This window comes from Amphiura filiformis, chromosome 4, assembly GCF_039555335.1.
Source record: "Amphiura filiformis chromosome 4, Afil_fr2py, whole genome shotgun sequence".
NCBI classification, from domain to species: domain Eukaryota; kingdom Metazoa; phylum Echinodermata; class Ophiuroidea; order Amphilepidida; family Amphiuridae; genus Amphiura; species Amphiura filiformis.
Genome location: NC_092631.1, coordinates 85,116,328 through 85,260,506, shown reverse-complemented (window position 1 = coordinate 85,260,506; position 144,179 = coordinate 85,116,328). Strand labels below are relative to the sequence as shown.

At 37.9% G+C, this 144,179-nt stretch overlaps 4 protein-coding genes and 1 long non-coding RNA gene across 7 annotated transcripts in view; 3 read left to right on the top strand and 2 right to left on the bottom strand.

Annotated features, from left to right (window-relative positions):
* Window positions 1-23,793: 23,793 nt before the first annotated feature.
* Window positions 23,794-58,630, top strand: LOC140151567 (proteasome subunit beta type-3-like). Of its 2 annotated transcripts, none has more exons than XM_072173957.1 (6): window positions 23,794-24,106; window positions 33,891-34,075; window positions 42,913-43,020; window positions 51,149-51,326; window positions 52,617-52,711; window positions 58,131-58,630. In XM_072173957.1, exons 1-6 carry the CDS (start codon window positions 24,104-24,106, stop codon window positions 58,177-58,179), a joined length of 618 nt encoding a protein of 205 aa, XP_072030058.1. In that variant the 5' UTR covers window positions 23,794-24,103; the 3' UTR covers window positions 58,180-58,630. The 2 variants fall into 2 exon arrangements, with proteins under 2 accessions (XP_072030058.1, XP_072030057.1); XM_072173956.1 differs by lacking the exon at window positions 23,794-24,106 and adding an exon at window positions 33,260-33,289.
* A 2,324-nt stretch (window positions 58,631-60,954) lies between these two features.
* Window positions 60,955-84,171, bottom strand: LOC140151565 (sperm-associated antigen 6-like). Its single transcript, XM_072173954.1, is given in 10 exon segments — window positions 60,955-63,185; window positions 64,337-64,599; window positions 66,358-66,549; window positions 66,905-67,105; window positions 67,107-67,232; window positions 67,765-67,970; window positions 68,128-68,311; window positions 76,828-76,994; window positions 78,242-78,337; window positions 84,010-84,171. Coding segments are annotated over 10 exon segments (1,527 nt in total). The 5' UTR covers window positions 84,035-84,171; the 3' UTR covers window positions 60,955-63,118.
* Window positions 84,172-84,361: 190 nt separating this feature from the next.
* Window positions 84,362-88,872, top strand: LOC140151566 (uncharacterized). Its single transcript, XM_072173955.1, has 3 exons — window positions 84,362-84,504; window positions 86,929-87,048; window positions 88,115-88,872. Exons 1-3 carry the CDS (start codon window positions 84,421-84,423, stop codon window positions 88,295-88,297), a joined length of 387 nt encoding a protein of 128 aa, XP_072030056.1. The 5' UTR covers window positions 84,362-84,420; the 3' UTR covers window positions 88,298-88,872.
* Window positions 88,873-96,012: 7,140 nt separating this feature from the next.
* Window positions 96,013-131,532, bottom strand: LOC140151564 (general transcription and DNA repair factor IIH helicase/translocase subunit XPB-like). Of its 2 annotated transcripts, XM_072173952.1 has the most exons (19): window positions 131,405-131,532; window positions 125,632-125,706; window positions 124,698-124,837; window positions 123,086-123,201; window positions 121,754-121,874; window positions 120,756-120,830; window positions 115,715-115,846; window positions 115,008-115,207; window positions 113,608-113,679; window positions 112,802-112,908; window positions 111,793-111,969; window positions 111,123-111,242; window positions 109,701-109,969; window positions 108,944-109,080; window positions 108,027-108,123; window positions 106,490-106,607; window positions 105,095-105,243; window positions 104,161-104,289; window positions 96,013-100,770 (listed from the first exon to the last, which is right to left on the bottom strand). In XM_072173952.1, exons 1-19 carry the CDS (start codon window positions 131,430-131,432, stop codon window positions 100,636-100,638), a joined length of 2,397 nt encoding a protein of 798 aa, XP_072030053.1. In that variant the 5' UTR covers window positions 131,433-131,532; the 3' UTR covers window positions 96,013-100,635. The 2 variants fall into 2 exon arrangements, with proteins under 2 accessions (XP_072030053.1, XP_072030054.1); XM_072173953.1 differs by lacking the exons at window positions 96,013-100,770; window positions 104,161-104,289; window positions 105,095-105,243; window positions 106,490-106,607 and adding an exon at window positions 107,042-107,300.
* Window positions 131,533-138,461: 6,929 nt separating this feature from the next.
* LOC140149958 (uncharacterized) overlaps window positions 138,462-144,179 on the top strand; it is a 6,079-nt gene continuing 361 nt past the window's right edge. Inside the window, exons 1-2 of the long non-coding RNA XR_011858785.1 lie at window positions 138,462-138,608; window positions 141,297-141,473. This is a non-coding gene — a long non-coding RNA (uncharacterized lncRNA). The remainder of the gene's footprint in view (window positions 138,609-141,296; window positions 141,474-144,179) is intronic.

Genomic DNA, 144,179 nt, shown 5'->3' with positions numbered 1-144,179 from the left:
ACCTCCAAATCCTCTAGGCATTTATCCCTGTCAAATCGGTTAAGGGATCTGGAATGAGCGTTTTGAGCGTTTCGACAGGATTTTTTGTGGGACATGAGAGCACATCAGACATATCGAATTGCATTCTGAATACGAAGAATGTCTCTCTGATATCAAATAATTTTTTGAAATTCACGATATAATACAAATCGTATGACAAATTATTAAAATTTGATATTTTTCACATTTTTGATATAGTCCTCGAAGTAAATTTTATAAATCTAATGATATATTCTTAAAGTGTATGCAGCTGGTAGGAAAAGCCGACGATCAATTGAAAGATTTGACATTTCATATATTGAAGATATGGATTTTTTCCCAAAAGACCTAATTTTTTGTGTGTTTTGGGAAAAAATCCATATCTTCAATACGAAAGGTCAAAATTTTCAATTGATCGTCGGCTTTTACCCCACCTACATACACTTTAAAGTATAAATCATCAGATTTATAAAGTTTACTTCGAGTACTCTTTAAATATCAGAAATATCAATCTTTAATCATTTGCCATAAAATGTGAACTTTTTTTGTCGGCAAAAGGTGCTGAATTCACTATACTTCAAGACAATTTTTCCAACCCCATCCCTCCCATCATGTCAAAAAGAAATCTACGCCTCTGTTCCGGGATTCGGGGCATGCACCTTAGACACCCCCACCCGCCCCCCTGTGTCGCCCAGACGAGGGTGATAACGCGCTTACAAACCCAAACAGCATGAACGATGCCTGCCCCCTCATTTATTATGTTTTGTCCCCTTTACCCCCCCCAATTAAATGTCTAGTTACGCCATTGACGGATAGCGACATTTTCACGTCTTTTTTGTGGGACGTATTTTTTGTCAGACATATCATCGAATTGCATTTTGAATACGAGGAATGTCCTTCTGATATTAAATAATTTTGATATTTTGAAATTCGCGATACAAGAAATATTTTATGGCAAATGATAATTCTGAAAACAGTCGGCAAAGTAAATTTGATAAATCTAATGTTATGTACATAAAGTGTATGTAGCTGGGATGAAAAGCCGTCTATCTTTTGTATTGAAGATATAGATTTTTTCCTCAAAACACCAAAAAAAATTAGGTTTTTTGGGTAAAAAATGCATATCTTCAATATGAAAGGTCAAATTTTTTAAAATTTCTGACTGAATGACCCCGTTTTTTTCCATTATTTTTCTTTAAATTTTTCAAAATTTTCAATTTTTTTTTTCAAATTTTGATGAATTTTGAATATTTTGTATCAACTTTTATATTTTGACCCAAAATTTTTCCCAGTCTCACTGAATCACCCCTTTTTGGTAAGATTTTCCCAGTCTCACGGAAAGACCCCCTTTTGGGGGGCTTCTCACTGAAAGACCCCTTTTTTGGTCTAGGCTCTCACCGAAAGACCCCTAGTTTCAAACTGCTGTCCGCACATCCCCGTCACTTCCAAAGTCGAGTGCCCCCTCCCCCCACCAGTTCCGGAGCCACTGTTAAACTTTGTTTGTTTTAAATTATTTTTATTGTTTTTAATTAACTTTACCCTGGCCCTGTTCTTCAGTGGTGCGTCTTTGGTAAGGCGGGATTTCCTTATACTGATATGAACAGCTGTATGCACACTATCGCGTTTTGTGAATCATGTAATTTGTTAATGTATTAAACAATGATAATGATGCATTCTCACGGCTTTGAAGCTCGCTAGGTCATCTCTATCTTGATCTGAGGAATACAGTCTATAATTTATTATAATACTCACAAGTAAATACACCCTACCCTTGGTACAGATACCTTAATTTGTTCTTTGTCTGAAATGACACCATGGAATAAATATTGTTTAAGTATCATTTATTCAAATACAATAAGGGCTAGGGGTCGGTTGGTGGAGGCTGTGGGTTTTTTGTTATAAAACGAGGATCGTAAAACGAGGCTGTGGTGAAATGCATAGAGATCAGAATCCTCGTTTTCTTGTCCTCCGTTTATAAACACCTATATATATGGTTATAAAACGAGGATCGAAAACCGAGGATCGGCTTAATATACCATTTCCCGACATCGCATATCACTGAGCAGCTCAGTTCCTAACACTTAAGGGATTACTATCCAACGTTAGTGCTTTAAGGGGTCACTATGGTACCTATATTTTGTTATAAAACGAGGATCGTAAAACGAGGCTGTGGTGAAATGCATAGAGATCAGAATCCTCGTTTTCTTGTCCTCCGTTTATAAACACCTATATATATGGTTATAAAACGAGGATCGAAAACCGAGGATCGGCTTAATATACCATTTCCCGACATCGCATATCACTGAGCAGCTCAGTTCCTAACACTTAAGGGATTACTATCCAACGTTAGTGCTTTAAGGGGTCACTATGGTACCTATATTTATCCTGTTGTTATAAAAAACTTTTGTTATAAAACGAGGATCGTAAAACGAGGCTGTGGTGAAATGCATAGAGATCAGAATCCTCGTTTTCTTGTCCTCCGTTTATAAACACCTATATATATGGTTATAAAACGAGGATCGAAAACCGAGGATCGGCTTAATATACCATTTCCCGACATCGCATATCACTGAGCAGCTCAGTTCCTAACACTTAAGGGATTACTATCCAACGTTAGTGCTTTAAGGGGTCACTATGGTACCTATATTTATCCTGTTTAAGAATTTAAATTGGTGTATACATCTTTGACTCTCGATTTGTATTATGTTATTCAAATATTGACAGTGCCGCCGACAAGGGTGGTTAAGGGGGTGCGTTACCCCCGGGCCAGTGGCGTAACTCCTATGGGCTCTGGGGGGGGGCGCCATCGGGCACCCGGGCTAAGGGGGCACCCATCGACAAGATTTGTTATAGGAAAGAAGTGGAAACCATTACCCACCATGCATAGAATTATACTCTTCATTTAGGTGCCCCCCTTCAGCAAAAGATCGCTCAAGAAAGATTAACTGCAAAAATCCGCTAACTGCCCCACCCGAACTGCCCCATCCGGACTTTCGCGATTCGTCTTTCTTGCGCCATGTGAGATAGTGATCATCATGGTGATCATATTCTGAGCTGAGCATACATATAGTCTGTTAATTTAGAAAATAGGTCCTACACCAACGGTGTAGCGACGGCAGGGGGGGCAGATGGGGCACGTGCCCTGGGCGCCACCCTTAGGGGGGGCCGAATTAACCAATTCAGCGTCGATTCTGCGCCCCCTCCAGCAAGTCAAAATTTTCGCGCTTTGCGCGCAATTCAGCACACAATCATTTGAAAGATCAAATTAAGACCGATATTCAACTTCATTATGACCAAAATTAATGCGTGATTGGTCCTATTTGTGCAAATTTTCTCGCGCTCCGCTCCAAGAATTTGGGAGGGGTGCCATTATGTATCTTTAGCCCTTTGCGCCACAACCCCTAGCTACGCCACTGTCCTACATGTCGGACTATGCACATCCTTGGTCAGGGGCAACCGATCTACTTTCGCCCCGGGCACCCTGACCCAAAGTTACGCCACTGCCCCGGGCCCGGGTCCTAGGGGCCCCGTAAAAAGTAAAGAAAATATACTTTACTACGGGTCTGTAAAGCAAAAAAAAATGGACCTCCGGGGCCCGTAGATAAGTAAAGAAAAGATACTTTGACACATTTTCTTTGCTTTATTATACGGGCCAAATAAGGTATCTTTTCTTATCCATTAGCCCTAAGGTATCTATTCTTTGCTTTTTACGGGTCCTCCTTACTTATTAAGCTTTTTTTTAAACATGCTCACTGAGGTCTCTTTTCTTCCTTTTAATACGGGTCCATGGCATATTTTCTTTGCCTTTTACGGGCCCACTACGGTCTCTTTTCTTTGCCTTTACTGGTTCATTAGCTTTCATTACAGGATCTATTTTCTTTGCTCTTTTACGGCTCATAAAATGCAAACAAACGTAGCCCGTAAAAATAAGTAAAAGAGACGTGCAATAACAATATAAGATAGCCTTTGACACACACTTTCTAAAAAATATTTCACTTGAATTATGTTACTGTCTGCTTTTGCCACAATGATCTTCCTCGATATAATGGAGACTTCGAGAAATCAGGGAATGCAGCTTAATCGCAACAAATTGTATTTTGCCCTCCAATATTCATAATTTATTATTTGATCAAGCAGCTTAAAATTGGCATTTGTTCCAATAACTTCAATCTGCGAGCAAAAGCCGTTATTTTCGAATTGCAAATTTTCGCGCGCCTCTCGCGCATTTGTCCAATTCAACGGTTCATACTTGATCATTTTAGCTTCAAATTGGTGGAAGTTGTTCAGAGAAACTTAATCTGGGAGCAATATGTCACTTTCAAATCGCATATTTTTGCGCGCTGCGCACGCATTTTAAACTTTTTAAAAACTTTTTAAATAAAATGTGCGCACAATCTTTAGTTATACAATGCAACATTTTTCAAAATTTTTAATGCGTTTCGCGCACTCCGCTCTAAAATTTTGGTGCGCTCCGCGCCTTACTTCCGGCGATGAATAATTTGTCTTGAGTCTGTATAGGCGGAAGGGGGGGTCATAAAATATTTGACCCACGATAGGGGGGGGGCGTAAAAAAATTTAGCCCGCGATAGGGGTGGTCGTAAAAAAATTGACTCCGGTCACCGACATATTCAGATTTCTATATGTTAAGGGGAGTAATTTGACACCAGTTTCGATAAAATCTGACCATTTTTAAATTTTGACCTCCGTGTAGGGGCATATGAAAGTTTTGACATTTGACCTATTCGACCTTATAACTCTTGAACTAAGCACTGTAGAAAAATATGACAATTTACTTTTTTATTCACTGTAATGAGAGGAACAATTTGAGATACATAACAACATGGTGGGGACTGTTTTTCAAGTTTTGGTCCTAACCGTTAGCCCCAATCAAATTGTTATCTTTTCAGATTTAAAGATGCAAAAAACGTTGGTTCCACTGATGTAGCAAAAGAAAATCCCAAACCCATGGCGCCCTATACTATTCGTGACTATATATGAATTTCATTGTACATTTCGTTTGGCTTACTTATTGTCATGATTGTAGCGTCCGAAGTTTTCCGTTTTCCGTTAAAAAAATCACGGAATTGGACGTACAACACGGGAAATGACATTTTTGTATGATGTGACAAAAATTGTTAAAAGATAGGAGAAATAAATGTTAAAAAACAATCATGAGTTGTGTGTGTCAACTTTTATGATAAAAATACTGTTTAATAATACTGATATATTACTATTCGTACCCAGGCATGAACCCCCCCCCCCCCCATATCCCTCCAAACATCGTAACAGTCGTTCTATTATCGATAGAATAGTCCAATCAGAGCATAATAGATCGCGATATTGAACACTTTTTTGTGACATTTAACTCATTGTTTATACATTTTAAGCTTTATTCATTTAACACGGATTTATAAATTTTACAACACGGATTTTAACACAGAAAATGGATTTTAGAATTTTTTTTTTTTTTTCAGATTTTAGACTCTGACTTATTGTTTTGAGGTTAGCATTTGAAATATCAAAATAAAGTCGACGATAACCTTTAAACCAAATATGCGATTTGAATGGAATAAAATACCGATTATCCAAACACTTCAAAAGCAAATTAAGTATAATAAGAATCTCCATAATAACAGGGAATGTTAAAAGGTATTATAATGCAACAATTCATGTATTATAATTTCTTTAATATGTATTGTGCACTGGGGGGGGCACTTCCATGACAGATATGCATCACGTGCCTGGGGATAGACCCCCTTTTTCAAACCGGCTTGTACCCAATGACCCCCTTTTTTGTGTTATGGTCCTACCTATTACCCAATGACCCCTTTAAAAAAATTCATGTACTCAATAACCCCCTTTTTCTATTTTCTGCTATACCCAATGACCCCCTTTTAATTCCCAAATTTAGGTGGTATTTGTGTTCTCCTCCAGAAATAATGAAATTTTTCCCATTTCCAAGGTGGCCAAGTTGTTTTTACGCAGTTTGGCACTTATTTATGTGTACTTAATGATACTCTTTTGGCAATCCTGTACTCAATGACTCCCATTTTACTTCTTGTTACCCCAATGACCATCCTTTTTTCAAAGTTTCATATCGAATGACCCCATTTTTATTCAGGTTGTGTACTGAATGACCCCATATTTTTGTAATTGTACATTTGACCTGAATGCCGCCTACTTTTAACATGACCGAGGCACATCCCTGCCATTTCAGATAGGGAGTGCCTCCCCCGGGATTGTGCATTTTCATGCAAGTTTTGTATTTCCCAAACGTGTTGTTAGGGGTCGATTATAGAGGGGTAAAAAAAGGTGTGATATTTCAGATTCCTTTGGGCTCCAGCTTATTTGATGCAGTATGATCTCTTGAGTATTTTGACACCTGTTTTTATTGAAATCGGCCAAAAAATGAGGTGGTGCCGGCCAAAAACTTTATTCGGTCAGGGAGGAGGGTGGTCTGTCAATTGTCATTTTGCATCAAAAATATTATATGATGCCTTATTCTATTGGTGGTGTTGTTTTATATGTTATTGGTGCCAAAGAATCCATTTTAATGTTGCATAAGGGTGCATACAAGTAAATCCGCCTGTGAAGCGGTTTCCGGTAAAAGTTTACACACGACTATAGTCCCAACTTTGCATAAAAAATGTGCAAAATCGGTACAATATTAACAATTGTAGTGACAGTAGTGTTGCAAATCGTGAATGTGATCTCTACTAATTTGAACAGAAAACGCGAACATTTGAGTGATGTTTACGATGATGAGCGCATGAACACACGAGGTCAAAACGCGGTTAGCAGTCGGGCGTAAACACGGGAAAATCGGGTCTTTTATATAGCGCTATTTTTCTCAAAAAGTAGACCTAAAATATGGTGTCATTTTCAGATATGTTATGCAGAATTTTGTTCTGATTAAGATGATATCAAATATATATTTCAAAGTAAGACGTAACTCGACTTATAGCCTAAAACGTGACCCCTATTTTGCACGTAAAGTCTATGGAAAGCTATTTTGTGGCATGTACCCACAAGATTTGGAGCATCCATGTTCTTGGACACGGTGAGGGCGCTTTCCATTAAACACGAATTCGCTCATCCAATTGAAAATTTTGTGTTCAAACCGAACCGTATCGGTGCCACGTTTGTAAATCTTCATAACACTAAATTTAACAGTTGAAAGAGCGTGTGCGTGCTGAGAGCAAAGGGCCCTCATACCCTATAATTTTGACATAAAACGGCAGATTGCCCTATGATCTTATTCAACTTTCAAACAAAAAAAAGAGAAAAAAAGGCCCAGTGATTTATAGTGCGCTACGCACAGGCACAACGCCTAGACGTTGATCCACAAGTCTCAACACTTTGAGACCATATTTCAACAAAATCGGAGCATTTTTCATTTTCAATTTTGCTACATGTGGAGCCAAAATTAGACCTATGACGTCGCAAAGTTACCTTTTTTGCGCATAACCCCATAAATGTAATCGTAGATAGGTCAAACTATACTTTTATACGCACATAAAAAATAATGTAAAATCTTATATTCTATTTCAATTGAGCAGCAGGCGATCAAAGGATGGGTCAAAAAGGATACAGGTGTGTCACACTAACAAATTTAAAACAGCAAACAAGTGACACGACATTAAATGGGAAAGCAAATAAATAATGAAATTTTATCTTTGCTGTTATATAACAAATATTAACGTTTTTAGAGGTTGATAAAAGAGAAATATTACCCTACTCTCTAATAACTTCCACATGACCCTAATACTTCAGGAGGAGGACCCATTATATTCGACCTCTCCATCAATATCTGAATAACTTCTAGCTCACTCTTAGTGAGCTATTCGTGTAAGCGTCTTTAAAAAGACGCTTACACGAATTTCATTTCTTTAAAAAGTTATATATATTGGGTAGTAACCCCTTAAAGCATTGACATATATGTTTTATATATATATATATACCATCAAAAAAGTACGAATATACATTCTGTGGTGTTAAAATAATTATTGGTTACAATGGTATGTTTTCATGCGCATGATGTAACTCAGAGGTTACAAATCTGAGACGAAAATACCTAATACCTTTAGGTATTTTTTTCAAATTATTTTCTATTTTGCAACTATCGTTGCCGTAAATTATGAATAATGAACCCAAATAAATCAAACATCAAATGAGAATAATCACGCGTCTCTTAATTAAAAAGGGCTAAAAAACAGGGGTGACACCATTACAAAATATTCAGTATTTTACAAATGAAATACATGTTGGCCTATATCTAGTGGGGCGTCAAAATCGATCTTTTCCAGTTTAACTGGTTCATGTTGTGTTCGGAACCACGAATATAATTGTCACAACATAAAGTCATTGGTTGTAAATCATGCGTGAACAAGTTACTAAAGTATGACGATACCATTGATAGCTAACTTATACAGTGATTGATTTTCTCGCTACTGGTCAGTGGCTGACGGTGTTTTTAAAATTTAAGATATTTTCCCTAATATTCAAACTAATATAATGAATGCAGCAATTAATATTGCCTATTGTTTTAATACTCAAAGTATATGACGCATAATGTACTCGAGCTAATGCATTCGTCAAGATATTCGCACTTGCCATGGAGTTATTGCATTTAGCTCTCGAGCCTATCGGCTCTTGAGCTAAATGCAATAACTCCACGGCGCGTGCGATTATCTTGACTAATGCATTGCACTCAGTTCATTATCCTTATCTTATCATCTGCCAATTTATGTATTCACCATGTTTACAACTTAAGAGTAGGAATAATTATCACACAGTACAAATGGTATAGGAAGCCAAAACTAATATTATTATGAGCAATGTCCACACAAAACCTGAAAGAATTCTTTTGAGCCCATAAATTTGGATATTCTTGAATAAGATATGTTTTTGATTGATAGACTTGAAACATTATTTGAATCTTAATCCCGATATACATTGCTCATTTCAAGTCTTTGAGCACGCACAAATAGGTAATAGTATTATGAAAATGATTTCCTGCAATCAATCTAAACTTGTAATAATGTTGAAAGAATAGGCCTACATGTTATTTTACACTATCATTACTTTTTACACTTTTCGACTGTTATTTTGTGCAACATTGGGGCCTATGTTATTTAATTCAATATAAGAATTGACAAAATAATATTTTAATTATAGTTGGGAAATAGGTGAAATGTAATTGCCATATTCTTTGTTATATGATTTGTTTGTTCATTACTTTTTACACCTTTCGACTGTGATTCTCCATCGGTCTTTATTATTTTGTGCAACATTCGGGCCTATGTTATAAGAATTGGCAAAATAAACATTTTAATTAGAGTTGGAAAATATGTCAATATAATTCAGGGTTTTCCATATAATTTCCTGTAATAATGTGTAAATTTGGATAAAAAGACCCAAAATTGGGCTGAAGATAGTTTAAAGTTCAGATTAAAATGAGACAGAAAACTGGCATCTCTGATACCGAAAATTACTGGGAAATACTTGTAAACATTGAAATTAGTAGTAATTACCTGGTCGAATACTGGTTTGGCAATATTCCTTTTATAAATTTTAGAAATATAGTTTTGTTCATGGTTTTTCCACATTTTTATAATTTCTTATCAATTAATTTCAATAAATTTTTGAATATGCCACTGGTCCAAAACAGACAAATTAAATGTATATTTCTTTAATCCTTGATGTGTGTCTGTGACAAGAATTTACAGAGCAAAAGTCAAACATTATTTCATTGTAATACCAAGTAAAACATTACCATACCTAACTTTACTGCTTTTTCCCTACCTAGAAGTAATGCTGAGTGATAATTAGTGTAAGTGAAATATAATACGATATTCAATTTTTCTTGAAAGATGCAACATGAATATGCAAATATCTATATAAGATGCATTTAGGTGCATGGAGGGTAAAGTCCGCTTTTCACAGGAAACACAACTTCCACGCAAAATCAAGTACATTTCCGAAAATCCAAACGCCTGGATGCCATTAATTATCACTGCCCACCCAGTAAATTATTTTTCCTAATATGAGGGCAAAATAATTTAAATTGCCCACCCAGTAAATGATCCTTATTTACCTCCCTGGCCTATATGTCATTGAGAGTCAAAGATGCACACACGTAACTAAATTCTTAAAAAGGCTGAAGTGGGTATCATAGTGACCCCTTAAACTTGGAATAGTAATAGTTTTGGTATTAGGCCGCAACTCACTGCGTTTTAATGGCATACGACGTCTGGAAATGGAATATTAAGCCGATCCTCGAGTTTTCGATCCTCGTTTTATAACCTTATATATAGGTGTTTATAAACCGAGGATTGGAAAACGAGGATTCGTTGCTATGCTTTTATACAACAAATAATTGCGTCCTTTGACGTTTGATAGAGAGTAAATAGTGCGCTTCTCACTCTAATAACATCCCCATGCCCCTACTACGTCCATGGGAGCACCCCGGGACATCTCCACCAATATCTGAATAACCTATATGTCATTGTGAGTCAAAGATGCACACACGAAATTAATTTCTTAAAAATGATGAAGTAGGTATCATAGTGACCCCTTAAACTTGGAGTAGTAATCGTTACGGTATAATGGAGCTACTCAGAGCATTTTAATGGCATACGACGCCCGGAAATGGAATATTAAGCCGATCCTCGGTTTTCGATCCTCGTTTTATAACCTTATATATAGGTGTTTATAAACCGAGGATTGGAAAACGAGGATTCGTTGCTATGCTTTTATACAACAAATAATTGCGTCCTTTGACGGTTGCTAGAGAGTAAATAGTGCACTTCTCACTCTAATAACATCCCCATGCCCATACTACGTCCATGGGAGCACCCCGGGGACCCTCCACCAATATCTGAATAACCTATATGTCATTGTGAGTCAAAGATGCACACACGAAATTAATTTCTTAAAAATGATGAAATAGGTATCATAGTGACCCCTTAAACTTGGAATAGTAATCGTTTTGGTATTAGACCGCAGTTTTAATGGCATACGACGTCTGGAAATGGAATATTAAGCCGATCCTCGAGTTTTCGATCCTCGTTTTATAACCTTATATATAGGTGTTTATAAACCGAGGATTGGAAAACGAGGATTCGTTGCTATGCTTTTATACAACAAATAATTGCGTCCTTTGACGGTTGATAGAGAGTAAATAGTGCGCTTCTCATTCTAATAACATTCCCATGCCCCTACTACGTCCATGGGAGCACCCCCTGGGACCCTCCACTAATATCTGAATAACCTATATGTCATTGAGAGTCAAAGATGCACACACGAAATTAATTTCTTAAAAATAATGAAGTAGGTATCATAGTGACCCCTTAAACTTGGAATAGTAATCGTTACGGTATTGTGGAGCTACTCAGAGCATTTTAATGGCATACGACGTCTGTAAATGGAATATTAAGCCGATCCTGTGGTATCGATCCTCGTTTTATAACCCTATATATAGGTGTTTATAAACCGAGGATTGGAAAACGAGGATTCGTTGCTATGCTTTTATACAACAAATAATTGTGTCCTTTGACGGTTGATAGAGAGTAAATAGTGCGCTTCTCATTCTAATAACATCCCCATGCCCTACTACGTCCATGGGAGCACCCGGGACATCTCCACCAATATCTGAATAACCTATATGTCATTGAGAGTCAAAGATACACACACAAATTTAATTTCTTAAAAATGATGAAGTAGGTATCATAGTGACCCCTTAAACTTGGAATAGTAATCGTTTCGGTATTAGGACGCTACTTTGTGAGTTTTAACGGCATACGACGTCCGGAAATGGAATATTAAGCCGATCCTCGGTTTTCGATCCTCGTTTTATAACCTTATATATAGGTGTTTATAAACCGAGGATTGGAAAACGAGGATTCGTTGCTATGCTTTTATACAACAAATAATTGCGTCCTTTGACGGTTGATAGAGAGTAAATTGTGCGCTTCTCATTCTAATAACATCCCCATGCCCCTACTACGTCCATGGGAGCACCCCGGGGACCCCTCCACTAATATCTGAATAACCTATATGTCATTGAGAGTCAAAGATGCACACACGAAATTAATTTCTTAAAAATAATGAAGTAGGTATCATAGTGACCCCTTAAACTTGGAATAGTAATCGTTACGGTATTGTGGAGCTACTCAGAGCATTTTAATGGCATACGACGTCTGTAAATGGAATATTAAGCCGATCCTCGGTTTTCGATCCTCGTTTTATAACCCTATATATAGGTGTTTATAGACCGAGGATTGGAAAACGAGGATTCGTTGCTATGCTTTTATACAACAAATAATTGCGTCCTTTGACGGTTGCTAGAGAGTAAATAGTGCGCTTCTCATTCTAATAACATCCCCATGTCCCTACTACGTCCATGGGAGCACCCCGGGGACCCCTCCACTAATATCTGAATAACCTATATGTCATTGAGAGTCAAAGATGCACACACGAAATTAATTTCTTAAAAATGATGAAGTAGGTATCATAGTGACCCCTTAAACTTGGAATAGTATTCGTTTCGGTATTAGGACGCTACTTAGTGAGTTTTAATGTCATAGGACATCTGGAAATGGTATATTAAGCCGATCCTCGGTTTTCGATCCTCGATTTATAACCCTATATATAGGTGTTTATAAACCGAGGATTGGAAAACGAGGATTCGTTGCTATGTCTTTATACAACAAATAATTGCGTCCTTTGACGGTTGATAAAGAGTAAATAGTGCGCTTCTTACTCTAATAACATCCCCATGCCCCTACTACGTCCATGGGAGCACCCCGGGGACCTCTCCACCAATATCTGAATAGTCCTAACCTATATGTCATTGAGAGTCAAAGATGCACACACGAAATTAATTTCTTAAAAATGATGAAGTAGGTATCATAGTGACCCCTTAAACTTGGAATAGTATTCGTTTCGGTATTAGGACGCTACTCAGTGAGTTTTAATGTCATAGAACGTCTGGAAATGGTATATTAAGCCGATCCTCGAGTTTTCGATCCTCGTTTTATAACCCTATATATAGGTGTTTATAAACCGAGGATTGGAAAACGAGGATTCGTTGCTATGTCTTTAAACAACAAATAATTGCGTCCTTTGACGGTTGATAGAGAGTAAATAGTGCGCTTCTTACTCTAATAACATCCCCATGCCCCTACTACGTCCATGGGAGCACCTCGGGGATCCCTCGGTTTTCGATCCTCGTTTTATAACCTTATATATAGGTGTTTATAAACCGAGGATTGGAAAACGAGGATTCGATGCTATGCTTTTATACAACAAATAATTGCGTCCTTTGACGGTTGATAGAGAGTAAATAGTGCGCTTCTTACTCTAATAACATCACCACGACCCTACTGCGTCCATGGGAGCACCCCGAGGACCCCTCCACCAATATCTGAATAACCTTTATGATTGAGAGTCAAATATGCACACACGAAATTAATTTCTTAAACATGATGAAGTAGGTAACACAGTGACCCCTTAACTTGGAATAGTAATCGTTTCGGTATTAGGAAGCTACTCAGTGAGTTTTAATGGCATACGACGTCTGGAAATGGAATATTAAGCCGATCATCCGTTTTCGAGCCTCGTTTTATAACCTTATATATAGGTGTTTATAAACCGAGGATTGGAAAACGAGGATTCGTTGCTATGCCTTTATACAACAAATAATTGCGTCCTTTGACGGTTGATAAAGAGTAAATAGTGCGCTTCTCACTCTAATAACATCCCCATGCCCCTACTACGTCCATGGGAGCACCCCGGGGACCCCTCCACCAATATCTGAATAGTCCTACCTATATGTCATTGAGAGTCAAAGATGCACACACGAAATTAATTTCTTAAACATGATGAAGTAGGTAACACAGTGACCCCTTAACTTGGAATAGTAATTGTTTCGGTATTAGGAAGCTACTCAGTGAGTTTTAAAGGCATACGACGTCTGGAAATGGAATATAAGCCGATCCTCGGTTTTCGATCCTCGTTTTATAACCTTATATATAGGTGTTTATAAACCGAGGATTGGAAAACGAGGATTCGTTGCTATGCTTTTATACAACAAATAATTGCGTCCTTTGACGGTTGATAGAGAGTAAATAGTGCGCTTCTTACTCTAATAACATCACCATGACCCTACTACGTCCATGGGAGCACCCCGAGGACCCCTCCACCAATATCTGAATAACCTTTATGTGATTGAGAGTCAAATATGCACACACGAAATTAATTTCTTAAACATGATGAAGTAGGTATCATAGTGACCCCTAAACTTGGAATAGTAATCGTTTCAGTATTAGGGAGCTACTCAGTGAGTTTTAATGGCATACGACGTCTGGAAATGGTATATTAAGCTGATCCTCGGGTTTCGATCCTCGTTTTATAACCCTATATATAGGTGTTTATAAACCGAGGATTGGAAAACGAGGATTCGTTGCTATGCTTTTATACAACAAATAATTGCGTCCTTTGACGATTGATAGAGAGTAAATAGTGCGCTTCTAACTCTAATAACATCCCCATGCCCCTACTATGTCCATGGGAGCACCCCGGGGACCGCCTCCACCAATATCTAAATAACCTATATGTGATTGAGAGTCAAAGATGCACACACGAAATTAATTTCTTAAACATGATGAAGTAGGTAACACAGTGACCCCTTAACTTGGAATAGTAATTGTTTCGGTATTAGGAAGCTACTCAGTGAGTTTTAAAGGCATACGACGTCTGGAAATGGAATATAAGCCGATCCTCGAGTTTTCGATCCTCGTTTTATAACCTTATATATAGGTGTTTATAAACCGAGGATTGGAAAACGAGGATTCGTTGCTATGCTTTTATACAACAAATAATTGCGTCCTTTGACGGTTAATAGAGAGTAAATAGTGCGCTCCTTACTCTAATAACATCACCAATGGTGATTCACCATGACCCTACTACGTCCATGGGAGCACCCCCGAGGACCCCTCCACCAATATCTGAATAACCTTTATGTGATTGAGAGTCAAATATGCACACACGAAATTAATTTCTTAAACATGATGAAGTAGGTATCATAGTGACCCCTAAACTTGGAAGAGTAATCGTTTTAGTATTAGGGAGCTACTCAGTGAATTTTAATGGCATACGACGTCTGGAAATGGTATATTAAGCTGATCCTCGGTTTTCGATCCTCGTTTTATAACCTTATATATAGGTGTTTATAAACCGAGGATTGGAAAACGAGGATTCGTTGCTATGCTTTTATACAACAAATAATTGCGTCCTTTGACGGTTGATAGAGAGTAAATAGTGCGCTTCTTACTCTAATAACATCACCATGACCCTACTACGTCCATGGGAGCACCCCGAGGACCCCTCCACCAATATCTGAATAACCTTTATGTGATTGAGAGTCAAATATGCACACACGAAATTAATTTCTTAAACATGATGAAGTAGGTATCATAGTGACCCCTAAACTTGGAATAGTAATCGTTTCAGTATTAGGGAGCTACTCAGTGAGTTTTAATGGCATACGACGTCTGGAAATGGTATATTAAGCTGATCCTCGAGTTTTCGATCCTCGTTTTATAACCCTATATATAGGTGTTTATAAACCGAGGATTGGAAAACGAGGATTCGTTGCTATCTTTTATACAACAAATAATTGCGTCCTTTGACGATTGATAGAGAGTAAATAGTGCGCTTCTAACTCTAATAACATCCCCATGCCCCTACTATGTCCATGGGAGCACCCCGGGGACCCCTCCACCAATATCTAAATAACCTATATGTGATTGAGAGTCAAAGATGCACACACGAAATTAATTTCTTAAACATGATGAAGTAGGTAACACAGTGACCCCTTAACTTGGAATAGTAATTGTTTCGGTATTAGGAAGCTACTCAGTGAGTTTTAAAGGCATACGACGTCTGGAAATGGAATATAAGCCGATCCTCGGTTTTCGATCCTCGTTTTATAACCTTATATATAGGTGTTTATAAACCGAGGATTGGAAAACGAGGATTCGTTGCTATGCTTTTATACAACAAATAATTGCGTCCTTTGACGGTTGATAGAGAGTAAATAGTGCGCTCCTTACTCTAATAACATCACCAATGGTGATTCACCATGACCCTACTACGTCCATGGGAGCACCCCGAGGACCCCTCCACCAATATCTGAATAACCTTTATGTGATTGAGAGTCAAATATGCACACACGAAATTAATTTCTTAAACATGATGAAGTAGGTATCATAGTGACCCCTAAACTTGGAAGAGTAATCGTTTTAGTATTAGGGAGCTACTCAGTGAATTTTAATGGCATACGACGTCTGGAAATGGTATATTAAGCTGATCCTCGGTTTTCGATCCTCGTTTTATAACCTTATATATAGGTGTTTATAAACCGAGGATTGGAAAACGAGGATTCGTTGCTATGCTTTTATACCACAAATAATTGCGTCCTTTGACGGTTGATAGAGAGTAAATAGTGCGCTTCTTACTCTAATAACATCACCATGACCCTACTACGTCCATGGGAGCACCCCGAGGACCCCTCCACCAATATCTGAATAACCTTTATGTGATTGAGAGTCAAATATGCACACACGAAATTAATTTCTTAAACATGATGAAGTAGGTATCATAGTGACCCTAAACTTGGAATAGTAATCGTTTCAGTATTAGGGAGCTACTCAGTGAGTTTTAATGGCATACGACGTCTGGAAATGGTATATTAAGTTGATCCTCGAGTTTTCGATCCTCGTTTTATAACCCTATATATAGGTGTTTATAAACCGAGGATTGGAAAACGAGGATTCGTTGCTATGCTTTTATACAACAAATAATTGCGTCCTTTGACGATTGATAGAGAGTAAATAGTGCGCTTCTAACTCTAATAACATCCCCATGCCCCTACTATGTCCATGGGAGCACCCCGGGGACCCATCCACCAATATCTAAATAACCTATATGTGATTGAGAGTCAAAGATGCACACACGAAATTAATTTCTTAAACATGATGAAGTAGGTAACACAGTGACCCCTTAACTTGGAATAGTAATTGTTTCGGTATTAGGAAGCTACTCAGTGAGTTTTAAAGGCATACGACGTCTGGAAATGGAATATAAGCCGATCCTCGAGTTTTCGATCCTCGTTTTATAACCTTATATATAGGTGTTTATAAACCGAGGATTGGAAAACGAGGATTCGTTGCTATGCTTTTATACAACAAATAATTGCGTCCTTTGACGGTTGATAGAGAGTAAATAGTGCGCTCCTTACTCTAATAACATCACCAATGGTGATTCACCATGACCCTACTACGTCCATGGGAGCACCCCGAGGACCCCTCCACCAATATCTGAATAACCTTTATGTGATTGAGAGTCAAATATGCACACACGAAATTAATTTCTTAAACATGATGAAGTAGGTATCATAGTGACCCCTAAACTTGGAAGAGTAATCGTTTTAGTATTAGGGAGCTACTCAGTGAATTTTAATGGCATACGACGTCTGGAAATGGTATATTAAGCTGATCCTCGGTTTTCGATCCTCGTTTTATAACCTTATATATAGGTGTTTATAAACCGAGGATTGGAAAACGAGGATTCGTTGCTATGCTTTTATACAACAAATAATTGCGTCCTTTGACGGTTGATAGAGAGTAAATAGTGCGCTTCTTACTCTAATAACATCACCATGACCCTACTACGTCCATGGGAGCACCCCCGAGGACCCCTCCACCAATATCTGAATAACCTTTATGTGATTGAGAGTCAAATATGCACACACGAAATTAATTTCTTAAACATGATGAAGTAGGTAACACAGTGACCCCTTAACTTGGAATAGTAATAGTTTCGGTATTAGGAAGCTACTCAGTGAGTTTTAAAGGCATACGACGTCTGGAAATGGAATATAAGCCGATCCTCGAGTTTTCGATCCTCGTTTTATAACCTTATATATAGGTGTTTATAAACCGAGGATTGGAAAACGAGGATTCGTTGCTATGCTTTTATACAACAAATAATTGCGTCCTTTGACGGTTGATAGAGAGTAAATAGTGCGCTCCTTACTCTAATAACATCACCAATGGTGATTCACCATGACCCTACTACGTCCATGGGAACACCCCCGAGGACCCCTCCACCAATATCTGAATAACCTTTATGTGATTGAGAGTCAAATATGCACACACGAAATTAATTTCTTAAACATGATGAAGTAGGTATCATAGTGACCCTTAAACTTGGAATAGTAATCGTTTTAGTATTAGGGAGCTACTCAGTGAATTTTAATGGCATACGACGTCTGGAAATGGTATATTAAGCTGATCCTCGAGTTTTCGATCCTCGTTTTATAACCTTATATATAGGTGTTTATAAACCGAGGATTGGAAAAACGAGGATTCGTTGCTATGCTTTTATACAACAAATAATTGCGTCCTTTGACGGTTGATAGAGAGTAAATAGTGCGCTTCTTACTCTAATAACATCACCATGACCCTACTACGTCCATGGGAGCACCCCCGAGGACCCCTCCACCAATATCTGAATAACCTATATGTGATTGAGAGTCAAATATGCACACACGAAATTAATTTCTTAAACATGATGAAGTAGGTATCATAGTGACCCCTAAACTTGGAATAGTAATCGTTTCGGCACTAGGACGCTAATGGCATACGACGTCCGAAAATGAAATATTAAGCCGATCCTCGGTTTTCGATCCTCGTTTTATAACCTTATATATAGGTGTTTATAAACCGAGGATTGGAAAACGAGGATTCGTTGCTATGCTTTTATACAACAAATAATTGCGTCCTTTGACGGTTGATAGAGAGGAAATAGTGCGCTTCTCACTCTAATAACACCCTTATGCCCCTACTACGTCCATGGGAGCACCCCAGGGACATCTCCACCAATATCTGAATAACCTATATGTCAATGAGAGTCAAAGATGCACACACGAAATTAATTTCTTAAATATGATGAAGTAGGTATCACAGTGACCCCTTAAAATTGGAATAGTAATCGTTTCGGTATTAGGACGCTACTCAGTGAGTTTTAATGGCATACGACGTCCGGAAATGGAATATTAAGCCGATCCTCGGTTTCCGATCCTCGTTTTATAACCTTATATATAGGTGTTTATAAACCGAGGATTGGAAAACGAGGATTCGTTGCTATGCTTTTATACAACAAATAATTGCGTCCTTTGACGGTTGATAGAGAGTAAATAGTGCGCTTATCACTCTAATAACATCCCCATGCCCCTACTACTAGGGGTGGGCACTGACCCAAAAATTTTTCAGGAAGCAGTTTTTCTATGGCCAAATTTCATCAGGAAAAAGAATCTGTCAAAAAAATTCACCAGATGAAGTCTTATATCGGGTTTTGACGAAAATTCAAAATGGCCGCCAAAATAGGTGTTTTTTAGGGATTTTACCACTATTAGTATAGTTTTAGGCCAAAAGCACCAAGTAATATGTCTTTCTATATGTTTTTGAGGCTGCTGATTCCATATCTGGCATTAATATAATGGCCATATGAATATCTAGATGGCTAAAATTCAAAATGGCCGCCAAAATAGGTGTTTTTTCAAGATTTTGCCACTTTTGTATAGGTTTAGGCCAGAAGCACCAAGTAATATGTCTTCCTATATGTTTTCGAGGCTGCTAATTCCAAATCTACCATTTCTATAATGGCCAAATGAATATTTAGGTTAGATAATAGTACAAATTCAAAATGGCCGCCAAAATCACCTTTTAAAAAAAGACTTTCTGCGGACAGTGAGCCATTTATATTGATATATTGACTAATGTGTCTTTTTAGGTGTTTTCATTTCGCAGCCTATGAATCTCTACTTTATTAAGCGATATGATTAATAGTGGCAATAATCACCTCAGATAATACATTTTATAATGGTACATGAGGCACCATTATGTTAAATGTACCGCACCAAGGCATTTGTTTTTATATTATTGGTAGGCACGACTGTATATGGTGTCAATTGTGTCATTTCAGCTTCATAACAGCTCACCATATAACAGCGGAAAAGCAAATATGAAGCCATAATATCGCTAAAGTGTTGCTGGATCACCGGGTAGTTCAGCTCTACAGCGAGGAATGCATGGTTAAGGCTTTCGCTAATCTAAGAAATGGATCCTTTGGGATCGGTAGAATAATATTTCAGTGTCCAAGGGCTAAGGGGAACAATATGGTGCCAGCCAAATTGAGGCAAGTGAAATGACAGAGGACTGGATCAAGAAGAGTGTCTGATGACAGCATAATCTCTGGGCAAAAGAATCCTCGCTGACTATGACCAATTCAAATCTCTACTCAAAAATCTGAAGATTGGTTTGATAAAGTCGGGCAATTCAATTGGGATATGAACGAAAATATTTAGGACATACACTGACATACGTGCAAAAACAGATACCTTCTAAAAGAAACAGAAGCAGAATTTGATGTCAAAAATGACTATAAAGGACGAAATTTACATGGACAATTGCATCGGGGAACACTTTTTACAAAGCTACTTTCAATGCTACTGTTTCTAACTCATGGATCCGAAAGAATAAACAAGGAGCATCCAAAACCGAATCGGCTGAAGGGCTAGAGAAAAATGCGAGAATCAGAAAGAGAGCGAGAGAGAGAGGAAGGTGTTGCTAAGAGACTGCAGATGTAAGCCTTGAATTTTCGACATAGCCATTAGCCAGTGGTCATTGTATTTCTTGCTACGCTACACCTAGACCCATCGACCATGTGGTCACTTACCTATCATGGCATTGAGCTTGTGACCAGCAGCTTTTGTGTATCGTTAAGTTCTGCGGTGACAACATTGTCTGCTCTATCGAGCGAGTGTTGGAGATTGAGATAATGTCATCCAAGTAGCGGTTCATGGCTCAGCGACTTGAAAATACATATGTGTTAGGTCTCCATTTGACCTCCATTGTTTGCAAGTGGAAGCAATATCAGCTCTGTTTGGCTCAGGCTCTGCATCATCACTGTCAATAAAGTGTCACTTGGAAAATCAACATTTTCTTGTTCCTCCTTACCAAAGACAATGTGTGAAATATGATGCTAGTGCTAGATCATCCAGACTGACTTCATAGTCTGGTAGGCATGACCATCTATCTGGATTTGATTGACCAAAGCTTAACAGAGCTCGGAGTACTTAATGGCATGCTTCTTGTAGTCTAATTGCTAGTGTATAGGCATTCAAAGTGCTCAACTCTGACAAAATATTGAAGTCAGGGTATACCAACTTGTTTATTGGATTCAAGGCATCCTGCATCTGCAGGCTCTTAGCAACACTTTGTTCTTGAATCAGTCCTCTGTTAGTTCACTTGTCACAATTTGGCTGACATTGATTATTTGCGAATATTGCATGGCTACTGTCTCTTTGACACTGAAATATCACTCTACCGATCACAATTCAAGCATCCATTTCTTAAATTAGCGATACACTTGAACTTGCATTCCTCATTGTAGGGCTGATCTACCCGCTAACCCAGCAAGACTTAAATAGCGATATTGTGGCTTCATGTTTGTTTTTGAGCTGCTATGGTGAACCTGAAATTACACAATTGACATACAGTTGTGCGTACTAAAAAACCTTGGTGCAGTACATTTGCCATAATGGTGCCTCTTGTACCATTATGAATATATTATCAGATATTGCCACAATCATTAATCAAATGTGATTATTATCAAGTAGAGATTCATAGTCTGCGACATGAAAACACCCAAAAGACATATTTTTATCACTCAATATAAATGGGTCCCTGTCAGCAAATTCTTTAAAAAGGTGATCTTTTTGGCGGCCATTTAAAATTTGTGCCATATTTGATCTAGATATTCATATGACCATTATATAAATTATATGGAATCAGCGGCGTCAAAAACATATGGAAAGACATATTACTTGGTGCTTTTGGCCTAAAACTATACAAAAAGTAGCATAAACTTGAAAAACAACACCTATTTTGGGGGCCATTTTGAATTTTAACCATCTAGATATACATATTGCCATTATATTAATGGCAGATTTGGAATCAGCGGCCTCAAAAACATATATAAAGACACATTACTTGGTGCATTTGACCTAAAACTATACAGAAAGTGGCATAATCTTGAAAAAACACCTATTTTGGCGGCCATTTTGAATTTTAGCCATCTAGATATTCATATGGCCATTATATTAATGGCAGATATGGAATCAGCAGCCTCAAAAACATATAGAAAGACATATTACTTGGTGCTTTTGGCCTAAAACTATACTAATAGTGGTAAAATCCCTAAAAAACACCTATTTTGGCGGCCATTTTGAATTTTCGTCAAAACCCGATATAAGGGAGTGATCGTTATTTATGGCAGGGGGGGGGAATGGGTAAATTTAGGGGGGAACGCGAAATTTTTTGTGGTCTTAAGGGGGGAACCTGAAATTTTTAGTTGAAACAGGAGGGGGGATTGTTAAATTTTAAATGGAGAAAATTGGGAAAACAAGGGGGAACGCGAAAATTTTGAGCGGACGCGAGGGGGGAACGCGAAATTTTTTGTCGATATTTTTGCCAAAACACCCATTCCCCCCCCTGCCGTAAATAACGATCGGTCCCTAAGACTTCATCTGGTGAAATTTTTTTTGACAGATTCTTTTTCCTGATGCAATTTGGCCATAGAAAAACTGGTTCCTGTGTAATTTTGCAGAAAAAAGTCCTTGTGTGCCCATCCCTACTACTACGTCCATGGGAGCACCCCGGGGACCCCTCCACCAATATCTGAATAACCTATATGTCATTGAGAGTCAAAGATGCACACACGAAATTAATTTCTTACAAATGATGAAATAGGTATCATAGTGACCCCTTAAACTTGGAATAGTAATCGTTTCGGTATTAGGACGCTACTCAGTTAGTTTTAATGGCATACGACGTCTGGAAATGGAATATTAAGCCGATCCTCGGTTTTCGATCCTCGTTTTATAACCCTATATATAGGTGTTTATAAACCGAGAATTGAAAAACGAGGATTCGTTGCTATGCTTTTATACAACAAATAATTGCGTCCTTTGACGGTTGCTAGAGAGTAAATAGTGCACTTCTCACTCTAATAACTTCCCCATGCCCCTACTACGTCCATGGGAGCATCCCGGGGGACCCCTCCACCAATATCTGAATAACCTATATGTCATTGAGAGTCAAAGATGCACACACGAAATTAATTTCTTAAAAATGATGAAGTAGGTATCATAGTGACCCCTTAAACTTGGAATAGTAATCGTTTTGGTATTAGGCCGCAGTTTTAATGGCATACGACGTCTGGAAATGGAATATTAAGCCGATCCTCGGTTTTCGATCCTCGTTTTATAACCTTATATATAGGTGTTTATAAACCGAGGATTGGTAAACGAGGATTCGTTGCTATTTATTTTACCACAGCCTCGTTTTCCGATCCTCGGTTTATAACCTTATATATAGGTGTTTATAAACCGAGGATTAGAAAACGAGGATTCTTGCCTATGTATTTTACCACAGCCTCGTTTTCCGATCCTCGGTTTATAACCTTATATATAGGTGTTTATAAACCGAGGATTAGAAAACGAGGATTCTTGTCTATGTATTTTACCACAGCCTCGTTTTCCGATCCTCGTTTTTCGATCCTCGGTTTTCAATCCTCGGTTTATAAACACCCGCTGGTTCCCTATATAAATTGTGCACATGTAAATGTATACGAACTTCTGACGAAGCAGCAAGAAGCAAGGAATTTTGGAGAAGGACAGCGAAGTGTTCTCGATTTGGGGACAAAAAAAAGCGAATTTCCCCCAATTGTTGCCCCTAGAAGAACATCGAGAAGCTGTGTTATTTCAATTTATAGCCTATAAATAACGTCCCGTCAAAAATTTGTCCTAACAGATCACATATATACTGATTACACGCTGCATGACGAAGCAGTAAGGACAACAGGATACGAATTCGGAAACCTTGTCAACACATTGACTAAAGCATCTTGTATTTCAAATTTGCCTTGGTTGGAGGAAGTGCTTTAAAGATTTTTCATCATGGTAAGAAGACTACATTGTTTAAGTACTGTAATTAAAAAATAGTTGCACAGGTGCAAGCAAAATTATTAGTTTCTAGGCTAGGCAGCGTTGGAAATAGCTATTTACATGATTTAGCTGGTAGCCTGGGCCCTGGACGTCTGGACCAGTTCCAATAATTGATGGGGAGTTCCAACAGGTATGATGGTTGTGCTTTTATTCGTATAATACAGACATTGGCCCATTTGCGAAAATGGCAGTTATATCTCCTACGCATATAGCTTCTCTAAAAGTGTAAATTCAACAATCTATATGTGTATTGGTTCTTAACTATGTACAGATTAAAATGCCTACCTGCATTTATTCCGATTTGAAGTCTAAATCATACTAAAATACAATTTTTCCACAAGCTTCGAGCGAAACGGGCTCACTTGTGGGTAGTCGCCATTGTTGTGAACGAAAAGGATTGTGGGTAAATAGAAGGACGCCGCTATATGGCCTGATGTGCGGAATAGGAAATTATGAAGGGTGATTTTAAACCTCATGAATAATATGGTTTTCCAACCCAACGGTATGATTATTCATGAATGGGCTAGACTCCCGCTCGAAGTAACAAGAATAAAAGTTTTATCATATCGGAAATTTGCCCATGTATTTGAATGTTAATTTTATTGAAACATCAGCTGCAAAAGTTATTCAAGCTACATGTACATCTGTTCTCATTAATTTTGCATTTGGGGTAGTATGACGTGTCCTATTTTTTCATATAAAATGCAATATAGTATTTGTGAGCAAGGATGTGTGCTTGATTAATTTTGCAAGGGGTCAAATGTCACAAAAAACAACAAGTTGCCCATATTCAGCGAAGATCAATTTTTGTGATTGTTTTTTTCTTCATGAAATGTAATACTCTGACCAAAGTTGCCCTAAATGCGGGGTATTAAACTTTGGTCAGGCTATTTTTAACCCCTAGGGTACCCTTACAAAATTATTAAAAAATCTTTTTCAACTTCAGGGTGTAGAAGGGAACTCTAATGTCATAAAAAAGAGTTAATTAGAAATATAACTGGTTTTGTTTGGAAGCAGTGGTTTAAAAACTCTGAAAAGTGCCCAAAGTTACCCCATTTATAGTAGGAAAAACAGACGGGCTGAAAAAAAGAAAGAAAGAAAGAATAAACTGAAAGACAACAAGAAATATAGAGAAAACCCCGTCCATATCCCTTCAACAGTGAATATTGTAGTGAAAACTCCTGCGAAAGTAGACAGGGAATATTCATGAATCTATTGTCCACATTCATGAATAATTCAAGCAGTAAATCATTTAAGAACAAAAACATCGCACCAACCCGCACCGCATACGGTTGAAGGAGAATTTTAGTAAACACGCCACCATGTGTTTATCCGGGAATAGGCAAGGTATCCCACAATTCATTTCATCGATCACCGCTATCTGTACTTAGCTGCCGGACCGGAGAAATTTGTGCGCCACAAATGATCAAAAATTACACATTTGTAATGATTGTTCACCACAAAATATGATATAAAAACATAGGTAAGCAATGTATGAATATAGGGATAGGTCAAAAAGTTCCAATAATTATTGTCAATATCAATATTTGGCGACATAAAATAATGACTAAAATTAAAATTTCACAGTACCGTGTGAAACCTGCTACAACTAGAGAACAGAGTCCTCAAACATGTCAAACGTTCGAAATTTGTAGTTACTACAACTGGGTCTGGACGGTATTCTCTTGGACTTGGTCGGGCTGACGTCACAAAGGGGAAATACTATAGCCTTGTAAAACCAGTGTACGCATGTGTGCAGTTCCCCTTTCTCGAGCTGGTTGCTATGTGCATATGTGCACACTTGTGCAAAGGGGACACTGTTCCCGGCCGGATGTCCGACCGATCACCGAGTGAATCGCTACACAATTTTATCAATATTGAATTTGCTACACAATTTTGGAGTTGAAATAGCATTTTTATGCCATAGACTTACACATTGAAGTATGTGAATGTACCAAGATAAAAATAATGAGAGCAATTTTTGCTACGCATAAAAAAGTCATGCTTTTAATTCCAACACTGTTTATTTAGGAATTGTTCATGGCCCCATGTTGGCCCAAGCTGTCTCGGTGAATGGTCAACACTCTTCCTGGGTTTTAATATAGCCCGACACATCATGGCCCTATTGGTTCCTTCCTCGCCATGTAGGGCCATGACTTCCATAGTACGGTAGTAGTATTGTAAAAAGCGGGGCACACGGAGGCAGATGAACCGTGAAGTGAACTCGTGTCGCAGTTTCAAAGGTTCACCCTGCATTCACTTATGATAAAAGTACTCACAGTCACATGTTCAATTTTGTGATAATCCTTAAAAATAACATGAAGACTTCCTGCATATCTTTTCTTCATCAAATCGGCATTTCACAGCAAAAAAAAAGCAATTTCCTCGCCACCATCATGACCGTGTTTATCGAGCTAGATGAAATTAAATTTTTGTTATGGTGGCGATCGATACGGTCACAAGTTTTGTCATTTTTACACCTTCAAATGTACCCACATTTTTTTACACATGCACCAAATATGTTTTGTTTAAGTCTTATCTTCACGTGAGGAACTGTAAGAAGTGATATTTTGTTTAAAAAAAAAAATTGGATACTGTATACCCTGGACCAGACATATGCCTAGGAGCCTCAGACCTTTGTTACGGAGAAGGCCAGTGGAAATCATAGTGACAGAGGTGTGAGTACCTCGGGCTAGGTTTTAATGTCACATCAGGAGTTCCCCAGGTATTTGTGCTTGGTCCAGCTTTATTTTTGTTAAATCAATAACGACATCCAAGATAACATCCAATCAAGCATTTGCCTCTTCGCCGATGACAGCATGGTTTATAGACTTGTCTTAAGGTGGTACTACACCCCTGGCAAATTCTGTGCTTATTTTTGCATTTTTCTCAAAAATTATAGCATATTGGTGCATTGAATTTGTATCCATTTTGAAATTGTTACCGGTAATAGAGTATGACATGAGTACAAATTTATTCAAAACACATAGGCCTACAATTTTTTTCCCCAATTTTGAAAAATGTTCACCCAAAAACGGGGTGGGAATATACTCGAGTCAGTATGGTAATACCAAGAAATGTGCTGTCCTGAGCGTCACCCTCAAGATTCAGATTCAGATTCAACTTTATTTAGCCACGGTGGGCCCAATTCAACCCTAGGTTGTTCTTCCTTGGGGCCGTGGATACAAACTACAGTACAAACAAATATTTAACAAAACATGTTTACAAGAGATATGTTATACAAAATATCAAATGAATTGTTAAAAGATACAAAAGATCATATAAACTTACAATGTATATAGGTTACCTTGTAAAACTGTTTACAAGCGACACTTCATAAAAATATCAAATGAATTGTTAAGCGATACAAAACATCATAAATAAACTTACATACAAGGGGGAAAAATGAAAGAATTTATAAACTTATAAACAAAACTGAAAAGAATTAAAATGAAACATCTTTCAGCATATTTTTGAAAGTAAATAAATTAGGTGAATTTGTGACCCTATCATCAAGACTGTTCCATAAGATTGCACCTCTATATGATAAGCTACGTTTTTTGAAATCAGTTTTAGGCTGTGGGATGAAAACATTATTTTTACTTTGCCGAAAATTGTATTTATTATTAGAAAACGAGGAAACAGTTGAAAGGTAAGGAGGTGCTAAGTTATTTAAAATTTTATAAATCCAAATTGAGGTATTATACTGATGTCTATGAGAAAGTGGCTTCCAATTGAGCTGATCTAGGACAATAGCACTGGAGGTATCCCATGGAGCTCCACAAATAATGCGAGCAGCTCTGTTTTGGATAATTTGTAATCTCTTTGCTATAGACATACCACAATTTCCCCAAACAACATTACAATATTCAAGGTGAGGAAGTACAATTGCATTATAAACCATATTCAAAATATCTGTAGAAATAAAATTAGATTTACATTTCTTCAACATAAACATACCTTTAAGAGATTTCTTACGAACTTGATCAATTTGCTGATTCCATGTCAATGTGTCATCAATGATGACACCTAAATGTTTACATTCATTAACTTGTTTAATATTAGCACCATTTATAGTTACAGAAACATTGTGAATATCATCTTTAACAGATTGCAAACGTTGCCTAGATCCTATGAGCATGAATTCAGATTTATCAGTGTTAAGACTAAGTTTGTTGCTTTTCAACCAATTACTTATTATATCAAGATCCTCATTTATACAATTCATGATTTCCTTAGTTGAGTTAGAAGCATAATATATTACAGTATCATCAGCATACATATTAACCTTACAGTGTGTGACATAATTTGGCAAATCATTAATATAAATAAGAAAAGCAAGAGGGCCATCGATTGACCCTTGTGGCATTCCACATGTTATTTCACATGTATCAGATAGAGTACCATTAACAGTAGTACATTGAGAACGTCCTGTTAGATAACTTTCAAACCACTGAATACAATGTTTACCAATACCATATAATTTAAGTTTATCTAAGAAAATTTCATGGTTTACTGTATCAAAAGCCTTCTTTAGATCAAGTGAACAAAGACCAATTAGATTTCCTTATCTATTTCATTATACCAATCTTCAGTAATGTTAATTAGAGCAGAACTGGTGGAGTGAGATGGACGGAAACCTGATTGATTAATGTTGATTAATTTGTTATCATTTAAGTAATTATATAACTGATCAAAAACAGCCCTTTCAGCAATTTTAGAAATAACAACAAGAATTGAAATTGGCCTATAGTTGCTAGGGTCACTAGGATCCCCAGCCTTAAAAACAGGAATTATTTTAGCTCTTTTCCAACAACTTGGGAATTTACATGTTGTGAAAGAGTGATTAATTAGATGAGTGATTATTGGTGTAATGACAGGAGCAGCTAATTTAAGTAGTTTAGATGGTATATTGTCCAAGCCAGTGGCTTTGTCATCAGATAATTTTGTTAATTGATTGAATACATAATCATCATTCACATGAACTAAGTTAAAGGTAGGTTTCTTAATATTACTAGTTTTCTTATAATCACAAAAATCATTTTCATCAATATTATCAGCAAGTTTTGAACCTATTTCTGAAAAGAATTTATTTAATTCATCAGCTTTGTCTTTAGATTCAGTTACAGGACCATCTTTAGTATTAATGGAGGGGATTTTGGTATCTTTATTTTTAGATGGAACAACATGTCTAAGGTGTTCCCATGTCTTTTTAATGTTATTTTTATGTTTATTGAAACCTTGATTTAAGAATTCTTTCTTTTTACTCTTTATAATCTTATTAGTATTATTTCTAGCTTTCTTGTAATTTTCCCAACAAGAGTGATCATTACCTGATTTAATAGCTATAACCTTCAGTCTGTCTTCGCCACAAGCATCATATCAAGAACCTCATTAGTCATCCATGGTGAAGTTTTCTTACTAATTCTACTCTTTTAAACGGTACATGTTTGTCAATAACATCTAAGAATATTTCCTCAAAAAGTTCAGCAGATACTTCAACATCACCAGTATTAATTACAGGATTCCAATCAGTTAGAGCTAAATCTTGCAAGAAGTCTTGCTCATTAAAATTCTTATAAGAACGAGATATTTTATAATTATGATCATGCTTATTACTACTGTCTATATTTACTTTACTACCAACACTATTTTTAATTTTACCAAGAATTGCATATGTAACTGAATGATCACTTATACCAGCATGTATAACACCTGACTTACAAACTTTGGAGGCATTAGAACAGTAAATTACATCAAGAAGTGTTTCACTAGTTTCAGTTATCCTGGTAGGTTCTGTTATAATTTGTTTGAGATTAAAACTTTCACTGATATAATTAAGTCTTTTAGTATAACAGTGGGGTGTGGTTGTCAAAAGATCGCAATTAAGGTCACCCATTAGGATATAATCCTTTCCTTCAGATTCAATAACTTGAAGAAGTTGTTGAAGATGATCAAATAAATCAATACATGAACCAGGCACTCTATACCATAATACAACAATAGTGGGTTTCCTTTTCAAAGGCATTAATTCAATAGTTAACAGCTCAAGTTTCTCAGAACTTAAATCATCTCTTACAACATGCGTACAATGCTTATTTACATAAAATGCTACACCACCTCTGTGATTAGTATTGCACTTTCTATCCTTCCTATAAACATAAAAGTTATCAACATTAATATAATTATCAGTAACATTATCAGACAGGAATGTTTCATTAAGTCCAAAACATCAAAAGAGTTGGAACTTAAAATATGCTTCAACTCATCAAAGTGTTCAATCAAGCTACAAATATTGAGTTGTCCAATAATTAGACCAGTACTTAAATCACGAAGAACCTTGTATGCATCTTGGATATTAATGGTTGAAACAGGATTATGGGATACATTTTGAGAACTATTTGTTGTATTGTCAGCACTTATCTGTTTACCAAAGTCATGTGAGTCAACAGAAATAACAGTATCTACATGTACATCAATACTACCAGTATATTGGTTGGATACACTATCAATATCACTTGTATTGCTATCACTGTAATTATCAATATCATTATTTATTAAGTTATTAACATTAAGATTGTTTATATCATTATTTCTGACATCACTATTTACATTATAATTTAGTTTGTCATTGTTCACACTTTTCTTTACAACTAATAGTACATCACCATTTTGTATATCATCATTATTCATACCTTTGTTTACATCATCACCATTTTTTATAGAGTTGTTTACATAATCATTGTTTATACTTATGTTTAGAGCATCACCATTTTTTATAGAGTTGTTTACATTATCACTTACATTATCATTGTTTGTACCTTTGTTTACATCATCATTATTTATAAAGTTTTTTACATTATCATATACATAATCATTATTTACGAAGTTTTTTATATTATCACTATGAACATTATCGGGGTTTGCACCGTTGTTTAAATCACTACTGTTCATGTTACTGTTAGCGTCAGTATTTTCAACATTTTTCTTTGGTGAATGATGGCCTATGTTATGGGGAGGGGACTGATCCTCTCTGCAATTGTCATCATCATGATCCATATTAACTAAATCATCAGAAGCATTGTTGGAAGGTTTGGAAGAGATACTATTTGCACACTGACCAACAAAGTTGGGCATAGAACTAATTGGATTATCACAAACAAGGGCCTCATTGTCATCATTGCAAATAAAATCACTTTCAGAGACAACACAATCATTACCACAAAGACATTCATGTAAGCAATTTTGATTTGAAGAGTCAATTTGAACATAAGAGTCATTAATGGAAGTTAAGCGGAATTGTCCTGACTGTAGATATGTTAACCATGGAGGAAGTGATTTCTCTGGACGTTGCTGGTATCTCTGTCTGGGAGCTTGTCGAAAAAGGGAAGGATGTGCGCACCGTAGAAAGTCTTGGAAATTCCTGGCTAAAAAACTGAGCCCCTTGTCATTTGGGTGAAGATTGTCCCTAGCTAGATCCCGAACTGCGTCATTATCAATATAAGTCCATCTGTTGGTATCACATACATTAGAAAGAATTTGGTTTACCTGTTGTACCTTGGAAGCGAGCGATGGATTGTCCCTGCGATTTATTACTGACGATAAGGCTACTTCGCATTGCCTCGGGGCATGAGCCTTTACCACCTCACAAAGCTTGTGAACCTTAGCATTGATTTCAGCTACAGTATTCTTTCCAAGATTATTTGTCCCGACATGAATAATAATGGAGTCTGCTTCTGCGATATGAGCTTTGTGTTTGACTACATCATCGCACACTGGCTCAACTTTGCTCCCTGCTTAACTTAAGTTCATGACCTGTGCTGATCTGGAAAGACGTAGTCCATTTATCCTTTTTGAAATAGAGTCTCCAAGGATGACTACCTGGGGTCTGGATCGTTTGGGTGAAGGAGGAGTTGCTGCTGGTGTTGTTTTTCTTGTCCTTTTGTGATTGGGGGCATCAGAAGCTAGTGGGGAAGAGTCAGTTGAGGAAGTGGGAGAACAGTCACTATCTTCATCAGAAAGGGCTGCAAACCTGTTTGATGTTGTAGTCACAGACTTAACACTAGAAGTAGGGGTATTTGAATGTCTCTTGGGTTTTACAGTAGCCCACTGTAAAACCTCACTGTAGGTAGGTGGTGAAGTACAGGCAGGAGATGAAGTTGTAACTTTGTTTGTAAGGTCCTGAATTTGTTGCAGAAAATGATTCCTTTCTTCAGCAAACCTAGCCTCTGTAGCCTCAAGCAATTTCAAGTTGCTAGCCGATTCAAATTCAAGCAAATCAACTTCGGTGACTCTTGCCATCATAGAATCAAGTTGGATTACTTTCTCAGTCAATTTCTGATTTAGTTTAGATTGTTCATCAGATAGTTCATGTATCCTGTCTTTAAGTATCACATTTTCCTTTTCAAGTCTTGCTTTCACTTCAGTAGCATTTATGACAGTCTTAAGAAAATCTCTGTGAAGATTGCAGTGATCTGACGCATCATATGAGGCATTTGCCTGTGTGTGCGTAGCTGTGTGTAGTGATGCATTATGAATTGGTGTTGAGAAAGTCATGGAGGATGGAGTCATTACATCGTCAACAAGTGAAGGGAGGATCTTGTTCACCCACATGGCATAGCCAGAACCTTGAACTCTTACTTTTAAAGTAGTTTTGTAGAAAGTGATGGTGACACAAGTACTGCCATTACTGGTTGGTATCTCACCTCTGTAGATTCGTCCATTGTTGGCCATTTCTTGAGGAGAACCATAGCTCTTGTTCACCTGAGCTTCGAGGCTATCAAAAGCCTGCTCCTCATGTACTTGAATGGTACAGGAATTCATTCTTGGCAAAATTTCCCAAATATCTGATGGTACACAGCAAATTTCATCATTAGTAAAGCCCTCAAACACAGAAGATGATGTAGAGAAGTTCAGAGCATGATGAGTCATACAGCCTATTGTAGTAGACATCCTGTCCATTGATTCAGTCATTGTTATGATGCTGGGCAAGTATTGATTAGTATTGATTAGCCAAAAGAAGGTGAACAGCAAGTTCACTTTCCACACATTACACAGTCAGAAAATGATTCAAAAAACCATTAATTTCTTGAAAATTCCTTGTAGATTTAAAATAAAAATCACATGAGAAGAATCCTGGTAATAAATCCAATATGTTGATATAAATATCTTAGTTGTTAGAGAACTTTTTGCAGCAGATTTTGCAGATTTTGTGGAGAGACCATTTGCAGCATGCACACACAGCAGACACCAGCACAAGAGGAAGTCAAGCGACTACATGTACCAGTATACATGTACCATCTTTGGAGACGTCCTTGGCAGAGTCAACCAACATGATTATCTAGACTTGTGTTACCATATCCCATGACCTCAACTGGAACAGCCATTCACACCAAATCATCAACAAAGCCAACCAAACACTAGCCACTAGGTCTTCTCAGAAGAACACTTGCACCATGCCACAAGGATGTTAGTCCGAGAAGCTCTGACGATAACACTCTGATTGCCATGCAATCTACATATAATATAGACCATTCCGGGAGCTGTAATTGGTGTGCATGTAGCGTTTTGAATAGTGACTGGGAACTTGTGGGAAGGGAACGTTTTCATGCACACCACATGTTTTGGGCCTTACCTAGCCTGTCCATAGGGGCTGGGACAGCACTTAATATTGAATGAATGATTGATTGATTTCAAAAGAGATTACTTTACTGACATATTGTTGCCTTTCTCATTACAGTCTATTATGTCATACAATGGTTCGGCCATGGTGGCCATGATTGGTAAAGACTGTGTTGCCATAGCATCGGATAGAAGATTTGGTATCCAAGCACAGACTGTATCCATGGATTGCAAGAAGCTGTTTGAGATGGGACCAAGGCTCTATCTTGGTCTCTCTGGACTGGCTACAGATGTACAGACAGTGTAAGTATAATGGTAACTTGGCCCAGGATGTGGTGGGGGCACTATGGTAGTGTACACATTGTGACCAAATTTGTTCATGATGCCCCCCCCCCCCCCCCACAAAAAAAGCTAGTTTTGCCCTGCACATGAAACATCCAAGTTTTAAATACTTTGAATTTACCTAACTGCTACACACTTAACAAAAAACACAATCTTACTTGAAAATCATGAAAACGTCCTTGTATATTTTATCACTACACTTGCTATTACATGTATAATAGTATTTAATACCAAATTAATTTGACAAAATATGTTTTTACCCCATACCAAATAAAGTACATGCTACTCGAAATTTTTAATTCATCTGTCGGAGTAAGAGTAAGCTCCTTTTATTTGTAAACCCCAATTTGGGTTTCCGTTTCCTTTTTCCCTCTCTTGGGGAATTTTCCCGAGCCCGAATGCATATACAATTGAATACCTGAGTGGAAGAAGGGCCCAATTCCAATATTTTACAAAAATGAGTTAGACTCAGCATTTTATTGCCAGCAGATTGTTCTTCCTTGTGTGTGAAAGATGAGCCAAAACCCACTCTCTAAATAGTCTTCCATGTACACTTAATCATGGTTTTCGTGGAAGAAAGGCCCAAATCCATGGAGTTACGCCCTTCTTCCACAAATATTGGGTTAAAGAGGAATTTCGTTCATCCATGAAATATGCTTTTCACTGCAATAAACTTTCGTGCTAACATATTACATGCACTTGTGCAATTAATGGATAATTACCAACTTTCTGTAGCTATTTATAACACACTTACATTATGTTAGTGGAAGAAGGGCCAAACTCCAGCCTGTATTAAGACCTGTACCGTTGCCATGGAAACATCATATATAATTTCGTATGTATGTAATATTGTATGTTCATGTATTAAAGGTCCCCTGAAGATGAAAACATTCTGCCTATAAAACTTTTCCAAAGTTTTTTCTTAATATCTCAAAAACAGTTTTGATGGAGTTGGGCCCTTCTTCCACTCAGGTATTCAATTGTAATCCAACATCAATTTTTATTAACCCATAAGTTATGGGGCCACTCCCAGGAAATTCCCCTAAATTAGTCCCCTTAAGGTACGGGGCCCTCCCGGAATTTCCTGAGCCCTTCCTATACACAAAGTGTAAATTTATTGCATCCATTTCCATACATTTTTATGAAACAATGATTATTATTTGGAAACCCTTTAAATGCTAATACCTACAGTACATTTATAGGGGCAATTACATAATATCAATCCATTTTGGATGGAATTCCTGTCCCTGGCCATTTTTTCTGTTTATTTTGCATTGGCCAATAAACTTTATTAATTGATGCAAAGTTTCTTACCAGTTTGAAATTAACAACTTACGGAGTAACATGTTTTCAAATATTAAAATTATCAATAAAGTTTTAACAAGAAGATGTGGATTTCAGATGGTAAAGAAACTTCTGAGACATTCTGCATAAATATTCTACACATGTGATATCAAGTTTAGTCCTGCCAGCAAGACTTCAGTCTTTATCATAAACATAACATACATGTATATTGAAACGGAGAGCCAAAATGCGATTTCAGATTTTTGGCCTGTTTTTAAGCTTACCTCCTGTGTGTTTGTCTATTGCAGAGATACGAAAATTTAGCTCTTGTGAAATTTATATTTGGAGAAAAGTCACGATGCTCACGTGTTCGTGGTAGTTTTTGATCGTTATTATACATTTAAAAATGATTGCATGGCTCTGCACAAGGTATATTTTTGTAAATATTTGGATTTGTTTACCTGTCGATCGTCAGTTTTGCCGTGGGTTGAAAATACGGCAGAGAAATTTGTCATGTCGTACGTGCGTAATTTGGCTTCAAAATTTCACTATTCTGCTAGAAGTTGTACAGAGATCTTATAATATTGTAAATAATTTTGTCAGGAACAAAATAAGGTATTACATACCGTCTACGAGTAAATATTCAGGACAAAATTCAGGATTTTCATGTGTTGTTTCAAAGAATTTGGATTGTCATTTTGAAATTCCCCGGCCAGCAATCGTCTGGGAACGTAAACAAGTTTTTCCTAAAAATTGTAAATTTCCTTAAAAACGACTTTTGTTGATCAAACTTTGGATTATTTAAGATGTCATTGTTTAAGAATGTAGAATTTTAAGATATTTTTGAGTATTCTAATGTTTTACATGGTCAAAAAGGGGGTCATCAGTTTGATTCCTGATTTAAAAACACTTTAGCAATTGTTCTAGTTATTAAATTGTTGATTTCGTCATGTTCAAATCTTTTCGAAAGTGAGCGCCTGATGCGGAGTGACTGCGCGATATCGATAGTAACGGAGCTTACGCTTTGAACGCAGCCGCCAAAAGGTTCCATGAACGCGTTCAGGAGTCTATATAAAGGCCGTGCACAACGCAAATTAATCAGATTGCTTGGTGGACAATAGTCCACCCAAACCTTCACTCAGTTTGAAGGTAAGCACTGCCAACCAAAGCAAATCGCCCTACTCAGGAGCTCAGATTGAGCTAGGGGCAGCTTGGCTACCACAATAGTGGCACTGGCAACACCAGGGTGGTTATGCACTCCGGTGATTTGGCCTAGCGCCTGTGCCTAATTTGGGGCAAGTGACTTGCCACACACATGCACAAGTCCAATGGAAATTATGCACTGTATTTTGTGTGCATTCATTGTTGCATAGCAAGTTCAGTATTTGGTGTACAGGCATGGATACTCTGCAGTATAGGCCTACTAGGCCTTGGCCTAGCCTCTACGACTATGTCATGTGATGAGAGATTCTGTTGATTAAATTGTATTTTTATGCTTCTCGATTATTCAAGCAGATAGCTAGTATATATGTACTTTTCGGCAGCATTTATTGGTCATTTATTTGGATTTAAAAGAGAGAAATAAGGAAATATCGTCATGATCATAGATTGTGTATATATTTACCAGTGTTTACTTGTATTTATGAATTGTGATGTGATAAGACAAATATGAAAGCAAATAACAATACATGATATAACAAAAGAAGCAAATATAAAACAGAATTGTCAAGTCTCATTTTTACCTGTTACTTCTCCTTTCATGCATCACTGATTCCACATATCTTGGGAGAATTCTAGTCTTTGATACTACGCTACCACTTGTATGTTTAGAAGGCTAGTCTTCTCCATCAGTCGCTTACAAAAGTATTAGGGCAAGCTCGGTCCCGTTACAACTGGTGGCAGCGGTGGGATAATTCAAAATTTTAACAAATTTTGGCTCACGATTTATTATGGCAGCGACTGAAGATAGTGTTGATACTTCTCCAACCGATACCAGCTCAGAAATATTAGCTGGTGATGAATTTAGTGTTCATGAAAGTGATGAGTCAGTGAGAAGTAGGCCTAAACTTTCTAGCAATGACACTCAGCCTGGAGTAAAAATAAAGCCTCAAACTTACGATGGGACCACTTCCTGGTCAGACTATTTGATACAATTCAAATTGTTGCTGAATGGAATAAATGGAATGATTATACCAAAGCCATTTGTTTAGCAACTAGTCTAAGAGGTGTTGCTCAGAGTGTACTGGGATATTTGGATTCGACTGAACGACATGATTACCACTCACTTGTGGCCTGTTTGAACCTGAGGTTTGGAACCGAAAATCAGGAAGAGCTATTCTGGGTGAAACTTAATAACAGAGTAAGGCACCCAAAAGAGTCATTGCCTGACCTAGCTCACAACATCAGGAAGTTAGTCAAACTAGCCTTACCAACAATACCAAGTCCTTTCTCACAGGAGATAGCAAAGAAATATTTCATAAGTGCTATCAGAGAAAGCGAGTTACGGTTAAACATCCTGCGTGCAAAACCTGTTACTTTTGATGATGCAATTAAGTTTGCAGTGGAAACTGAAGCTTTTTACAAAGCTGAAAAGTACAGGAAGCATCAAAATGATGCTAATGCAGATGGAATTGCTAAAGGGCAATTTGAAGATGAGAAGGATGATGAACTTACGAGAGTCGATTCACAGAAGACTGGGAGATCATCGAGAAAGAACCGGAAGTCTCCCTCATCACAAATGCGAGCCAGGAGAAGGTTAGCTTTCTTAAAGATCCAGAAAAAGTTAACCAGGCCGCATGCTCCCTTAATTGGGAAAGACTGTGATGATCTACCCTGCCAGATGGCATGCTCAAGCAGTTTCAAGAACGGGAGAAAGACACGAAAGTCTCCATCATCTAGAAGACGAGCCAGGAGACGATTAGCTGTAAGGAGACAGTTAACTGGTGATCAGGACACTCCCTTGATAAATGGGGAAGACTGCCAACTAGCAGGTACCCCGAGTGATAATCGGACGGTATTAGTTGACCGTATAGGCGTAGATGAATGGAATTCATCTGGTCAATACGCCGACTCTCTGAGAAAGTTGTCATCTCAGATGAGTCTTTGGAAGAGGTCAGCTATGCTACTTGATGACGGTCATGATGGTATAGGCACACTATCTGGCATGTGCACCAACTCATTTACAACAGGAGACTTGCCATAGCAGAAGGATAGTCTGCAGGAAGAATGGCATGTTATCATGGCTCAAAGATCATGCAGGATCATGACATAAGGAGAGTGACAATGTCTGATTGTATATAATTTGTATATAGCTTTATGAGGAAGATTCAAGGAGACGAAAGTTATCGTGTTTATGGGATAATGAGATGCGGAAAAGCCCTCGCCGTATAGTCATTGATCCTTGTGGTGTATAAGTCCGGAAAAGGGCTCACCGACGTCTTGCACTGCTTGCTCACAGCTCCTTGCCGCTAAAATATGAAATTACTGTTTTATGAAGTTGAAGTCAGGTATAGGCCTTGCCGGCATCATCATCATATAGACGTGTTTTATAGCGGATTGTCTACTCTACCTGTAGACCCTGTATATAAAATTGTTTTCATTTGAAATTGTTATTATGTAATCATAATAACTCGACTCTGAGAGGAACAGCCTCAAATAAAAAGAACTTCATGAATGAAATTGTATTTCAGCCAAAACGTGATTGGAAGTTTGATATGACTTTACTGACTGCAGCGGTATTGACATGCCAACCTTTTGATCAAGTTTTGTCTCTGTGAAATTCTTGTTCTTTTTAAAAGAGCATTTCTGGATTTCTTAATTTAGATAAAGTGAAAGACACGTCACTTTATTTCGACACAACTATTCTTACAATCATTTGGAATGATGGATATGGGGACATCACCATGAAAAAAATGGACAGTGTTGACTGTCGGGCACTCATGTTGTTTTACATGAGATTTCATGCCTTAATTCTGAATTGAATGTCAGATATTGCAGATTACGAAGACGATGAAAAAACAAACAAAATGGAGACGGAGATAGCTACAGTTAAATAACAGACATCGACTTGAAGCCTACAATAATGGTTGCTTCATTGAACCATTCGATCTGTACGTGCTATCTACTGAAGATAGCTAAGTTTCGTCGTATACTGCATGTGCTCTTAAGAAGATTAACGAATGAAAATCAACTAGATCTCATCATCTGTTTCATCTGTTATGCAGATCTTATGATTTTGGAACTCTGGTTGGTGCTACGGTGACTCACTGATTGCAGTCATGAAGTTTTCAGAGCAATGTCAGGCTATTTAGGCGCATCGGTAACAGAGAATCAAGTTTTGCTCTTGGGTGGATTACCAACTGAGAAAGTCTTCAAGGACTTTATAGAACTCAGGTGCAAGAGTGAATGGCAAAAGTGATATTTGACTAATCAATGGTTATTCTTTACCAGGTCAAATGTTTTATTGGATGATGTATGGTTTCTTTACACCTTGCATAATTGATGTAAGGGCGGCGCAGTCAACATTTCCTCTCATGATCGACGGTGAACCAATCAGGCAGTTTCTCATGAGAGTTGCAAAAGAGGTATGATAATGTAGATTCTCAGATGTTGAAGATATCGAACTGAAGACAAGGTCCATCAGAAGAAAGGACGCTGAGGAATATAGAACTTTTATAATATCTGAACTTAAATAAATAAATTGATCGTTAATTGTTGGAAAAATGTAAAATGTTAAACTGATGTTTTGTGTAACTTGATGCAGAGACAGACTTCTGTTCATTAGTTCGAAAGTCAAGATTAAAATTAGTATTGTTCATTTGAAAATGAAATTGATGGAAATGTGCACCAAGGTGAATTAAATGGTTCTTGTAAATTAATATTTTATTGGTGAAGAAGAGTATGCATAAAAACCAGATGCTTAAATGATTAATATGCTAGAGATACTGTGAAAGATTTGTATAAAACTTGTAAACATAATAATATAATTTGCATGTGAAATAGAGTTGCTTTTATAATGTATAGTTGTAAATCTGCCGAATAGCCAATCAAATTTTGGAAAACTTTTTGAGGTCATGAGGTCACGACAATGTTATTGTCAGCCTGTCACCAAACAATGGTTTAGTGAATTCACCAATGTTACTGCTAAAGTTTTGTGAAGGAAATGCTCTAATTTTTTTTAAAATTGTAATTAAGTTAAATAATTATACATGTTACATTTCGGGACGAAATAGTCTCGAAGAGGGGGTAGTGAAACGGAGAGCCAAAATGCGATTTCAGATTTTTGGCCTGTTTTAAGCTTACCTCCTGTGTGTTTGTCTATTGCAGAGATACGAAAATTTAGCTCTTGTCAAATTTATATTTGGAGAAAAGTCACGATGCTCACGTGTTCGTGGTAGTTTTTGATCGTTATTATACATTTAAAAATGATTGCATGGCTCTGCACAAGGTATATTTTTGTAAATATTTGGATTTGTTTACCTGTCGATCGTCAGTTTTGCCGTGGGTTGAAAATACGGCAGAGAAATTTGTCATGTCGTACGTGCGAATTTGGCTTCAAAATTTCACTATTCTGCTAGAAGTTGTACAGAGATCTTATAATATTGTGTAAATAATTTTGTCAGGAACAAAATAAGGTATTACATACCGTCTACGAGTAAATATTCAGGACAAAATTCAGGATTTTCATGTGTTGTTTCAAAGAATTTGGATTGTCATTTTGAAATTCCCGCCAGCAATCGCCTGGGAACGTAAACAAGTTTTTCCTAAAATTGTAAATTTCCTTAAAAACGACTTTTGTTGATCAAACTTTGGATTATTTAAGATGTCATTGTTTAAGAATGTAGAATTTTAAGATATTTTTGAGTATTCTAATGTTTTACATGGTCAAAAAGGGGGTCATCAGTTTGATTCCTGATTTAAAAACACTTTAGCAATTGTTCTAGTTATTAAATTGTTGATTTCGTCATGTTCAAATCTTTTCGAAAGTGAGCGCCTGATGCGGAGTGACTGCGCGATATCGATAGTAACGAGCTTACGCTTTGAACGCAGCCGCCAAAAGGTTCCATGAACGCGTTCAGGAGTCTATATAAAGGCCGTGCACAACGCAAATTAATCAGATTGCTTGGTGGACAATAGTCCACCCAAACCTTCACTCAGTTTGAAGGTAAGCACTGCCAACCAAAGCAAATCGCCCTACTCAGGAGCTCAGATTGAGCTAGGGGCAGCTTGGCTACCACAATAGTGGCACTGGCAACACCAGGGTGGTTATGCACTCCGGTGATTTGGCCTAGCGCCTGTGCCTAATTTGGGGCAAGTGACTTGCCACACACATGCACAAGTCCAATGGAAATTATGCACTGTATTTTGTGTGCATTCATTGTTGCATAGCAAGTTCGTATTTGGTGTACAGGCATGGATACTCTGCAGTATAGGCCTACTAGGCCTTGGCCTAGCCTACGACTATGTCATGTGATGAGAGATTCTGTTGATTAAATTGTATTTTTATGCTTCTCGATTATTCAAGCAGATAGCTAGTATATATGTACTTTTCGGCAGCATTTATTGGTCATTTATTTGGATTTAAAAGAGAGAAATAAGGAAATATCGTCATGATCATAGATTGTGTATATATTTACCAGTGTTTACTTGTATTTATGAATTGTGATGTGATAAGACAAATATGAAAGCAAATAACAATACATGATATAACAAAAGAAGCAAATATAAAACAGAATTGTCAAGTCTCATTTTTACCTGTTACTTCTCCTTTCATGCATCACTGATTCCACATATCTTGGGGAGAATTCTAGTCTTTGATACTACGCTACCACTTGTATGTTTAGAAGGCTAGTCTTCTCCATCAGTCGTTTACAAAAGTATTAGGGGCAAGCTCGGTCCCGTTACAATATGGACCTGAAGTCTTGCAGCGGTATATAGGGATGCACTGTACGTTTAAGAAATCCAAACTTCAAGCATCAAGAAATATACCTTGTATTTGTCAGTTTTACCTCAGAGATGCTGTAGACCCTCTCTACACAGTGCAGAAACATCACAAGTAGAATGCTGCTCAATATGATAAATCCAAATCATGAAAATCAAGACATTTTGCAGAGCAATATTTTGACCACTTTTGCACTAAGTAAATTACTCCCATGAAGATTGCAGGTTTTGCCAACCCTGGGAATTTTGAACCCACCCAAAAGATGAGATCAATGTTGATCAATTACCTCAACTTTGGGAGTATAGACTAGTACAGTGGGATTAAAATCATCCAAGCATGCCCAGACCCTGGTACAATGGGATTAAAATCGTCAGTGCATGCCCAAACTGTCCTTTAGAGAGTTCCTCAGCTGCATCCTTAGAGCCCAAAATTAGCCCACATATTGTGATGTTTCTTATTTGTGGAAAAGATAATAATAGAGAGAACTGTAACTCTAGGTACGACGAGTTACAGTTACTGGAACTAATATCAAGTTATAATCATTAAGTATCATTTTCCCCCTTCATCTTTGCAGAGCAAATCGTCTAAAGTTCCGTCTTAATCTGTATACACTCAGAGAAAACAGAGAAATTAAACCAAAGACATTCATGAGCATGGTAGCTAATCTACTGTATGAAAGAAGGTAAGTTTTAGTCATTTGTATTATAAAGTCGGTGTCATTCAGTAAATGATATAGAGTCCAACCTCATTTGTCTAGCCATGATCATAAGTGAATTATGTGCAATTGAACTGTTTTAAATTCTTAATGGTTTAAAAAGGAAAAAAAGAGTCCAAAGTAACTGAAGTACATGCAAGGTAGTTAGCCAGCGAGCCGTCCACCCGCATTTTGGATGGCCATCTTCAAAAGTAGACGGGTGGTAAAACCGTCAACCCGTCTTATGGACGGGTCAGCAAAATCCCCAATGAGATAGTATGGAGAAAAAAAATTTAGTTTTAATTATTTTCACCTTTATTTCCTCTATTCACATCATATGAATATAATAATTATAAGTCTATGAAAATAATATATAATATTTAAAATACTTTGGGAGTCTTTTTAGTGTCTTGAGTTCTGAGTGCAATGACTTATTCAATCAAGTCAAGTTCAATTCAGTCAAGATGGCACACATGTAGGAGAAGGTTAATTAGACTCAGTACACCGGTCGATCTTACCGTTTCCGATGTTGATTAAGATACTTCTTGCATCGATCCCGAGATGCGGAAAAAACCAATAGTCATTTTGTCCCACATAAATGAATAAATAACAAAACCCCCGATCCCGAGTGGACTCACCCATTCGGTGACGTCACACACGATAATCACCCCTTATCCTCCTTGGTTTCTAGATGAGATAGACGTGTGGATTTTTCTTTACCAACGCTAAGTATCATTACGAACCAAAGGATGAGATTTACAGTTTGTTTGTTACACTGAGGTAAAAACCAACGAGTATAGTCGCTAGGGAGATAGTTTTGGCGACATTTTTCGGCTAGAAAAGTGACAAAAAGCGATCCAAAAACTTAGCTTGTATGTGTGTTTCCGTTCATATCACGGGACACACGTTTTCAAATAGGCACGCCCTTTAGGGCGCCATTTTATTTTTGTTCTCACGTAAAACAACTATAACAGACTAGTAAGTTACAATAGATGTTTGTACAGTACTGTGTATACATGTATGGTGAGTGATTATCGCTATGTTTATGGTGTGCTCTATCGTTATATCTTTCAGTTCGCGTCTGATGACGCCGAGTTACTGCTAAGAGTTCGGTGGGTTTCCGAAGGGACCAGCCTGACAAATCTTCCCCAAAAGGTTTTCAGTTTTTCATCCCTTTGTATATATATTTTTATATCATACCACTACATCAGCGTCAGCCACTGTGCGTGTGGGTCTGTTTATTGGGCTTGAGCTTGTGTTCGGGGGTAGTGCTGTACGCTCCCGATTACTACAATGTCTAGGCCTTGTCAATCATGCCCTTCCCATGTACCAGAGTGGGACCCGCATCCACTCTGCTACTCCCACAGGGATTGCTCTAAATCAAATAAGTGTGCTTCCTTTTGCATAGGCTTATCGGACATCCACTTCGAGGATTTAGAAAGTAGCGCTCGTCTAGGTCTTCGACACAGACAGAAGACGAAGACTAAGAAACAGAGGCCTACAGGTAAGATTGATATGGTAGGTACTAGCGAGGCAGGCAAGGGCCACGCTAAGGTAACCTCTGGGGCTCCGGTCCCGGGCAAGCAGGCGGACCCTCCGGGGACTGCTAGCGAGCCCGAAGGCCTAGCAGCCAGCGAAAGCACTGACTTTACGTCTAAGCTAGTAGCAGGCAGCAGGGCGGTACTTGCCCTAACAGGCGAGTACCAGTCTACCAGTGAGATCTCTAGCGAGCTTCTTGCAGGTGGACACCCGTCTATTGCTGGCGAACGAGCGGGTCTAGCACCCGCGAAGTAGCCGGCGACGGACAGTATGCCAAGGGTACCCGGGCTTGCCTGGGTTGAATCCTAGCATACAGCGTGCAGCGGACTTGCCTCGGCCGGTCTGTAGCACGCAGCGTGCCAGTGGAACCCGGGCTTGCCTGGGTTGATCCACGACACGCAGCACGCTTTTCGTTCCCGCAAGGGTCGAATGAAAACGTGCATGGGTTTAGCAGAGACGATACCGGGGCTAACGCTTCAGGTGTAGTCTTAGCAGAACCAACTGGGGTTGTCACACGGCAGCGTTCCATGGTGGGACCGCCGAGTGATTCCCTGGGCCTTGGAATGGCTGCCGGCTGTCCTCCGGGACTGGCTAGCGGCTATACCGGGGTTGGGCTCGCAGTCTCTCACGGGACAGCGACCCAAGTGCAAACAGTGGCAGCTACCGAGACGAGCTACGGCTTGACTTCAGTGGTAGCCACTATGCACGCGCCCATAGCTGCCGTGAGTGGTCCGCCACACACAGCGACCTTGGGCGAGGCTCAAGAGGTTAGGGTAGGTAGTTTGAACAGCCTGGCTGATCAACAACCCACTTATGTCCTCGAGAGCCAGCAGAGCGTGGGTGATCCATTACAGTCAATGGGTCAATTACCCTCTTATGATCGATCACTATCTATTCAGCGGAGCATGGCTCCATTGATTGATACTGCCTATTCAGGTAGCGAGGTGACTGATCGAGGTATACACGCTCAGCTACCCGTGATACTAGGCAAGCTCCTTTTAGCCAAGGGACAGCCAGTATGGCGGGGTACCCATACACACGGCTTGATCCTCTAGCGGGGCGCTGTGAGGCATGGGTACAGTGGTGCGCGGCCGGGAGCCCTACCGGGCACCTACGCTACAACCACACAGGTACCGCAGTACTCGTCCTGGTTACCACAGTCTCTGTGGCAACAGGGGGGGGGGAGGCGGTACTGGTACTGCCGTTCCATGGGGTTTCCCTGGTGGCGGATCCTTTCAGGGTCAGCTACCAACAGGGTATGCCCGTGGTATCCGCCGCAGGGTGGTTTCTTCCACGGTCTTCCACCGTGGCAAGTGCCGCCTAGCGTTGGGCAAGCAGTACCACCAGTTGTTACCCAACCCGGCGGCGAGTGGCTAACCCTGATACAGCTCAGGGTAGGCCGCACACTGCTATGGCTAGGGCGACAGCAGCGAGAGCGTCGCGGATCCCGGGTGCTATAGCTAGCATCTCGGGTCTAGCGGAGTACTCCCTCTTCTGCTGGTGTTCAGTTGGCTAGCCACACGGTGGCGACACCTCCCTGTCCACCTTCAGATGCCCGTCGTCAGACCTCTTCCTCATCAGAGAGTGAGTCAGAGTCTGAAGGCGAGGGAAAGGAGTCGGAAGATGAAACCAGTAGCGACTCACAGTCTGTTGAGACTGTGCAGCTAGCTTCAGGTATCCTTCCCCGCTTCCCCGTGAGGAACTTCGCTAGCAATGGTCTGCCTCTGCGGACACGCTGAGGTGATGAGCCGTGTGGCCCAAGGTTTGGGCCTGGCTTTCTCTCAGGAGGAGTCCGTTCAGGAGGACCAGGGCATCTTTTCAGTAGGATGCCCAGCTAGCGCGTCCACACAAGGGTCGCCCGCACTTGCATTCCCGGCGGACCTCAAGGGTAGGTTTCGTAGGGCTGTCAGGCTCGCTGGAGCTTCGACGCCGCGTGCTTGCACGCTTCCACTGCGTGTTTCGCAGGAGGACTCTGAAACCTACCTCAGGGTCCCTGACATGGATCCAGAGCGTTGCCAGCGCCTGCCGCTGGCGGCTAAGGCGCCGGGTCGTTCTCCCCAGTGGGAGGAGGAGCTAAAGCTCATCGATAAGCGAGCACGCCGCTTATCAGAGTCTCTAGCGTCCGCTACCACGCTTGCCGAGCACCTCGGTAGGAAGGTAGCGAACGACCACGGGCAACGTCGGAACTCTTCCGCGAGGTTAATCTGTTAGCGGTGCTAACAGCTAACCTCAACGAGAGTTCTATGGGCCTAGCCCATAGGATGTCATCTCGCCGCCGGGAGAATGCCTGTCTGTCCCTCCAGTCAACTTACGGCTCCGACTTTGCTGATGCAATGAAGAAGTCAGACTCGGTGGGACAGGGGCTACTCTTTGGACAGGCCTTTTGCGCTACGGTTGAGGACCGGGCAAAGAAGGCCACCAATGAGAGCACTCTGAAGAAGTCGGAGGCTGCCCTGTCCAAGGGGAAGGGCAGTAAGGCGAAGAAGAAGCACACGAAGAAGAAGTCTTCTAAGCGTTCTTCAGCGCCAGCTCCGGCTTCAGCAGGACGCGCACCACAGACTACACCCGAGCCGAGGCTACTCCAGCACCTCCCAAAAAGACTGGGAAGCGCAAGAGTAGTGCTGGACCAGTATGGCAAGCCCCCTAAGAAGAGCCGTTCTTCTAAGGGTGGCAAACCAGATCGGTCCTGAGGGCACGGGCGGTCGACAGTCCATGCCGGCAGGTTTGGACTTCCACAGGGATTCCCCTGTGGGCGTCACGCTGTGCATTACGCCCAGAGATGGCATGCCATCTCACCGGGCGCCTGGGTATTGTCAGTGGTCAGTGGGGGTTACAGGCTGGGAGTTACCAGCCACCCCGCGTGCGCCTGCACAATTCAGAGGTCCACGGTAGTGCCGCCAGACGGCCCCCAGCGTCGGGCACTACTGTCAGAGGTCACTCAGCTTCTCACGAAGCAAGCGATTGTCCCGGTCTACCCCCTTTCACCAAGGGTTTTTGGAGCACGTTTTTCTGGCTCCAAAGAAGACCGGCGACTGAGGCCCATTCTGAACCTCAAGCCGTTGAGCGAGTTCATCAGGCCCAAGAGGTTCAGAATGGAGACTCTCGCTTCGGTGCTAGCCTGCCCCATCAAGGGTATGTGGGCGGCATCGCTAGATCTCTCGGACGCATATCTGCATGTTCGATCGCACCTCAAGATCAGAGGTTTCTACGCTTCAAGGTACAGGGTCAAACTTACCAGTTTCGATGCCTGCCATTCGGCTTGTCCACCTCCCCAGAGTGTTTACACTCCTGGTCAGGGCGGTGGCAGCGCACCTGAAGCGCAGGGGAGTCAACATGTGTTGCTACCTGGACGATTGGTTCATTTACGGACGCACCCCACTGGAGACACAGTGTCTCGTGGAGTTAGTAGTCCGTGCGGTGCGGGACCTGGGATTTCTGATCAACGTCAAGAAATCCAATTTGGTCCCGACGCGAACACCACTATTCTTAGGGGCCCAGATCAACCTCAAGGAGGGATCGCGGCGCCCTCACCGAGAGGGTGACGAACATGGCGAGGTGTGCCCGACTCTTGGCCGAGTCAGAGGGAGCACCCGCTGTGGCATGGATGAAGGTTTTGGGCCTTATGGCCAGTATGGTAGACCTCGTGCCGTACTGCCGCTTTCACATGAGGCCTATACAACTACACCTTCTAGCCTTTTACAGGCCCAGTCGTCACCCAATATCCCTCGCGGTTCCGATGTCGGAGATCGCGCGAGAGGACCTCTGGTGGTGGACCCATCAGCCCACGTTGACTCAAGGTGTCAGGTTCCTGCACCAGCGGTGCGTCCACGTAGTGACGACCGGCCAGCGTCAAAACTGGGCTGGGGGCCACATCCACGGGACTCAGTCTCGGGCCTATGGTCGGCCACGGAGACGGAGTTCCATATCAACCTTCTCGAACTTTGGGCAGTGGAGAGAACTCTCCAGCATTTCGAGAAGGTGATCGTGGATCTCATATCGTTGTCCAAGCGGACAACACAACCGTGGTGGCCTACCTCAACAGACAAGGGGCACAAGGTCACCACGGTTGTGCCTGCACGCACTACGCCTGATAGGGTGGTGCAAGGCCAGGCAGATTACGTTGAGAGCGATGCACATAGCGGAGTCACCAACATCCTCGCGGACGATCTGTCACGAGGAAAGGTGTCGGGACCTACAGAATGGTCCCTTGCTCCGCAGGTCGCCCAGCCGATCTTCGAGGTGATGTACCACCCCTCGATAGATTTGTTCGCATCTCATCGCAATCATCAGCTGCCGGTGTACTGCTCGAGGGTCGCAGACCCACAGGCATTCGCCGTGGACGCTCTGTCCGTAGACTGGGAGGAATGACTGCTTCGCTTTCCCCGATCTCGCTACTCGCAAGGGTGGTGACCAAGATCGGGAGGAGGATTGCAACGTCATTCTGATAGCACCGTTCTGGCGAAACACCTGTGGTTTCGACCGATGGTGGATCTACTAGCGGCACAGCCGCGAGTACTCCCCGAGTTACCAAATCTACTCCGGATGCCCGGGAGAGGTACCAAGTCTACCACTAGAGCACCTGCAGTTAGCTGCATGGCCCTTATCAGGAACGTCGGGCGGAGGGAGGCTTTTCATCAGAAGCTGCTTCTCTCATCGCCGGGGTAGACGAGTCTACCCTCCGTGCGTATAGTCAGCGTTTGGCTCCCTACTACGCATGGTGCGATGAGAAATACATCTCCCACTAGAGCCTCTGTGCCTCTAGTGGCAGATTTTCTGACAGAAAAGTTCAGGTCAGGACTTCAGCAGGCAACGATAGCCAACTATAAGTCAGCCATTCTCTCGATTCATCGAGGATTCAAGACGGTCGACTATCAATTCAGATGGGTCCCTAAGTCTTCTTCTCGACGGTATGTTCAACGCAGCGCCCGCCGAAAGGAAGGTGGTCCCTCCATGGGACCTCAACACAGTCTTGGAGTATATTAAGGGTCCCCTTTTGAGCCCCTGTCAAAAGCGACCCTTAAATACGCCACTCTTAAGCGGCCTTTCTTCTGGCGTTGGCTTCGGGACGGCGCTGCTCAGAGTTGCACGCAGTTTCTTCGCCCGGAAAACCAAATTTCCTTGCAAAAAATGAGCGAAGTACATTCCGACACTCGCCCCTCTTCCTCCCCAGTATTGGGCAGGGTTCGTCAATAGCCGAAGACAGGTTGTGGTGCCCGGTGAGGGCGCTACAGCACTACCTTGGCCGAACACAAACCTTAAGAGGGGCTCATGACCGCTTATTTATCACTCACGCAGAACCGCACGGGCCAGCCGCTAGACGGACTCTGGCACGGTGGCTGGTCCAGGTGTTGAGTGGACTCGAGGCGGCAAAAGACGCCGCCCCAAGGCCCACTCAACCAGATCTATCTCATCTTCGTGGGCCTACCATAGGGGGGTCCCCATAGAAGAGATTTGTCAGGCTGTGTCTTGGAAGAACCCGTCGTCCTTTTCCACGGTTTACTACAAAAACGTAAACCAACGACCAGGCGATAAGTTCTCCAGGGCCATTCTGCGGAGAGATAATATGGTGGTTGGGTATCAGGTGTTTTGCGGACAATCAGAATTCCAACATGGTAAGAACCAGTGTTTCTATTCTTAACCACTGAACTTTCAGTTCAGGGGTATTTGTCTGTTCACGTAGTCTTTCTGTTTCCCGGCCGTGAGGGGGGGGGGAAATAGTTTGACCTCGCGATTACCATGCTACCCACTCTCCCGATCCTTATCAGATGCTGGCCAATCTTGTACCTCCATCCGTCGGTTACTTGCTAGATCGATCTTTCAGATGTTGATGCAAGAAGTATCTTAATCAACATCGAAGCGGTAAGATCGACCGGTGTACTGAGTCTAGTCCCAAACAAAAATGTTTGGTAGACTCATAACCGATCGATCTTACCTTTCCGATATTGATTATCCGACCCGACCGCCCCTACAAGTTTGGCGAGTAGGGGCTGCCCAAGTCGGATAAGGGTGATTATCGTGTGTGACGTCACCGAATGGGTGAGTCCACTCGGGGGATCGGGGGGTTGTTTGTTATTTATTCATTTATGTGGGACAAAATGACTATTGGTTTTTTCCCGCATCTCGGGATCGATGCAAGAAGTATCTTAATCAACATCGGAAAGGTAAGATCGCACCGGTTATGAGTCTACCAAACATTTTTGTTTGGGACTAGTTTCTCATATGGACTAATACTTTATGTGCTGAAACTTGGCAAGAGATTTTAGTTGCTTAAGATGAATTAAAATGCTTATTTTTTCTTTAAGCATAAAGCAATAGTGGTTTGTCAAGTGTTAGTTATGTATCAAGTTTTAAATGGAGATAAAATATTGGAAATATGCAGACCTGCCAAATTTAGTATACATGTACTTTGAAACAAATGTGATCAATCATGGCATAAATTATAATCGATATTGGATCTAAACATTTTTGGATCCTGACTAACAAATGAATTGTGGACGGGCAGTTTCTGTATCCTGGCTAACACCCTGAGTACATGTATAGCTTTTGAGATTACTGACGTTTCATCTCCATTTTGCAGGTTTGGTCCATATTTCACAGAGCCAGTTATAGCAGGGTTAGATCCTAAGACATACGCTCCATTCATATGCAACCTGGATCTCATTGGGTGTCCTATGTTTACTGAAGACTTTGTGGTAGCTGGTACATGTACAGAACAACTTTATGGCATGTGTGAATCATTATGGGTACCAAATCTGGTGAGTAAAATAGATTGCTATTATTTAAATCAGGTAAAAGGATTGGAAGATCTGTTTCCTCCTGTTCTGCGCACATGGACAATTGGACATATATAGGGACATTAGGACAAAGTGAGATTTTCATAGGTGTGCAAGAAGCCTGTTTGCTTCCTGAAATGGGTGTCACTTGCTTCCTGGAATGCCAGGCAATGACATACTGCCACAGATGAGAAAGTATACAAACTATCCGCCAACAGGTAAAGTCCCCATGCTTTTTATGCTGTGAATTCTTGCATATTCATGAGGGCCTGTGTGTGTAACAAATCATGCTGATTCATGCATGTGTTGCTTGCCTTCGGATTTACGCTATAGTGCGTTATGCCTCTTACCTTTAAAATGTGCGGTGTGTGCATACAACAGTTTCGTCTGTCGCACGTCATAGAATGATCAGCCCTCATTAACAGGTGATGCTGGGATTTCACCTGTTGGTGGTTGGTCTGTATATTTTGTCGTCTGTTCATACTGCATATTTAGCCTGCAGTGACTGCATACATGAATATATAGTGTATGGTTAAGGGGGATACACATCCTGCACAAGAACAAATAAACACAATGGGGAACAATTGTTCGCTACAAGAGGAAGCTGAATATAATTTAAGAAAGACTGAAAAGTTTACCAACCCAAAGTGTTACAATTAAACAAGACAACAAATAAACACAAATCCTGACCGGCACACAACCCAACTTAAAGAAAAGCAAGGGAATGTGCCGGCATGGGAATCAAACCCACAACCTTCCGATCTCTAGACGGACGTCTTATCCATTAGGCTACCAGCTCCCACTGTTAAACGGTGGTTAAAGCTGGGTCTAATGTTAACAGTCATGGTATACAATACACACAAACAAATATTACGCAAAGAAAACAGGTGAAGGAGATCATTACTGATGCTTAATCATGTCCCTAGTATAATATAAAAACAGTATTATACCGGGGACACGATTAAGCATCAGTAATGTGTGTATTGTGTATCACGACTGCTATAGGATTTCAGGAGCAATATGTTTGTTCAATGAGCAAGTTGTTGATGATAACAAATCAGTTTTCAAATCAACACCTTTGGTTTCATGGTAAGGTCATCTGATTTTAAACAAGTGATCACAAGTGCAATCACTTGTTTAAATAAATTTGGTTTCATGCTAGTGATACCTTATCCATATTTCTTTATTCCATCTGACTATGTGTCATTGATGCCTAGTTATTTGATGGCAACCACTTAACCAAGTATGTTATATCTTATTTGATATTACTAGGAACCAGACGATTTATTTGAGACCATATCCCAAGCCTTGCTGAATGCTGTAGACAGGGATGCAGTGTCAGGTTGGGGAGCTGTTGTACATATCATGTAAGTCTATCAAAAAGTCATGTATATCATACCTTAATGGTCACTAACCCTGTTCATCATAGGATGTGCAGCATAAGTGCTCATCATATCAACCTAGTACTACAAGTTATTAGGTGAAGTTTGGGTAGATACAGATTTAAATCTAACAGAGGAGTCTTTATTAGGTGAGAGCGATTGCCCGGACCTGACGGATTCTGAGACTAGATGTAATCTGTATCACCCTCTAAACCAAACTAATAAGGATTTATCATACCTGATGTCTAAAGTGCTCTAGGCTAGAACATTTGTGTACATCCATATCAAAACGATGCACTTGTCAGCTGCTACATGTGTCTCATTTCACATAATAGCTAGGAATAATATCAGACTCATCTTCGAAGTGGAGGTCACTTCAAATCATCCCAACTCACATGGTTTAGGAATACATTGATCATTCCTTATATAATTTGACTTGGGGATGATATGAAGTGACCAACACTTGGAAAAGGAAGACACCTTATCCCAGTGTCGAGGAGCTGAAAATTACCTTTTACCAGCATTTTGGCACTTTTTGCCAATTCTTTCCATCTATGCTGGTTTTTCTCCAAATGGGTACTATATTTTGTCCCTTTTGGATGCTCCTACCTACACTACTCTATATTTCATCCTTTTCTACTTTTCATCCTTCTATCTGTCTACCTACTCTACCTTGAAACTTCCTTTCGCAACACAGCTGGTTAGGAAAGGCGAGCCAAATTAGTTGGCTTGGTAGCTTGTTTTATTGTCTGGTGTTGTTTTTGGATTGGAGCTTCCGTCCTAAGTTTCGTAGAGGATGGGAGTTCTTATTCCACATACTAGGGTAAAGGCGCTGAATTCCAGTACTGATGGGTACATAAATCATTTCACACTGGCGGTACAGGACACAGATCCCCAGTGTGAAGGTGACAGCGTAACCCCACACGGGCATCAGGAAATGGGCGATGCCGTCAATTAAATCCGGACTGTGGACTAAAAGGTTGTCCACAGACGGACATCATCGTCCATTTCCTTTTGTCGGGTAAAAGCTAGTGTGGGTGCCAGCTTGTGTTGTGTCTATTCTTACCTCTTCCTCTTCATCTTTTCTTTCTTCCTGTCCCAATCATAGAGTTTTGTGTAGAAATGTGGATGAACCTCACTGCCTTGTGAGCGCTTCGGGAGAGGCAAAGGCTAGGGAGTAAACCTTACACAAATCCGGAGTGGAGCCCCTAAGGCGGACTGGTGAATGAACTTCAACACCTTCCGGCAGCTCCTGCATCCAAGTTGATGCCAAACGTATTGCTTCGCTCTCCTTTGGACTACATCAACGAGGCCAAGAGGGGGACTTTGATTACTGGGCAGCTCAGAGTCTCCAAAAAAAAAAAAAAAAATAAAAAAAAATTTGCCCATATTGGAGTAGCCTATCCCAATGGCTCTAAATCTTCATCATGGGCCAAAGAGCGGAAGAGGAAGATTTACTTCTCAACGGTCATTAGGCTGGTGTTGAACATGTCATCATTGGTCAACCTTCCAACACTGGCCAACATGTTCCAGATCAGGGCGAACTACTACATATTGGTAGATCTCGGCTGCTGTGTGTCCAGAAATAAGCTGAAACAGGGCTGATCACCCGTAAAGCTGCTGGGACTGGACCAAAATAATTCCCAGCAAAATTCATGATTACGAAAACTACAAGCAAATCTTCGAAAATACCGAGGGTAGATGAGCGGCAGTCTACTGTTGACTTCATGACGGACCAGCGGGAACTCGGCACACCATCACGAACTGTTGGCCCTGATTATTGTCGCCTGTCTACCTTCAAACCTCTTGTAATATCTACTTATAATGTCCGTACTGTAAATTAACAAGGGAAAATGCATCACCTTTTCATGGGCTGTGCTGATGCAGGTATTGACATTGCCGGAATTTAAGAACATCGTCTCATTACACCAAGCCCAACCGATGAACTTTGGTCAGATGATAGGAACTGGGTTTTATCATTCAGTTCTGCTACCAAGCAAAGGCACGGAGGAGTTGGTCTGGTCATGTCCAAGCACATTCACAGATGTCTTAAGAGTGTTGAAGCTGTTTCCGAGAGGATACTATTTGTAACATTCCATGGCAACCCTCAGCTCAGCATCACTGTTGTATATGCACCCACTGAGTGCGCAACATCTTCTGACAAGGAGGAATTCTATTCATCTCTATCTGACCACCTGGATGGTATGAAAAGACACAACATCCATCTCATCCTCGGCGATTTTAATGCCAGAATAGGAACAGACAGTCATCTTTCCCATCCTTGGGTCATTGGTCCACATTGCTACCATGATTCAACAAATGACAATGGTGAGCGTCTGGTCAACACCTGCCAGGAGTACAATCTCAGACCGCCCAGATGAGATTCCCGCAACCCAGGAACCGTCTCTGGACTTGGACCCATCCAGCTGGATCAACCCATGCACAGCTAGATCACATACTAATAAACAGCAAGTGGGTAAATTCTCTCCGCAACTGTCGAGCATACAACTCAGTAGAAGTGGACTCCGATCATCGTGTTGTGAGCATCCGTCTAGCTGCCAGTCTGCGAACTAGCAAAGGAAAACCTTGCAAGAGACCAAAATTCAACTGGAAGAAGTTGCAAGATCCTGATACAAAGGAGGAATTTCAGCTGGAGCTATCAAACAGATTCCAGGTCTTGAGCATGGATGACACCACACCCATCTCTGACAGGTATGAGACCTTCGAAACAGCGGTCCGTGAAGTTGACGAGAAAGTTATTGGAAAGCAAGAGCCATGCGGACTACCAAGTTGGGTATCAGATGCAACCATCAGACTTAAACTTGAAAGGGATGAGGCCAAAAAGCGGTACTCCATTTCAAAGTCTCGTCAATCTAGAGAAAGATGGAGGAACTTGAACACCAGCCTTAACAACTCCTATAAATCTGATGAGCTTGCTACCATCAATAAGCAGATGGAAGACCTGAAGCTGGCCGACGAGATGGGGAATTATACCACCACCTGGAAAATTATACACTCGCTTTCTGGGAAGAACTCAAGGAAAGGGGTGAAAGTCAAAAGAGAGATGGATCAGCTCCAACCAGTGACCATGAACTGCTTGAGGAATGGAAGGAATATTTTAGCTCACTCCTTAACAACGACAGTGGCACAGCAGCTTCAGAACTTCCTGCACCAGCTGTTGAAGATCTTCCTATTATCACTGAGCCCCCAACTCGTGAAGAAGTAGTCAAAGCAATAGCAGCCATGAAGACCAACAAGGCAGCAGGATTGGACTGTGCTATAACTGCAGAAGCACTTCAGGGAGGAGGGATAGCATGATTGATATGATTCTCGAATTCTGTATGGAAGTATTGTCAACGCTGACACCACCACGTCAATGGGGTACGACTGTAATCATTCCTCTACCAAAGAAAGGTGACCTCTCTCTCATGACAAACTACCGTGGTATTTCGCTTATGTCCATTGCCGCAAAAGTGTACAACAAGATCCTTCTGAACAGGATCCGACCCCACATTGATCCTTTACTGAGAAGCAACCAGGCTGGCTTTAGATCTGGTCGCAGCTGTGCTCAGCAAATACACATTTTGAGGAGGATCATGGAAGGCTTCAAGGAGTACCAACTTCCCTTAACAGTCACTTTTGTGGACTTCAAAAAAGCCTTCGACTCCATCAACAGGTCCATCATGTTTTCAGTGCTGCGGCATTATGGAATACCAAAGGTTGTGGTCAATGCCATCCAGGTGCTCTACAAAGACTCCAATAGTGCCGTTATGGTAGATGGCAGTATCTCAGAGCCTTTCCAAGTAACAACTGGAGTGCTTCAGGGTGATGTGTTGGCACCATTCCTGTTTATTATCCTGGTAGACTACCTTCTGATGAAATCAACTTCTGGAATTGACGCTGGAATTGTTACCTACCCATGTCGGTCAAGCAGGTATCCTGCCAAGATGCTGAATGACCTGGATTTTGCTGATGATATTGCCCTGCTGGAATCTTCCATAGACCGGGCCCAGTCACAGCTTACTAGGACTGCAACTGCAGCAGCAGATCTAGGCCTTGTAATCAGTGCACCTAAGACAGAATATATGACTGCAAACTGTAACGCCCAACCAGCACTTGAAGTCTATGGTAGTACCATCAACCATGTCACAGACTTCAGGTATTTGGGTTCCAAGATGGGCTCTAGTGTTGGAGACCTAAAAGAAGAAAAGCACTAGCCTGGGCAGCTTTCTGGAAACTGGGCGCCTTTGGAGAAGCCCGTCCCTGCCAATCGAAACAAAAATCAAGCTGTTTCAGACAACGTGTGTTACTGTCTTTCTGTACGGGTGCGAGTCATGGGTAATTACCAAGGACATGGAAAACAAGATCAATGCATTTGCAACATCTTGCTACAGAGTCATGTTAAACATCAAGCGTGTGGATCGGATTCCAAACGAAACCATCTACAACCTGACCAACACCACTCCACTGGTTGCCAGAGTCAAGATTCATCAACTCAAATTTCTCGCCATATACTGCGTCTTGAAGATGGCGAGCCTGTGAAAGAATATGCGCTTTATATTCCACCACATGGGAAGAGGAAACCGGACGGACCCAAGCACACTGTACTTACAGTATGTCCAGCACCTCCTGGGAGATACTGAAGGATGCTGCAGCCAAACAAAATTGTTTCGCTTGCCCAAGATCGCATTAGTTGGAGAAAGCTTGTAGTCGCCTGCTCCGCAGCCGACTGATGATGATGACCAACACTTGATATGTGAGTCTGGTATTTATTCCTAGCTATTACGTGAAATTAGACACATGTAGCAGCCAACAAGTGCATCGTTTTGATATGGATGTAGTGATTCCATACAACAGCATGGCTGCAAAGTATTAATTCCCAAGTTGTTTAGCAAGCCTATCTGAGACTGCCATGACTGCTTATCGCTGCCAATTTCTTTGAGACAGCTTTCTAGCTGCATTGTTATTAACTCTTTGTGTATTCTTCTTCTTATATTTTCCATTTCATCATACTTTGATCAAATTGAGCATAGTGGTCATCATAATCCTTAACCAAGCTATTAAACCCTAATCCTAACTAACCCTTTTCATAATCATTATCTTAAAGATGGTGGCTGCAATTCTTTAAGTTTTGCCCTCTACTATACCCAATAACTAATGACACCCAATTCAAATGATGCTACATGTAGCTTACAAAGCCATGTTGATGGTTGCTATTAACATCGCAATGAATAGCAGAATAAAAGTATTTATAGTAGTGGTACACAGTAATGTCAATAAGGTAGTAGAATAAATCAGATTACCTAATTGGCTATGCTCTTATTTATTATCCATTGACCAGAACTTGGAAAATGTTGATCAATCTCTTAATCACACATTTTTGTTTCTTATTTCATTTTTGCAGAGAGAAAGACAAGATCACAACAAGGACCGTCAAAGCAAGAATGGATTAGTGCAACTATTTTGTTCCCAAACTAAGCCAGTTATGAGTGTGTAAATAATAATGGGGTTGGTTTACCACATCGTGGCATACAATGCACATGGGACAATTCAAGTACATACTTTCTACTACTACTACTACAGGATGTCATCCTATAATGATTAGTACCTGTTTAAGTTTTCATGACTTATGATTTAGATAACAATATCTTTAGGTTAATTTGTACAAGAGAGATCTCTCTTTTAGAATTAAGCATTGAAATTGGGGAATAATTACGTTATACCATACACAGCGTACCCCATGTGTGCAATTTATATCTTAGTTGCAACAAGGCATCACATCCTTATGATACTCAGTGCAGAGGGTGTTCTGTAAAAAGTGGATACTGGATCTGTGGTTTGTACCTCTACTTATCATTCTGGGACACCCTGTAGGGAACAAGGTTGCCATCACATTTTCAACTTTTCTATTTGTTATGCTAGTGCATAAAAAATGCAGAAGTAAGATATGGAATGGAAACAAGAATGATGCATTGATGAAATAGTTATGGATTATTTGAAAGATGAATAAACCCAAGCGGGGGCGTAAGTGAAGCGAATTCAGAATGCATTCCAAACCTGTGAGTAAAAAAGTGGAACAAATTCTGGGGTTTTTTTTACCACAAAAAGCCACTTAATTTCTTTAAAATCACAAGAATGAATTCAAACATGGGCATGAATTTCAAATGAAGAATCAAATGTGTAGGGCCTAAGAGAGTGAACTTTTGTGATGGCAATATAAGTACTTCAAATCCTGCAATATTTCCCTGGTCTCATATCCATGGGGTATGAAGGATGAACTGTATAGCACAGAATTGATTCAGATCATCTGTTTTTATCCACTCCTTTGTCAGTCTGATAACAGAATGCCAGACAAGGGGGATTGGAATGTACTTGACGTTTTGTTTGACTGGAGTTACTGTCATGGTAATTTTCTAATTTACATAAAGTATCTTTGTTATTTTCTTCTTGTCAATTACTTGGAAACAAATTTAAGTATGTCCAAAGTGATGTGCATTTGTGTGACCATTGCCCAATTTCTGTGAGTCCCAGAATATGCCATAAGAACCAAACATTAATTGGGCATTCCATTTCAAACCATATATACCTTATGGGAGACATGAATATAATCTCCTGCACAGCACCGCAGGTGTAGATTTCAAATGGAGTCATCCATACAGATAACCCTATTTGAAATTTACACTCCCTGTGTGGCCGATTAAGGTCATGTCTCTTATAGGGTGTATGGATTGCAACTGAATTAAATAAGCCATTGTATGTTTCTAGCTCCAACAGGGATTGTATCTTACCAAAGGGTCAATTTATCATTCCAAATAGCACATGAACTGCAAGGCTTGGATTGAGTCCTTGGATTCTAGAATGTCACAATAATTATGGGCACACAAATAGAAATTGCTATCCTTGCATTGAAATGTCATCAGTCTATCCTAGTAAATTCAAATTAAACAGACTTTTCACAGACAACATTTTGTATTGTTTTTGCTATCTTACTAGAGGTAGATCCAAACATTTTGAATGTGTATTTTGTCTACCATGTTGTTTCAGCTGTAAGCAAATAAATTCATTCATGTGATATAATACCAATGCTCCTGTGTGATTTATTTGATGCAGTGGCGTGACCAGTGGGGGTGTATTCTCACCGCTCATCATGGCCGCCGGTTCACAAAGGATCTTGGCCACAGTATTTTTTGTGGGACCTGTGACCACACCAGACACCAAATTGCATTCTGAATACAAAGAATGTCTTTCTGATATCAAATAATTCTTTCCCAGCTACATATACTTTAAGTATATATCAATAGATTTATACAATTAATTATGAGGACTGTTTAAATTTCAAAAATTGTTTTACAATTTGCCATAAAGTTTTGTATTTTATCGCGAATTTAAAAAATATCAAAATTATTTGATATCAGGACATTCCTTGTATTCAAAATGCAATTTGGTGTCTGATGTGCTCTCAGGTCCCACATAAAATATGTTGCTATCTGAGCCCTTAAGGGAACGGATAGCAATGTGGGACATAAGAGTACATCAGACATATCAAATTGCATTCTGAATACAAGGAATGTCCTTCGGATATCAAATAATTTTGATTTGAATTTTTATAAATTTTGTTTTATTTTGGATATTTAACAGTCCTCTCCTCAAAGTAAACTTTATAAATCTAATGATATACACCGAGGGGGGGGTCTTAACACAAATGACCATACGGGTTCCCCCGGAAAGACCCTTTTGGATTTCGCAGCTCTGAAAGACCCCCTATAGTTGACCAAAAAGACCCTTGATTTTGATAATTTCAGCTCTAAAAGACTCCAAAATTACTCAATCCTCATATTTCTGGGTTTTTCAGGCGATTTTCAACCAGAAAGCTAAGAAAGACCCTAGATTTTGTCCCCACTTGTATGCAGCTTCAAAAGACCCCCTTTTACTGGTACACTGTCAACTCCCAAAGACCCACCACCTCAAAATTCAAAATTTTGTGATGTGATAGTACTCAACATCCTTTGTATTTTATTGTTCTGGGCAATACTGAAATGGCCATATCTGTGTAACGTAAGTCTAATTATGATGGGGTTTCATTTTCAGCAAAATGGCTCATGTAATACAATAATGATAATTGGATCACAATGGGGTATACTATCATATTCAAAGCAGGTCTCAAAATGGGAAAATGTTGGGATGTTTATTAATCACACAAACAGACCACTCCACTCAGTATGTATGTCTTAAGTTAACATGTTTTATATTCACAGTAAAATGTTACACATCTGAAGGCACTTACATTTATGTGTACAAAATTACATTCTATAATACAAGTGAATACATTTCTTAGAAAGATAGGCCTGGTAAAATATAACAAATGGGAATTGTATTGATACTGTGAAACTACATGGAGAAAGTTGATTGTTTAAATTGTTTTGCATATTTATTATTAAAGTCTGGACGGATAAGTGATCTTAATTACAGGATTACAGCATTTCATAAAGATAAAAAGGGGTCAAAATTCTGTCAAAATAAACTTAAGCAGATTTTTGTCTTACAGATAAAACTGGGAGACAAACTGGTCTGTTATTATACGTTCAGTCTATTGTGATACCTTGTGACGTCATACTAGACAAATTCCATTCACTGTCATAGGTTTGTGGGTGTAAATGAAATGGAGCAAATAAACACGCAAGCAATACAGCATGAGTTGATAAGAATTGAATACCTCTTTGAAAGCGATAGGTGTCATCAACAAACAAATATTTCAATTCCAAGCTCTTATTCAATTTTATGAAAGGTGCAAAATAAGTTGCTGAAATATATTTTCTTTTAATAATTATTGTGATAATGCAAGTCAAAAGTTATACATTAAGCTGTGTTAAGCATGCTTATGTTGTTGAATATTTTAGGACAAGTTGCAAATGATGACATCCCAAACACACTTCTGTAGTTTAATATCATTCATATATTCCATTCCTACACATTCTTCAACATGAAAATATTGTCCAATAAAATTTATCAAGAAAAAGGGAAATCCAAGTCAAGTGGATCCTTGTTTTGCAAGCTTTTGCATTCCACCATGCAGTAAGTAAAACATATTTACTTCTTTGTTGTCAAAATGTATTTTTGTACAAATGAAGTATTACAAACTTGTATTATCTAATAATTTTAATTACATAATACACAGTGCAGTAACAATATGCAAACTGTACTTGACATCTGCGAGATATGGCCTGTTTGCTATGTACAAAGTATTTAATGAAGTTTGCCAATGACAACATATTGCATGAATACTATTAAAACCTAAACAAACAATACATAACTATACTCTCATATTTACATAAAATAATGATTAATATTTGCATCAGTTTCATTGAAAATTTACACTCAACAAAGTTAGTATCAAATTCTTGTACATAATAATTTTTATTATTATTTATTATGTGTAAACATAACAAGGCTCTGAAGGGACATCACATTTCACTATTGTTTACAATTCTAAAGAAATCAAATTGGAAACCTGCACTGGGTTCCAGAGAAATACAACCCTCTCTTGCTCTGATCGACATGCCCCGGCGACATGCAAACTAGGGGAGTGATTTTCGGGTAATTTTGTGCCTGGGTACCCAGCGCATTTTTCTTTTTTTTTTTTAAAGCTATTTATTTTTTCGGTTTCGTAGTATCCCTGGACCTAGACCTAAATGCTAGGATCATTCATGGTTGACCTTAAAAAAAAATTGCATGATGTTTTGTGTTTTTAACATAAAAATTGATATTTGATAAAAACTTATATTTGTGTCATACTCTATTAATGATATCAAATTAATTTTTATTTTTGGAATTTCGGGCAGGGTATTTCCTGCCTGGGTAATGTAATCTCGGGAGGGGACCCGCGAGCCATCCCACTTTCACGTTCATGTTGGCTTCGCTGAAAAGATAAATAAAGGCTGTACTTCTCTGGAATCTAGTCACTAGTGTAATCTCTGCAAAGAACAAATTGTAATTAGGCAGAGGAATGTTGCATATATATCAATCCTGGTAGAAAAATTATTGTTTACTTTGCCAAATACAATAAAGCAATTACACTCCTGCTTGTGGTCAGTGTAACAAAGTGTTTAAACACTGCTAAATTACTCTTTTATTTAACACATAAAACAATGTAAGCAAAATTAATACACTTATAAAGTTACAAAATAAAGTTCTATAAACATGACCTCCCAGCTATGAAAATGTGACATTCAGTAAGGGCATGTTGCATGACACCCTCCCACTTTGACACTCAAAAGTCAGATTGCAAGTGAATAAGCAAGTTGCACATTATGATGACCAAATTCAACAAAGCACAATTTGCGTTCCCATATCAGCCCTGATATATGTGATTTCATGAGAATGTACAAGATTTGGTTAAGCCACTGGTTGGTACTGCTCCACTCTATCCAGTAATTTCTCTGAGTATCCTGGAGAGTAATACCTGCAATGTTGAGACAAAGGAAAAATAAAAAGGGAAAAGATATTAGTAAAGATACTAGCAGCTTTAATGAATTACAACTAGACATAGTTTACCAACCAAAGATCTGTTTGATTGAATAACTACAATACCATCAATTTTCCAAAGGAAATTAGTATTTTGTAAGCTATAGGGAAACAATATCAACAACAATACAATGATACATAGCTGATGGATAGTACCACGTTAGTTAGATTAATTTCCAAATGTGACACAGTGTGATCCACTCAGACTAGACCAAAGTAGACAATTTTGATTAAAATCATCATTCCTAACTTGCATACTCAATACCTTTAAGATTACAAGTGTTAAAATCCTTCAAATCCCTGGCATACTTAGTTGCAAAGTTATAAAATTGTTCATATATGTTTTCCTCCTTCAATTCATAGGTCCATCAAAACACCTTATGCAAAAATGTACCAATTTGAAGCCCAATGAATCTTGTTTTGCAAAACAAGATTCATTGGGCTTCAAATTGGTACATTTTTGCATAAGGCGAAGCGTAGCGAGCAAAGCGAGCGGAGCTCTCGCCCATCACTTTGCATATTAAAAACACAAACAATATGTTTTGTAGGTCAACCATGAATGATCCTAGCATTTAGTTCTTGATCCAGAAAAAAAGAAAAGAAAAAGAAGTGTGACATCTCTGCAAGAGCTGATCAGAGTATAACTCACTAAATCTCACTAGGAAAACCACTGCACATGAATTCCACATGATGCCATGAAACAATCAGCCTAAGTCATACATAGCCACAGCTGGCCCGTACACCCCTGTGGCTACCAGTTGGTGATCTTTTGCTTGGCAGTCAAGGGGTCCGAGGTTTGAATCCCCGGGGGTACCAAGTGGCCTTTGTTCATCTTCTCTCCTTTTTCATTTCTTCTTTCCATTCCGATAGTCGAAAAACCATGGGTTCCATTAGGGTTAACATCAATTTTAAAACCCATCAATGTTATTTTTACCCCCTTCCAGTTTTGGTACAGAAAGGCAAGGAAGTGTTCAACAAAAATAGTTGCTGACCAGGCGTCATCTATTTTTCAGTTGGTTCCCTAGCCTTAGTAAGTTTAGCTTGAACAGTAATATAAAAAGAAACCTTTGCATTTTCTAGCAAACTTACCTAACAATTTCTTCAGGGAAGCAGTTGTTGATTGTATTAATGTACTCATGAAGAGCACTTCCTGGTTCTGCCTTAATCTCCTGGACCTTCTTAAGTCCACCACTGGTGACAAAGAGTCTTCTGGCTGCAGAGTCATGTGGAAGGACTTTACTAAACTGACCGACAACATGCTTGAGAATGTTTGGTGGGGCATCGTGGAGGAGGGGCTCCAGAGCTGGTAGATGCACACATTTTTGAAGGATGTTTTTTAGTGCCTTCTTTGCCTGTGAAATTAAAAAAGTTGTGTTTTATAGGAAACTTTCAGTTATCTAAATTAAGGGGTGGGGTATGAACGTTTGGACAGTATTTATTGTGGGACATTAGAGCACTTCAGACATATCGAATTGCATTCTGAATACGAAGAATGTCATTCTGATATCAAATAATTTTGATTTTTTGAAATTAGCAATTTAATACAGATTTTATGGCAAATCATTAAAAATTGATATTTTTGATATTTATCAGTACTTGAAGTAAACTTTATATATCTGATGATTTATACTTAAAGTGTATGTAGGTGGGATGAAAAGCCGACGATCAATTGAAAATTTTGACCTTTAAAGATTGAAGATATGGATTTTTTTCCGAAACACCAAAAAAATTAGGTCTTTTTGGGAAAAAATCCATATCTTCAATATGAAAGGTCAAAATTTTCAATTGACCGTCGGCTTTTCCTCCTGCTACATACACTTTAAGAATATGTCATTAGATTTATATAATTTACTTGAGGACTGTTATATATCAAAATTTGAAAAATATCAAATTTTTATAATTTGTCATAAAATTTGTATTATATTGTGATTTTCAAAAATGAAAATTATTTGATATCAGAAAGACATGCTTCAGATTCAGAATGCAATTCGATAGGTCTGAGGTGCTCTCATGTCCCACAAAAATACTGTCAAACGCAATAAATGCTCATTTTAGATCCCTTAAGGTAAATGTAAGCAGTGAAGCATGTGAGGTTGCAGGTGATTGACACTGGTGCATTGGTGGGTGGCTGTACATGTTCAAGCCCAACAGTTATGTTCAAATTGTTCTCAGAGAAAATTGCAACTATAGCTATAACAACATGAATTGACTATTGATATAGAATGGCGTGCACACAGTACTTATGCTGGATGTGTGTTATGTGGTTGATGTGCACTTTATTTATGCAAGTGAAAGTTGGGACTTTATTGAGCGTGCAGTAACAAAAAAAAAATAATTTGCAAATATTATAAGTCAAACAAACTATAACTTCAACACCTATGCTGTATGTCCCAATTTACTCAAATGAAAAAGTTCAAAGTTGAGAAGTTGATTCTGGCGGCAATGGTATTTAAAATATAGGGACAACTGGGACATAGGGCACTGCACACAATGACCCTAAATGCCACTACATGGTTTGTGGAGTGCCTTGGATCACTCTGACCATGAATTTATTTAGTGTGTTGAGGCCTTGTGGGTTATATCCATATAAGCAGTTGTTAAAGTTGTAAATAGCTGTCACATGATAATGGACCATTATGACACAGGTATGTCAGGTGTGTGTATCCAGGATATAAGCCAGTATTAGAGGCATCCTCTGAGTTTGGTCCAGTCAAATTAGATTGAGTGCACAAGAATTTGTTATTCTGTATTATTAGTCAATTTGAGATATCAAACATTCATTAGATCTTAAACATTACTGGAAATAGAATGGGACTAGATTAAATAACTTAGATATGTTACATCAAATATTACACGTCGAATACTCGGAGTCTGTAGCAGCCCAAAATGTAAGACCTATATCTTGGATATGTTGATCATTGGATGGTCAAAGAACCATTTTTCATTCAAGAATCATCCCAGAAGATTCATCAAATATTGAAAGTCAAGTGATAATCAATTGATAAGATGCCGAGATGACATACGTAAATTCTCCTATCTACCCGAATGACTTTTACAGAAAACATGGCCTGCAATTTGAGCAAGTTTGAGCTACCCATTGCAACATTTACCTTAGTTTGTAGATCTTCAGATGCATCTGCTCGGAGATAGCACTCCAGCAATTTTGGCAATACATTAGCCACAGCCACTGCCTTAGCATGTTCTGGGGTATGTCTACCTATTTGACCTAGGGCCCAAGCTGCAGCTGCCTGAATGTGATCCTCTGGTTCTTCCGCCAAAGTAATTGCTAGTTGAGTTACACCCTGGAATGAGCAATGGAAGAATTGTCTTATTTATGAATACTTCAATATTTGTCATGACTCGATTGCTCTTTGTGACTTTGTTCATGACACCTAGCAATCACTTTTGATTTATTGCATTTTTCTTGTTATTACTTGTGCTGAATAAAATAATACACCATAATTATGCTTTATTTTCATCATGATATTTGTTACTGTACATGCATGTTCAAATTTCAAATGCAGATAATAAGGTTAGCTTGGACACATAGCACAGAAACAGTTGTCCAGATTTAGGGTGAAAAGTCAATTTCAAAAATAATATGCTGTCAGTTAACCTAGATAGACCTATCCTAGGTAAACTCCCAACAATCTTTACCTTTGATACAATAACTGCCATAGCCAGGTTTTCTGAATGAGCTGCCACATAGCCTAACATCATCACTCCAGGTAACCTGACATTTCCCTTTGATTCTCCCACATAATCCACCACTGCTGCTACACCGCCGGCATTCACAATCAATTGTGACAACTCTGGGGTGTGTTTCGCGATTTCGCGGATCAGAGTAGCCACATTTTTTGCGTACGTATTCGTCTGTGTCCTTGAGGCAGGTGAGAACTGCAGGGAAGATTTCAGCTTCAACAACCATTTCTGCCAGATCTACTGAGTGTTTGGAGATTTGGCTGAGTGCGGAGAAGACTTGACGCTGTGGATCAAAAATATGTTGTCACATTTAATAAGTACACTATTTCTATTATACCTCTGAGACAAACTAGCATTTTGATGAAACTTTATGATTGTCTCTTAATGTCAATTGAACAGTTGATCAGATGCTTTTCAAAATAAAATAATAACATTTGTTTTAACAGAAAATTTATTAATAGTCTGGTAACATTTTCTGTATAGATGAGGCTGTGGTGGAAAATATATTCTTACAGCTTCTAAAACAGATATAGTTTGTATTGAAGTTTTAAACCATCTCATTAACATTTAAAAAAAACATACACTGTGCTATTCCTTTGACATCCACACCCGTGCGGGGACACCGATATCCCAAATTTCAGTTGAACAATATCAATCAAGGTGTAATATTTGCTGTACCTTTCATGTCAAAATCAAGCAGAAAACAGTGGGAAATGATGAAATCCACACCTTTATATAATATCATGTACGAGTATCACGGTAACGAAGATTGTCATTTCATATGGCAACTGATAAATTAATACTTATTAAGTTACCTTGAGTTTAGCATCAGGGTTAAGGATCATCTGTGCCAAATGAGCAATGGCTCCAGCATCTACCACTGTCTGAGCCAACTCAGGTGAATGCTTACAGATGTCACTCAAGGCAGAGGCTGCTACACGTTTAAGACTCAGCTCTGGTTCTTGGATGCAGAGAACAAGTAAGGGAACTGCTCCGGCATCCACTACTGACTGTGCCAATTCTGGAAAAGGAGGAAACAAATTTATAACTTTCATTTTTTTTCTTCTCAAAAACAATAACTACAACAATGCAAACAAACATAGAAACAAACAAGACATTGGGATACAACATTATGGATGAAACTCCTCAAAGTCAATCATTGGAATGCACATATTTACCTGCATTATGTCTTGCAATGTATCCCAAGGCCCAAGCAGCTGCTTCTTTCACACCAGGATCAAATTCTTCTAGACATATGACCAGTGCATCCAATGCTCCACAGTCCACTACTGACTGAGCAAGTTGAGGGGAATGCTTAGCAACAGCTCGCAGTACAAATGCTGCTGCTTTCTTGTAGAATCTCTGTGAATGATTCAAAGCAAAGAATATTGGTCACTTTTATTATTTTAAGAAAAATGAACTAAACCACTAGAGGCAGGGCTCAGAGAATCTACAGAATCAGCCTATGTGAAATTGGACCCTCGTATCATGAATGCAAAAAATATAATCATCTGAAAAAGTAAAAGATTGATACAGGCTGAGTCAAAAAGAAGTAAACTCATGTTTGAGGGGCTGTAACTCGATATCTGTAAGGAATCTGCTAATAATGAAAATACCACTGGAAAGAGCAAATTCTACACGTCTAAATAAAAAAAGAATTGTTGCAATTGCTCACAGCAAACTCATGTTATACTCATTTGAATACAACCACTCATTTTTGTAGGTGCACACGGTTTCACTTGAATATATTGAATTATATTGAATGGTAAGGCGCGATATTCAAATGCAAATAAAATTCTGTGGCAGGTGTGGTTTCGATCAATAATTCCTACATGTTAAAGGGCTCTTTTCAATATGAATTTTACCTCATTGCACTACATTATAATAAACGGGCCAAATGACAACATGGCACCACAATTTACCGCATCGGGAGCGCATGTTTCTGTCGATTTAAGTATCATGAAACTCAGAGTCCCACTGAAGTTCAGCGTCTTTTTCGTCTCCAATTTCCTAGAGCTAACCGGGTTTCATGTAAGGGAGCAGTATATAAAAATTGAACAAGCGCTATGTGTATGGGACACTAAGGAAGAGACAGTCAGAAGCTTCAGGTAGACCATGAACTGCTAGATCACAAGTGAAAATTGATATATAAGTTAGACATGCGTTACAGCAAGACCACAGATCAGCTCAATCCTTTACCCAACATTCCTCAATCAAGCTTCTGCCGGATCGTTCGTAAAGACTTGAATTGGTATCCCTACAAACTATAGTACCGTCATGGACTTTGTTGAATATTATTTAAATGCAAAAGTTGTCTTTTCAACAATAAATCCTGTTAGCACTTTGCTGATTCGTCGAAATTGAAATGGATGAATATCAATCAGCCGTGTGCAGCTACAAAAATGGGTGGTTGTATTCAATTGAGTATAACTTTAGTTTGCTGTGAGCAATTGCAACAATTCTTGATTTTATTTAGACGTGTAGAATTTGCTCTTTCCAGTGGTATTTTTATTTTTAGCAGAATCCTTTCAGATTTCAGTTACAGCCCCTCAAACATGAGTTTACTTCTTTTTGACTCAGCCTGTAGATCCATCCAGGCGCGTAGCAAGCGGGTGGACAGGGTGGACGAAGTCCATGGGCCCCGAGGGTTCAGGGGCCCCGAGCACAAAAGCGAGAATTAAATAAGGGCTGATAATGGAGAGCAGGGCCAGAATTTTGTACCATTGCGCCAGATGGGCCCGGGTCCAAAATTTGGGGGCCCCAAAATTGCCCTATGCATCTTTCTTTTGTAACGGAACCCCCAGTAGGCTCCTCAGTAGGCCTACTAATATTGAAAACCATCATTTAAACTTCAGCAGCGCTAATCATATTTTTATCATATGTTATAATCTATTCATTTAACTCTTTATTTCATTTGCTTAGGTATCGCGTGCTTGCTTTGCAGGCGCAGCGCGTACGCAAATCGCGCGTCCCAAATAGTGCTTGCGCGATATAGAAATGAAATGCCGATCGTGTTGTTTTGGAACGGCTGAGTTGCGGCCCAGGCTTTGTACCGGGTGGACGTGTTTTTCATGTCTTGCAACTCGCACTTCGGCACTCGGACATTCTGAAAGATTCGCTGATCTTTTTATCAGCTACGTGAGTGTTGTAATAATTCGTAATGATTCGTGTTTAATATAATATCTGACTAGAAATGTGTTGATTAATTTATGTAAGATTTAGTATACTTTTGGATCACGGAGACTCAGTAAGCGCGATTAATTCCGAGTGAGTTCTCGCTTTATGGCGTGATCAGGTTTTTGGCTTTTCTATTTTTAACTTCAGTCAGATAAACAAAATACGCATCATCGATAAAACATAATCATTAATTTCTTTAGTTAATTCATCTCATTAATTGTCACGATTTTCTAATCAATATTTCGCTTTTTAATAAATAAGTAATATAATAAATGTATTTGAGAGATCGTGATAGAGTCCGATACTCTAAATTTCGTCATTCAATTTGAGCGTGGAAATTACAGCAATCAGCTGTTTATTTGTAAACAAACCCACAATGATTTAAGCTTTTATGCCGATGCACTTTCGTGACTTTTACAGGATGAAGTGACTGGTTTTAGTGATTAAATAATGTCGTTATTTTGCTGATAATTTCAGTAATGAGATTGGAATTGTAAACTTGATACGTGAATATTGAATATATTGTTGTGCATTGTGAAGCTTATAGTTTACGCTGGGAAACCAGTACAATATAATATTGATAATTTTATATGTTGTCATGAGTCACCTTTATTGATCTCATTTCTTTAATTAAGTTACTTAAATTAATTAATTCACAATCCGTGGCAAATCACAATCAATCTTACAACCATTTCATAATTAACGACGACCAGGTATTTATGCTATTCATGATCCTGACATTTAGGCCTATATTTCACATCGATCCTTTGGGACTTTCACGCTACCATATTTAGTCCATATTTATATTTGTAGGCCAAGGCACATCCGTTTCATTTGGTGGCAGCGGTGGGATAGAAAGTCTTTTATCAGATTTTCGACCTGCATTATTATAAAATTGGCTACAAATAGTGTTAGTAAAGGATCAAGTAGATTTAAACGATGGATCAGTAACGTAAGCATAAAAACCTCATGTTAAAGAGCAATTAACCTCAACAACTTCAAACTCGAAAATCAACTTCAAATTCGATCGTGACTCGAAACTTGAAAATCGGAATCGAGATCACAATGAGGTGTTCTTTGATACCGACTTGACACAAAGTTAAGGGCATTTGACGACAATACTGTAAATAAGCAGGTCAAACCCTTCATGCCAAGAGCATACAGAATCTGTCAAATAATTTGGCTGAAGTCAAGAAAATTGAACTAATGCCATGATAGTCACCACTGCCAATTGCAACGAGTCTTCGGACTCAGACATGCAAGAAAAGCATGAACAATGGCACATAGCCTCTTTACACAGTAAAGTTGGTCAGATTGAAGCAGCTATAGAATGCATTGTCAAAATGTTGACTGAAGCTCGTTTCAGTGATCCAAATGTGTCGGCTTCAAAGTACCAAAATAGTAACGAGCAGGATAACATGGCATCATTCAGTGAAGCCACTGCACACTCTCAGTCTAACGACTATCATGACTCTGAGTATGCGCCAAACAAGCCTGACATTAAACTAGATAAATATGATGGTACAACATCATGGTCCAACTACCTGCTACAGTTTGAATTGGTAGCAGACTACTATAATTGGAACGATTATGATAAAGCTATGCATTTAGCTGCAAATTTAAGAGGTACGGCACAGGGAGTATTAAGTGACGTGAACGTTTCAAAAAGACACAACTTCCAATCACTGGTAACTTCCTTGAACCTAAGGTTTGGTCATGAAAACCAGGAAGAATTATTTTGGATGAAATTAAATAATAGAGTCAGAAATCCTAATGAAACTTTACCTGATTTGGCTCATGATATTCGCACCCTGGTTAAAATAGTCTTTCCTACAATGCCTGATTCTTCCACACAAGAATTGGCAAAGAAATACTTTGTAAATGCTATCCAAGATAGCCGGGTAAGACTGAACATTTTACATGCCAAACCTGCCTCGTTTAATGCCATGGTACAAATAGCGGTGGAAACAGAGTCTTTTTACAAGGCCGAAGAACTCAGAAAATGTCATATGGAGTCAAAAACTATCATTGACAAAACCATCACTGACTTGATAGAGGACATTACGGAGGAAATATTTCAGGTCCAATTAACACCTGAAAGAACAAAGAAGAAATCTCCCTCCGCTCAAAAGCGAGCCTGGAAAATGCGAGCTATCCGTTAATTTGATGGAACATTTGGTGGCTTCACATGTGTAACATGCGCAGTTAGTTACACAAGTTTCATGGTAACACCTCAACCATGTTAAGAATTGTCACCACAAGAAATAATGAAGAGGTTTAGTGACTTCACATGTGCAAAAATGCACAAGTTTCATGGTGTATTTCATGTTAAGAATTGTCACTATAATTAATTAATATCAAATCAAAGGTTGAAGAGTGCACTTACCGAGGGCCCCGGTAATGGCATGATTTTTCTTTTGATTTGGTATGATGCAGTTCAAAAGTTTAAAATGCTTTTGAACAAACAATATTGTTCAATGACAACAAGAACAATGTATTTTATAATTTAACCTCATCAGATTTGTACAAGATTTTCATTGTACACCAAAACTTGCAATAATTTGATTGCAATGGTAATTTAATTTACCTGAATTAATAATACTGAGCCTGCTCTAAAAAATGACTGAAGCTATGGCTTCAGTGTAACTTTGTTTACAACCACCAGGTCACGACGATGGTGTGATGTTCCAGATGGATGTTCTACTGACTCAATCCATGAAGACGAAGTTGGAAAGCAGGCTGTTCTACGACTCACCATCACAGACATTTTAAATTACCGTGAAAACCTCAAAGACGGAGACCTCTCAAGTAAACCACCTACAAGCCATGCACTACAACTACAAGCAGAAGAGGAAACTACCAAGAGCAATTTATCATTTAATTGCAGAACTAATGAACTTAATTAAATAATTTCTTCTTGTGTTGTGCGATTCTTAGAAGTGCATCAGAGTGGCAACGAAGACAACGACGAAGTCAAAGACATTATTGGCGAAGGAGATTACAACTTCAGTGCAAGTGTTCCAGTTATACAGTTCCTACCTGAGGATGGAAGTTCAAGATTGGACACAGCCTGACACAGTGCATGAGTGACAGACGTCATCAACCAGGAATGATGGAAGGATGGATAAACCTTTTTATATTGTTGATGAAATGAATTTGTATGTTTACTTTTATAAGCTTACATGTCATGCATACATGTCTGCATAAACTGTAGACACAATTGCATTAATTTGTCACCACTTTACCTTTCAGTCTTCAATGTTTCACCATGTTAAAATACCATTCTGTAGTCAGTCAACGTTTATACAGAGAGACATTATAATATTCCACAGAGACATGGATGGACGTCATCAAGCAGTGTTGAAAATTTCACATTTTTGTTGTTTATATTCCTGGCCATGCTGGCTGGAAAACATGCACTGGAAATCTTTAAATTATTATTGGTGAACAACCATACAAGTGTTGATAGAAAATTTAACTGCTCACCACATTGAACAGTTGGTACATTTCTATTCTAAATATCGTACAACTGTTTTGACAGTTCATTATCGATTGTCAAATGTTATTGTTTGGCGATCAGCTGGTTTTTTTTAATGAATGAAATGACATGTACGTGTGCACTTGTGTGTACATGTTTACAACTGTACATGTTTGTTTCCAAGGTAAATAGCGCAAATTGAATGTTTCTGGAGATAAATTTATCTCACATGTTTAAAGTATGTTTTATTCCTCAACATAAAAGGGATAATTCTTTTTAATTATTATTTGTCTTTACAAACACGTTTAAAAATGTGCTTATGTGGATGTAAGAATCAGAATTCGTACCAGAATCCATTATTTTGGCTGCTCAATTTTGTAAATTTTAAAAAGCACAAAGTAGTTCCTGCTTATGGGATACGGGCTGTCAGTAGCAGCTCAAACATTTTATGCGTGCATGTAAACATTGGAAATAATTTGTGCATGGACTGTTTTGTTATTGTTTCAATCATTCGTGTATTTCATAATTCTGGATACAGTTCTCGTGTGCATTTAACGAAATTCAACTGAGTTGATTGTTTACCCAGGAAGTTAACGTAAGCACTGATTAACTCTCGTTCTTCATGACTTTTTATACTGTGTTTTATTTTTTTTAGTAGGCTTAAAAATATCTGAATGTCAATGTAATTTACGATGAACCAGGAGATGACTGTAGATTTGCTATTCAGTGACATTATGATGTTGGATGTCGAAATAGTCCTGATTCCTGAGATGAGATTGGATGATGGTGGATTCCTATGCTCAGGAATGGCATTACTGGTAATTGTGATGTAGGACTTGGTTTTGTATAATGTGACAGTAGATCTATTGTCTGATAACTGGTGTCTATTTTTTATTATGTATATATCTTTTCAATATTACCTCGTATTTTGAGGACAAAATGTTTTCTTAGAAGGGGGTAATGTAACGGAACCCCCAGTAGGCTCCTCAGTAGGCCTACTAATATTGAAAACCATCATTTAAACTTCAGCAGCGCTAATCATATTTTTATCATATGTTATAATCTATTCATTTAACTCTTTATTTCATTTGCTTAGGTATCGCGTGCTTGCTTTGCAGGCGCAGCTGACGTACATAATCATGGCGTCCCCAAATAGTGCTTGCGCGATATAGAAATGAAATGCCGATCGTGTTGTTTTGGAACGGCTGAGTTGCGGCCCAGGCTTTGTACCGGGGGGACGTGTTTTTCATGTCTTGCAACTCGCACTTGGCACTCGGACATTCTGAAAGATTCGCTGATCTTTTTATCAGCTACGTGAGTGTTGTAATAATTCGTAATGATTCGTGTTTAATATAATATCTGACTAGAAATGTGTTGATTAATTTATGTAAGATTTAGTATACTTTTGGATCACGGAGACTCAGTAAGCGCGGATTAATTCCGAGTGAGTTCTCGCTTTATGGCGTGATCAGGTTTTTGGCTTTTCTATTTTTAACTTCAGTCAGATAAACAAAATACGCATCATCGATAAAACATAATCATTAATTTCTTTAGTTAATTCATCTCATTAATTGTCACGATTTTCTAATCAATATTTCGGCTTTTTAATAAATAAGTAATATAATAAATGTATTTGAGAGATCGGCGATAGAGTCCGATACTCTAAATTTCGTCATCAATTTGAGCGTGGGAAATTACAGCAATCAGCTGTTTATTTGTAAACAAACCCACAATGATTTAAGCTTTTATGCCGATGCACTCGTGACTTTTACAGGATGAAGTGACTGGTTTTAGTGATTAAATAATGTCGTTATTTTGCTGATAATTTCAGTAATGAGATTGGAATTGTAAACTTGATACGTGAATATTGAATATATTGTTGTGCATTGTGAAGCTTATAGTTTACGCTGGGAAACCAGTACAATATAATATTGATAATTTTATATGTTGTCATGAGTCACCTTTATTGATCTCATTTCTTTAATTAAGTTACTTAAATTAATTAATTCACAATCCGTGGCAAATCACAATCAATCTTACAACCATTTCATAATTAACGACGACCAGGTATTTATGCTATTCATGATCCTGACATTTAGGCCTATATTTCACATCGATCCTTTGGGACTTTCACGCTACCATATTTAGTCCATATTTATATTTGTAGGCCAAGGCACATCCGTTTCACTTTTAACCCCAATAACAACATGTTTTTTGGTCAAAATAGGACGAAATTGTAAAATTTTCTGCGCTTCGCGCAAATTCAAATACCTAATTTCATATTGATCTGGAGCCAAAATAGTCTGAAATTGAATTGAACAAAATATGTTAGTCTCCCTTAGTCCCCCTTTAGTTAAACCAAAACTTGGCCACTGACATGAGTGCACATGCCTTCCACTGCACGTGAGTTCGAGGCCTCCAAATTTTGGCCTGGCCCAGGGCCCCATAAGGTAGGCTAAATCCCGCCCTGGTTAAAAGGGCCCGTACTGCTCCTTGTCCATGGGCCCCTGATGCTCTTGCTACGCCCCTGGATCCATCACAGTATGCTTTTTGCCTTCCCTGCATCCACAAAGAAGCCAGCTTTCCGTACTTTTTCACTGTAACTTGCGCTGTAATATTTTACTAATTTATTTACATCAGTTGGCAAGAAAATTACTTTCAAACTAAAATTACAAAATAAAGCAGTCGACAGATAGAGAATGTTGTTCTACGTATTTTGATACTTCATTCAGTATGATACGATTTTATTTTCCCAACTTATAGCAATTTGATTAAAAAAGACAGCTTTTTAAAAGTGACAAAACACACAGAAAACAAGCAGATATTGAACACTACTTTTCAATTTAATGTTAGTGTCTTTAAGACATTGCTTTTATTTTAAAGCCATAATGTGTGATTTTTAACACAGCAATCTATTCTTTAAATGCAAATCACACATTACATTGTATGGCTTTAAGAAGTGTTTGGATAATTTTTGTGCGCAGTACAATAGAAGGCCAATGCAATTCCACCTCTTTGTAACAGGTTCAAAATAAACAACTTTCAACAAAATTAAGTTGAAATTTAGAGGCTAAACAGTTGAAAACTTGAAACCCTGCATGTTGAAAACACTTTTGAAAAACAGGCTTTTTTTATCTTCTGGTCATCCATAGACATATTTAGCTATATTTTGTAGGTGAAGTAGCTCTGGTTGTGAAAAAAATTTTCCTGATCATACACTTACATTTTGTTCAGCAAGTGAATACACAAGCTGTGGTAAGATGTCTCCCTTGACCACTGCTTCTGCCAAATCATCATTGTAATTGGCTAATCTACCCAGAGCTAATGCAGCAGTCTGCTGGATGGTGGGTACAATGTCCAACAAGAGTGGACGCAGCAGAGACATGACACCTGATGCAGAGGTAAAAACACAATGTCAAAAGATTATTACAAAAATATAGCTTGGCACTAAACACTGAAAAAATGTTGAGGACTGTCAGAAATATTAAATTCAGCAACTACATTTCGTCTTGTGTCAAAACCAAAAGTTGTTCGCTGACCTGACAGTTTCGACCATCTTGGGCGATGGCCATCTTCTAATCACTTGATGTAAATGATGGGTTTTTTTTCAAAGATGGTCAAAACTGTCAAGTCAATAAATAAACAACTTTTGGTTTGACAAGGTGAAATATATACTATGAGTTTTCTACAATTTCGTTCCTCAAATTCAAAAGAGGATTTTATTAAAGTATAATATATAGGCCACTATGAGTTTCTACAAACCTAATAAACCTCTTTGAGAAGCTTAAAAGTTACAAAATTTTGTAACATTGGTGTTTGAAGTTTGGCAGTTCTTGAATGCTAAATGCACTTTTGAAAATGAAGGCGTCTCCTTCAAAAACTACAAAAATGTTATCTCTGACTACATGTAGCCCTCCCTTAGTCACACCTTTAGCAAAAGAGCTTGAGATTTATGATGTGAGAAAGGTTTTAACACAACAAATATTTATAGTTGTCACAAAATTGAACAAGAAATAGTTTTAACTATTTTAAAAAACACACTCCAAAGAACAAAGTGATCAATTTGCTTTCAGACATTTGAAAAATAGAAGACCTGAGCACAAGTTTATCTATTGATACCGGTAATTAAAAGTGTAATATTAAATCAAATTTAGATTTAGGAGAAGAACAAACAAAAAACTGTTATAAAGGCCCGACCGACCCAGATCACTGCATTTTGGAAGATTTTTTTAATTCTCTTAAAATCAGCTGTTTTTGGATTTAGACTGAAAACTTGTGAATAATTGAAAAATACTTTTAGGATGATTTTAGCCTCCGGAAAAAAAAATTGTGACCAACCGATCCTACTTGAAAAGTATGTCCGCCCATAAAACTGGTTTTTAGTGTGCCACTCAAAATAACGCTAGAAGCAGAAGGAAGCCTGTCTATGGGTTTTTTTTTCGTCGCCATGTTCAATTTTGTTACTAGAAGTTATAAACATGATTTATCTTTCAGCAGTCTCATATTGAGAGATTATGATTTCATATAGAAATTTATTTTCCACCTTTAAAAAAAAATAACATAAAAAACAACAAATTAACAACATGAAGAATTTTATACAACATAAAAACAAAAAAACAATAAATCCTATACTGTACCTGCATTTTGTAGTGTCTCAATGTTCTGTGGTCTTGAAGCAAGCTCTGCTATTGTCTGCACAAAAGTCGTCCGAGACTTTTGATATTGCTCAAACACTGCAAAGAAATGTGGAAATTTGTAAGGTAAGTTTATTGTGGATAGTGAGTAGTATTTTAAAATCTTTCCCCTTGAGAGAAATTCTTTTCAGGAGGTTGTGCTTTTGGAACTCTAGCAAGTGCCATCTTCAGAGCTATCTTACAGCATGATCAGAGTGAGTGCCATGTTGACAGGGGCGGCGAAGGGTATTTTGATAGTGGAGCATAAAATTGTGAATAATTGTTATGCGGCACGACAGCGCGGGCCGTCACGCTTGCACGGCGCAAGGGGGTGTCTGATGTGCCCCCTCGATCAGCACATACATGTATTGTATGAAGCCATTTGCTACACCATTTTCACCCTTTTTTGGATTATTCATTTTCCAAGGTCCGCATATTTTTACAGAATTCATTCATGGGCCCGACTTTCGGCCCGCTGGTTTTTTTTTTTTCAATTACTTATGGGCTATTTCATTATAAATGACAACATTGAGTCCCAAAAGGGGTCAAAATTCAAACTCATTTATTTCATGCAAATTCATTATCATTTCAAAGTTCAGATGGTGTGTCAATAACCCGGGGGTGCCACTCATATACCATTGCATGTTGTCATCACTGACCAGACACTTTTATTTTTCACCCAAAACACTGACATGCCCAAGGGCTGAAAGGTAACCCTTACCACTGACAAGATATGAAAAAAGGATACCCAAATCACTGACCACAGCCATGGTGCAAACAAAGGTACCCATATCACTGACCTTACATGTCCCAATGACCCTTTTCACTGACGAAGGTAGAAAGCAATATTTACCTAGTGTATTTCCAATCCCTTTACATACAATTTCTGTTATAATATGAAATAGCCTGGAATATCATCCTTAACACAAACATACTGCAGTTACTGTCCGTTTTCCTATACACAATACACAGTGCTCTTTCCCATTGACGCGTGACCTTTACCAATAGCCCTACGTTAACAGTATGGGGATATGACTAGTTAACGTCGCTGTGTGAAAAATAACCGGCCAATATTAAAAGTACTCTTCTAAAGTTCTAGAAAATATAGTTTTTAACATGTCCTAAATTTTTAGCTAATTTAGATGTTTGGAAATATTCGTACTTTGGTGTTTTAGTTAATGTTATAGGTAATAGTACATTGCCTAGTTAACGTCGCTGTGTGAAAAATAACCGGCCAATATTAAAAGTACTCTTCTAAAATTCTAGACAATATAGTTTTGTAACATGTCCTAAATTTTTAGCTAATTTAGGTGTTTGGAGAGGGTCGTACTTTTTGTTTTAGGAAGGACATGTAAACGACAGATAACACCAAAAATATGAAGAAATTATTTCCAAACCGTGTTAAGTCAAAAATCATTATGTTGCTCATTTTCAAGAATGCTGGTTTACAAAAAAGCACGCCATTGTCTGATTTAAGTGAACAAAGCCACACATAACATTGTTTCCTTTCGTTTCCTTTATAATCGGTTACCCAACTGAAGCTATGAATACCAGCTTTATTGCGATATCGCACATGAAAACAGTCACTTGTGCACAACCAGAGAAGATCCGATTTAATCAGTTGAGCTGTTTCAATGAGTGTTATCTTGGTTTAATAGCTTTTAATGGGGTTAAGTCCTGCAAAGGTCGAGATGAATTCTACTGTAGACATGACTGCATCATGAGTAACTTCGGTTTTGCGCGGGTGACAAACAGCGATGGCAAATGTCACTTCACGATTTCCAAAAGGCATGGTTCCTGTCATATCTGGTTCAGCAGTCAAACGTATGTCGTAATCCATTCCGATTACACAGTATCTGTACCTTGTACAAAATTCGTAGTCTCTACGCCCGTCTCTCGCAGCCCGCTTCGGCAGCATGCACAAACATCACGAGTTTTAATCATGGTACAAGACCGGGCACAAGACTAATATATTACACTTACAGACCGAAGTAAGAAGTTGTTTACAATCAGGAACGAAAACAGCGGCTGACGTCAAATGCTGGCCTTTGATCTTTTCATGAACCCAAAACGCCGACATATCTATTGTAAAAAAGGTACCTTTTTTCCAGAAAACACCAAAATTGAGACCCTTTTCGCGTCCCGCGCGGGACGTGGCCTATGCTTAAAAAGATACCCTTTTACCGCGAAATTTTGGTCGGTGATGACTTCATTGACGGTTCAACTGGCACCCCCGGGGTCAATAATTCTCAAAATATTAGAGCGTCAAACCCTCAGGAACCATTAAAAAAATTAAATTGAATTTTTGCTGTGTAAAACATAGCTGCCGTCTGGAGGGACATTTTTTAAACAATTTAATACACAACTTTGAAAGAGTATATGTAACCAACATTGGGTTCATACTTATTCATATTTAGTCTGTAATAATTGTTGTATGTTCCTTTACACTTCAGTGTCTTAAATATGCCAGTTTCAATATAAAACAATTAGTAAATTGATACTAATCCAGATAAATGGTGCAAAATTACTACATATTTTAAGGATAAACTTTATCTTCACATGAAAATTCATGAAATAGTCATTTTGTCCTGCCCAATAGCTACACTGATGCATAAGTGAGTATTCTGCGTCAATCTGTTGTACTAGTCATGGAAAACCTAAAATAAAAGACCCTCCTGTGTCATTTGTTCTGGATAGGACACATTTTTTAACACATAATAAAGCATACTTTAACTTTAGAAATAGCTGCATCAATATTATTGCATCAATATTATTGCATAAAAGATCCCCAGCATTTAAAATCCACTACAAACAGGGTTAATATTCTGGTTAAATTAGGAATATTGCAATTTTTTTTTTTTTTTATTTCAATGCAGAATAATATCATATGTGTTCTCAACAACTGGACAATAATTTGAACACTAAAGTGGTTTGTAAGCATAATTTGCAATAAAATGCAAAAATTTCTTGTGGGTTTGGCTCTTTGAAATTTTTATTTTTTAGTTTGTTTACCAATTCATGGAAATGACATAATTGTGCTGGAGAGGACATTTGTTAAATTGCAAACAGAATCGTGGATACAGGCTTGCAAAAATGCAACAAATACCAAATCATGTGCCACCTTGGTAGAAGGAAGACCACTCTTCCTCTACAAATTTCACATTCTATGATATAATCCTTCTTATTTCAACAATTAGTAATTAACTTCAGTTCTGGAGAGGACAAATTTTTAACGCGGAACTGTGGTATCAAGAACAAGTGGTCTACTGTATGTAAAATAAATGAATTCCTCAATCAGTGCCCTGTCCCATCAATTGGTAATATAACACAGATTATACAGGTAGGGTAAGGGTTTATATTTCCTCTTTAATGTTAACAAAAATGGAGGCATGAATTGGAGAGGACACTCATTTTTTTATTTAACATAAAATGCCAATTTTGCAAGAATCTCTGAATTTTAACATTTTTGCACCAATTTTCACCATTCAACTTGCATGATGTTCCACACATATCATATTTTCATTGCAACAAGCACATTGCCATAGAATGTACCTAATTTTTCAAAGAATTAATTCAGAATACATGGGCAAAATGAAATGGGACTCCAAAATTGGGTTAAAAATGTACCTTTTGGCAATTTTTTATACAAAAAATAGACAGAATTCTGTAAAAATGCTCATGTAGCTTGTAGTTTGTGGCATACTTAGAATTAAGTTAATAACACTGCATTATCACCCTAATTATATCAACCAGATATGATAAAAGCCATTTTTGTGAACGTGTCATTTATAATGAAATAGCCCTTATGTTCAATTTTACCTAAAGTTCTTACTTTTTTCTCATGCTTTCCCAGTCCAATTTCACCTTTTCTTGAAATAAAATTTCTTTCTTTTGACCATGTTTACCCGTTTGTATTGTCATGCGTACACAAATGCTCGGGCATTACAATTATCAGAGCGTATTTGCAAAGTCCCAGTTAATTAATATGCATTTGAAGATTAAGTCGCAACCAGCAGTGGCGTAGTAGATTCTTTTTTGACATGGGGGGGATAGGATTGGAAAAAAATTCTTGAAGTATAAAATCCAACACCTGCTGGCAACAAAATAAGTTTATGGTACAAATGTTCGCGAAGCAAACAACAAATTTTGCGATAGTCAGGATATTGAATCTAAACTGGTGAAATATGGTGTTAAAGTAAAATAAAGTCGCACGAAACATGCAAAAATTGGCAGGAGAGGCCATGTGACTTTCATGTGGGAAAATTTGCCAAAAAATGGGCCCAAAATACAAAAACCAACAACTTTAAAACCGCGTCGGTCAGCATTTCACAGGGCACACCGACATCGCCTGGCTAATAATTATTTGGTGCAGCAGAGACATTAAAATGAATACACGGGATCGATACATGTGAATTGCTATGCACGATTTTGATATCAGACGAAAATCTTCGGATACTGGGTTAGAAAATGATGAATATCTCCCGTAAATGAATTTTTCTCAAGAAACCAGATGTGGTCTCATACACTTGAAAATACGTGTTGAACAGATATGATAGTCGTTAGCGTGCGCTTTGAAAATTGGCCGTGCGCTTTGAACTCAAAATTTTACCAAAACTCTTAATTTTATATTGCGTTGGTCCTGTATGGACTACAGCGCGCAGCAGGCTATAGCGGCACTCACTCAAGTGGAGACCATAACCATTGACCGCAATGTCGTATACAAGCTTGCTCACACAGCGAAAATCAATTACCCGTCTTGTCAGTAGCCTTAGGCTTAGTCAGGTCACTTCGCTAATTATGCATCTCATAAGGTCCGAATAAAATGGGCATGGGTGGCTGTGGATTCAACCTACCATGGCGATTTCTACCATGAAGATATCGGGGCGATGTCACTGTGCAGGGGGGGAAAGATGTCTGAAGGGGGAGCTTCCCCCTTCTCGCTAAGTTTGTTCGGCTTATAAGGCAGAAATTATTCGGCTTTTGTTACATTACACAATGCACAACTTTAGATAAAATAATAGTTTCTCGATAATAAGAGTATGACGGTTCTGCGTGCACTGCGTAATGCGATAGCGCGATCAATTGTGCACACACAAGAAATGCAGCGCTACCCAAAGCGTGTGTAGTAGACGTTGTATGCCGACGCAATTGTCATTGCGTGCCTATTGAGCTCTCATGATCGAGAAACTATTATTTTAGCTATAGCGCAAGCCGTAAGCACTGCGCAGCAGCAGCGTGCACGCCCTACTACCATGACTACAATTAAAGACAATACACAATATTTTTCCGCATAAACCAGACATTGTTCGGGGAACAAACTTTAAGTTTAACCATGGCCAGGGCCTGCCCTGGGCAAGCGCATGAAGGGAGAGGAATAGCTCCTTTTCTTCTTCTTCCCCCTCTTCTCTTTCTCTCTTCCCTTCCTTCCCTTTTCTCTCTCTCCTCTTCTCTTTCTCCTTTCTTTTACATCTTTTTTTTTTGCAAATGATAGTTCCATGGTTCCCTGCCTCTCTGAAGATGGCAGTTTCTGATAGCTCAGCCCTCTGATTAAAGCTTCCCTAGGAAAAATTAAAATCCTACTCCACTGGGCACTGACTCATGCTTTCCGACCTACATGTAGTAAATTTCACATGTTCATTTCATTGAAATTTAAGTCAACTGATGCAAAATGTAGTCAATGCAAAAAAACACCAATTAAAACACTCGGAATATCGATTTATTCATTCACTTACCTTGCAAAACTTGACGTGAACTCATTTCGCTTGGTTCAGAAGTTTGTAGTTTTATATTTACTTTTAAAATCGGAAGAATAGATACAATTTTAGGACTGAGAAAATACACTCTACTTCGTGAGTAAATTCGCGTTGCTATTGTGTTGCTATGCGAAATTTGACCTGAACCGGAAGAGGTGAGATGGATTTCTTCTTGAATTTACTGACATTCCCGGTTTTATCCACGAAAAGCCTTAATTGTGTATAAAAAAACCTTAAGTTAAAAATGAAAACCTATTTATATTAATGGTAAAACCATACATTATCCTACAATCATGACAATTTGGAAAAAATTCAGGAATATCCAAGGTCAAAGGTCATAGTGTCATATGCCCGTTTTGTAAACAAGATCGGCAAAAAACACGTGAAATTATGGCAGGTTTTCGGTCGGGTTTTCGTTTAGTAAATGCATTTCTAACACCTGGTGTTGGTGCTCGAACTTTGCAATATCAATCGGTATGTATTCATGACTATGCCTGTTTTGTTACTGTGTTTGATCAGTGCAGATCAATGTAACAAAATGTTTAGTTAAGCTTACCTATGACCTATCATAGGTATCCCAGGCAAACCTTAGTTAACACATTTGCTAGTCAGCCAAATTCGCCGAAAATGTCAATGCATATTTACATAGAAATTTAAAACAACTGGCCGAAGAAGGAAACCTACATAAATATGTTTTCTATACTTCACTTGACCCAAATATATGATTTTTTATGGTGATAAGACAATCGCACATGGAATTTTAGAGGGATTTTGATAGCAGTTCCATTAAAAAAGCTGCTATCATAATGAGACTAAGATCTAGAAACACCCCGAAATGCCGTTTTGGGGAATTTTGCTAGCTGAATCTTTTTGATGAAAGTCAATCTTTGACAAGATGTAACTTTGCTACGGAAAGTGCTATGAAAAAAGCGGTTCAGTTTTTGTAATTGTACATTTGACCTGAAAGCCCCCTACTTTTAACATGGTCGAGGCACATCCCTGCCATTTCGGATAGGGAGTGCCTCCCCCGGGCTTTGTTTACTCAAGGGCTTTAATTTGATATATAAAATGGTGCAGTTTGATGGCAAATTTGAATTCACCTTGCATACCTATATGCTATCCAACAATGGCAATATCCATGACATCAGTTCTGTACTATCATGACTATATACAATTCAGCAAATTACTTCAGCGGTGTCCGTCTGCTCTGTCTGATCATTGCGTAAAAAGAACTAGCTCACTCATGATCATCATGCGTTGTTGCGCAGTTTGACTAGCAAATGACATGAATGAGGTGCCGAACTGCTGATGCGGGCGATGGCGATGATGTGATGATCATGATGTGACCGCTGAAGTACTGTGCTGAAAACTATAAGTACTACAGTGGAAACTCATTAACACGAAGTTATGCGGAATTCAAATTTTACTTCTCGTTATCAGGAGTTCATGTTTATCCAGTTCTAATAACATGTGAAATGTATGCTTGGGAATGTAAAACATACTTCTTGTTATCAGGAACTTCATGTTAAGAGGGTTCGTGTTAACGAGTTGCCACTGTACTAAATGCTGTTACTTTCCTATTCGCATGTTCGACGAGGATGATATTTTTGACATCATCATCGTCTGTTTACAAACAGAGAGGTAGACAAAAGACCTACTATCTACTACTTTAATTCCCATGACCTTACCGTACAAGGAATTGTTGAAGGAATATTAATTACACCCTCAACCAAGTGTCACAAACCCCTCACGGAAGTACCCTGCGCCTCCTCGAGCCACTTCCAGTCCTGCCGGGACTCGAACCCACGATCTCGGGTTTAAGAGGTGAGCGCGCTAGCGTATAGACCAAAAGAGGACTTCCCCAACAGGTCTATAACACTAATGCACTTATACCTCTGTGACATGCTCCCCCTCCTCGTACATGTAAGGTGCATCCTCGCGCCTTACTTTCCTCTATTTAAACTGGTCGTCCTTGATACAAGGAATACTCGGCCAGACTTTAAGAGGTTTAAGAGGCGAGCGCTCTAGCGTATAGACTATAACGTCAGGTCTATAATTCAAAAATCTACATGTATGACCTTAGATATTTTCAAAAATAATGCTAAAAGTGAATATTCTTAACTTTTGTTTTTAAAATCTATCAATTTTATGATGATGTAAATCATAATTTATTTGTACTTTGTTTTATAATATATTTTGTATGTTGTGTTATGTCCACTGCCCCAAGAAAGAACAACTTTGTTGATTTGGGCCTCCATGGTGAAATAAAGCTTACTATCCTATCCTAGCATTGTGTCACCCAGCTTCAGGAGCACCGCTGCTCGCCCTTTTTTCTCCAGCTCAATACATAGGAATTTCAGTGAGTAATTATCACATTACACTGCAAACAACACACAGCATCTTGGAAAAATTGTCCTTTTAATCTTCCAGCTTGTAATCCTGCCAGTCTCTGCATCATTCAATAATAACGACCCTATTTGTGACTATTTTTGCATTTTTCTCAAAAACTAATAAAACTCTGGTAACAAAAGTTATGTATATTATAGGGGCAAGGAATCCAATTACTGCACTGAAATTTCAGTGACTCAAGACAAGTAGTTATTGATTTATTAATCAAATATTGGTTTTCCCTCATTTTTGACTGTAACTCCACAACTGTTGTCTGTGCTGAAATAAAATTGTCAGTGCAGTAGTTGTAGTCCTTGCCCCTATAATATACACATCTTACCTGTCACCAATGCGCTTTTACTTTTGAGAAAAAATGCAAAAATAGGCACAAAATTGGCCAGAGGTGTAGTACCACCTTAAAGTCATGTAAATACCACTTTCTATATAACTTTACCTACCAATTTTATGCAAGTTGCTGATATATAATTTGCTCATTTTCTATGCATGTAGGTACGCTATCTAGAGACAGGACCCAAGGGCACTTATATTGCAAAGAAGATACCAGCTTATGTAACGCTACAGGCAGGGAAGACGTATGCATGGTGTTTGTGTGGTCTTAGCAAAAAACAGGTAAGAGCTGATTGTTTAGCATTAAAATAACAGTACAGAATGATTCATTTATCGTTGATTCATATATAAATTGTTGTGATTTTTTTTTATAACAGATGACTTCTAATTTAGAATCTGGTGGTATTATTACATGCACTAGCAAGATATAATTATGCTAGAAAGATTTTAACCCTTGATCTTAATACAAAAATATTACCTCCGTTATTTTCAGCTGTTACTACTACGTCACAGCCTTCTTCCATGGAATATGACCCAATCAAGATAAACATTTTTCTATATTGAGATCAAGAGTTAAAATCTTTACGGATTACCTGCCCAAATGAACTATCATAATGCATGGAGTACAAAAAGAATCAATACCAATGTAACAGGTCATTGGTATTGTACTCCATTACATGGATTTGCATGTCTTCTGGAGGACGATTTGAACAAACAATCTTTCGTGCAATCGCCTATAGTTCTTTCTTGTCATTTCTCACAGTGCCAATTCATAATAATCATGTTTATCTAATAGTCAATGATGTCCAGTGTATGCCATTGCTAAACATGCTCTCTTGAAGCTTGTTCTTATACAAGCTGTATCAAAATGATTGGTACCCATCATATTAGTATTAGGTGTTTATTGACAAGCCTGCTTCTTCAGTATGCAACATTGGATCCTCTTGAAATGCCCAGGATTTATAGTTTTATGAACGTACATACCGTAACATTAATCTATAAGGTAGCTACTATGTTTCATTTTGATGTGGCGGGCTTGTAGGTCCATAATCACTGGAAGCTGATGGGTATCAATCATTATGATACCGCCTGTACATAATTTATTGTATTGTGTCTCCTGTCGTAATTTGCATATTCCAACTTGTTATTTTGTGAGGTCAACAGCATAATCAAACATATTACAGCCATGAAAATTTAACTTTTATAGACCATGGCAAAATAGTATAATAAAATGTGAAAGTGCCACTAGTATAAAAAAACAAATCTTATCTTTGAAAGCTCATTTGAATATTATAAAGTTTATATGATTACAATTTTTCATATTGTTTTCTTTCTTCTTCTTTTTCAGCCTTTTTGTGATGGTGCCCATAAAACTACAGAATTTAAACCAGTGAGGTTCAAGCTGGATGAAACCAAGAAAGCATTTCTATGCCAATGCAAACAAACCAGCAATAGGCCTTATTGTGACATGACACATGTATCAGTCATGATGAATTCATTCAAGAATAAAATAATTGGTAACAAAAAATAATAATAAATCAAGAAATCCATATTCATTTGTACTTTGTAATTGTTCTCTAGTTTGATCAGCTCGTAATCGATGGGCCTTGTGAAATCGTGGATTTATATATTTTATTTCGAGAATTGTCTTGTGACATCTAGCAAGAAGCATCACAAATTATTAGTTAAAGTCCTATACTTTTGTCTACTTTCTTAAACAGACAGGTCAACTTTTCGGCAGAGTAATAAAAGCCTAACAATTCCCGCCCATTACGAACTGACCAAACTATACATGTAGAACTTACTACACAGGGGTGTATATGATAACATTTTGACTAGTAAGCCAGATGGGCATGCAGGTTACCATTGTAAAGGCTCAAGAAGAGCTATCCAGCATAATATTAGACTAAATTGGGCTTGTAATTTTGCAGTTTTACCTTGGTTGGCCTGATAGCAAAGTTATCAAGCCACTGTCTGTCAGAAGTGTTTTTACACCCCTGATAGTACATGTACTTATACAGGTATCTTATTGTTATACGCACAAAAAAATATAATGGATGCTAAGATTATATAAATGAGATCTACTGGATTTCCTTGAATAAATGCCCCGGGCGTTGCATTTTCCAAGCGGGGGGTTTATTAGAGGTCATTTTTAGCACAACGATTCCCGTTAAAATCATTAGGTAAGCTTAAAAGTCACGCTAAAATGACGAATTATTATGAACTAGAAACACTGACTTTTGGTTCACTTCCGGATTTCCGATGCAGATTTTCGACAATTATTGCTGCTATTATCGACCATGTGAGCAACTTGGTAAACTTACTACACAAGATAGCATGGAAATATCGGCATTTTTGAAACATCTTGGTTGGAAAAAGTGGTGGAGGCGTTTATTTGAGGGGGGCGACTATTCGAGGAAATACGGTATGAAAAGAAACTTATAGTTCATATGATTTCTTGTTTTACTTTGGGGCTATATATCCATTTGGTGGTGTGGTCTGAGGACAATTTTAGTGTTAGTATTAAAATTAGTTTGATCTGATGATGTTTTTGTTTTTCTGAAAAACACTTTTTGATAGGCCTCTTCATTCTTATAAGATCAACTCACCTAAAAGTAAGGGAACAAACCACAAAGAGTGTTAAAGTGTAAAAATGTAGTTTTCAGTTGTAATGAGGAACACCTGTTTTAATCAACATAGTTCCAATGTATCCAATTCACTCTTTGCACAGATCCTTCATCTTACTACCAAAACGAGGTTTTCCCTGGAAACGCAAGTGGAATTTCTTTTTTGTGGTTTTCTAAACTACGCACCTGAGTTTTGCAAAGCATATGTGACAATTTAAGCATATGTATGAAAATGTACTTTGGGGTAGAACCTCATTTTGAGGCGACTGTGCAAAGGGTGAATACAAATGCAGTATGTTTTCATAAGAGTGTAAACTTATTAACTTAATACCTCAAATATTTGATTCAGGTGCAACATATACTTCCATCTTCATACAAATGTACATTCAATCCCATGTATAAGATAGTGAGAGCCCATCAGAACAAGTGTTAGAAAAATGCCAGTGTAACGGGATCCGATACCCCTGGGTACGTTATAATAAATCACGCCCTCTTTGGGTCCTTTGAGTCTCCATCATGGCAGAATAGCAACTAAACCACGTCGTCTTTGCCTCCTGATTTATTGTAGTTTTATGAAGCGTTACATCACGCAACATGGTGTCAGAGTGGTCTTCTGACATTGTGGAGGACTCCGCCCGTACAGAAAGCGAGTCCAGTCGCCGTGGGCGTCGTCAAGACTATGAAAATGCAAGATTTCATCTGGTCATCGAGGCGTAAAAATATAAGCTTTCTGAACGAACTTCGTCAGTTTCCGTGAGAAGCCGATTGGCCGAAAGTTGAGGTGACGAGCTGTCGTACCTAATTGCCTACGGCTGTATTTTAGAGAACTGATGGAACTGCGTGTCGGCGAATGCATGAATGTGAATCTGGTCCAAATTTTAAGAATGTCTACTGTATAATCGTCCTTGAGTGTGGACACCAGCTTGGAAGAACTGACGTTTGTAAATCGTGGTGTATCATAGACTGTTTGCTGAGCTAAATGTAAGCAAGATTGCAAGCATAATAAATTAAATAAAGCAAGTGACAGTGAGCTGTACAGACTTTAACTTTTGTTGATGATGAGTCAATCTTCAACCGCCTTGAGTTGAACTGTAACCTGTATGTATATAGTTATCCAAGACCCTTAAAACCGTGAGGAAGCTATACTATTGTGGTTAAATTTTGCAATCCAAGACCCTTAAAACCGTGAGGATGCAAATGGACTTAGTTGGTCATCAAGATGCTCCAAGAGATGAGATGCACCTGGACTCAAGAAATATCAACAGAAGCCCAGCAACACAGTGGATGTTGTTAAGCGGTGAAAGGATCTGCTTTTAAAATGGGACTTGACTTGCTGGTCATTGCTGCCTTCTTCAAGCATGGAAAATACATCATTACATGGACAGATTACATTTATATTGTGAACATTTCAAAAATCAAAATTGAAGATCAAAAGTTTGTTGCTAAAACAATGACAGATAGAGCAACTTTAAGTTTAAAATAACATGTGTGACATAATCTAATAACAAATCATTCAATGATTGAACTTCATCAACGCTTTTAATGGACAATTTGAACAATGAGACTTCAGCAACGATGAACAAACTTTCTGAGAATTACACAGCATACCAAACTTTGTCGCCAATCATCTGTTTAAAAAAGAGACAATAATTTTTCAAGTATGAACTGGTACCATCAGAACAGAGCTTTTGGCATCTATATAATAATACGCATCGTCTATCTGTCTATCTGTCTGTGTGTCTGTCCGCCTATTTTCTCGGAGACTAGGGGTCGCACGTTCCTCAAACTTGGTGGGTGGGTGCATGTTGACCCCACACAGATCAAGTTTGTATTGGTTAGTGGGTCAAGGTCACCCGAGGTCATCCAGGGGTCAAATTAGTAAAACTGTTTTCTCTCAGAGACTGGGGGTCGCATACGTTCCTCAAACTTGACGGGTGGGTGCGTCTTGACCGGGACAGAACAAGTTTGTATTGGTTAGTGGGTCAAGGTCACCAGAGGTCATCTAGGGGTCAAATTAGTAAAACTGTCATATGGGGATGCAACTTGGTGGGTAGGTGCATCTTGACCTAAGACGGAACAAGTTTGTATTGGTTAGTGGGTCAAGGTCACCCAGGGGTCATCTGAGGTCAAATTAGTAACAACTGATTTCCGCTTATTTTCTCGGCGACTAGGGGTCGCACGTTCCTCAAACTTGGTGGGTGGGTGCATCTGGACCTCAGACGGAACAAGTTTGTTTCGGTAAGTGGGCCAAGATCACCCGAGGTCATCCAGGGTCATCTGAGGTCAAATTAGTAAAACTGTCGTATGGGCATGAAACTTGGTGGGTACAGTCAACTTTTAGAGTCAAATTTTTGGACGGTCATTTTGGGGTCATCCAGGGGTCATCTGAGGTCAAAATAGTAAAAAATGTCGTATGGGCATGAAACTTGGTGGGTACAGTCAACTTTTTAGAGTCGAATTTTTTGACGGTCATTTTGGGGTCATCCAAGGTCAAATTACTAAAAACTGTTGTATGGGCATGAAACGTGGTGGGTACAGTCAACATTTAGAGCCAAATTTTGGAAGGTCACTTCGAGGTCACAAGGGGTCATCTGAGGTCAAATTAGTAAAAACTGTCCTATGGGAATAAAACTTGGTGGGTACAGTCACCATCAGCCAGGTAATCGCAACAGCCGAGAACCGCCAAATACGGGTAACCGCCTAGTATTGTTTATTTGTCATAGTCATTGTTTTCATTGAAGGAAAATATCCAAAATTGTAATCCTTGTTCTGGAGATACCGTGCTTGTGTTACTTATAATGACTTTAACAAAAATCGCAGGTATTAATGAGCAGTTTGATTTAATCACAACCACATGGACAGTCAAATTGACAATATGGACACTTAAAGAGATTTAGTGAAAAAATTCTTTGAGCATAGAATTTTTTTTATCATTTTTTCTAAAGGAAAGGAGATGTAACGGGATCCGATACCCCTGGGTACGTTATAATAAATCACGCCCTCTTTGGGTCCTTTGAGTCTCCATCATGGCAGAATAGCAACTAAACCACGTCGTCTTTGCCTCCTGATTTATTGTAGTTTTATGAAGCGTTACATCACGCAACAGCCAGGAGTGTATTAATTGTGTATAATAAACAATCTGCGTACTATGTTCAGTTCTTTCGGACATGCTCTATATCCTGCCATTAAGGATCAATTAATTTTCTTTGCCAGTTGATGCATTTATATTTGCTTATATTTTCCAACATTTGGAAACTGTTATTCGACAGTCTAGAGTCTTGTTCATAATGGTATGTGGTACATCATTGTGGTCCAAATCTAACACTATCGTTTTTGTCAAGAGGATGTGTCTTTGTTAAAGTGGACACAACAAAGTTTGTGATTTCTTTGGGCATTATGGCTTCCCTAGCATCTTCAATAAATTCAGCATGTGACTTATTGACACTAACAGGGCAGCTATGAGCTGGCCCGGGATAGATGAAAACTGGAGTTCAATAATAATAATAATAATAATACAAAGTACTTTATAGCGCATTACAACAGAAATGCTCTCAATGCGCTTTACAAACATCTTTAACATCTAAACAATACAACAATAGAATATACAGGTATCAAAGATACATGAAAGTGGTGAGGTATCTTCTTTGAAATGAGCTAATCTTTGACATTTGTATACTCTCAGCCTGTGTGTCTCCTGTTACATTTCAGAGTACTCCATCAATTATCTATTCAGAAACTATTAAATGTAGGGTTTACATATCTTAGAGTAGCTTCTATGCATAGCTGAGACAAAATATATTAAAGCCATAATGTATGATCTTATAATATGAAAGTAATTGTTTTCAAATCGGATGTTCTTTGGCATATTTGTAATCTTTACACAGTCATGTCCTAACTTACACCTAATGGAATCAGGCAAATTGTTGTGTTTGTGAGCATTTTGAGTAAAGAATAACAAAATAATTAAAATTTGGTGGAATTGTAAAAGAGCTGCATGCTTAAGACACTATATTGTTCTATATTTTGTACTTTGAAATATTGTATTCAAGAAACATATAACATATGTAAATGCATTTGTAACAGAAAAGCAATAAAAACTATTTCAACAGATTTTTGTGTTTTGTTTGAGTTCTTACAAGTGAAAGTAACAAGGCAAGCATGGTCAAGTTCATAGTATGCCATTTTCACAAGGAAGTTGTACAAAATGTACTTGATGCTGCACCCAGTCTATTTGTAGCCTATTGTGAATATGCAAGACATGTGTTAAAGTGGCCTTGATCTTACATCTAGAAGTGGTTTAGACCATATTTAAAGTGTTATATACTACGCCAAGAAAGCATCCTTACACTTGGAAAAATAATCACAATTTCAAAACTGAACCTGCACATTATGACACCACATTATGACAATCCAATGTGACCTCAAGAAGTAAAGTTACAAGCAATTGAATAGACGAAGGTCCAGTTTTAAAAGTGACAAATTGGCCTATACAAGGCGCAAAAAGATCCCAAACAAAGAGACTACACAGTTTCTTCAATGAACCCAAAAAGTGCAACAAAGAGACTACACAGTTTCTTCAATGAAGCCTTATTTAAAGCAGTATTTATTTCAGTTTTACTTCTCTGTACTTTTCATAACTTGCATTTTATTTGTCAGCTCTTTTGTTTCAGTTTTCTTTTGTTCCTTTTGTTTTAAATTAAAGGCACACACAAATTAGCCATTTACCACTCTCAAACCAGATGTCTAGTCCGTGGAATTTTGAATAGGCCAGTGTGTCACTTTTAAAACTGGACCTTCGTCTAATGAAATGCTTGTAACGTTGCTTCTTGAAGTCACATTGGATTCAATGGGGTGTCAAAATGTGCGGAATGAGATAGTGCATCTCTTAAAAAAACAAAGTTACCCCAATATGGTTCAGTTTTGAAATTGTGATTATTTTTCCAAGTGTAAGGATACTTTCTTGGAGCAGTATACATAGTATGCATTTCTACTTCCATGTTTACTTGTGTGCACCCACATTAGATTTGTGTCAAGTCCTCAAAGTATTACAATTACCAACCAATAATTACCATCTCATGATTGCTCCAGGGTGGTCTTTGCAGGGGGTTAGGGGTGTTACCCCCCCCCCCCCCATGAGTTGGTTTGCTAACTCAATCACCAAAAGAAAATTTCAACCTCCACAAAAGAAAATTTCAACCTTTTAACTGCCCAAATAGTGTAAAATTGAAAATTGGCCCAGTATACACAACATTTTACCTTTATTTTGGGCAAAAATGTGTGTAAAATTAAAAATTGACTTGGTAAATACAAAGTTCACCTTAATATTAGCCTGAAGTACAATTAAAAAAATATTCATGTTTCGTGTGCAATTATCACAGTACCACAGGACCAAATGATGCCCACTGGGAACAATTTTGTCTTTTCCATGAGCAAGTAAAATTCTTCGACCCCCCAAATGACTTTGTACAAAGAACACACTGAACACTATTGTCTGTTGTTTCCTGCAGAGAAGCAGTTACTTGTGGCAGCATAACTTCAATTTTCTTATTCACCACACTTACTGCTGTTAATTACCAAAATCTGCCTCATTTAGTGGTGCTGGATCACAAATAATTTTTCACCTTAAGGGCTGGGGTATGAGCGTTTGGACAGTATTTATTTTGGGACATTAGAGCACATCAGACATATCGAATTGCATTCTGAATCTGAAGAATGTCATTCTGATATCAAATAATTTTGAATTTTTGAAATTACAATTTAATACACATTTTATGGCAAATCATTAAAAATTGATATTTTTGATATTTAACAGTACTTGAAGTGAATTTTATAAATCTGATGATTTATACTTAAAGTGTATGTAGGTGGGTTGAAAAGCCCGACGATCAATTGAAAATTTTGACCTTTTCGTATTGAAGATATGGATTTTTTCCCAAAACACCAAAAAAAAAAAATTAGGTCTTTTGGGAAAAAATCCATATCTTCAATATGAAAGGTCAAAATTTTCAATTGACTTCGTCGCTTTTCCTCCTACATACACTTTAAAATATATCATTAGATTTATATAATTACTTTTGAGGACTGTTATATATCAAAATTGAAAAATATCAAATTTTCATAATTTGTCATAAAATTTGTATTATATTGTGATTTTCAAAAAATGCAAATTATTTGATATCAGAAAGACATGCTTAGTATTCAGAATACAATTCCATAGGTCTGAGGTGCTCTCAAGAACAAAAAAAAATACTGTCGAAACGCAATAAACGCTCATTTTAGATCCCTTAAGGGTAGAGCGAGGTATTGTTGGTGAAACAGCCTAAAATCGATTTTATTATCTAGATCAATATATTATTGAAAATTAACACCTTGATGTTTTTTGCAAAAGTTAGTTCTACAAATCGTATACTTTGCAAAATTGCTTAATTATTGTTGTTAATGAGTTATGTACGTTTTACAAAAGTGTTGTTGTTTCAGCCCTCAAGAACCGCAGCACCTATAAAAGTATATCTGTGATATTTTAATCTTCTACACGCTCGCTATGAATTGAGCAATGCAGTTTTTGCCAAAGCTTTAATAACCTTAAATAGTTGGCTTGTTGGTACCAAACTTCTAGTGGTAATTCCTTGGTTCTTAGACAATGTCAGGTTCTTTTCTATGCTGTCATATTTCAAGAAATGTGACTCATTTTGTTTGAGAAGTTGTGTAATTTTTTCAGTATAATGTATTTATAATGCTCTGTCTTGATTTGATTTCTTATATATGCAAGAACCATTTTAAGTTAGTACAGAAAATTCTTCCATTGATGGTGAAATGCTGGCAAACCTTGAGGCCAATATACCTGTGCTGGCACCCCACACCTGTCAAAATAAATAACAATGTTTGTACTCAATTCACTCATTTTGTCTCTGATTAATTTTATTATCATATCCAAAAATACATAAATTTTTTTGTGGTGAAACAAAATATTGGAAACAAGTATATTCATGTTTTGTTTTTAAGTAGACAAAGTAAAATGCATCTCCACACAACTACCAAAGGGAGACATGTGCTACATGTATCTGGCGTCTACAAACCGATCATCAGTCATGTGACCGCAGGTTACCCCGTGGGTCACATGACTAGGTGTTTACCGCTCTACCTCACTTTCTGATGAAATCCCATGGATGTGGGATGAAATATCAAGTAGGCCTATTAAAATCAAGTATTTGTTGAGAGAACATTTTAAAATCCCTGTTTATCATACTATAGTTAGTCTTTTCTCAAGTTGAGAGTAATGCCATTTTGGATTTCGCAGAGGTAGATTTGAATCGTGTGCGCCAACCTAAATCCCGCAGGGCGTATACACCTGAGTAGAATGGCTATTTGTCTACGCTGGTGACATAACTGCATTAATGCACTGATTTGAATCTGACACGTTGAAATCCAACATGGCATTACTCTCAATTTGAGATGAGACACAGTAACCAGTATTGAAGAAGTTGTAAGAATGATCAAACAGATATGAGTATAGCGTAGACTAATCAAAACAGAGTGCTTCACCAACTGCAAGTCCAGCATCACCTGTTCATGAGGGTCAATCATTCCATGAAGAGTGACAAATGAGTGCCCCCTTTGCTTCTGTATGGCATTATGTGACACTTGGTGTCTCTGCCAAATATGTGCCACTGGCCCCTGGCAAGGTCTATCCTTCATGTAAGTATACATAAAATTAGCTTATTTTCAAGATTTTGTGGGATTAGCTTTTCATAGGCTGTAAATTTATTCTGTGTCTTGAAACCTAGGCTGCCTCTCAGTATACTTGCATGAAGGTAATACCCTGGAAATGTTTATATTGTTTGTTTGTTTACCCAGGTTGGTCCGTGAGGAACACATGCTAATCCATGGAAAACCATGGACCGTTCCAAGCTCATACAAATGCACAAGCCTGGATAGCCAGTGTAGGCTAATATATGCATGCTGGCCTAGATAGCTTTGATAAACAAAGCAAGAAATGGAAGAAAATAGCTAGGAAAAAGAGAAAAGAGAGAAGGCCACTCCCAAACACAATTGTACAATTTTACTCTTAGCCCTTACTTCGTGAGAAAGGAAACTGGAATTCCAATTGAAACATATATACAGTAAGCCAAAGAATTAAGGTACCAGTTATGTTCACCCCCTGTATATCCTAGGCCCCAGGATTGTGCATAGGTAAACTGTGCACGTTAAGCCTGTGCAACAATACTCAAATTTGAAGGATGCATGTATATAGGAAGAAAAAGACTGTCAATAGCTGCATCTTTTAGCTTGAATTTAAGACCTCATTCGTTGAATTTGTTCAAGAAATAAAGACACAAAGATCCAAAAAGCCAAGGAAAAGTGACGTCAATGTGTTAAGGCAGCTGTTTTGCGTGTGCATCTATCTATAATTGCGTGTGTGCGTCACTGTGTGTGTATGCCAGCGCTTTGAGCGAACACTAACATTTATAGCTGCACCCAATCAAATATGCACTGAAGTCACTGCCACATCAGGGTGGAAAATTACAGGGTATTTCACAATTATTGCACCCAAATTTTATTTGTTGCAAATATCCAAATATTTTATGTTTATGGTCGTGTCATAAGGAGCAGACACTACCCTACCAGTGCAACATCTGTTTATGTCTACATCCAGTCGCTCTATTAACAAAATTACATATTAATTAGCAATTGCTAACAAACTAGCATAATCATTACAAGCAGTTTGACTGAACTCAACACAGATTATATTGGGCAATGATTTACAATCGCTGTTAAGATTTGCACAATCACTACCAGTGATTCATCACCAGCTATAGGCCAATATCTAATTCTCGATAACGAGAGTACACTGTTGAGTCAGCATACTTTTCGTGGAACAACATAATCACATGACCGAAGACCGTGATTGGTCGATTCTCAAATGATGTGCTCGAGCCGGTATTAAAGCATGTGGTCTTTCCGAAGTATGCTTGATCCAAATATGGTGCATACCCAAGTTGGTTCTCATGATTGAGAATTATATATTTTGCCTAATAGCTATAGCTATTCATATCTCAATTGTTGCAATTGCCAGCTACGCCAGTATTTGTTTCAGAGCAGTGGAGTTTGATTCAACACAGAGTTGTCATTTTGCTGTACAGAAGATGAGTTGTAAATTAGTTTACCCAACGAAGCCTCATAATTGGCATGTGAAAAGAGGAGGAATTTTAAAAAATGTATTTCAAAAGGTGTTTTTTTTTGGGGGGGGCAAGCCAAAATGGGGGAAGGGTGATTTTAGTAGCCCATAGAGAGTTTACCTTCTTCTACATAATAACTGCATGGCTACTAACCCCTATTTAGTGAAACATAATTTATATGTTGTATAATAAATAGTCTTTGTAAACAGGGTTTTGATAAAACAACAGCAGTTTAAAAATTTTAAACCGAAACTGTTGCAAGAAAATATTCATTTACCATACACATATTTTCGGTAACAACCTGTTACCATCATCAGGCCAGTGAGGCCACACTGACTGGCTGATTGTCTTCACCACACCTGGCTTCTGAAATAAATTTTCAGTGGATCTCAGCCCCTGTCACTTGATCAGGGTCTTGAACTCTTGGTCTTAAGACACACACAAATTTTGTTGTGGGAACAAGTTACTTTTTTTCAACTTGTTCAATATCAGAACAATGTTTTTCATAACAGCTTGTGTATGTAACCACATGTGGCTAACCTTTTTGCAGCCCTCTCTATGATGCTCAATTTTCTTACAAACAAATTCGAATAATGCATAATCAAATAAACAAAACATAAGGTAGTATTAACCACTGTATATATGCGACTTGCCAAACTTGATTAAATTAGCAATGTGCTCTTATTTAGAAATTGCTACAGTAAGAATTTCAAATAATTGGAACATGTTGTGCCATATTAGCATAGGCGTAAATCCTGGGGGGATAAATCCCCCCCCCCCCAAATTTTGCCGGGGGGATAGTCCATACAATCATCCTCCCCAATGTTGATGCCTGAATATGGGTTTCTGACCAAACTAACCTCATATGTGCCCATTTTAGCCCCAAAAGTGCTAATTTTTGTGCGCTTTGCGAAGCTTATGAACTTATTCTGTCTGCAAAAGGTGTCAAGAATTTTTCAACCCATCCCCCCCAATGTCAAAAAGAAATCTACGCCACTGCATTTTAGACATATGCATAATAATTGCATACATCCAGTACATGCCTGGTAACCTCATTGTAGGTGTGTTATCATGGTCGAGTCACAGTGTGTCCATTCAAATGAAATACTTACTACAGAATTCATCTGTTATACTGAAAACTGCTCTCTTATCAAGAATGATATACCTTTCACGCAGCCAGACAATATTATCATATCCCTACAATGACCACATTGTAGCCGAGTCAATAGCCAGATTAATGTCAGGTAACCAAAGTTACTTCAGAGGCTGTGTCATCTCCATGACAACTCATAAATGCAGTTTTATCAGGCACATGCATGATTCTTTCAAAGAAATTCCTTAACAATCTGTATGCACGAACTTTCCTGGGTAAATACAACCATTGGGCGTTGTCATAGATCACCTATCCATCCATCACGTTGGGCAGTTGAGTTTGTTTCAGGAATGGGTAAAATTGATGAAGTTGACAGATTTATATTTGTGACACGATCTGGTCCATGGGGGCCAAAGGAGACATTTTCGAAAATTGAGTTACTGTAATTATTACATTATACACACAATAGGCTATCATTTACTGAAAACACCAATGGTCTAGCATACTTGGTTCTAAAGTTATGAAGTTTTTGATACCTATTTTTGTTTTTTACTCCATATTTTTACCTTTATCTCAGTTTCAAATTTGCCACCTTTGGCCCCCATGGACCAGATCGTGTCACATTTATAGAAGTTGTGATGCAACAGAGTTACAATATGTACAATTCCTAAATAAAGGCCATTGCAATGATTTGAACTCACTGAACCACTTGAAGTCTGCACAATGTTTGTAAGGTTAAATTTGGATAGGCATTTCTTCCAAATAACAGGCAATCCCCAATGTCTAGGCTAAGACACTGCCCTGGGGTGATATTATTTGGTCAGTGACAGGTCTCCACCGCTTCCAAGCGACTCTTCTTCACTTGATGAATATTTTCAACAATGGATTGGATGTTGCGAGTTCTTCTTTCAGTTTATACTACCCCCGCTTGGATGCAATTCCGAAGCAAAACAACTTGGTGGCTGTTTGTCTTTCACTTGCGGAATTTCTTGAAGAGTGGATGAGAGAATTTCTTATCTTTGGAAGATGACCCTTCTGATCGATACTGCATGTAGATCTGGTCATCGGCGCCAGACATAGAACTCATTGTTCCTGCACGACGCACAACCTGGAGGGAAAAAAAGTTCAATAAAAAGGTCATCAAATTAACAATTTTAAATTCTGACAAAAATATGGTTGAATGTATATCCCGGGAAGTATATAGCCTACATAGAGCTTGTGACCATGCAATTTCAAACATAATAATAATAATAATAATAATAGCTTTATTTATACACGGTAAAACATGTTCAATACAGTTTTGTTCTTCCACATGTCCGTGTGGATATTAAAAATGTTACTAACAAACACAAGTTAATTTAAAATATAATACATTAGTGTACATAGACTAAAAACTAAAATTAATACGATATTTTACTAAAAGACAAAATATATATAATAAATAAAATAGTAACCCTGCATTCTTCCTCATACAGTCACACTCTCACACGCACTCCTCTCTCACCCTCTCAACACACAACCTCCATACATCTTTCACAATAAAACGTTATTATATGATTTATGTACAAGTTATATTTAAATTATTAAAACACATCATCAAGACCACTATTGCACAAAAACATACAAAATGATAAATTATTCACAAATATTAGGAAATAAATTATTAAAACACATCATGATAATTGGCAGGCCCACTATTGCACAAATACAGAAATTTCATATTGATATAAAATACTATTAAAGTAGCACCTACTTTCATCTTCATAAAATCACACATATTCCCACCATGAAACAACATACACTCCACTCACCCCTCACTTACATACACGCATCCCCAACTCACCAAGCATATAGTTAAACCCTTTCATCCCCTCAACACGAATCATCCATACCCAAGATCCATACATCATATACGATTTATATACAAATTAAATTTAACTTATTAAAACACATCATCAAGATCACTATTACATAAATAATACAGATATTGAACAATATAAAATATACAAAATGATAAATTATTCACAAATATTAAGAAATAAGTTGTTTAAAATGTTTTACATTGCACATGCTTCTAGCATTGTCATCTATCGAGCTCCACAGTTGAGCACCTCTATAACTAAAACTACGCTTCTTATATTCAGTATTTGGCTTATCCATGATGAAAACATCTTTATTTCTGGTGTTATAACAAGTTTCTTTTTTAACAAATCTATTGTACAGATATTTTGTGCATACAGTACAAAGAGCTCCCTCAAGATATAAAGGAACTCTGCTTTTAAACTAAATATACACCAGGGGTAGAAAAGGGGACCTCAATTCTGCCAAAGAGCTCCCTCAGGATATAAAGGAACTCAGCAGTTTACTAACCCTTTTTTACTTCACTTGCAGCATAGACCCAACGAAACATATATGCTTGCAGCAACCAAATTGTTCAAACTCCAAAAGGAAGATTATTTCATGATAAATAATTCCAAACAAATTACCAATAAAATTGAAATCAACACAATATTATTTTGTTCACCTAACAATGTAATTATATTCTCCCATTACTTCACCCCATATTTGGGTGGTTGGGTGGGACAAAAACCATCCTTCTGGTGTGACAGACAAAAACCAACTGATACCAAATACAAGCAAAGAGAGCATAGCCAATGAAGATGCTGGAAAGCTGATAAAAAAAACTGTATCTAAGCAACCAGCACCCAATAAGAATTATGAATGACAAGGAACTTTGCCAGGAAGATTTGGCTGCTCTTAAGGACCCTTAAAGATGCATCCATGGCTAACCAAACCCTTGACCAAACAAGTCATTATCTATTAAGCAATTGAAGTTTTTAAAAGATTCATACATTCACTTTTTCAAACCTTATTTGTAAAATATCCTCATTGGAGGAGCTACCAGATTTTTCAAAGGAAAGAAGAAAGGAGTACAGCTTACTGCATGTTTAAATTCTCATTAATACTGACAGTCAAACAAGTGCTATTAATACTTGCTGTTACAGCTGCTGTTGCTGATTAGCTATTACAGAGCAGATTACCTGTATGTGATGATAACTTCACCATCGACTCTCTTCTGCAGCATCACTGGCAGCTTATATTTAGAGAATAAAGGTATTGTTTTTAGCCGCTGGAGTGCATCTACCGTCTCATATAAAAGGGGCGACATCATTATTTTAAGTAAAACAATGAGGCGAAGCCGAGTTGTTTTACGTCAAAAATAATGACGTCGCCCGTGTTATATGAGACGATAGATGCACGGCAGCAGCTAAAAACAATACCTTTATTCTCATTCTTAAGGGCTGGGGTATGAGCGTTTGGACAGTATTTATTGTGGGACATTAGAGCACATCAGACATATCGAATTGCATTCTGAATACGAAGAATGTCCTTCTGATATCAAATAATTTTGATTTTTGAAATTAGCAATGTAATACACATTTTATGGGAAATCATTACAAATTGATATTTTTGATATTTAACAGTACTTGAAGTAAACTTTATAAATCTGATGATTTATACTTAAAGTGTATGTAGGTGGGATAAAAAAGCCGACGATCAATTGAAAATTTTGACCTTTCAGTATTGAAGATATGGATTTTTTTCCCAAAACACCAAAAAAATAGGTCTTTTTGGGAAAAAATCCATATCTTCAATATAAAAGGTCAAAATTTTCAATTGATCGTCGGCTTTTCCTCCCAGCTACATACACTTTAAGAATATATCATTAGATTTATAAAATTTATTTCGAGGACTGTTATATATCAAAATTTGAAAAATATCAAATTTGAATAATTTGTCATAAAATTTGTATTATATCGTGAATTTCAAAAATGAAAATTATTTGATATCAGAAAGACATGCTTCAGTATTCAGAATGCAATTCGATCGCCTGAGGTGCTCTCATGTCCCACAAAAATACTGTCGAAAACGCCATAAACGCTCATTCTAGATCCCTTAAACATTTCGATGAAAATAAATATATTAATCATAAGTATACCAAATTGCAATCAAATTAAATCCTACATTTTACAAGGAATTACCTAGGGCTTAGAATCGATCAGTCCTGTTGTTGCTATGCACATTCCGATTGGTTCAAATAGCGCGTACAAGTATCGCGTCGAACGCACACGTTAAGGTGTGTGATATCGTGTCATATCACACGGGTAAGAACCAATAAGATTGCAAGAACATTCTCAAGTGTTTAAGAATTCTTGTTTTTGTAACAGTGCTGTTGCTGATTAGCTAATCTTACTTGTGATGATGAAGATATAGCTGACTTCACCAATAACTTTGTTTTCTACAGCAACATCAGCACAGGCAGCTAAATACTTGCTGTAAACAGTTGCTGATTAGCTAATACACATAGTATCTTACTTGTGATAATGAGGGTCTAAAGTTGACTTCACCAACAACTTTCTCTTCTATAGTATCATCAGCACCAGCAGCTAATACTTGCTGTAAACAGTTGCTGATTAGCTAATACATAACATCTTACCTGTGATGATGAAGGTCTAAAGCTGACTTCACCAGCGACTCTCTCTTCTTCAGCATCAGCATCACTGGCTGCTAATACTTGCTGTAACAATTGCTGTTGTTCATGTTTTGTGGAATACTTCAGGTTCTCCTGTAAAAGAGAAGGTTAATATTGTTGTTAAGTATTAAATGTTAAAGAATGCAAATAACTGAATCCAAATTTTATAGGTGAAATGACCTTTGTCATCATATTTTGTTTATTTCAACCAAGAAATAGACATGTGTCACAGTCCGATTTGTAAGCGCTCTACCTTATATAAAAGTCAACTAAATGGACTCTCTTTTAAAGCTGACAATTTCCTCTATTCTAAAGCCCTACCAGGAAATTATCTGTGCAGCACTAACTTGACCTCATCAGTGAATATAAAACATTTTTTTCATACTTTGTGATACTTTTCACATGAAGTATAGGACCAGCACATAATTGACCATTTTATCACCAAAGCCGTTTTATACATAACATGTAATAAAACCAAAAATATGCCATCACACAACATGATTAGACTAATTTGTTGGAACGTGCATAGGTTTATTGAGAATGTGCTCTGTGTTGATGATGTACCAATAGTTTTGTTTTCATTTGCAAGGCTCTTGGAATATACCAAAATAATCAATTTACTATGTATGTCACTGAAGTGGTGGCCACTGACAAACACATCAAGGGGGAAGGTCACTGGTTACTCTTTTAATGCCTGAATATTTAGCATATTGTTAGGAACAACATACAATTGGGTTCAGTAAACATACCTATTATACACTGCGCACAGTAGCGTAAGTATGGAGATTGTACGACTAAAAGTGTAACAAATCAATTGACTTTGCATTATTGAAAAAAATTCAATTCATACTAGGACCATGGCCCAATGCACCCTCTCTGTAACATTGTTTGTATTTACCTCATCCATCCCTGCCAGTTTGGTGATGACTTTGAAGCTGTAACCCTGATTCACCAGGAATCTCTGTCTCTTGAGTGAATAGAACATCTCCTGAGTGTCTTGTGATACAAGAGTGTAGAAGAAAGCATTGAACTCCTCCGCAGCAGCAGCTGAAGCAAATAGAGTATAACCACATTAGCAAAAACAATAAGGTAATAGCTAATTAGCCCTATGGTAATTAAGTACAGATATAATATTTCATTTAATGAAGTAACCTACCCTTTCTCATGCCCCATCTGTTTGCATAGATGGTCAATACAAACACTTCCACCTACAATTGGAGGTTGTAGGCTCAACTATCACCAAATACGTCCACTGCTTGATCTTTCAATCTCTTGTACTTCCATCATATCTTTACTTAACCCATGAAGACAAATCAGTCCAAATCTATTGACTGGTTTGGCACCATGGGTTAAGTTGGTTTGTTTTAGCTAGTCACCAGCTGTCCATCATGCTAGTAAATTACCACTATCTTACTAACCCAGATTATATGACCATATAACAATATCCCTTGGGACTTTAAGTTAATTGCTTTTTCCAAAGTGACAAGCCTTGTCAAGTTAATGATGGCACAGAACACTTTAAAAAACTTGAAGTGCAGCAATTAATAAATGCATACACTGTGCACTAACTTGGGTTGAGTGAGTTCATAATGTCTGGTTGAAAATAATTTTCTTTTAAAACTTGCGATCATGAAAAAAGAATAAGTTTCCTAGGTTGTGTGAGAGATTCTGTAAATTTGAGCAAATACTTTTGCAACAGCAATGCTAACTAGCAAATCTCCTATACCTACAATCAAGGAAATTAATGTTGGCCTACTCTGGCATAATATCGCCACCCCTCTCCCCCATTTCAATGTTGATGATAGCGCTTTTCCCATTGGGCTCTCCAGTCTCCCCAACATTGGTTGAGGGAGAATGGGGGACGGAAGGGGAAAGGGGAAGGTTTGGACTTCTCATCAAACATTGTTATACTAATTTCACTGAACTCTCAGAGCAGGCAGTGAAGAGTTCCAACATAATGACAGAGTGTGCCAAGTTGCCAACTAATTATTTCCTTGATTGTAGCTATTAACACAATGACACATGAAGTCACACATTTATTGTGAAGGCCTTGTTCATTACTTTTTGTAAAATGGGCAATAACTTCACAACACCGCTTGTCATTTACCTATCCAAGTGTGCACCTTGGACAGGCAAACTTAAGGGGTAAGTGACTAACCGCATTAACCAACATGGCATGTTTGAAAAGAGAAAAAACATTTGACAACCATAAGTTTGCATTTTTTAAATTGCAACATAATAAAAACTCAATTTGATCAAAATGTTTTCTTAATATTGAATATACATGTATTACCCTTTTTGGCTCTCAAGATACGTCCAAGTCGTTGAGCTTCTTGCCTTCGTGATCCGCCATGAGAAGAAATCTGTATGAGTACATTAGCTTCTGGTAAGTCAAATGAGTTGTCCCCAACCTGATTGACACAATACACACAAAGGAAATCTGTATGAGTACATTAGCTTCTGGTAAGTCAAATGAGTTGTCCCCAACCTGATTGACACAATACACACAAAGGAAATCTGTATGAGTACATTAGCTTCTGGTAAGTCAAATGAGTTGTCCCCAACCTGATTGACACAATACACACAAAGGAAATCTGTATGAGTACATTAGCTTCTGGTAAGTCAAATGAGTTGTCCCCAACCTGATTGACACAATACACACAAAGGAAATCTGTATGAGTACATTAGCTTCTGGTAAGTCAAATGAGTTGTCCCCAACCTGATTGACACAATACACACAAAGGAAATCTGTATGAGTACATTAGCTTCTGGTAAGTCAAATGAGTTGTCCCCAACCTGATTGACACAATACACACAAAGGAAATCTGTATGAGTACATTAGCTTCTGGTAAGTCAAATGAGTTGTCCCCAACCTGATTGACACAATACACACAAAGGAAATCTGTATGAGTACATTAGCTTCTGGTAAGTCAAATGAGTTGTCCCCAACCTGATTGACACAATACACACAAAGGAAATCTGTATGAGTACATTAGCTTCTGGTAAGTCAAATGAGTTGTCCCCAACCTGATTGACACAATACACACAAAGGAAATCTGTATGAGTACATTAGCTTCTGGTAAGTCAAATGAGTTGTCCCCAACCTGATTGACACAATACACACAAAAAAAACAATTTTTAACCTTCAGAAATACAGATACATGACTGTAGAAAAACTTCCTGACAAATAATAAAAGATAAAAAAACAGAGATTTTTCCTGTTTTTATAAATAATATAAGGCTACAAAAAATATACACTAAACGAAAACATGTTCGTTTCCTGCAGGTACTTCAAAAACCAAGGTTGGGTTTTTTTTTAATTGATTTTTCTCTTATTTTTGTGCCAAAATGTTTGTTAAAACATGCTTCAAACTCCAAATGTGACCCATCATAATCAAAAACCGACCAGTCGCCGGCTGGCATCATTTTCTAAAAACAAATTTGAGCTTATTTCACCTCATAAAAACATTTTGTTTGTATCTGATTTCAACAAGCAAGGTTAATGCATTTATATTAGCTTGTATTTTCCAAACTTTTTTTTGTGTGACAATTTTGTTATAAAAATAGCAGAAATCATGGGATTTTTTTCTTATGTATGAAATAGGTTATTATGTATGCATATCACATGTTGCTCGAGAAATTGTACAAAATAATCCACTTGTACTGAGATTGTGCATTATTTTGTAAAATTTCTCCCAACACAGTGATTAAAGTTTCTTGGTCATTTTATCCATCAAATTGTTGACCTTTCTCTTCAGGCTGTTCAAATGAAAATTGCTCTGTCAAATGAAATTTGTTTTTAATTTAGTGTTATATTTTTTCAAACTTACCTTGGATATAAATATTGTATTAACAGCTGGATTGTTCTGGAAATTCTGTAGCACCTGGAGTCTTTCCCCTTGACTGGTAGGGCCATAAACATAAGGTCTATAAAGAAATACATATCATAAGGCTACAATGTATGTAAGATTAAGAACATCAAGATAAAAATTTAATCTGAATATATTTAAGACACCTTAAACCCAGTATTTCTCAAATTTAATCCAATTTGCTAAGTATGAAAACTGTTAAGGATTCTGGAATACTGTATAGGATAGCTACTTGATAGCTAATCGTTGATCTCAAACCATTGCTTATGATCGATGCTAAACTTGGATCATTTTCAAACATAAATTAAGATGAAAGCCAACAAATAAGTAAAGTATGGGTCTAACATTTTCCCTTGTGTTACAATCCTATTACTCAAAGATCTAGAACTATAAGAAATTACTTTTTAAAGTGAAGTAATTTATTATAGTGCACTCCATACAGGCATAAACCTACAAGCCTCAGCCCATTTACAAAGAAGTACAATAATGCCTAGCAACTGTCAATCAACAAAATTATGGGATAAGTCAGTCCTACTTTTGAAACAGCAGCATTAATTGCATCAGTGCAAATCAGGTACACATTAGGTCAAAAACTCCCCAGCTGCGAGTGAATGTGAAGGGTCACAGGCTGTGTAACTATAGTACATCTCGTCTCAAGGTTGAGAGTTGAGAGTAAGGCCATGTTGGATTTTGCAGTGAGAGATTCAAATGAAGTGCCCTAACCTTTATCCAGCAGGGCGTATACTCAAGAGTAGAAGGATGATTCGTCTGTACGCCGGTGGCAAGTCTGCCTAAATGCACCAATTCGAATCTACCCCTGCAAAATCCAAGATGGTGTTACACTCAACTTGAGACAACACACACTATATATCACTTACTTGTTCATTGCTCTAGCATAGTGTTGTAGTGCAAACACATTGTCTGAGAACACAATGACTTTGTCATTCCTCTGCTCATGGAATCGCACCAGGAACTGACAGGCTCGGAATTTATTGGGGTTCATGGTATACAGCAGCTGAAAGAATAAGATGATTACTGACGATCAGCAGCTGTAGACGATTATATGCTTTATTGATTGGGGAGTTGCCTACAATCTCAGGAAAAAATTGTTTGAAAACTTTAAAGGCCTAATTGGACCTGGCCCCCCTCTAACTCTGTGCAATGTTGTAAAGCACAATATGCTCATCTTCACTGTCTGTGTAAGATGAACATTGAGACAACACTAATATAATTCTTAGTTTCCAGGAACTCATAAAGTATGTGCACTATGGTAACAAGGACATGATAGTTCAGTGAACTCAAAATTAGTAAACTATGTTTGATGAGAAGTACAATGTTTGATGAGAAGTACAAACCTTCCCTTCCCCTCTTCCCTGTCAATCAATGCTGGGGAGACTGGAGAGCACAATGGCAAATATGCTTTCATCAACATTGAATTGGGGAAGCAGCGTGGCGATTTACAAATAGTTTGCCAAAGTGTACCAACACTATTTTCCTTGGTTGTAGATTTATTTCCATTTCAGCCAAACCATAGTTACATTTCGGGGTTTTCGTGTTTTCATTAACTCTAAATTTCGGGGGAAGTAGTCAAAATAAATCAACACCCATCCCTACTCCACTGGGTTTGTTACTTACCAGTCTCTTCCTAGTCCTTATAGCTAGATATTCTCTGAAGAACTCTGGTGTCATTGGACACCATACCTCAGCACACTGCACTCTAGCAATAAAACCACGGTTTTGTAATTCCATCCAATTTGCCTCATACAGTTTTGGTCCAATTAAGAAGTTGAGATCAGCAATCTTGTCATCTTCACGTACCAAGGTAGCGGTGAGACCCAGCTTACAGTGAGCCTGCACTTGGGTTAGCACACGACGGAACTGTTTGGCAGGGATCGTATGCACCTCTGTAGTGGAAGAAATTTATGATTGTGAATGTTTTGCGGGCCATAGAAATATTTCTTTCCTTTTTAGAAGCTTATTAGAGTCTTTGTCAAAAGTTTTTTGAAAGCCCTATATAGCCATGAATGGAACACTGTTTTATGAGGGTTTATTTTCATCAATCACAAAATCATATTCCAAGGAACTTGGCTTGTGTATTTTTGCAAACACAAAATCAGAATTCATGACATTTTGTGACAGATGCTCATAATTGCATATTTTCAAGTTCATCTTTAAAGAAAAGATAATCTTCTTAATTAATTTTCTACAACTGAATTTGAATGTTGATAGTATAGGGACAATCCCATGCAAAATTCCAAGCTTTGCAATTTTAACTTGGTTTTAGTACAAATCTACCTGCAACTATATTCAATATCCACATCATGTAAAAAACACTGGTAAATGACCTGTTCAGCATCCCATGACCTCTGTGGTGTGTTCTGCCATATCATGTAGTAAGTCTCTGTTCTAATGTTGGCAATGCTTGGTTTATCTTATTACAGCTCAGTAGACATATGGTAACAATTAAATAGATATATTCCATTAATTCAAATAGAGCTGTTGTCAAACTAATAATGTATACTATATGCTCTCCAATTACGAGTCTTGCTTACGAGAATTCTGTTAAATTACTTGAATTTTGTATCTTTTTTTAGAAATTGTATTAACTTGTTCAAATATTTTGCAAGGGTGAATCATTCAGTGTTCAGATGAAAGGCAGGGTGTATGACCAGTGAGGTGTGACTCTAATCAGAACAGGCTGCAAGGTCTTTGTTATGCACTGCATCTGCCCTGTGAAGGTCCTTTCATACTACGCTGCAGTTACTTTGCAGTGAATTGCTGCACTGCATCGTACTGCAAGATACTGCATTGCGGTATTGCAATAACGTTAAATATATTTTAACTTGGAAATGCGACGAGTTGCGTTGAGTTGTGGTGAAAAGTAATCAATATATAGGCAATGCACCGCAAAGCAATTGCGGCGTAGTATGAATGGACCTTAATTCAAATGCGGTTTTGTTTTGAGGAGAGCAGACATTTGTTAAATTAAGTCTGATAACTGCACCAGAGTCAAAGACAATACGAAATCCTCTCAATTAAGGAAGTGGCCATACATACCATCTAATATCATAAGTCCCCATTCTTGTTCCTTGAGCCATTTCATAACCTGTTCAGCTTCCCATGACCTCTTTGTTGTATGTGCTACCATGGAGTAGGTACTTACACATATACTGCAACCTGCAAATAGTTACAAAATAAATATTTATAATGCAGAATAATTAAAGCAGAAATCTATGCTAAAACTAAATTACAACTAGGAACAAGCTTGGTAATATGAATGTACAATGCAGTGGAAATAAAAAACAAAAAACAAGAGATGTTACTTTTTCATAACACCCCAAACAAATTGTACATATTTCTTGGACTAAATTAACAAAATCTTGAAAACTACTCATGATCGGAAAAAATACATCCGATCATTCGTGTACATGTACACTTGCATATTGGATTGGAAAAACTTCCAAATATTTCAGTGAAAGCTATATACTGAATTTTCCAATTGCTTAAATCGTGAATCTCCCATGGCTAAGAAGTGAAGGTACAGGACTCACAAACTTTAGGTCATGGGTTCGATTCATGAGTGGGATCACTATTCCTTGTTTCTCTTTTAATAATATCATGATGGCGAAACTGTTAGAAATCTTAATAAATTTAGTATCTGATAAGACAACTGTATCAAGATAAGCACATGTATTGATTAAGTTTACATATTACATGCAAGCCTTACCCATAGGTTTGTCTTTGGCATCTGATGTAAACCTACACACCATAGAGTCATCTACAGTAGACCACAGCTTGAACTGTGACCTCCATTGCTCTACTGCCACACCTGATGTACATAACACCATACAACGCTTTCTTACTGTACATGCTGCTGTTACGCCGACGAGTGTTTTACCAGCACCTAACGACAAAAGAAAGGAACTGATGAATACAAATATTCTATGTTTTTGATTTGTCAAAACCAATTTGAAAAAACTAACTTTCTTGCTGACAGTTTCGTCAATGAACCACTGACTTTTTTGAAGCTTGATGTTGTTGTGATGATCCAACAAAACTGACAAAACTGTTAGCAAGAAAGTAAGTTTCTTCAAATTGGTTTTGACAAATCAAAAACTTTTAGATTGTATAATTACCAAACCTGATGAACCTGTTCCAAGGGTACAAACATTGTTTAAGTCTAGAATTGTCTCTAATTCTAATTGCATCCACTCCATGTTGTTGTATGTGGCACTCAATCCCTAACATGACATTCAGAACAAGAACCTAACATCAACAAAATGTGAACACCTTTATTTCATACAGGCTACCTCCTGCTAGGCTCTAGTTTTAGCTGCAACTCCTCCATCCTGTTTGTTCAATTATTTCCCAGTTGTTTGCTGTTTGATGGAAAACAAATAAATTATTCATTAGGGTGGCTTCAAAACCTAACCACCAGAAGACTGTTGGCACCTGAGCTGGTAGAACCGCTCGCTTTAACCATGTAATATTGCTTCAAACAGTGCAAGGCAGGCCCAATCACTGGTTCTGCCAGGCACTGGCCTGCTGGATATTGAAGTCATCCCTTCTTCTTTACATGCTCTTATGCAGAACACAGCCATCAAATGTGGACAGTCCATGGCTGGACATGAGTCCAAGGTGTGAGAACAAGCTTTTGTGGCCATTTAGTACACACAATCAAGAAAGAAACAAGAAAAGAACACCAATGAATTGAATAAAACTGGTTATAAGCTTACCACATGGCAACACGATGACCCCTGACCTTGCTCTTCCATTACCAAACATTTTCCTCAGACTTTTCTCTTGATATGGTCTAAGTACTGTGGTTGGTTTCAAGTCAATACTGTATGGGAAGGTATAAGGGCAAGAAAGAACGATGAAAAGGATATTGAAAATGCATAAATAATGCTACTTTCATATCATTTTATGCTTGTTTTTGCTATTTGCCAAATGAGACTTTTCTGTGCACATAATCATTCCACTTGTTGACCTTAACATGCACAACAGAATTTTGAATTAGGCCATCATGGACATGGCTGTGTTAAACACACATTCACAATTACAAAGCAACCACAAATTTGAAAACAATTTTAGTAAATAAATTGCTGTTTGCTGATACAGCCCTTAAAGATATCAAAACATTCATGTATAGAATGTGTGTAATCTTAGAGAACTTTCTTTGACTTTAAGTCCTCCTGGTATATTTTAACTAAATGGAGGCATGCTATTATAACTAGACTGTGATATACAGCAGTAATCATCCCCAATACATGTGTCAATCAGTTGTCAATTGCTGATCAAAATGTAAGTAATCTCAGAGTATTGTCTACTTAGACTTCACATCTTCTTGAGATATTTAAACTTGGAGAAATGCAGTTGATCATGGATTTGCATCAAAATGTAGCCTGTTTGGGAGTAACTGATGTAAATCTTGAAATTGAATATTTTTAACATCAAACTTATTTTCCTTCTCAGTGTCACATCTGAGTGTTGTTTCCAGAATATATCAATTGGATATATCAAATTTTGTTTGTACACTTACGGTAAGTCTGGATTGTGTGTGTCATTCCTGAAATCATACTCGGCCAAGAGAGGATACTCAAGTTCTATACATCTGCATGGGGAAAAGAAGAAAAGCAAAATAAAATTATGAATCAAATAACAGAAAGCTGGAGGTACACTTGTTACTCATTTAGAAAAAAATCCAATGATGATATATTGATGTTATGTATGTTCTTTAAAGTCAATCTTCTTGATTTTTTTGAACTGATTGTAGTTTGATTTCATAATTGATTTCAAATATACAACCACTTTGGAAAAATATCAACCAAGATTTTTAATTGTTTTTGTATATAATTGTTTTGACATGTTTTGATAGTTCTCATTATATTGTTTTTTCCAATCATTTACGGGAAGCAATTGCAAATATTTCTCTTGCCATCTTCAGCAATGAGATGTGACCTCCATAGACTAGCAGTTGGTCAACATAGCTGTTGACTGACTGACACACTTCTGTGTAACTTTGTCAGGAAACAATTAAATTGGGAAATGACAGCAGGCTTCAACAGTAGTGCAACTATGCAAGCCACCATTAATTACCCTGTCATCTGTTATCCTGTAAAAACCTGTCCTATGAGATGCACAGGAATGTGTATTGTACGCACTGTTGATTGTGAGTGTGGGATACTAACAGACATGCTGTTGGCACCACAGCACCCCAATGGTGGCGCCCATACATATATTAAATTTCCCATTCCTGGTGGTTTCTTTTTATTCACGCTTTGTATCATGCAAATGATAACCAGCCATGTCCTGTCAGGGTCTTGCTTTGTATATAGTTGTCTCCCAATTAACCATGCATTTAACATGCATCTGAAATTTGAAATGTATTATAGAACATTCAGCACGCAACCATGTTACAACGGTGTGCTACAACAAGGCGAGACTCAGAAGTTCTGCTAATCTGCAACAAAAACACAGATATTCTCTTGTGTCAGTCACCACTTACAAGCACAACCTAATGGCATGGACAGATAGTACACAATAACAGGGGTGTGAGAGTTCAGATTACAATCTGAATTCAGACTTTTTGATTTGAATCACAAGCATTCGTTCAAAGCGCTGGTCCACACACTTAAAGACGCCACATAGATGTGGGCGCAAAACAAAAAAAGTTGCCTTAATGCGTTGAAGTCACTGCCACATCAGGACGAAAAAACTCCCTACATACAACTCACTCAGTGGCGGCACCAGGAATTTTTTTTTTTTTCGGGGGGGCATTTGGGGGGAAAGTGATTTTAGAGGGGCAGAATTAACCAATATTACGCAAAATCGCTGCAAAAAGTGGAAATTTTCACAATTTTTGGGTTTTACTGGGGAAACAGTGGGGCAAGAGTTCTGATGGGGGGGAATTTGCCAACTCACTCATTGAAATTGACTTACTTTTTCTGTAGGGTTTCAATCTCATCCTGCTTCACTTCAAATGAAACAGTCTCCAGATCTTCTCCTTCTTCCTCCTCTTTATCAATCTTCTCATAGAAATCAAAGATATCAGATGGAATCTCATTGGAGGTACCATTCTCACCACCATTGCCATCTTGACTGGCGCCGTTTCCTTGACTACTGGTACCTGGTTTGTTCAACTGATAATAGTAATACAAATAAGTATGATACACTTGATAAAGACCTGGTAACTTCAAAAATATATTTACCGCATTTGATCTAATTTGCACCCAGAGCTTTATGTCATTAGAAGGGGCGTTAAAAAATTATCATAATTGAAAGTCAAACTGGACATTTTTGATGCAAACAATGTTGTAACTTGTAATTCAGGGAAAGTCACAGCTACTGCTGTAATTCAATTAGCATTTTTTGCACCCTATAGTTGATCTTAAAATGCACTGAAAGGGGTCGCTTCAACCAATGCAAGTTCACATCAGACACTTAATAGGGGTGGGTGCTACAAAGGTCAAATACGGTATCTACAAAGTTGGTTTTGTAAAATGGGTCTTCACTACTCGTTTATGATGCGACTACATCTCCAAATCCCATAGTCTAATTCAAAACTACATGTAATTAAATGGATAAATACTTGGTATTTCTATTGACTGTTATGTCAGTGTGATATTTTACAAGAGTAGAGTACAAACCTTGAGTACAGACTGCTTTGTAAGATGTGAAACTTGTAGGCCATCACCATCTCCTGTATTCTCATCACCTACTTCAGCCCTAAGACGACACTGCTGAACAATGGGATCTTTTAACAGACGCTGAAGAACTTCCTATCAATTGCAAGGTTAAGAGTATTAAATATTGTTAGGGATAGAAGTTGGGTCAACAAGTTTATGTATATGATTAAAATTTGAGGTTAGGTATTTTCAGACAAACAACAACAGGAAACATGTATCAGTCTGATACGTGTTTCCTGTTGTTGTTTGTCTCTTATTTTAATTTATTTGTTATAAGGACATTTAGTGATTGTTAAATTGAAAATTGTGTCCACACATTTTGTTTTACAGAGACTTTACATATGCATTTTAAAAGTTTCGAGGAAAATTCATTTTGGCATATGGATCATATCGTCACTCGCAAGACATAGTGGCATATGTGAAGGACAAAATATGTTTCTGAGAAAAAAGTGTTTGAAGGATATGTTACTAATAACGGAGTCAATACACTTCCATATTGGGAAAGGCACAAAGCAAATAACAAAAATGACACAAAAAACTTTATTGAATTTCACAAAATTATAAAATAACTAAATCTTTCTTTCTTTACAGATTAAAAAAACTAGTCAAGTAAAGAAACAGAAACAGTAAAAAAAAAACACTTGAAAACTTTTTGAAATTTCATTGTTTACTGGCCTACTGGGCATATTATGAAATATGATATGAGAGGAACAGAAAAGAGAGATTGGGAGAAGGAGAGAGGGAGAGAAGGAAAGAGAAGGAGAGGAGAAAAAGAAAGAGAACAAGGGGCTGAGAGAATGATAGAGGAAGAACAAGTTGTGTTATATAAGATGATATTTGAGAAAGAGACATAAAGAGAGAGTTAGAGAGATGGAAAGATGGATAAAGCAACCTGACGATATGTGAAGATGAGGGACAGAAAGAGAGAGAGAGGGAGGAAAAAGGAAAGTTGAGGCAAAGGAAAGTGACACAGAGAAAGGAATTTAAGGGAGAGAAAAGAGAAAATAGAGTGTTACAGAGAGAAAAAAAGTTTCAATTTGTGGCTGAAAGACAGGCCATTCACCCCATGCACTCCACAGAGCATTCATGAACCCCCTGAGGCTGATTTTGAACTTGAAAGGAAAAACAAAATCAGTAAATTAGACAAGTGAATTCTGAACAGCTCTGCATGATGAAATACAGCTGCATACTTAAAACAGAAACTGTTTTAAATTACACAGCTGTACATATTACTGTTTTGACATCATCTTTGTCATTTTCAAGATATAATAGGTGCATGTCATGCAAGATGAAACCCTTTAATTAAAAATTAATTTTGAGGCAAGCCCTATAGTTAGGAATTCAATATAGTACCTCTCACTCTATTGGTGTATATTTGGAAAAGTGCAATAATTATGCCGGAAGGTGAATTTTGCAAAAGGGTCTGCCAAAAGGAAATTGGAAAGACTTCAGATGTAAAACTCCAAATTACTTCCTTAAAGGAATAATCAGCCTGAATAATAATTTACTTTGAAAGCAGAACACCCCAAAATTCATCAAAATTAAGATTTTAAATTTTTTAGAACAAGCATATTGTATTAATACACCATACAAATCAGGGGTGGGATGGCCTCATATAGTAGCACTCCACTTCAAAAAGGTTGCCGACCCATGTTATATCATTCCAGTTGAAATCCATACACCCCTATGGAAGACATTACCTTAATCTCCCTCACAGGGAGTGTAGATATCAAATGAAATCAACCTTTCAGGTAACCTTGTTTTAAATTCACACTCCATGTGTAGAAGATTAAAATCATGTCTTCCATGGGGGTGTATGGTCTTCAACTGGAATTGCCCATTATGTTTACTCCACAAAAAATAGGTAAGGTGCAGTTCACAATCTCAGTATTATTTCTTAGCCTCAAAAAGTTTATCTTAGAAAGAAGAGAGAGATAGAGAGAAAGACAGGGGGTTGCCCTTGGGGAAAACCTGAATAAAGATGAACCAAAATCAAAACCAAAACAATGAGCTGCAGATATACAGGTAGGAAATGATTTCCCCACTGACCTCATAAGGGATTACATATCAATAGTTCACATACAAAACATGATATATCTAAGGCTGCCTCATGTATGGCTACTGAATGCTGAATGCAGTATTTAAACTTGATATCAATTTTAAAAAGCAACATGTCCACTAAAATTTTTTTTTTAAATATCCACATAAGACCAAAATAATTGTATGTCTTAGAACTTGCCAAGATTTTTAAAGTCCATAGATGAATGTATTTTTCCCTTGTTTTTTTGTACTCAATCTCATTCTAAATAAGCTTAAGATGTTCAAAACTTTCATTCTTGTACACACAATGAAATATTCTCACAAATTTAAAGACTAAAGTGTTAATCACACAGTTCTTCCACCAAATATTAATGATTTTAAACATATTTGAAGGAAAAAATTAATGTGGTATTGCAAAACGAACGCATGCGGCAGCTTTGGGACATGTCTTTTTTTCCAGCGGCATAGTTCATATCATCTTTTGCCCCTCAACACTTCATACAACTCTTAGTAATAGCTTACATAATATGCTTCAGGGATTCTTTTCAATACTATCTCCACATTAAATCTGGGGATAATGTCAGTAGCAACTTGCTATGTTGGGGCATGAGACAAAAAAAATTAATACGTGCAAAAAGAACATGTTTATCACTTAGCCCAAACTGTGTTACTTACATAATAATGCTATATTGATTTTAATACAGGGAAAAAAGCTAGTCAACCAACCAAACCCCATATTTTTGGTTAATTACGGCACAACTAACAATATTTTTATGCAAAATTGAAAACATCCATATCAACATTGCCTTCAGCATGCTTTATGATTGATGAATAAAATTGAATTGAATTGAAGTTATTGGGTCACATATAGCTTTGGTAAGTTGTAACCAAAAGCAAAGATTTTGAATGCTATTGACTACAAATTCTATGAGATTGCATGATGATGAACAAAATGTATCTAATAATATCACACATAACTCTTATAGGATAGCCTGTAAATGTTACAAAACTCCTTTTTCCTACATGAAGAGATGAGTAAATCCTTTGGCTTACAATTCTCTTGTTTTCTTACAAAACAAGAGTAGATTACATCAAGGAGGACTCACCATTGACACACTTGTTGTCAATTAATTCCCCCAGGTGTGGTAAATATAGGTCAGCGTTGTTGTGTGTATCTCTGTATTATATGGTTTCCCAAATAAAGCAGTCCTACTTTCCAAATAGCAGACATATTGGCTTGCTAGGCATATATCATGACATCATGTCCTGTCATTTCCTTTATACAAACTTTTGTGATATTATATTGTACGGTATATGTAAAGTTAGAGGATCAATAACACATGCAGGGACAATTAAGAATGAAACCACAGTAGTTTAAATCCACACTCATAACTTGATTAGGTCAAACAAAATTAATTATTTGTCTCATGTCCCATGAAACCCATGAAGACTGGAAAATCTTATGCATTGTGGGCTTTTTATTTCATTGTGTGTGTACTTCAACAACATAAATTTTGGGTATTTTGTACCTAGTCTCCTATTATAAATGCAATTATATAATGTTGTCTACATGAAGTTAATATTCGATCAAAAGCACATTTGAAACTGAAGATTCATTTTTACAACCAATTTTTGGCCCAATTTTCATGATAATGTAAAAAACAAATTATTAAAAGAAATAAATTTCAACTTTTGCAATTTTGCAAAAACAAATGCACAGCATAAATCTAATGCTTACAGGGTAGATAAACTGTTAACATTTTTGGGCCTTAATCATAAATTCATATGTTTATCATATGACTCCATTCACTCGGTCGGACATCCGGGAACATTGACCCCTTCGTCCCCTTTGCACAAGCGCGCGCATAGCAACCAGCTCGAGAAAGGGGAACTGCACATGCGCTGCACATGCGCACACTGGTTTTACAAGGCTATTTCCCCTTTGTGACGTCAGCCCGACCAAGAGAATTTTAGTACACAAACTAAAGTAGACTGTACATTGTAGTGTGTTATTGTTGTCTTATCAATTCAATGACAGCTAGAAAATTCCAATGGGATTTATAAACTGCATGATACTGTCAGGTCCACTGATTGCTATAAAAGTCCAGTGACTGTCCCATGCCATTGAAATGCAACCAAGATGAAAGCCAAGGTTTCACTGGCCTCAAAGAGATTACATCATGGTTTCATGACAACATCTTAATTAAGGACTCCTCTGATTCAGAACCTGGGTTTATCCTTTAAATGTAAAAGACATCGTAATTACCCTAGCATAGAATTCTTCTGAGGATTATACAGCTTTTTTCTGCAAGCTGCTTCATTCCTGAATGGAGTCTTCACACTAGTAACTCGAGAATATCTTACACCAAGGATACATCAGAAGCTGAACGAAGCTCATGCTTTTCTTCTACATGACTACACTTGATCACAGCCCCAAGCCTCCGAATTAACAGGAGAAAAGTTGCATTAGATAATATTTAACAGTTTATTTACCGTACGATCTAATATTCATGATTACCAAACAAGAAACGCTAATAACTATAGCAGCGATAACACCGATCACGCTGTCCGTACAGCTGGTCCTATATTATGGAATTCATTGCAAAAATCTTTAAGAGCGTCATTCAGTGAAACATTTCCGGAACGTGTACAAAAGACACTTAATTTCAAAATATGATTAATTGCCGAGCATTGTAGATTTTTTGGTTTTTGTTTGTTCGCTTGTTGCTTTTTATTTTTTGCTGTTGTGTTTTGTGTTTGGAAACCTTTTTGTTAAAGGGGATGGCTACCTCTGGCCTTACTGGCCTTTCGGCCATCTCCTCCATGATTCTTTGATGGTATTTTGATGTAATGATATTTTAGTGCGTATTTTGTAATTGTATGTAAATTGTAGAAATGAATAAATGAATGAATGAATGAATGAATGAATAATACTAATTGAGTATAAAGTTGCAATACTTACAGGGTGCATACTCTCCACAAAGTATCTGTTGTGCTTCAGGACCAGTTTCACTTTTCCATAACTCAAAGTACAAAGCTATTAAACAAAATACAATAAAATGTGTAATTGTCACGGCAAAACAACAACTTGACTGGTATTACGTATACTCTAATTCATCAGGGGAAATGTTCAAATTGTGTTTAAAATGATTCTATTCAAACATTCAAGAAGAAACCAGTTTGTATTCTTGCTAGATGCAATCATAGATGTTGCAACCACAATGTTTGGTCTTCAGGATCATGCAAGGCCAGTTTCTCACACAAATAACACATACACTATGACACATGAAGCTCCATGTTAAACCATTTATCTAATTATCTTGTGTAATTTCTAATTTCTTGGTTTTTAATGTTGCTTTCTTGACCTGCTAAACAAATCCCATGATAAGTTGATATCCAATAAGTAATTTCCATTAGTTATTTGATTTTAAATTAGACAAAAAAGAAGCTGGAGAACTTCTAATACGAGTGATCAGTTGGTTAAGGGAGTGATACAGACTCATATGAATGATAACTTTGTGAGCTATGCTATGAGTATGGTGTAACAATCATGGTGTATTTAACATGTTAATGGAACATTTCCAAGTTTGTTTAAAATTTGAAGGAAGATTAAATAAAACATCCTGAACTACATACGCATAGACTTGCACATATTAATGGAACTAGAACGATTCACATACAGCAAGTTTTTTTGTGTTACAGAAACTTCAAATGTTTTGACTTAATTGGGTGTGTATTTTAGGGTGGGTTCGGGCACCAGAATTGACCAAACATTTTTGTTCCAGCACTTTACTTTAGGTCAGGTGGTTTGAGAAGTATACGGTTGGTTGAACAGAAATACATATTTGTTTAGCTAATATTTATGTCTGTAGTACCAGTATTCTACACATGTTCCATTTTTTGCCATATGTTGTCATTTTTTAAAGATTTAGCCTTAAAGCTTATAATAGCGGGTATTACCTTAATAAATTCTATAATGCCATCAGGAATGGTTGTTTTACTAAGACGCCGTAAGTATTCGATGATGTCACTGGTTTGAAGGCCTACTGACACAGCTGCATACAGGGAGTATGCTGTCAATCTGTTAATGCAACAAGATCATGAAACAATGTTGAAAGACTATAGGTAAAGGTTGTCTTGTGTACCATTTGTATTCATATTGTTATTTTATGTAAAGAGATACATTGTACATCTGTAATGGTTAATTGGAGGGAATACAGTATTGGAATAACCTGATGTCAATAACCTAAATAATTCTCAACACGTTTCATTACATGGTTCATTTAAGGGTTGGTACTATATTTTTTTTTATTTGAATCAATTTTTTTAAATATTTTTTATTCCAAGAACTGCTATACCCCATGATAAAATTAAAAGAGACCAGTGGAATGCTAGACAATAGACATATACGCAATTCTAACAGGTATTTGCAAAAAATCAAAACATGTTTTTACATGTCTAAATTTCAAAGAAAAAATTTGGTAAAATCAAAAAACCTGTTGAATTCTGCACCTTGAAGATGAATTTTTAGCAATAGATAAAATGCCATCATAGAGGTATTGTAATTGTATCCAAAAGTTGTTGCATTATTAGGAATGAAGTAAAACAGTCAATTTAAGAAAGAAATTAACTTACATAAACAAATATGGTAAAAATGAAAAAGTTGATTTATTTTTTTTGAAAAAAAATCATGTGATTTAAATCACGATTTAAAGCCATATTATAACATTTTCATACAAAATAGATTAGCATTTCTTTGCCATAAAATGTTAGTTTTTACTGTCAGATATATCCCCTTTTATTTTTGAGCCGAACAACTACGGCAGAGCAAAGAAAATTGGAATTTACTACCAGCGCATATGTCGCCAATACGTACCACTCCTTCGGTCATGTTATGGTACGGCCCTTTGTTGTGTAGATCACCGTCGCAAGTCGCCGTGTACGTACTGTGTGTTATGAACATCGTGTATGCGTTAGACTAATAATTCCATCGTAATAATAAAACGCTGATTCAGGCGTTTTATTCAAAATCTCGGATTTTGACAAAACTACAGCACCTAGAGTCTTGATTTTTCAGGGTATATTGGTTTAATAAAGTACAATATAATCGTGTAAAAAAATTAATTAAAAAAATCAGTAAATGTTATAATATGGCTTTAAATCAAGTAACCCTGGATGAAGATGATGATGGTGATGATAATACAAAATTTTGTAGAGCAATATATACATGGTGTCAAACGCTACTGGGGAATACTCGGATTCAGTATTTAGAAAGAGACCATCTACACTAACCTGTATTCATGGATATGTTCAGGTCGACACACAGGTTCAGAGATAGCGATGAGGAAATCATGGGCATGTTTGTAGACAGGGGAAAAAGACTCCAAGAATACATGGCCATCAGGTGCCTAACACAGTAAGTATAATATTCACAATTAATAATTTTCATGTTCAACATTGCAAAGAGATAATGAGATTTTAAGTAAGTACTACACACATCGATAAAATTGTGTCTATAAATAAAAAAAAAAAAAAAACTAATAACACAGTGGTAACAAAAGTTATGTATATTATAGGGGCAAGGAATCCAATTACTACACTGGAATTTCAGTGACCCAAGACAAGTGGTTTGTTATTTATGACCAGAAATGAGGTACCGCTAGGATGTACCTCGTTCCTATCATATATACTGAACCGCTTGTCTTGAGTCACTGAAATTTCAGTGTAGTAATTGGATTCCTTGCCCCAATAATATACATAACTTTTGTTACCAGTGTGTAATTTTTTTTTGAGAAAAATGCAAAAATAGTCACAAATTTACCACATGGGTGTAGTACCCCCTTAAAAGGTTCATAGGTTTACAGCGACAATTTAGATAACACAATGGCTTAGCTGCATTAGCTGCTTGGAGTGCAAAAGGGTTAACAGCCTTTATTTAAACTTAGCAGTTAACAGTCTTGTGCACCAGGCAGCTATTGCATTTAGTGTTGTGTGCTACAAGCAGTAGATATTATGTTGTGACTTGAAATAAACAAGAGATGGATTAGATATTTGATCTTTGCATAGGCGTAGATCCCGGGGTGATGGTCCATACGATCAACCCCCCAATTTGCCCATTTCAGCCCCAAAAGAGCACATTTTGACTTGCTTCGTGCGCATTTATTCCACTTTTGCATCATAAGTCATCAATTTAACTTCCAAATAGCAAATTTTTTTCCTGCGCTTTGCGCACATTTGTACATTAACTTATTCTATCACCAAAAGGTGCTGGATTCATTATACTTCAAGAATTTTTAGCAACCCCATCCCCTTCCCAATGTCAAAAAGAAATCTATGCCAGAAAATGATAGGTAGGTCAAGACGGAGGGGGAACATAATTACTTATACATGAGATACAATAGATATTTTAATTATTTGAGAAAAGAATAGGTAGGACAAGAAGGAGAGCATGCAATTGCTTAATTGACAGTGATATTATATTATCTAGTAACATTAAGGCATGGATTTGTGGGTACACTGGTCAGAACATCCGGCAGTAGCAACCAAGCTCAATTTCAGCAATCACCACTCAACTTGTGCTGGACTACATGTACATACAAATTGAGAATTTGTCCCTCAAAAATGTGTAAATGCAAAAAATAATGGCCTACATGTACACTAGATTAAGAGGACAGAATAGCAGATTATTGTCTTTAAGTGTCACCTGTCTTCTCTGATTCAAGAGAATGCAATTGCTCTTCTTCATCACTATACAGATTACAGAACCAACACTAATATATGACCTATGGATATCTTATATGTGGCACATACTTAAAACTTTATACCGACGATGGCATTATTGCCTACGTAAAAATACACTTCTGCGAGTGGGGCTATGGTCTAATCAAAACCTTGAGGTACTTACCACCCACAATGGTCTGGCTTCATGGTCAAGTTTCAATGTCATGAGCTCCCTGTAATCTTTGGCACCAAACTCATCCTCTTTTGTTTCTTCTGCTACATTTTGTACTTGTCTTGAAGCTGACTCGGGTAGCTCCTCTGTACCTAGAAATTGGTCCAAATGTTTAACACAATACATTACACTTTCTTCTTTAAAACACATAACACAGAAATGTATCTTGTCATGACATTGACAGTGCATGCTATAATCAAAGTATTCTAGTGCTATAATTATTACTCAACCTAATAAGCACCCTGGGCGCTTCAGTCAGGGGGGAGCACTTATTAAAATTATGAAATGGAAGTTACAAATGGGATTTTCCATGCAAAAACATTCAAAATACAGCATCTGAAGAAAAAAGATCATCATAATCCTAAACTGGAAAGTTTAGATGGTAATTTCATTCAAATGGAATTTAGTTGTAAATGCACATTGAAAAGGGGGTGCTTAGACTTTGTCTGTGGAAGGCACTTTTAGGAGAGGGGTGCTAATTCGGTAAAATAAAGAATGGAGACTCTGTCATATAGTGTGTTACACATGACGGGCAAAATAGTTGCATACATGCGTCACATGTACCGATCTGACGGCTTCATATTCATAGTCATACCACTCGTTTATTTGTCATAAAACTCACAATGACATTTATTTTGAAGATCTTCAATATTTTTATACTTGTTCACATACTTTAACAACAGCAAAACAGCCACCATATGCTGTCAGGCAGGTAAAATAGCAACATTACATTCCTAACTGGCTGCCTGACTAGCTAGTGCAAATATGTTTAGTTTCACCAGACTGGTAGCATATAATTAAAACATAATTAAAACATTGGCCACCAGACATATGGAGCATGAGCTCAAGAGGATGAGGTCATCAGTAACAAAAGATGATAACCTACCTTCTGGACCAAGTGAATCCTCATCTTCATTGTAATCAAAGTCATCTACTTTAGCTCTCTTGGACTTGCGACTACCTGAAAAACAAAATACACAAACAAAAAATGAACAGTTACATGTATTTGGCTGACATTGGTAACAAAATTGGGCTCAAAATCTGTTAAAATGTGAGTTTTTTACTAGATCATATGGGTCAATCGCTATCATGCTGCTGAATATAGACTACCCGGTCAGAGCGCAAATAAGAGCAGCACAATAATTTATTCTTAATGATTACAAGTCTAAATCCCCTGCTGTGTGAGCCAGATGGTCAAAGACCTTGGACTTCAACCACTCTGTACAAGGAGGAAAGCAAGAAGACTCTGCGCATTTAAACAAGCAAGATTCGCCGGTGACCTGTCCCTGCCCATTGTAAACCTTCTGCAGTATGTCAAGCACTGTTTGCGGCATCATCATCCTAATTCATATTCTACAATATCAGCTGACAGTGATTGTTAAAAAACTCATTTGTACTCAAAACAATCAGTGACTGGAACTCTCTGAACTGTCACATGATCTAATCAACATAACAAAACTAGAAAGCTTCAAAGCAGCAATAACTAAGCACCTACATGTAAGAGAACAAGACTAGCAAGAAACCACAGCGCAGATCACAAAACCTGGTCATTTGATTCCATATTGGAGAGTTGGATTTTATTCTACTCAACAGGGTTCGCAGGTTTTTGCCGCAGGTGGAAAAAACCGTGGTTTTAACCGTGATTTTAACCGCTTGGCAAAAACAAGTTTTGCCAGCAAAAATGGCAAAAAAAAGAAGTGATTTATAGTTCAGTTTTTCATCTCAAAACAAATTATTAAGTTACAAAAATCATTTCCTGAGTGTAACAAGGCCAGATTTTGTAATTATAAGTAACATATTAAGAAATTAAAGGCATGTGTTTTCATTGCACCTGTGCATTTAACCGAAATGTGGCATATATCAGATTCAAAACTTTTTCATTTTAAGGACTTGATGAGACAAAAATTATGTTGAATGATTCATTAAAAGTTGTGTGCTGCTGTTTATGAGCTTTCTGTTTTTTTTTTAATATTTGAGGCTGACTATGAGAGTTTTTGCCGGTTTAATCCAGGCAAAAACTGGCAAAAACAGGTTTTTGCCAGTTTTTGCCACTGGCAACGGCAAAAAAGGTTTTTGCCGGCAAAAACCGAACCCTGCCACTCAAGACTCAAGAGGGCATTTTTAGAAGTGAATATTCAGTGAAAAAATATTAATAAATAAATGAATGAATGATTGGTTTAAAAAACTACTTAAGGGGGACTACACCCCTGCCCAATTTTGTGCCTATTTTTGAATTTTCTTCTCAAAAATTATAGCGTATTGGTGACAAGTAAGTCATGTATTTATATTACAGGGGCAAGGACTACAACTACTGCACTATACTCGGACGAATACGGTAATATCTCTAGCATATCCAGTTTGGTACACAATAGTGTTTTGAGGTTTCTGATCGTCACAATTTTCACCCAAGACACAATTTTCTCCAAATTCCCAAACATCTTGTTTACTCCTTGTTATCGTTGTGACCCAACATCATTTTTTACTTTTAGTCTCAAACCCAGAATGCAATATTGACAACAGAAACCGGCTGTAAAATGAGATGGTTCATCTCATGACATTCATTTCGACAATTTGTTGTGTTTCATCAAGTCAGCGACCACATCATGACCATGTTTGATCAGACGTCTGGGGTCACTGGCTTGGAAATAATATTAATTATATCAAATATTCCAAGTTCAACTTACATACATACATGTACATGTACATACTTCTTAGATTTTAACTAATCTGATATGGTAATTTTCTGCGATTCTGTTTCACCGATCGGCACCAGCCAAACCGACCTTCCTTTTTAGTATAATACGGGCTATTAACCAATCAAGGATCATCTAGGGAGTTTACTAACAATGACATCAGATATAAACTACAGCAGGAATTCCAATTGAATGAACGTAGCCTCACTAGCCTGACATAGCGCTACGCTTTTTGTGTTAAAAATGTGGAAGTGAATCCAACCATCCATGCCAACGCATAAGTTGTGATTGGCATGATTGGTTAGCATTGTATCCAAGGTCTTGCGTTCGCATATATACGCGATATACGATCGCGCTTGGATCGAGTACAGCTATTGAAAGCTGCGTTCAATCAATTGGAATTCCTACTGTAGTCTTTTATTCTGTCTTTAATTATATGTTGATTATAGACCTTTTTCTGATGACATCACCTTAGAATCGATATTGGGGTCTCAGATGTAAACAAACAACATGTGCGTTTCTCACTTGCCCATGGTGTGAAAAAACATATTTTCTCCTCTGTTTTGTTATCTTTCACTTTAGCTTCCATAAATACATGTAGATAATTGTTATGCCCAACTCCAAATAACTTTCGCAAGCGACAGACAAATTGCAGGAAAGCGTGCCAATTTAAGCTTCCTGTAATATCTATTGCACATAACATACAAAGTCACAAACTTACAAACTTCAATATGCACTTCAAATACAGCAGACCAGCTGTTAATTATTACCGATCCTGTAGAATAACTTACATAATCTTCAATTTCATGGAATCCCGTTGCTCAGAATTGCAAATCTCATTTATATCTGTCAAATGCGCTGTGGATGTGCTCAGAGATTTTATGATGCGCTTCATTAAATCACAGGTGTGAAACTGACTTTATACCACTCGCTCACTTTCGCAGAAAAGCGAAGCCTCCACCTCGTGGCGCTGGGGCATGAGCGTCATCATGGACGTGTGTAAAATTTCCGACGGCCGGGCGCCATATAACCCGGTTTGTGATTGGTTGCAAAAACTATTAATTGCAATCGTAAGCCAATCAATGAACGCGACGGCCTTAATTAATAGTTGTGAATTCCCGCCAATTAGCGGAGGATCTAGCAGGGGTTTTCATCGAAGAGGGGGACATCTTTAATTCACACGATGTCGTGTCCTTATTTACCAACACCCCGATTGACAAGACACTTAGTATCATCAAGAACCGCCTGTCAGATGACAAGACACTGAAGAACAGAACTAATTTGAACATTGATGACATAATGGAGTTACTGGAGTTTGTGTTAACGACAACATACTTTTCGTTCAGGGGGACTATATACAAACAAAAGTTCGGAGCCGCCATGGGCAGCCCATGTAGTGCAATCATCGCCAACATATTCATGGAATGGCTCGAACAAGAAGCTATTGCCACAGCACCCATGGAGTGCAAGCCTAAGATGTGGAAGAGATATGTTGACGACATCCTGGAAGTCATCAAAAAAGGGACTACGCAACAACTCACGGAACATCTCAACACAGTCGACCCCACTAAGAACATCAAGTTCACGCACGAAGAGGAAGCAAACAACCAGATACCGTTCCTTGACACCCTGATTATCAGGAAGGACGATGGATCTGTGAAACTGTTTCTAAAACCATGACTATACCCCTCGGCTACGCCTCGGGGCATAGTCATGGTTTTGAGATCACCGCGGGCCTATAATTTTAACCATGCCCCGAATAAAAAGCAGTCAATATTTGTTTTATATACATGTATATACCAAATCTTAAGATTCTTGTCATCTGTTTGGTTAAAAGCATCGATTTTGGGAAGAGAAATTAGTAGTTTCAATGCGAACGGCACACATATTACAATCTACGATTTCTGCGTAATTATAGCGCGTGAAAACATTAACGTGTGCGTAATATCATTTTACGCTGGGAAAAGCGCGCGGTTTCATCGTGGCGCACATGACCGGTCCATAGTTCATTTCCATGGACCGGTCCATAGTTCATTTTGCGGGCATAGTTAATTCAATGACTGCACTTTCAACCAATCAGATGACAGGAATCTATATACATGTATGAGGTATATAATACAAAATATACATTTTCTTATCTGACTTAAATGTTTACAAAAATATATTGGTCCACACGTTGTGCATGTATTCAGTTGTTCGACGTATAGATAATTGTTTTTAACGGGAACTGTATACTGGTTACCTTTCAGCTTGTTTTGATGCTACAAAATACAAAAGATATGGAAAAATGTGATGCTATTTGAAAATCAATCTTTGTTTTGTTTCACAAGTTTTACTTTTTACACCGACACCGTGTCCATGACGAACTAACACTGATACTGCGAGCTGGCAATCTCGCGCAGGACGCCTATCGTGGCGCAAAGTTGATCACGCGTACCGGCGTGGTATTTATTTGCTTTTGGCCCGGGGGTGCCAGTTGAACCGTCAATGAAGTCATCACCGACCAAAATTTCGCGGTAAAGGGTATCTTTTTAAGCATAGGCCCGTCCAGCGGGACGCCGAAAAGGGTCTCAATTTTGGTGTTTTCTGGAAAAAAGGGTACCTTTTTTACAATAGATATGTCGGCGTTTTGGGTTCATGAAAAATCAGAGTCCAGCATTTGACGTCAGCCGCTGTTTTCGTTCCTGATTGTAAACAACTTCTTACTTCCGGGTCTGTAAGTGTAATATATTAGTCTTGTGCCCGGTCTTGTACCATGATTAAAACTCGGTGATGTTTGTGCATGCTGCCGAGCGGGCTGCGTAGACGGGCGTAGAGACTACGAATTTTGTACAAGGTACAGATACTGTGTAATCGGAATGGATTACGACATACGTTTGACTGCTGAACCAGATATGACAGGAACCATGCCTTTTGGAAATCGTGAAGTGACATTTGCCATCGCTGTTTGTCACCCGCGCAAAACCGAAGTTAAACGGGAAAAAAAAGTGCTTTATATTTCAGATTTCAGAGCTTAGCGCGGATCATGGATTCGCCCGGATTCAGCACTGAAATCAAAGGTAAATAGCTACGCTTATTAAGAAAATGCAATCACGTTTTCATCGCTTTTGCTGATGTTTCTTGCTTTCTACTCCCGGGTTTCTACTTCCGATTGTGTGCCGCGGGTTGTGTACCATTCAAAAACACACCAGTCCAGAGGGTGCAAAATTCGGCACACACATGACCAATTGATAAGCTTAAAGTTGGTAAGCTTCACTGCTTAGACGATGCATTTCTCACACCAACTAAGTCATGACATGGTGAAATAAATATTACATTTTACATGAATCTGTATTAATTTATTGGATAATTTATGACCTTAGAAAGTGCAGACAGTGTGCCTGCAATGAAATTCCCGGGTGAAATTGATCGAAATATCCATCGCAAATAGGTAAATATTGCTTTCTACCTTCGTCAGTGAAAAGGGTCATTGGGACATGTAAGGTCAGTGATATGGGTACCTTTGTTTGCACCATGGCTGTGGTCAGTGATTTGGGTATCCTTTTTCATAGCAGGTCAGTGGTAAGGGTTACCTTTCAGCCCTTGGGCATGTCAGTGTTTTGGGTGAAAAATAAAAGTGTCTGGTCAGTGATGACAACATGCAATGGTATATGAGTGGCACCCCCGGGGCTTTTGGGTGCTGATGATTCGAATGCTGGATCCAATATCGATTGATTGATGACGTCTGAGAAAAAGGTCTACATGTCAGTGTCAGCAAGGCATTAGCCAGAGGGATGTCTTTAGGGTGTCCAAATGACACCTGGACCCGGGACCTGGACACCCCTCTGGCTAATGCCTTGAGTGTCAGGGTTGCCGAATTCGACATATTTCAGATCCAAATCGTTCTGACGGCATTTTCCTTCCAGGACGATTTAACGAGATATGAAATCTCAATAATGGAAATTTAATGGTTTAATATTACGTTACCTCCTTCTTTTCTGTCTCGCTTGCCCATAACAGCATATTACTATCACAAACACCGGTAAAAGAAGAATATTTTGCGAGATATTTCAGTTCCTATTTCATCACACTGCGAAATTGAAAGCACTACGTGCTGTATGTAACACGCGGTGATTATAAAGAAACCGTATGACAATCAAAATATTTTTTCACAAATCAATCAATTAGAGAAGATCACAGGAATCAATCAATCAATCAACCAGTAAATAAATAAATAAATAAATAAATAAATAAATAAATAAATTTACTATAGCAGAGATTATCAGGAACATGAAGGAAAAAAAAAAAAAACAAACAAAACAAAAAACAAAAACAAATCAAAAACAAAACATAAACATAAACAAAACAAAAAACAATAAAAAAAAGATGATTCAGTACGCAAGAAATTACCTTTTGTCTCATATAAACCAACCGTAATTGCTATCTTCAGTAGATAGTGAAAATAATAATCATTAAAAAGATCATCAAACATAAAGAAAAAAAGAGGTATTAATTGTTTTCTTGTAGGTCCTAAAGGCTATCTACAGAAGAAAGCAAACAAAGCAACAACAAAAATAAAAATAAAAAACATGCAAAATAATAATGTTCCAAAAACCATTGCATCATAACGCGTTCTAGATGATGATTCAGTACGCAAAATCTGAGGATTCATATTACGCAAAATCCCGGGAGATTGGCCGCGCGCTTAGAAAAAAATAGCCAATAGGCCGAATGCAAAACTATAAAGAAATGTTAAAATGAAAAAGTTAACCAAAATTTAAAACGGCACTTATATAGCAGAGATTATCAACAACATGTAGGAATAAAAATTCCTTTAAAAGGAATAGGGCGAACCAATGAATTGTCAAGATAAAGGTGTAGTTCCATATTGATAAGTCCAAGTAAAATAAAAAACATGTTTCACGTCCAGGTTTTTGAAAAAAAAAAAGGAGGAGGGGCCTTTGTATTTTGTATCGCAGAATCGATGTAAATACCCATATTTAGAGCTATTTTAGCGTGCACAATAATGCCTGCAAAAAGGAGGAGGCCTCTTTTTATTTGTTGTTCTGAGGGTAGGCCCTCTAATGATCTCAAAACCTTCCAAATTGTTTCTTGTATATTGGGAAGGCTATAGAAAGCATCTCAACTTCTAATTCTAACTGAATTTCAAAATATAAAAATATAATTGAAGAAACCTCCAAAAAGGAAGCGGAAGGGGACGTGAAACATGTTTATTTTTTTATTTAGCCTAATGCAATATTACTTCGATTTTCACTTGTCATCATTAACAGAGGAGTGAAATTTTGATTGAAAGAATTAAACTAAGGGACGCACCATTTGATACAGGGGGATAGGAAGTTGAGGTCGGGGAATTTTTTGTCGCTGCCAAAGGCGGCGATTCTTTTTTTCGCCGCCGAAGGCATGAATTTATTTGTTAATATCATGCATTTATACACAGTTAGGCCTAGGTGGGGAAGGTTTTTTTTTTTTTTAGAGTTGGTGGGGAAAGTTTTTTTTGCTCATGTAGTGGGTGAAGATTTTTTTTTTTTTGAAAAACTTCCTACCCCCACCCTGAGAATCTAATGGTGCGGCCCTAAGATGGTTTGTGTTGGAAGTTATATAAATGATGAAGAGACCAAAGAGAGCAATCAAATTAGGACAACAAAATAAAAAAAATAAAAAACCCTACACCATAGGACTGTACGGTACAGGCTACTTTTTAGTAACCCACCTTTGTAGGACTACACAACAAAATAGCCCTCCACCATAGGACTTTACGGTAAAATATTTAGAGGAGTATGCCAAATAAACAATGAATCACCACTCATGACTCGAGGTCAAAACCATTATGTAAATAAGATAATGGCCACTAAAATGGCTCACAGACATGAGTTCATTATTATGTAAATGAGATGTCATTGTTCAGTGTTTGCATGCGATCTCAAAAAGGGACATGTTGACATAACTTAATTGACTGTGTGGTTATAGTCTCATTAACAGATTTTATACGCTATAGTTGAACAGCAAGCACATACAAGCAAGTATTTTGCCAGTATTAATAAAACTATAATGAGGCTATTAATGTAGCCCAACTGTACGTACAATCTGGCAATACCGCTCAGTCTGAGAGAAATGAAAAATATCTGTTGCAATTTTCTGATTTGCATAAAAGTAATGCTAGTTCATGGAAGTTGTAAAACAATTATTTCTTTTAATACAAACATATTCCTTGGTAAGACAACTTTATAGCACTGTTTGAATATCAACATGAAGTAGTAATGGCAAATTTAAATGGACACTATCGCCTCTGTAGTTTCCTGATTACATAGACAGCACGAATATTTCATTTTTATTCTGAAACGCCGTGAAGAAGTAAGTAGTACAAAACCCACCGCAATATGGGACGAAAATCGCTTCGCGATTTTCGCCCAAAAAATAAGAAACAAAACAAAATAACAAAAACAAAACAAAACAAAACAAAACAAAACAAAACAAAACAAAACAAAACAAAACAAAACAAAAACAATGATGATTCAGTACGCAAAAAATTATCTTTTGTCTTATATAAACCCACCGTCATTGCTAGGTCTACAGTAGATAGTCAAAATAATAATCATTAATAAATCTTTAAAAATAATGAAAAAAAATAGAGGTGTTAATTGTTTTCTTGTGGGCCCTAATAGTACATGGTGTTACGTAACCCAGTGCAAAATTTGCTACATTAGTGGAACCAATGCTTTTTAGCTTCTAAATACCCCTTCGAACAAAACCTGAGTTGGTTCCATTTTTTTCGAATGTGTCTTCGGCGGCCATTTTGAAATTCAAAATGGCCACCATATTTAGCCTTTTTAAGCCATATTTGTCCCGAAAGTGCACAAAGTCATATTTTTCTTACTGATTATTTATACTTTTGATTGTCAAATCCACTAAGAACATAATTAGGATCATTTTCTAGAATCCAAGATGGCTGCCAAATCCAAAATGGCCGCCAATTTGTCTAAAATGGTCTGCCAGCTATAAGGACATTGATTTCTTTCCTTTTTTGCTGATTTATTCACTACTTATGTTTCTGAGAATCCACTGAGAAATAAAAACTTAATTTGGTCCATTTTCTCCAATCCAAGATGGCCTCTCAATCCAAAATGGCCGCCTTTTATTAAAATATGGCATACCGCTTCAGGCAATTACTATCATTGAGAGTAAAATACATGTATCTCATTTCTGTCAGATATGGATAAGAAAATGATTCTAAACATCTTAAATAGTGCAACAACATTGTTTAAGGAGAATATAGGTGTATTTCACCTTTCAAAATGGCCACTAAAGTATCTTGAAATTGGCTAAGATTTTCAGCTAATTTGTCGGCATTTATGCAATGAAATGCAGAAAATCGCGTTTTAAAAAGTTGAAATTTCAATATTGTAATTCAACTTTAGACGTTTATGATAGAGCTGACCTTGAGGCACTTTAATGCCTAGTTGTCATCATCTATGTTATCAGTATTTTCAAGTTCCTCAGCATAGCTGTATTGGTACACTCTTCATCTGCTGCACAAGCACATGCTTCTGTACAAGCTATTGCAATGTCTGACAGGATAGGTACTGGAATGTTATCTGCATCACTCGACCATCCTAGCTTGAACGGGTCTGGAATATTTGGATTTACCACAAGGTCTTGACTCCAAAATATGCTTGCATATGCGCCCGCAGAATGTGTTGATGCCACGCACCAGAAATTGGAGGGATTTTATCAATCCCCCCTGCTTGGCTCTTGAAGCGTTTCCATCTCAGTTTTTCAACTGTGTTGGCCTGTAGGTCATTTTTGTGCCCATGAGCCTGCACAAAACCTCTCACAGCCTGAAACAACACTTTGAGATGGCATTTCTGCATCACCAAGTTGACTCAGTGCTGTGAGTTCTTCAGGTGTTGCTTCAGTGAAGGCATTCGCAGTCTTCTTGCCTATACCTCTGATATGTCCACATGTGTCGCACCCTGCTTTTGATGTCCCAAGACGGATTGTATTGGTTTCAGCAAGATTTTCCTTCTGTTGTCACCTGTTCATATACACATGATTGTCTGAAGACCAAGAACCGTTAGTCTTCGAAGAGCAAGGACCATAACACCTGTATCTACAAGCGGCTAGGGGACGCAGGGGTAACCTTGTCAATCAAATACTTCATCTATTGTGTCCAATATAAGTGATCGATGTATATCGATAAAAATAGGATCAAGATCGTGGATGAGCTATGGCGGCATGCTTTAAAACTTTACGATTCGGCCAGGTACCTCGTAGGCTGGATTCAGCAGCAGGATGTCATGACTTAATTTATTCTTTATGATAACGATTTTTTTTAAAAATACCGAAATAATAATAATAATAAAATGATGATAATATTATATACTATAATAATATAGGATTTTTTTTTTAATTAAAGAAAAACATTTTTTTTTATCATAGGCCTATTAATTAAACATGTTAAATATACCATTTCGTAACATCTTGTAGGCCCGGGTTGTAGGCCTGGTAATAGAGAGCTTGCGGAATGAAGTTACTTTAACTTTAACTTTAACGTCTAGAGGATTATAGAGGATTATGTATTCAAAACCACTCTGCCATTAAAGCCGCTTGAAGTTAAAGTTAACGCGAGAATCTATAGTGTGCCGTAAATTATGATGAAATACGTCATACTTTAGAACAATAGTTTGCCTATTTCCTCATAGACTACATAATTACCACTTATGTATTATCTAGTTAATAGACCAATTATTGGAAATCTAATTTGGTTTGGGGAAAAACATGCTACATGTTGATGAAAATTACTGATTGAATTCAATCAAAATAAATTTTGTTCCAAACGTCACACTTGATATATAATTTTGTGTGTGCTCATGACGTACACCAAATCAGCTTGCGGAACCAAGTTTTTGGCTTGACTTCAACGCCAAGGGGATTAATTTCCGGTAAAATGGTCTGGTTTTACTTGAGCCAGCAGTGTACGATACTTCTGGAAGAGTAAAGCAGGTGCATAACATTTTTATATATAACATGTCATAGGTTGTGTCTGGTAAGAGAGAGAGAGAGAGGGGGGTAGGGAGGAGGAGAGGGAGGGCATTGGAAGTGGACAGGGAGGTGTTTTGCTGGTAGCCAAGGGGGGGGGGCTCCCCCGTGGGACATCTTCTCTTCCTTCTTGACCCTTCCCTTTTGGATGCGGGCCACGCCCTCCTAACAGAAAAACCCTGACAAAATCACTGGGGAGGGGAAACAGGAGTGCGAGTGGGTAATTATAGGAGGGTCAAGTTTGAGAGAGCGAGTACAGATAGAGGGGAGAAGGAAGAGAAAATAAGGAGAAGGTAGGGGAGGGGAAACGGGAGGGGAAGGGGGGAGAGAGATTCAGAAGGAGGGAAAGAAATAAAGAATATGTATTTCATTAGGCTTTGCGAAGTAAATTGGAATATGGAATTGACAAAGCTGACGAGCCTTTATTAAATAATATTATATATATATATAGGCCTATAACTATCGTAAGAATATTAATTGAAACGTATAGGGCCTAGCTAGTTTCAAAATAATATGATAAGGAGATTAACGCTGGGTCCCGACATAATCCATGTTGAGTGGTATCGCGAGTTCATTCATGTTTACTCAAACGAAGCTCTTAAGGTAGAGTCTTTTGTCTTGAAGTGGGACTAATAACCACTTGACTAAACAAAAGAGAGACATTTGGATGTAGTTGGTAACAAGCTCTTACACATGCCCTTCTTTTGAACGCACATTGATACACATGTCCCGAGTTTAAGCAACAAGACGCTGTTGGTACAGAAACCAATCTGACGTTCGCGTTGAAGTGAATTTGAGCAAGAAATCGAATCGATATTTTTGAAGTTGCCGTTAAAGTTCCAGTAACTTCATTCCGCAAACTCTCTAATGTCCCGCCCCGGTGTCCCGCACACTGACAGAATGAATATTTTAAACTTGTTATATAACTTGAGAATCTGAGACGAAAATACCTAGGCCTACATCTCAGTTGAAAATGTTTATTTGGTTTTTAAAAAAGCAGGATATTAAATCTTATGTGTTTTCAAATTTATAGAAATAGTAAGATTTCTTCTTTTTGGTAATAACTTTATAACACAAAGTTTGAAAGTTTTTAATCTTAATATTTATTTTATATTATTATTATTATATTATTTAATATGATTATGATGAATTGATGATGATGATGTTGATGATGATGGATGCCATGCTTGTAGCCAATATTATTATTTTTAATATGTAGTAGACCCTATATGTTTTGTGATATATGAAATAAAAAATGAATGAATGAATTATTTTAACATTGTGATAACTATTCATTGTTATCATTATTAATTTTTTATTTCATTTCAAATTGTAATATTTTATATTTATTTAACTTTTATTCCAACCTAGTATTGACAGGAAGAATAGAAGGAAAAAGGAGCAGAGGCAGGAAGAGAGTGATGTGGTTATCAAATCTGAAAGACTGGCTAAAAGAAAGGGGATCGAGCTGAACATAAAGCGACAGAGCTTCTGGAGATGGCTTATAACAGAGAATTGTGGCATGACATGATCGCCAACGTGCAACGTCTTAATTAGGATATGGTACCTAGAGAGAGAGAACTTTTATTCCATGCAAGTTTATGCGCACGAGTTAAACTTCGTCAATTTCGCACAGTGGTGCTATACCACGCAGTCGATTTGGATAATTGCCTATCGATTGGATTGATCATGGATAAACGTATCGGTGATGTCACTGGCTTTAAGGGAGGTGGAATGGGCGTGATCCAAGACCCCTCAAAAAAATTTCCAAAAATTTTTTTTTGCCATATTTTGTTTAAGAAAATCATAAGCTATCAGGTCAGCCAGATAAAGTTAAAAATTTCCTTTTCAAAATGCGAATTTGAGGGAATTTCATCTCTTTCAATTTAAAACGATTTATGGCAGCGTTGACTTGCTATACATGCCGTAACCAGTTTGGTTTACGACTGGTGGGAGACTAATCAACGAATCAGCTGATCAGCTGGATTGGTATATATATACACACATGCGAAGAAGAATTCCAGTCATCTTATTCTTTCTAGTGAATAATTCATCCACTAATATTACTTTTACTGATATCCTGGCATGCCTGGAGAAAGAAAGAGGCGTCGTTAGCAGCTATCACCTATATTAAGTAAGTACTTCAGTCTAAAAATATGTGTGACGTGTGTTTAGCCCGGGACGGGTGTTTAGTAACTTAGCCCGGGTAACAACATGTCATGGGTAAGCTTAAAGTAAACATGATAAAGATATTTAGCATTCTCTCGGTCGGGGCTGTTCCCGGGCATGCCGGGGACTGTTCTATCTATTGCACTATATACCTACTTCTGACGTAGGGGCTGTGCAATAATTATGAGCCCGGGGGGTTGCGGGGTGGGGGTGGGTGCGATGTAAAATTGCCACCCCCCACCTGGAAAAAAGTCCACTTGTACAAAATAAGCACCCCCTAATGCCTTATAAAAATTCCTGGCGGTAAAATGGGGGGTGCCAAGAAATTTTATCGAGCGAAAGGGGTGGGGCAAGCAATTTTTGGCAAGCCGAGCCGAGGGGGGAGCAAGTGATTTTTGGCACACATGGGTGCCTTGCTCCAAGTTGCTCGAGAAGAGATAGCCATGAATTTGTTCACCGATAGCTTCACATTCTATAGGTATGCCAGGCAAACACATTTGCTAGTCAGCCAAATTCGCCGACAATGTCAATGCATTTTTACATAGAAATTTAAAACTTGTGCCCGAAGAAAGAAACCTACATAAATATGTTTTCTATACTTCACTTGACCCAAATACCGGTATATGATTTTTTATGGTGATAAGTCACTCGCACATGGAATTTTAGAGGATTTTGATAGCAGTTCCATTAAAAAAGCTGCTATCATAATGAGACTAAGATCTAGAAACACCCCGAAATGCCGTTTTGGGGAATTTTGCTAACTGAATCTTTTGACATTGTTTGATGAAAGTCAATCTTTGACAAGATGTAACTTTGCTACGGAAAGTGCTATGAAAAAAAGGTTTTCAGTTTTGGTTTTGTTTACTCAAGGGCTTTAATTTGATATATAAAATGATGCAGTTTGATGGCAAATTTGAATTCACCTAGCATACCTACATTCTAGAGACCATTGCATTCAAAATCTAGTCGGATTAAGCTGAAGCATGACACGTGCACGTGTAAAAGCAATGGAAGTTCAGAAGTAAAATAGTAAATTACACAGCTGATCACGACAGACAATCGCATCAAAAATGTTGCTAAAATTAAACTTGAGCAAAATTTTAGACTGTTCAAAATAGGCAAATCTTGCTCAAAAGATACCGTACTGTAGTTGACTCATCAAAATAACTTTCATCCAAATTTCAACATTTAAACAGAATAAATATAACAAAAGATTGCACCGCTGTCCCCCCGAAAATCATTTTAGCAATGCACTCTAGCATCGAATGCGCCAACTATCGTGTGCAAAAAAATTTGAAATTGAAGCTAGAGTTATCAAGTAAGGCGCCTTTTAAATAAAACACTCTAAAATGGCTTTATAAAGGAAAACAGTTACGGAAACACTTTGCCAATTTCCTGCTCGCTGCGTTCACAACAAGTATCATGTAGATTAGGCTTCCTCAAATATGTTGAAGTGCCACATGAAATAAAAGAAAACAGCAAAGTGCCACTCAATGGCTGCTTTAGCACCTGGGGTGGGGGGAGCCAGAGGGGTGTCCCCCCTGTGAAGCTATCGATTTAAAAAAATTTGAGGTGCAAATGGCGCCATTTGGTGCAATATTTTGTACTATTTTAGCCGTTGGTAGAGGACATAAAAAAGGGCAGAATGGCAGTCAGGAAGGGCATATTTTACCTGTATCAAATTTTGTGTCAATAAAATACATCATATAAAAAATTCGATATATACATCATGCATTATCTATAGTATATTCCTTTGCTAAATCGTAAATAAAAAATTGAAATGTAGAATATTGGAGATATTCCTGCTGGATGAAGTTTGATCAAGGCATTTGATTTTATTTTTATTTTATCCATTCTTAGGGATAAATCACAAATAGTACCACAAATAGTCTTGGAAGCTACAATCAAGGAATTTAATAGTTGGTACACCTTGACAATATGTTGGAACTCTTCATTGCCGCTCTGAGAGTTAAGTGAAATTAGTATAACTATGTTTGATGAGAAGTACATACCTTCTCCTTTCCTCTTCCCTCCCCCATTCCCCCTCAATCAATGTTGGGGAGACTGGAGAGCCCAATGGAAAAAGTGCTTTCATCAACATTGAACTGGGGGAGAGGGGTGGCGATTTACATTTAGTATGCCCGAGTGTACCAACATTAATTTCTTTGATTGTAGGGCTTAGGCAGCCAGCAAATGTTACACACCCAAATTTGTACACGTCCAGTTTTTGCCCACATGGCCTATACTTTGTACACAAATGTTTAAATTTACACACCCAGTTTTTTCAATTTACACACCCAAACCTTCAAATCTTGCCTAAGACCCTGCAAAGTGATCCATGGATGTTCTTTAATAAAATTATTTATTATGTGCAAATGCCCCCAGCCCCCTAGTAGTGCCACCACTGTTTAGAACTGAGGTATACTTTTATTTAGACATTTGATGAATTTAGTTGTACAGCTGTCTTTCAAAAGTTTCTTTAAGGGTGGTTATTAGGAGAAGGGAACTAATTATGGTGAATACAGTACCTGTAGGCTACTTGTGTGACGTTGACAGCAAAATAAATTTGAGCCAATTTTTTAACTTTCATTCAATCTCCATGAACTTTGCCAGTAAGTGTTATAATTATACTGAACTGTTTTACTACTTCCAGATGGTGGAGCTTACTCCAGGCATGGCAGTGTTTGTGTTTCCAAGTACACTGGATATGGAGAAGACATTTGCAAAACTATGTAGAAGATTGATGGATGATTTTTACAGTGGGGCAGAACAGGATTACATGTAGATGTGATCAAACAAGACCATGAATGACACACACCAGCCATTGTTGGTAAGAACAGCTACATGTATTCCCGTATATATGTTTCTTTTCATGTTGCCTGGTGTAGCTAGGGGGTTGTGCGCCAAGGGCAAGGATACAAAATGGATGTGCCCCAAAGCTGTGAAAGTACCAACTTGTCAAAATTATCACTTGGTCATTTTGTGAAATGCAGTTACACAAATATCTAGAAACAAAATCAGTGGCTCCAGAATAGGGTACATCTCGTGCCCCCCATCACCTCATGTCACACAAATTTCTTGTCCCCATTGCAAATTTAAAATTATTCCAAAGCCGTTTTGGGGGTCAATAGCCATACCATATGCATAAGGCAGCTATTTTATTCATGCATTGTGTACATTACAAATGACTGCTGTACTAGTAACTTAGTCCTTACTACTATCAATGAATAAAAGATGATCAAAATAACAGTCTTACTCAAAAAATAACAAGGCCAAGTTTATGTAAACAAAATTGGCTGCCATTTGCTGTCTTTACTGTGTAATTGTGAATACATAACGTTACTGTTTTTGTGCCAACTTTGACCTGTTAGGCTGATACTACTACAGAAGAGTGATCGCACATTTGCACATTTATAGACCTTGCTCAATTTGATGAGACAGCAGTCACAGCACCCAATATGTTAAAAGAATGGAGGCTGAGGTTCTTCAAATCTTCAGATGGGAGTTCTCAGCAGAGGTGGTTTATATCGTGAAGTTGTGGATAGGTAGTGGTGAGCAAACTCAGAAGTTTAAAATTCTAGAGCATTGTAGATGCTAGGCCAGATGAAAGGCAAAGTATGAAGCAGAATGACGTAAATAATCATGACACATATATGCCTTATTGGAACTGGATTTGGGAAACCCTCATCAGTGTCTACAGAAATGACTCCATCTGCAGCCCTTGCTGATCTAGCTGTGCAATGTGCATGATCCTTGGATCACACTTCATATTCAGAGATAAACAATATGGTCCTGATTTCCTTTCCCCAGAATGTTGAGACTCTGAAGCATACATGTACCAAAGCATCACTCAATGACATTAATGCCCTCAATATCAATGAGCGTTGAGCATGGAGTAAAACCCAGCTCTGATTTCCTGCGAGTGCCAATCGAAGATATCCAATCTCAAGATTTGAAGAACCTCAGCCCTCTGGCTAGCCCTCTAAGTTTCCTCCCTCATGACCAGCACTTGAATCCTATCACAACTTTTGGGCTTGGCAAGTCCATGATCAGGGATGTAGCTACAGTGGGCGGTGGTGGGCGGTAGAGCCCACCAATCGGTTTTGGAGCCTATCACTCGGCTCCAATATTAGCATTGGAGCCCACCACTCAGAGGCCAAAATTGCAGCATTTTATTGAATTAGTTAAGAATTTGGTCTATTTTGGCAAACAATTTCCACCTGGGAACCAAGGGAGAACAAAGCCAGTGCATTGATTGGTCACCCCAGGTCAAACAAACAAACAAACAAACAAACAAACAAACAAACAAACAAACAAACAAACAAACAAACAAACAAACAAACAAACAAACAAACAAACAAACAAACAAACAAACAAACAAACAAACAAACAAACAAATAAATATAAATAGCACTGAAAATATCCTAGCTACAACCCTGTCCATGATATGACCATCACAGACTGTGGCTGCTTATAATCATGTGTTTTAAGTTGAACAATCAAACTCGGGTTGTGCCTGCGAGCTCGTATGGCGAGACAAGACTGTTTGGCGGTTCGTAGACTGAGCCCAAGTTCAATTTTTCAGCATACGCACGGTCATTAATAGCTGTAATCTGTGGCCCTCACTGACTTCATGAGCCCCAAAATAGTTCAAGCAGGGAGGAAATCTTAGAAGGCCTTGAACAAGGCTACCCTCAAGCTCATCAGGCCTGTGTGTGTGTTGTCTCATCAAATTGAGCAAGGTCTAGATGCAAGTGTGTGATCTCAAGTCTTTAGTATTATCTGCCTAACAGGTCAAAGTTTATAGCACAAATAGGAAAGTTATGAATATTTTAGCAATTTCACAATTACACAGTAAAGACAGCACAAGGCAGCCATTTGTGTTTACATAAATTTGGTCTTTGTAGATAGCTCCCTTATGTTTAATTTTGAGACAAGTATGCTTTTTTAACATCTTTATTCATTAATAGTCCTAACTGCATGAACTAAAATGCATAAGGCAGCAATAATTTCTAACATTAACATTAGGGTATGGTCATTGACCAACAATTTCAGCATCACGGAGGCCCCTATATGATTTTGGAATAATTTTAAATTTGGTATGCAGTAATATATTGACCAATGGCATGTTTTGAGACTAGGGACAAGAAATTTGCTTGACAAGAGGGCATGAGATGCACCTTACTCCAGAACCAGGGAAAGGTTGGGACTGGGGTGGCACCCAACATACAAAATATGGCGGTCAGTCGGCCATTGGCATCTAACTTTTGGCCTGGCGGAAATTTTCTGACTGGCATCTAGTTGGCTGGCGGTTACTTTTTAAAAGGTCAAGCCTGGCTGGCCTGTAACTTTTGAGGCATATTTGAACACTGGTGGCACCCCCAATATCCGCCACAGTATCGTTGTGATGAAAATGAGATTTTAATATGAAAATTTTAATGTACACAAAATCATATAGATCTACATCATGGTTTGTATTTACACAGTGCACTCAAACTAGCAATTTTGAGTTAAGATGTTATGTCCCTGAGCCCTT

Bases quoted from the DNA above. Each gene is read 5' to 3' on its own strand.
- LOC140151567 (XM_072173956.1), top strand. The intron at 51,327-52,616 runs GTGAGTAAAATA...TGATATTACTAG, and splicing joins CATTATGGGTACCAAATCTG to GAACCAGACGATTTATTTGA. The intron at 52,712-58,130 runs GTAAGTCTATCA...TCATTTTTGCAG, and splicing joins GGAGCTGTTGTACATATCAT to AGAGAAAGACAAGATCACAA.
- LOC140151566 (XM_072173955.1), top strand. From the start codon at position 84,421: ATGGCAGGTTTTCGGTCGGGTTTTCGTTTAGTAAATGCATTTCTAACA. The intron at 84,505-86,928 runs GTATGTATTCAT...CTATGCATGTAG, and splicing joins GAACTTTGCAATATCAATCG to GTACGCTATCTAGAGACAGG. The intron at 87,049-88,114 runs GTAAGAGCTGAT...CTTCTTTTTCAG, and splicing joins GTGGTCTTAGCAAAAAACAG to CCTTTTTGTGATGGTGCCCA.
- LOC140151564 (XM_072173952.1), bottom strand. From the start codon at position 131,432: ATGGGCAAGCGAGACAGAAAAGAAGGAG. The intron at 115,208-115,714 runs GTTTGTACTCTA...TACTATTATCAG, and splicing joins CAAAGCAGTCTGTACTCAAG to TTGAACAAACCAGGTACCAG. The intron at 108,124-108,943 runs GTAAGTGATATA...ATTTCTTTATAG, and splicing joins TATGCTAGAGCAATGAACAA to ACCTTATGTTTATGGCCCTA.